This window comes from Rattus rattus, chromosome 1, assembly GCF_011064425.1.
Source record: "Rattus rattus isolate New Zealand chromosome 1, Rrattus_CSIRO_v1, whole genome shotgun sequence".
NCBI classification, from domain to species: Eukaryota; Metazoa; Chordata; class Mammalia; order Rodentia; family Muridae; genus Rattus; species Rattus rattus.
In genome coordinates, this window is record NC_046154.1 from 154,128,077 (window position 1) to 154,265,271 (window position 137,195).

The 137,195-nt window shown below is 53.8% G+C and overlaps 6 protein-coding genes and 1 pseudogene across 13 annotated transcripts; 5 read left to right on the plus strand and 2 right to left on the minus strand.

Annotated features, from left to right (window-relative positions):
* Positions 1 to 13,444: 13,444 nt before the first annotated feature.
* Ap3d1 (adaptor related protein complex 3 subunit delta 1) lies at positions 13,445 to 48,572 on the plus strand. The gene is made up of 31 exons (XM_032907579.1): positions 13,445 to 13,814; positions 22,997 to 23,092; positions 24,621 to 24,701; positions 25,481 to 25,561; positions 27,472 to 27,579; positions 28,284 to 28,413; positions 31,603 to 31,742; positions 31,828 to 31,901; positions 32,440 to 32,489; positions 33,010 to 33,059; positions 33,493 to 33,541; positions 34,961 to 35,106; positions 35,387 to 35,766; positions 36,795 to 37,026; positions 38,094 to 38,239; positions 38,716 to 38,857; positions 39,332 to 39,403; positions 40,307 to 40,382; positions 40,471 to 40,658; positions 40,958 to 41,031; positions 41,637 to 41,802; positions 42,945 to 43,016; positions 43,383 to 43,490; positions 44,603 to 44,749; positions 44,953 to 45,000; positions 45,442 to 45,631; positions 46,165 to 46,253; positions 46,354 to 46,439; positions 46,766 to 46,887; positions 47,063 to 47,142; positions 47,562 to 48,572. The coding sequence occupies exons 1-31, from the start codon at positions 13,719 to 13,721 to the stop codon at positions 47,655 to 47,657; spliced, it is 3,615 nt and encodes a 1,204-aa protein (XP_032763470.1). The 5' UTR covers positions 13,445 to 13,718; the 3' UTR covers positions 47,658 to 48,572.
* A 1,620-nt stretch (positions 48,573 to 50,192) lies between these two features.
* On the minus strand, positions 50,193 to 53,193 carry Izumo4 (IZUMO family member 4). Of its 4 annotated transcripts, XM_032907558.1 has the most exons (10): positions 52,570 to 53,193; positions 52,401 to 52,481; positions 52,247 to 52,318; positions 51,778 to 51,804; positions 51,607 to 51,682; positions 51,467 to 51,514; positions 51,363 to 51,377; positions 51,125 to 51,142; positions 50,857 to 50,871; positions 50,200 to 50,509 (listed from the first exon to the last, which is right to left on the minus strand). In XM_032907558.1, the coding sequence occupies exons 1-10, from the start codon at positions 52,811 to 52,813 to the stop codon at positions 50,422 to 50,424; spliced, it is 684 nt and encodes a 227-aa protein (XP_032763449.1). In that variant the 5' UTR covers positions 52,814 to 53,193; the 3' UTR covers positions 50,200 to 50,421. The 4 variants fall into 4 exon arrangements, with proteins under 4 accessions (XP_032763431.1, XP_032763449.1, XP_032763457.1 ...); XM_032907566.1 differs by lacking the exon at positions 50,857 to 50,871; XM_032907540.1 differs by lacking the exon at positions 50,857 to 50,871 and having other exon boundaries at positions 50,193 to 50,509; positions 51,467 to 51,682.
* Positions 53,194 to 63,163: 9,970 nt separating this feature from the next.
* On the plus strand, positions 63,164 to 70,531 carry Mob3a (MOB kinase activator 3A). Its single transcript, XM_032907591.1, has 3 exons — positions 63,164 to 64,412; positions 67,161 to 67,363; positions 68,756 to 70,531. Exons 1-3 carry the CDS (start codon positions 63,992 to 63,994, stop codon positions 68,783 to 68,785), a joined length of 654 nt encoding a protein of 217 aa, XP_032763482.1. The 5' UTR covers positions 63,164 to 63,991; the 3' UTR covers positions 68,786 to 70,531.
* A 5,335-nt stretch (positions 70,532 to 75,866) lies between these two features.
* On the plus strand, positions 75,867 to 76,554 carry LOC116906662 (annotated as a pseudogene).
* Positions 76,555 to 81,786: 5,232 nt separating this feature from the next.
* On the plus strand, positions 81,787 to 92,737 carry Mknk2 (MAPK interacting serine/threonine kinase 2). Its single transcript, XM_032907606.1, has 14 exons — positions 81,787 to 81,911; positions 82,072 to 82,188; positions 86,010 to 86,097; positions 86,188 to 86,289; positions 86,370 to 86,467; positions 87,972 to 88,051; positions 88,239 to 88,312; positions 88,530 to 88,634; positions 88,717 to 88,772; positions 88,882 to 88,977; positions 89,188 to 89,382; positions 89,817 to 89,981; positions 90,381 to 90,424; positions 90,653 to 92,737. Exons 2-14 carry the CDS (start codon positions 82,138 to 82,140, stop codon positions 90,876 to 90,878), a joined length of 1,380 nt encoding a protein of 459 aa, XP_032763497.1. The 5' UTR covers positions 81,787 to 81,911; positions 82,072 to 82,137; the 3' UTR covers positions 90,879 to 92,737.
* Positions 92,738 to 103,877: 11,140 nt separating this feature from the next.
* Btbd2 (BTB domain containing 2) lies at positions 103,878 to 117,958 on the plus strand. The gene is given in 13 exon segments (XM_032907619.1): positions 103,878 to 103,914; positions 103,917 to 104,008; positions 104,010 to 104,075; positions 104,078 to 104,096; positions 104,099 to 104,294; positions 112,285 to 112,404; positions 113,069 to 113,225; positions 114,227 to 114,332; positions 115,160 to 115,357; positions 115,832 to 116,024; positions 116,217 to 116,304; positions 116,592 to 116,738; positions 116,842 to 117,958. Coding segments are annotated over 13 exon segments (1,581 nt in total). The 3' UTR covers positions 117,004 to 117,958.
* A 1,372-nt stretch (positions 117,959 to 119,330) lies between these two features.
* On the minus strand, positions 119,331 to 125,552 carry Csnk1g2 (casein kinase 1 gamma 2). Of its 5 annotated transcripts, XM_032907662.1 has the most exons (12): positions 125,125 to 125,552; positions 122,144 to 122,184; positions 121,988 to 122,057; positions 121,761 to 121,906; positions 121,431 to 121,665; positions 121,272 to 121,357; positions 121,099 to 121,183; positions 120,823 to 120,971; positions 120,392 to 120,475; positions 120,182 to 120,288; positions 119,999 to 120,055; positions 119,331 to 119,867 (listed from the first exon to the last, which is right to left on the minus strand). In XM_032907662.1, the coding sequence occupies exons 1-11, from the start codon at positions 125,309 to 125,311 to the stop codon at positions 120,001 to 120,003; spliced, it is 1,245 nt and encodes a 414-aa protein (XP_032763553.1). In that variant the 5' UTR covers positions 125,312 to 125,552; the 3' UTR covers positions 119,331 to 119,867; positions 119,999 to 120,000. The 5 variants fall into 5 exon arrangements, with proteins under 5 accessions (XP_032763553.1, XP_032763549.1, XP_032763542.1 ...); XM_032907658.1 differs by having other exon boundaries at positions 119,331 to 120,055; XM_032907651.1 differs by having other exon boundaries at positions 119,331 to 120,055; positions 121,761 to 121,909.
* Positions 125,553 to 137,195: the final 11,643 nt, after the last annotated feature.

The window sequence follows — 137,195 nt, forward strand, 5'->3', positions numbered from 1 at the left end:
TTTTGAAGATATTTTCCGACTTTCTGTGCAGTTTCACACTAACAAAACCGTGAATCTATGACCCATAATCCAAGCTCTTGGGAAGCTGAGGCAAGGGATCACGACTCAAAGCCCACTTGAGCTACAGAGTGAAATCATTCCTAACAGCAAGAACAAAACTGAAAAACAAAATCATCAAATGGGCTAGAGAGATGGTTCAGTAGCTAAGACTACAGGCTGCTCTTTTAGAGAACCTTAGATTCCATTCCCAGCCCTCCTTCTGGCTCATAACCATCTCTGACTGAATTCCCAGGGTTCCAACGCCCTCTTCTGGCCTCTCCATGCACCAGGCAATCGTGGTGCATAAACATACATTCAAGCAAAATACTCATACACTTTTTTTTTTTGGTTCTTTTTTTCGGAGCTGGGGACCGAACCCAGGGCCTTGCGCTTCCTAGGCAAGCGCTCTACCACTGAGCTAAATCCCCAACCCCACATACACATTTTTTAAAAGCGTTGAAAACATTAAACAGCCAAGTGTGGTAACCCACACCATTGGTCCTAGTCAGTAGGCAGAGGCAGGGTCTCTGTGAATTGGAGACCAGCCTGGGCTAGAGAGCAAGTTTCAAGGTAACCAGGGCGGCACAAGAAGACCCTGCTATAAATTAATTACTAAAGCATCAGTCAAATTGGACCCGGAGGCTCTCAATTAAAAGTGCACAGCAAAATTATTCTCTGCCCTTCCCAGAACTCTACAGAGCTAGGAGCCAAATTGATTTCCTTCTCAGGCCATTCCAATCCTTCTAATAGCAAAGGTCCCTCCTCCAAGCATTGTGAAAATAAGTTGCCTTCAGGCTGATAGCATGTCAGCTGCTCTGGATAACCAATTTCCTCCTGCGTTACACTGCAGTGAATTTAATCTAGGGAAGATGGCTCACACCCCTCACTCTAGCACTTGCTTGAAGCCATGTTGAGCTACCAAGTGACTTCCAGGCCAGCCTGGGCTACTCAATGAGCCCTCCTTCCAAAACTTTCAGTGATGTGTTAGAAGACTCTGTGGTTTGGTATGATGTAAGCATGTCAAGGAACGGCAGGCTTGGTAACACACACGTATGTCACACGGGACTCTTGAAGCAGAGGCAGATGGGTAGCCTGAGCCTGAGCCGAGGTTACCCTTTCCAGAAGTCTATATTGGTTCTTCCTGGATCGCTCTACTGTTGGCTTCTACGTTTGATTTTCTTATCTTGTTTTACTTTTTTATTTTGATAGGAGCTCATTGTGTAGCCTCGAAAGTTGATATGTGGGGCTGGAGAGATGGCTCAGCGGTTAAGAGCACTGTCTGCTCTTCCAGAGGTCCTGAGTTCAATTCCCAGCAACCACATGGTGGCTCACAACCATCTGTAACGGGATCCGATGCCCTCTTCTGGTGTGTCTGAAGGCAGCGACAGTGTACTCATATAAATAAAAATTAGGGGTTGGGATTTAGCTCAGTGGTAGAGCGCTTGCCTAGGAAGCGCAAGGCCCTGGGTTCGGTCCCCAGCTACGAAAAAAAGAACAAAAAAAAAATTAATTAAAAAATTTAAAAAAGAAAGTTGATGTGTAGCCCAGGCTAGCCTAAGGGTGTGCGCCACCATCATGTCCCTTCTGTTTTAGTTTGTTGCTGCTGCTGGCGTTGTGGACACTGTTCTGCAGGCTAGAATGACCTTGAACTTCTTTTCTTAAGTTCCTGTTTGGCTATGGAAATGAACGCCAAGCAAATACTAAGCTACAGTCTAAGACCAAGCCTTGAACAGAACCCCCACCCCGAATCCTGCTGCTGCAACGACAGAATGTGAACATTCTTTATATCTGACCTATTTCCTCACGCCCTTCAGAGGGAAGTCCAGTCCTGTTAGTCAGTGTTCTCATGTGACTTGACGTTACTCTAGGGGATTCCTACACAGGGCCCTCCTCCATGCGTCGTGGTTAGGACTTTCTACTTTTCCTTGATTGTTCAGAGTGAGGCTCATCTTTCCCTACAAGCCAGTGTCCATCACTGATTTCTAAGCCAACTTCAGTGGTACTGGAGAGAATTTCCCATGTCCCTCGTGCTTTCATTACCAGAGCTAAGGGTGTAGCCTGATGCCTCATGGAAGCTAGGGTCAATACCTCATCACCAAACACACCCCAGTCACTCACCAAGGATTCTAGGCAGGCTCCACCCGACCACGCCCCCAGCCCCCTGAGGAGGCAGGGCTCAACGCTAGCCACGCCCCAACTACTCACTGGAGTATTCTAGGCAGGGCTCCACCCCCGCCCACCGGTGCCCATATATCCCACATATTTTACTTTTTTTGTTGCCAAACTCAAGCTCATCATCTGAAAAAAAAAAGAAAAGTGGGGTCCAGAGGGGAGGGAAGTCCCCCCCCCCCCCCCTGGGGCCCGAGGGGGAGGGAAGGCCCCCCCCCCCCCCCGCCCCTGTCTTTGAAGTTCCTCTGCCGCTTCCTGCACTTTCTTGATTTCAAGGCTGCTGGCCGGTTCTGCTAATTTTGGGCTGAGAGCCCACAGGATCCTGCGGGGGGGTCTACGTCTTAAAATAAACCTCCGTATCTATATGTGTGCGCACTTGGCTCTATTTCTGGAAGCCTGAGTAATAGCCCAGGAAGCCGGGGGTGTGGAGGGTGTGGGGGGGGTGTGCCATCAGCCACTCCCTCCCAGCCAGCACTGTGCCTGGACTCCCAAGTACTCTCAAGGCTGGGGTGGGGGGTAAAAATTCCAGACCAACACCAGACACGGGGATAAGTGGGTAGAGGGCTGACCTGGAACGTGGGAAGCCCCGAGCTGCATCACCGGCCACTCATAAACTGGGTGTGGTGAACTAGCCTACTACCACCCGCCCCAGCACTGGGAGCTGAGGCGGGGCGGTTAGGAGTCCAAGGTTACCCTCAGTTACACAGCGATCTCGAGATCATCCAGGTCTACAGGAGATGCTGCTTTTTAAAAAGAGAGAGATAGGGCGGGCTGGAGAGATGGCTGATAAGATCTGGAAAGAGCACTGGCTGCAATTCCAGGTCCTCAGCTCAATTTCCAGCAGCCACATGGTGCTCACAACCATCTACGAGGGGATCTGCTGCCCTCTTCTGTCCTGCAGGAGATAGAGCACTCATATATATGAAATAAATCCATTTTTTTAAAAAAAGAGGGACCTCACGCCCACGTCTAAGGTGGAGACGGATGGAGGAAGACACGGACTTCCAGCTCATACCTCCATACACACTGAAAACACACAAAGGAAGAAGAAGAAGGCCAGAGGATTGTCTCACTTGGAGAGGGTTTGCCTTGCCAATACAAGAACCCTGGTTTAGTCCTGGCACCCACACACAAAGACCAAGCCTGGTGTGGAGGCTGGCACCTGGAATTCAAGAACTGGACAAGTACAGACAGGAGCCAGCCTCATCTAATTGGTGAGTTCCAGGAGAAAATCTAGCTCAAAAGGAGTGGGCAGCATTCCTGAGGATCATAGCCTAAGCTATCCCTCTGAGGATCACAGCCTAGGCTATCCCTCTGAGGATCACAGCCTAGGCTATCCTCTGACCTCCACGCCCTGCCCACCCATACATTCACCTGCAGGCACACACACAAACACACACACACACACACACACACACACACACGAGAGAGAGAGAGAGAGAGAGAGAGAGAGAGAGAGAGAGAGAGAGAGAATAAATAAACAGTTTAAAGAACAGGAAACAGGCCAGGTGTGATAGGTGGATCTCTGTAAGTTCATAGGCCAGCCTGGTCTACAGAGCAAGCTCCAGGCTAGCTAGGGCTACACAGAAACTCTGACCTGAATACAAAAAGAAAAAAAAGAAAAAGAAAAAGGGAGGTGTCAGAGTGATTGCTTAGTGGTTCCAGGCTCTGGCTGCTCTTACAGATAACCCGGGTTCAGTTCCCAGCACCGACACGAATGCTCACAAACACCTGTGACCCCAGCTCCAGGAGACCCTATGCTCCCTGCTGGCCTCTCCAGGGACTTGCATGCATGTGATCGACAGACATGCATGCAGGCAAAACACATAAAAGAAAAATAAATCTTTGATTTTTTTACTCAACATCACAGGAGGCTAAAATGTGACTACATGACAGTCTCTGTCAGACCCCCAACTCCCCTCCCAGACCCCATAACCCATCCCAAGCCATGTTTGTCTGCGCAAGACTGACAGTCACTTAAGGCCTTGGTGAGAGAACTTCCTGACAGAGCCAGCTTAGGAGATGACCATATTTTGGCTTGAAGTGGGAAAATACTGGTGGCCTTGGTGGGCCTCAGGCTCTCACATTCATGCATGCAAAGAATTCAGCCATATAAAAGAAGCTAGGTATGGGAGCACACACCTCTAATCCTAGCACTTGAGAAGCAGAAGCAGGAGGATCTCTCTGAGTTCAAGGCCAGCCTGGTCCACAGAGAATAAACATTGGTCCCCAGCTCCAGAAAAAAAATAATGAATGAATAAATAAATAATAATGTAAAGAGCTGGAGGCAGGGGGTTGGGGATTTAGCTCAGTGGTAGAGCGCTTGCCTAGCAAGCACAAGGCCCTGGGTTCGGTCCCCAGCTCCGGAAAACAAAAAAAAAGAAAAGGAAAAAAAGAGCTGGAGGCAGGGGCATACGTCTTTAACCCCAGCACTTGGGAAGGAGACTCAGGTAGATCACTCTGTAAGTTCTGGGCCAGCCTAGTCTACGTACTTAGTTCCAGAACAGCTGAAGCTTCGCAATGGAATCCTGTCTGTTAAAAAAAAATTTAAATAATAAATAAGTCTTTAAATATTTTAAAAACCAAAACAGGGCTGGAGAGATGGCTCAGGGGTTAAGAGCACTGATTGTTCTTCCAGAGGTCCTGAGTTCAATTCCCAGCAACCACATGGTGGCTCACAACCATCTGTAACGGGATCTGATGTCCTCTCCAGGTGTGTCTGAAGACAGCGACAGTGTACTCACATAAACAAATAATTCTTTTAAAAAAACAAAAAACAAAAAACCTAAGACAAACATACTAAGAATCCATGCTACCTGGGACAGGAAGACTCATTTCATCTCACAGGTGCACACATCACCTAGAGCATCCACAGGTCCTGGAGGCGGGACCTGGAGCAGAGGCAGGGGAGGAACACAACAGACTGCCTTGCTCCCTGGAGCCTGCTCATTCTATCGAACTCTCACATCAGTCCTCAACCAAGAAAATGCCCAAGAAGCCAATCTGGTTAGGGCCTTTACCCAGTGAATGCTCTTTCTTTCAAGATGACTCTAGATGTCTCAAGTTGATGGAAACCACCCAAGGCTGTGGAGACACCCTGGGTAAAGGTGTCTGTTGGCAATGGATAGGAGAGAACTTATTTCTGAAAGTTGTTCACTGACCTCCACATGCACATAAGCATGCACACCATAAGTAAGTAGAATAAAGACTTGCTTCAAAGTATTTGATTTGAGTCAGGGTTTTTCTGTGTAGCCCTGGCTGTTCCGGAACTCACTACATAAATCAGGCTGGCCCTGAACTCACAGAGATCTGCTTGCCTCTGGCTTCAGAGTGCTGGGATTAATGGCATGCAACATTCATTATACCTGAACTTAAAAAAAAAAAATTGTAAAAAATCAGATACTGAGGGCTAAGGAGAAGACTCCGGTGGTAAAGTACCCATCATGCAGGCTTGAGGGTCACAGTTTGCTCCCCAAACCCAGCGATAGACGCGCACACTTTTTTTTTTTTTTTCTTTGTCTTTCGGAGCTGGGGACCGAACCCAAGGCCTTGTGCTTGCTAGGTAAGCGCTCTACCACTGAGCTAAATCCCCAACCCCAAGGCGCACACTTGTAATTGATCCCAAAGTTAGGCAGGCATAGACAGGAGAGCTCCTGGAATCCCAGGGGCCAGCCAGCCAAGTCTGACTCATGAGCAAGAGTTGGATATGATTGGAGGAATCAGACCCAAGGTTGAACTCTGGCCTTCACACGTGGACGCTTGCACTCGTCCCCACAACAAATCGTGGTTTATCAACGAGAATCCATAGGAAGGAAATGGAAATTAGCAAGATCAGGGGGGAGGGGCGGGATCCTGAATGCTCAAGCCTTCCAGTGGAGAGACCGGAGCAGGCGAGTTTCAGCACCAAGGACAGCTCCACACACTGCACGTGGGAGGCTTTCATCCCCCTACACAGGTCTCTCCTTAAAGGGGCAGCCCAGGTCGAGGAAGATTCCAGAGGGCAGCGGGGACTTTTTAAATGGGAAGATGGGTACTTTCAACCTGCTTTTTATTTTCTTTTCCGTTTATTTTACGTGTATTGTGTGTTTTACCTGCATGTACATCTGTGTATGGCTGGGGTCCGTGGAGGTCAGAAAGACTTGGATCCCCTGGAGCTGGAGTTATATATAGTCGTGAACCACCATGTGGGTCCTGGGAATTGAACCTTTCTTCGTTCTCTGGAAAAGCATCAAATGTTCTTAACTGCTAAGCCATCTCTCCAGAGCCCTCCTCCACCAATTCCTGCGTTGTTGTTGTTGCTTTGAGACAGGGTCTCACTCTGAGGAATTTGCTCACACCCGGAATTTGCTGTGTACACCAGGGTGACCTCCCACCCACAGAGATCCACCTGACTCTTCCTCTGGTGTGCTGCGATTCAAACCGTGAGCCAGCACACCTGGCCTTTTTAATTTTGTTGAAATCTTATTTTGATTTGGATTGTGCATGTGAATCGGTGCCTATGGAGCCAGAAGAGGCGAGAGCCATCCTTCTGGAGCTGGAGTGATGGGTAGAGGCCCACATGTATCCTGGGAATAAAAATCCATCCCTCTGCAAGAGCAGTATATACTCTTTGTGGTTAAGCATTGCCACAGCCCCTTTTCTGCACGTCCTGGTTGGAGACCATGAGACCTCCCAAAGCTTTGCGTGGTTGGCTGGACTTCCCCCATGGAGGACGGTACATGGGAACTCTGAACTGGGCAGTCCTGGGTCCATCCAGTGGCTTCTGTCTGCAAAGCCGCTTTATTTGTGTTTAATTATGAGAATGCTCCATCTCCTGCAGTCTACCTGCAGGTCAGAAGAGGGCATCAGATCCCTTTGTCATGATCATGAGCCACCATGCGGTTGCTGGGAATTGAACTCAGGACCTCTAGGGGAGCAGCCAGTGTTTTTTAAGTCCTAAGCCATCTCACCAAGCCTTGTCTACACACCTTATCTCAGCAAGCAGAAAAACTCCTGGGACCTTATGCAAGCACATCACCCCTGAGGCGCGTCCACAACCATACAGAGTGTCCACCTGAGAGGCGAGTTGTAGCTGGACCAGCTCTGCCCTTGATGATGTGCCAATGGCAAACTATACCCAGCCTCTGTGGGAGCATTTACACCGCAGCAATGGGCAGAAGCAGCAAGTGCACGCCAGTTGACAAACACGACTCACAAACTTATATCCACTCGCCCTGGAGAAGTCAGAGCTTGGATCCAAGGAAAACTAAGTTGAGATTCCACCCATCAGTTCTAGATAAACTATTGGGGGTTGATTCTAATGTTTCAAATAAATCTGGCCCCCAAAATCAGGAATCTGCATGCACAAATAGTGACGGACCTTGTCCCCAGTTGGTTTTTGATTGATCAATAAAGAGCCAACAGCTAATGGATGGGCACTAGACTGAAGCAGGACTTTGAGATTTACATGGGCTAGGACCCACAAGACAGAAGGACGAGAGATCACCAAGACGGGGAAGAAGAAAGATCAGACCTAAAGGCCTGCTAACATGTGAGAATTAGGGGAAATGGCCACATGGGCCACTTCCCAAATTGTTTTTGAGGTAGCAGAGATGAAACATAGATTTTAAAATATGTCAACTAGGGAGTACCAGAGGGGAGTGTTTGCTAGCAAGGGAAAGGATTAGAAAGACCCAGCCTTTAAGCTAGTCAAGGCATAGTAAATTAACCGGGGTGTGTGTGTGTGTGTGTGTGTGTGTGTGTGTGTGTGTGTGTGTGTGTGTGTGTGTGTATGTGTGTGTGTCATTCCTTATTCCAGAAAGCTCTTGGGTGGGTATGGGAGTGCAGCCTGCTGGGAGCACAAAATGATTAGCACACAACAAGGAGTTGCGGATGCGAGCTGATGCTTTGGCTACAGAGTTTGAGCAGGGAGGTTGTTACACAGTGTCGTTTCAGCACTTGATAACTGGTACCTTCTTAGCTCGATACAGAGGCTCCAGCCCTGTGAGGCCCAGTGAGAGACTGGACTACAATGATAGGCTTGGGGCCAGAGTGGGAGGCTTTGTGGGAACAGCGGAGGTGGATTAATGGGCTTCAATTTTCCAAGCTTCTGCTCCTTCCGAAAAAGACATGTGGAGCTGTTAAGAGCACTGACTGCTCTTCCAGAAGTCCTGAGTTCAATTCCCAGCAACCACATGGTGGTTCACAGCCATCTGTAATGAGATCCGATGCCCTCTTCTGGTGTGTCTGAAGACAGCAGCAGTGTACTCGTATAAATAAAAAAAAAAATCTTTAAAAAAAGAAAAAAGAGGGGTTGGGGATTTATCTCAGTGGTAGAGCGCTTGCCTAGCAAACGCAAGGCCCTGGGTTTGGTCCCCAGCTCCGAAAAAAAAAATAAAGAAAAAGAAAAAAGACAAAGATGTGTGTGTGTGTGTGTGTGTGTGTGTGTGTGTGTGTGTGTGTGTGTGTGTGTGCATGCGTGGGACTGAGTATATGTATGGAAATCATATGCACGAAGAAGCCTTCACAGGTCAGAAAACAGTTCATACAAGTCTCTGCTTTTGAGAACAACCGGAAGTGACCATTTGAGCTGCATTTCTGTTGCTGTGATAATTGCTGACCAAAAGCCACCCAGGTAAGGAAGGGACTGCTTGTCTCTCTCTCCCAGAGAAAGGGCAAAAGTTCAAGTCAGGGGCCTTAAGCGGGACTGCTGCCCACTGTACAGTGGGCCGACCCTGGGCCTCTCTCTTCAGTTAGAGGTCAAGACAATCTCTCCCAAACATGGTTACTGGCCAATCGGGGGTAAGTAAGTGGTTTCTCACTACAGCTGGTTCTCTCAAGAGAACTGGAAAGTCGGTGCTAGCTAGGACAATGACCCTCAGCTACTGTCACAGGAGTGACAAAAAGGGCTCATGCAGGCACACTGCAGCCACTCAGTGGAAGCTCCTGAGAAGCAGTGGCTCGTCTGGAGCCTGCCAGCCAGAGCAGCTCGTCCGCCTGCACACCCCTCACTGCTCCTTCACAGACTGAGCCGTGTCTGTTTGTTTTCTGCTTGAACTTGAACCTAGGACCTTGTCCATCCTAGACAAGCGTGAGTCGGAGTTTTGTCACCAGCCCTGAGCCTCTCTGAGCTTCACTTTGTTCCCATGTCTGCCTGCCTGCTCTTCCCAGAATTTCTTCTTTCTCTGAATGTCGCCTTGATCTTTGTTCCTTGCTAAAGTTGGAATACAGTAGATTCTTAGTATGTTGTTGAGTGGATGGATGGGTGGGGATTTGGGGAAGTGGATGGATGGATGGGTGGGTGGATGGGTGGATGAATGGATGGGTGCATGGGTGGGTGGGTGGTTGGGTGGATGGATAGGTGGGTGCATGGGTGGGTGGTTGGGTGGATGGATAGGTAGGTACATGGTTGGGTGCATGGATGGGTGCATGGATAGATCAGGGTAGGTGGATTTTGATGGGTACTTAGAAGGACTGTTTATAAATAAATGAAGATATTCCATGTGATTAATAACACAGCCTTGAATCTCTGGCCAGGTCCACCAGCTCAGGCCGCCTGCCACCTCTTTGCCTGGTAAGCACTGCCCCCTGCTGGCCACACTGAGGGATGTGCTAACTCCTGAACTCCCAGTGCTATCAGATTGGTCTGTCAAAGGCTCTTCTACCAAATGGCTTTCTTCATTTGTTTTGGTGTGTCAAGTAACCCAGGCTGGCCTGAACTGCTCCCCTGCCTCTTCATCGAGAACTACTTAGAAATAGTTCTTTGGGAGCAAGTCCAATCTTTGTTGTCAAGATATCAGCAGTCCAGTCCTCTAGTAAAACCCCAAATATGAATCAGCAGCTGTTGTCCAGTTCCCTCAGCAGACACCACACATGAACCAGCAAGTTCAGTTCAATTCAGAAGAAACCGTAAGGCTCCCCAACCAGCCTGAGGCCACAGAAGCTGCAAGAAACCACAGGAGCCTCCTGAGAGTCCTTTGAATTTCTCTCTATGGCATCACCACAAGCAGAACTCAGCGACTCTGTAAGGCAAACCAATACATGCCTGTCGTTAGCAAAGCCTAGTGAGGCAGAGCAGAGGAAACAATTGCTCCAGCTCCAGTCTGTGGGGTCAGCTTTACAGTCCTCTATAACATGTCCTTTCACAGATTTCCATTCCTCTATGACGTGTCCTTTCACGTGTCTGCTATAGCAAGGCATCATCTGACATATCTGAAGACGTTTCCACTTCACTTGGGTGGAACTCAGAACTCCTGTCTGTCGGGCATACACTTTGTACTCCACAGTGTGTCTCTATGAAGCTGATGCTGGCCTAAACCACTATGTACCATGCTGGCCTTAAATCTGTTGAGACCTCTTGCCTCTGCCTCTCAGGGCAGATGAATTTAGTCTTTCTCTCTCTCTCTCTCTCTCTCTCTCTCTCTCTCTTTTTTTTTTTTTTTTTTTGGAGCTGGGACCAGAACCCAGGGCCTTGTGCTTGCTAGGCAAGCGCTCTACCACTCGGCTAAATCCCCAACCCCTCTCTCTCATTTTTTAATCTTTGACCCAATTGATAAGATATAATTGCTCACCTAAACATACAAAGCCCAGTACCATCCATCCCTCAAGAACATTTGTAACAACCTGTAAAGGTACAGTGTGGAATCTTAACATCACCCGCCATATTGTCCTGCCAGGGCTTCTCTCTCTCTTTCCGAATTTAGTCTCTTGTAGTTCAGGCCAGCCTTAAATTCACTCTGCAGTGTGGGATGATGTCACAGGTGAGGTAGGTACAAGATAGAAGGAGGCCTGTCATTGGACGAGAAGGAAGGATGGGCGGGAGAAAAGTGTGAAGGAAGAGAAGGAGACTGGAAGGGGAAGGAGGAAGAGTCAGGAGGGAGAGGGAGGGAAGCCGTGGCAGGACAATATGGCAGGTGACGTTAAGATTCCACGCTGTACCTTTACAGGTTGTTACAAATGTTTTTAAAGGATGGATGTGTATTGGGCTTGGTATGTTTAGGTGGGCAATTATATCTTATCAGTTGGGCCAAAGGTTACTGTGTGTTCTTTCATGTGTAGATTTAAGTGTAAGAAAGTGTGTGGCGGCTGGTCTGGGCCGCCACAGAGTTGGGATGTGTGTTTCTGGCATGGAAACCTGCCTTGGGAACTAGATAGGTAGAGAGATTGCTGCCAGGCTCAGAGAGAGGCCTTTGGCAGTGTTATATAGGGTGGAACAGAGCGGGTAAGACGCTTTGCTGACTGAGAACTAAGATATCCAGCAGCTATCTTGGGGCACTGGGGTGCTGGACCTAGAGCGGGTAAAAAGACAGCCTTTTTTTTTTTTTTTTTTTTTAAGACTAAACCCTTTTTTTTTTTCTTTTTTTTTTTAAGATATATATATATATATATATATATATATATATATATATATATATATATATAAAAGAGTACACTGTAGCTGTCTTCAGACACACCAGAAGAAGGCATCAGATCTCTTTACAGATGGTTGTGAGCCACCATGTGGTTGCTGGGAATTGAACTCATGACCTCTGGAAGAGCAGTCGGGTGCTCTTAACCGCTGAGCCATCTCTCCAGCCCCCTTTTATTTTTTATATTGTTACAACAACACTGCAGCCTGATAAAACCTGAGCTTCTGATCCTCCTGCCTGCACTTTCTTCAGTGATAGGACGACAAGTTAACCTTTTCCCCAGCCTTTCTCATCTTGTCTATTTTTTTTTTTTTTTTTTTTTTTTTTTTTTGGAGCTGGGGACCGAACCCAGGACCTTGCGCTTGCTAGGTAAGCGCTCTACCACTGAGCTAAATCCCCAACCCACTCTCATCTTGTCTATTTATTTTGTGTGATCGCAGTCTCCGATCCTCTTGCCTTGGCCTCCTTAGCCACCACACTGACATGCTCACCTGACTGAGACAGTGTCTCTATGCTGAGCACTGTGCCCTGAAACTCCACATGTCAGCCAGACTGGGCCCTCAGCAGTCCTTTTGCCTGGCTAAAATGTCTAAAATACTACTTAAAATTTTTACTTTGGATATATTTATTTTCTCTTGTGTGTTTTGCCTGCATGTATATTCACATCCACCATTCGTTCCTCGTGGCTGTGGAAGCCAGAAAAGTGCTTGGATCCCCTGGAACTGCAGTTACACAGTTGTGCCTCCATTAGGATCTGAGAATTGACACTAGATCCTTGGGAATTGACACCCAGTGCCATCAGAGATTTTTTTTTTTTTCTTTTCTTTTTTTCGGGGCTGGGGACCGAACCCAGGACCTTGCGCTTCCTAGGCAAGCGCTCTACCACTGAGCCAAATCCCTAACCCCAGAGATTTTTTTTTTAATTTTATTTATTTTATGTATATGAGAACACTGTAGCTGTCTTCAGACGCACTAGAAGAAGTATTCAGATCTCATTACAGATGTTGTGAGCCACCATGTGGTTGCTGGGAATTGAACTCGGGACCTCTGGAAGAGCAGTCAGTGCTCTTAAACACCGAGTCATCTCTCCAGCCCTATTATATCTTTCTAGAAGGCAAGACAACCTAAACCATCTCCTTAAACTTTCTATCAACTACCCTAACATCTTAAAACTATTTAAGGGCTGGAGAGATGCCCATTAACATCGTAGTAGATACAGGAGACATATAGCAATGACAAACATGAGGCGGCACAGCAGCAGCGAGAGGTAATCTAGAGATGACCGCCTCCGGGGCTGTGCCTCTTCAGGAACACCCATCACAGCTGTCCAAAACGGTGGACCATCTCCAGGAAAACTCACTTGCCCCCCACAGTTCCTCCTACAGGTGTTCACCATCCAAGCCTTGTGTTGGTCTTTTCCGACAGCGTTTCACATAGCACAGGACGGCCGGTTAGACTGCTGGTCTGGTGTAACTGACTCTTGACACCAACTCCCAAGTCACCACTTCAGAAAAGGAGGAGCTGGCTATACTTTACCCGGACCTTGCAGAAAAAGCTCCACGTGGAGCCCCGCCCTCACCTAGCCACGCCCACTCCAACCCAGTCCACGCCCACTGCTGTTATTTAGCTGAGTGGGGGGAGACTGGCTCGCGGTTTTCCCTTAGGGGCGTGGTTAGAACGTTTGTGGGGAGCTTGCTCACCAATGAGGTTGCACGGCACTGCAGAGGAAGGGGTGGGCCGCCAGGCATCAAAGGGCGGTGTCTGCTTTCTTATTGGGCGGTATATGGTTGTCAAGGAAACTGATGTGTGGGGTCGGGCTTTCTGGTGAGGCGGGGCTTCCGGGACGCCGAGGCTCTCCGTCAGCTGACCCACCGCCATCTTGGCCGCCATTTGCGGGTGGCCCTGAGCAGGGAAGGGTCTGCGGAAGCGGGGGCTAACTCGCTGCCCCTTCTCCTCAGACTGGTCTCCGGCCACAGCCGTCGCTCTGGCCTCCACGTCGTCCTCTCCGCGGCGGCCGGAAACGCAGCGGGGCGGTCGCCTGAGGTGCGGTCGCCGGGTCCCCGCACCTCCCAGGGCCGCGGCGGCGGCGTTCCCCTCGGAGGCCACAGCCCACGGGCCGCCGCGATGGCCCTCAAGATGGTCAAGGGCAGTATCGACCGCATGTTCGACAAGAACCTGCAGGATCTGGTCCGCGGCATCCGCAACCACAAGGAGGACGAGGTGAGCCGGCGCGGAGTGGGGTTGCCCGGCTTTTCCCCATAGCCTATAGCCTCTGGCCCGCCTTGGAGCAGCCTCCTCGACCCCATCGCCATTCCGGTCCTGCCTGTTTCGGAGCTGCGGCTCTGCACAGCCTCTCCTTCTTCCCCTGGCATCGGTTTACCCTCACCAGCTTGAAATGGATGCTGTCCAAAACGGCTCAGGTGCCTCGTCTGTTATAACTAGGGTCCACTCCCGGAACCTCCCAAATGTCCACTTGGAGCAGTCGCTGTCATAAGACCTAAGCGTTTTAGGCCTTACAATTGGGTGCCACTGCTTGAGCCTGAGTTTACCTTCTTGGAGAAGATTTACGTAGGCAAAGGTTCTCCCACTTGGGCTTGTTTCTGGATCACATATGGAGGAATCGGGACCCTCACAGAAAAATCAAGTCATAGGTCTACGTGTCTCTCATGGAGAAATTCCCTTGTCCGGGGACATAGGTCCAGGTTGCTGTCTTGGGCTTACTTGGGAACTTGCCAGGTGTCCCTGCCTCAGATTCCCTGAACTATCAGTGTTTGCAGGACCTAGGGGCGTCCTGGAATGGAGAAGCCTGACTTTAAAACTGCAAGCTCAAAAAAGGCAAAAGTCAGGGTGTGGAAGCGATTTTTTTTCCAGAAGTTAGGCTGTGACCACGAGCATTACTTCCTTTCCTCCCCACAGTCTGTGACCTAGATTAAGGAAGAAGTGATAGAGTGGCTGCCCAGTGCCTGGTTCAGTGGAAAGACAGGCTTCCTCCGGGGCAGGAAGGCCATGCTGAAAGAGGGTGTCCATGACAGGTACCTGCTGGCCCCTGCTTGCTATGTGAGGTCAGGAAGCAGGCCCCTGGCTGGGACGGTCAGCCCTCTGTAGCCCTCTCCCTTCTACCCTACCTGGTCTGGTTTGTGCCCTCCCTGCTCTCCCTGGCTGTTACTTCAGGTGAAATAGCTGGTTGGCCAGTGTGTGGTTGGCCTGTGTCGACTGCCTTATGTGAAATTTCCTTTGTACTCTTCTGTAGCCCTCGAGGGCCTCCAGGTTTCCCTCTTGTCAGTGTCCCCAGGGAGCTGTCTAGGGACCCTGAGACCGGTCACATTCTAATTTGAGTACCTGAAACAAGCTCTAGCCAGGGACATAGCCTGGGCTGGCTGGAAGCTCATGATACTCCTGCCTTGTCCTTCTTCGTGCCGGGATTACTGATTTTGAGGTGTGTGTGTTTTGCTCTTCATATTCCCTACCCTGCCATACATGCAAGGCTCAGTAGTGCAGAGCTAGGTGGGCACAGAAAGCCCTCCAGGCCCTCAGGTTCTATGTGGCTTCTGCTGCTGGCTGCTTGGCCATTCTAAGATTTTGGTTGTGAGTCTACCTTTAACAGCTGAGCCATCTCTCTCAACCAACATGGCTGGCCAGTCTGAGGCTGCTTGGGTCCTCTGTCCCTCTTCAGGGACCATCTTTAAGTTCCTGTGTGTGTTATCCGGCTCATTGCGGACTGCAGGTACTCTCCTTTGGAGGTGCTGATGTAGTGCACTGCCTTCTGGCCAAGCTTGTAGCACAAGTCATGCAGTGACCATTCTCTGCTCTACACTCTGGTTGACATAGGTCTCACTGTATAACCCTGGGGGTTATAACTCTTCTGCCTTACAAGCACTTAAAATGCTGGTGTGTGCACTTGGAAGTTGTGTGGGGTTTTAGTTTTGTTTTGAGGTGATCTTTTTTGTTTTTGTTTTTGTTTTTGTTTTTTTTTTAAGTCAAGACAGGGTTTCTCTGTGTAGCCCTGGCTATCCTGGAACTTACTCTGTAGACCAGGCTGGCTTTGAATTCACAGAGATCTCCCTGCCTCTAGAGTGCTGGCATCAAAGGCATATGCCACCATGCCCAGCTTGAGATGATTTTTTTTAATATTTATTTATTTTATGTATGTGAATCCACTGTCACTGTCTCAGACACCAGAAGAGGGCATCACTGCATCCCATTAGAGATGGCTGTGAGCCACTATGTGGTTGCTGGGAATTGAACTCAGGACCTCAGGAAGAGCAGACAATGCTCTTAACCACTGAGCCATCTCTGTAGCCTGAGATGATCTTTGTATTTAAAAAAAAAAATTATTGCCAGGTGTGGTGGCGATGGCTATGGATGGAGAGCCTCAAGTGGATGCAGGGAATTAAACCCGGGTCCCCTAGAAGAGCAGCAAGTCCTTGTCTGCTCTATCTCTGCAGCCCTTTTGAGATGGTTGTACTCTAACTTTGGGGGGCCTACAACTCACTCTAGATTAGGCGGGTCTTGAACTCACACTCACCTGTCTCTACTTCCCCAATGCTGGATTGTTGGTGTACAGTAACATGCCCAATGAATTTTTTGGCTTACTAATGTATCCATGTGTGTGTGTGTGTGTGTGTGTCTATTTTAATACTTATTTATTTATCTTATGTATGTGAGTACACTGTTTGTTGCTCTCTTTGGACACACCGGAAAATAGCATCCCATTACAGATGGTTGTGAGCCACCATGTGGTTGCTGGGATTTGAACTCACGATCTCTGGAAGAACAGTCAGTGCTCTTAACCACTGAGCCATCTCTCCAGCCGGGTAATATACATACATACATACATACATATATATATATATATATATATATATATATATATATATATATAATTTTTTTTCTTTCCCTTATGTGTATGTGTGTATCTGTCTGTCTTGTATAGAGGCATCTGCAGAACCAGATGAGGTCTTTGGATCTCCTGGAGCTGGAGTTAGAGGTGTTGTGAACCACTGGACATGGGTGCTGTGAACCCAATTTAGGTCCTCTGCAAGAGCAGCAAGCGCTGTTAACTGCTGTACCATCGCTCTATCTTGTCCCACCAAAGTATCCTTCCCACTCCCCTTCCCCCGCTCCAAAGCCACAGCTTCCATGAGTGTTTACATAGCAGGCATGAGGCCCCATGTCTGTTAGGTACCTTGCAGAAAGCTAAAGACTGAAAGCAAAACACTGTATCTGTGCTGCACGGGGCACCCCTAGTGCCTCTGCCGTCTGCCAGGTCTTCAGGAACCTGATTGTGTTTACCCAGGCATCTTGACCCATAGGCTATCCTGGCAGCAGCCCCTGTGTGGTGTGATCAGCCCAGCCTAGTTGTTCCCGAAACTCTGCTGTGGATTTTAAAATCTTGAGGATTTTAGCTGATTCCCTTTGATGGGTAGCTCCAAGGGTCAGGTGGAGACTATTTGTTCCAGTGGCAGTGTCTGTAAGAGGTAGGAGTTAGAGATTCCCAGGGGACACTCCTTTCCCATCTTGGTACATCTCTACTGCCTGGCTCGTTGAAGTTTCTAGGGACTTTCAAACAGAAATGGCATCTCATTAAGAACTGATGGTAACATCCCAGGTGGGTCTGTCAGACTTGTATTTACCCTTGCTCTGGAAGGAGATAGACTGACTCCACTCATCTGTGACTTGTGTGCCAGAGACCACCATTGTGTGCTAGCCAGGGACCATGCTTCATTCAGCCTCATAGCCTGGGCTTGCTGGACTTGCTACCACCAGATCTTGCTTCTGTCTAGTCACCAACGAGATTGTCCCAGTTAAAGCTCAGGCGTGTGCAGCTCTGTCTCAGGGTGAGCGGCTAGTCTCCTTCCTGGGTTGGACTTTTGCTTGTGAAGTACTAGCCAGGCTCTTTGAGAGGCTGGGAGCTCCCAGCTGTCCCTGGGGCTTGGGACCTGAGGTGACCTAACCTGTACCCCGGGCTGCTTGTGTCCTTTGCCATGACCATTCTTTGCCCTGCTTATCCTGTGCTCAGCACAAATGACTTGTGCTCTCTTATTTTTTATTTTAATTTTTTGCTTTTAGACAGTCATGCTGTGTTGCCCAGGTTGGCCTTTTTGTAATGGCTGGTCTGTACCAATTTTAGGTATATTCTTTGCCCCTGAGCCACCTCCTACCCTCATCCCCTCATTGGGGGGTTCTGGGCAGGGGCTGCACCCCTGAGTCCCACTCCAACCCTCTTTTTACTTTTCATTTTGAGGGTTATGCAAAGTTGCTCAGGCTGGCCTTTGAACTCAAGATCCTCCTGCCTCAACTTCTTAGATCCTGTTCTCTCTGCTCCACTTACTTGCCTATGCAGAGGCTTCAGCTCCTTTTTCTATTGGGTGTTAGTCTCCCTGTCTTGCTCTCTGCATCCAGACTGGGACTGGCTCCATTTAGTCTCCAGAATTCCCCACATTTTCCAGGTTCCCCAGACATCCACATTGACTTACCTGTCTTGTAGCTTCTTCTGGTTTCTCTGCTACAGCCATACGATCCCCAGCCCCTGGCTCATTCTTTTTTTTTTTTTTTTTTTTTTTTTTTTTTTTTTTTTTTCTTTTTTTCGGAGCTGGGGACCGGAACCAGGGCCTTGCGCTTCCTAGGCAAGCGCTCTACCACTGAGCTAAATCCCCCAACTCCCCCTGGCTCATTCTTGCTTTGACTTTGGGTGATGTGAGGTGACTATTGTTCACCAGAGGTACCCATGTGCTAATTGTGAGACCTGTGGACTTGTGTCCTTAAGTGGCAGAAGGGACTGTGCAGACGGGGGTCACACTGAGGACCCTGAGCTGGGCATCATCTGGATCATCTGGACCCATTCTCACCATCAGGTCCTCTAGGGAAGCTGGAAGGGGAAGAGGTGGAGCCAGGGAGACTGCTGCTGTGTGTCTAGGGGAAAGAAGGAGCCAGGAACTAAGGATGAGGCTTCTGGATGTTGGGGCAAGCTGGATGGGGTGCTCCCTGGAACCTCAGGACACCAGCCTTGTCACAATTAGACTGTAACCCAGTGAGGCTCATAAGGCCCCCGCCCTGTGGGGATATGTGCACATGGGCCAGTTCCGGTGTCTCTTTACCTGCTACCAATGTGTGCCTGTCTCCCAGAATGCCAGCCCTCCTGCCACACCTGCTCACAGGCGTGCTGGTTCCGTCCTCATCCATGCAGAACCTTGAGGTCTTTTCATGTCTTATAACACCCTTGCCAGGTTCACCTAGAGACCCAGGATTTTTGCCCTCAACCGGGAAGTACCAGCTGGGCCATTTGGGTTACTACTTGGCTTCTCCATGTCTGGCTACTGCCTTCTTTTTTTTTTTTTTTTTTGGTTTTTTTTTTTTGGAGCTGGGGACCAAACCCAGGGCCTTGCGCTTCCTAGGCAAGCGCTCTGCCACTGAGCCAAATCCCCAACCCGGCTTCTGCCTTCTTATCAGCCAGATAAAACAGCCATCTTTCACAAAGCCAGCTGGCATGAGGCTCAAACTCGTAAGAAGGCCTAGGCAGAATGTTCCACATTAAAGCCAGCTTAAAAACACACAGTGGCAGCCATGTTTGGAAAGGCCAAGGTCTGAGGTGTAGCACAGTCATGAGCAGGCACTGGGCTGCCCAGGGGCTGCCTTGGGTTCCTGAGGAAGTGTGTCTGCCCTGGGTTTTTTGTCGTGTTTTTCCTTTTTCTTCCACTATCTTCTTCCAAGGGATCAAACACAGGGGGTCAGGATTGTTTTTCATTACTTTTAGAGACAGGAACTCACTATATAGCCCAGGCTGGCCTTGAACTCAGAGACATCCTCCATGTCTGCCTTTTAAGTACTGGAATGAAAGGGATGAACCTGGAACCACAGGAGAGAGATCAACCCTGCTTCCAAGACAAGAGTTCTAGCTCTGTGAGGATGGCCTCAGTGGAAGGAGCATATCATATCATTTTTTTTTTTTTTTTAATTGCTTGGGGTCTGGAGAGATGGCTTAGCAGTTAACATTTCTTTCTGCTCTTCTAGAAGACCTGGGTTTGAGTCCTATGATCTAACTCATAACAATCTGTAACTTTGTATATGTCGTGTGTGTGTGTGTGTGTGTGTGTGTGTGTGTGTCTGTGTCTGTCTGTCTGTCTGTCCATGTAGAAATCAAAAGACAGCTTGCAGAGTTGGTTCTCAGGAGCATCTTTTTTGTTGTTGTTTTGTATTTGAGATAGGACATCACTATACAGCTTTAGAAATTGCTTTGTGAATCAAGTTGGCCTCAAACTAACTTGGGTTAAAAACAAGTGCTACCATACATAGCTGGAAGCATTAACCTGGCTTCCTTGTACACATGCAGACTGGGAGACTTGTATAGACGGAGCAGGCAGAGGCCTTGGTATCTTATGACAGTTGTGATGAGGAGTGCATGTTTGCACACCATGTAGATGTAATGCCTGCCCGAGGCTAGAATAGGACGTTGGATCCCTCTGTAACGGGAATAAGTCTTTGTGAATGGCTGGGAGTCAGATCCTTGTTCTATGAAAGAGCAGCCTGAACCCTTATCTGCTGAGTGTCTCAACCCCCTCGCTGTTTCTTGAATTGTGATGTTCTTTGCTTTTTTACTTTTGTTTGTTTTTTCTTGTTTTTTGAGACAGGGTTTCTCTGTGTAGCCCTGGTTTCCTGGCCTTGAACTCACAGAAATCCTCCTGCCTTTGCCTCTCAGGTTCTGGGGATAAATCTGTCCACCACACCAGGCTGTTTACTTTCTTTTTCAAGATAGGGTCTCATTATATGATCTTGGCTATTCTGGAGCTCAATATGTAGCCTGGGCTGGGTTTGAACTCACCGAGATCTGCCTGCCACTCCCTTCAGAATGTTGGGACTAAGGGTGTGTCTCACTACTCCTGGTTGAAGTGTGAGTTTCTTATTTCTCACCAAATCTGGGAGTCACTGTTTTGAAATAGTTCCCCTTTTGTGTTCTCTGTTCCCTTGGGACTCAGGCTGCACAAGCCTTAGCACCTGCCCTGAGGCTATAACAGTTCACTTGGTGAGTTACTTTATATCGGAGTCCTCACTGTGTGAGCCCTAGGGTGGGTGGGTGTGCTCGTAGGGGCTGCATGTAGTGGTGTACATGTGGCAGTCAGCTCTTTTTTTTTTTTTTTTTTTTTTTCTATTCTTTTTTTCGGAGCTGGGAACTGAACCCAGGGCCTTGCGCTTCCTAGGCAAGTGCTCTACCACTGAGCCAAATCCCCAACCCCAAGCAGTCAGCTCTTGTATCAGGCAGTCCCCACTGTTGATAGGCTAGCTAATTCATGAGCTCCTAAAGATACTCTGTCCACCTTCATCTTGCTGTTACTGCACTGGGATTGCCCAGTCCTCGGTTTGCAGGAACAGCACTTTACCCACTGAGCTATCTCCCCAGCCTACTCCTCCCACCCTCCTCCCCCTTAATATGGATATTTTGAGTCAAGACTTTGCTGTCCTGGAACTGACCATATAACACAGGCTGGTCTTGAACTTGAGGTGATCTTCCTTCCTCAGCCTCCTGTGCTGTGATTACAGGTGTGCCTACCAGACTTGGTTGATGTGTCACTTCGGGTTGTGGTTTTTTTTTTTTTTTTTTCCGGGGCTGGGGACCGAACCCAGGGCCTTGCACTTCCTAGGCAAGGGCTCTACCACTGAGCTAAATCCCCAACCCCCTCGGGTTGTGTTTTGGACAGCAGTGTTTCCCTCCTGAAAACCAGGGGGATATTGCAGGGACTTCAAACATCCAGCTCCTGGGTCCTGCTTTGACCCATGGTGAGTTTTGGGCAGGCACTTGATTATTTCTTGAAGCCTGACCCCATGTCCAGCTGAGAGTCCATCCTTTCCACAAAAGTCTGGCCTGAAGTTCACTCTCTTTCCAGATATTAACAGCCTGGCATCTTTGAAAAGAGATAAAGTCATTCCTGAGGATCCCTGGGTAGCATTTAGTTACTTGAGACAGATTGTGGTGACATCTGACATTTGTTCCATTGGACTCAATCTAGATCGTAAAATATTCAGGAAAGTACTCTGATAAGCCAAGCTTGGTGGCCCATGCCTGTTATTCCATGGGGTGGGGGTGGGGGTGGGGGCAGAGTTCAAGACCAGCCCAATTGCATGGTGGTCTGGGTTACGTGAGACCCTGTCTTAAAATAAAAAAACCCAAAGACCAAGAAAAAACAAACAAAAACCTCTTGTCACTCTTGCTCTTGATCTCGTTCTTCCCCTCTTCCCCTTTGCCTCTACTCTCCCTATTTCCCTCCCCCCTTCGCTCCGAGTGCTCACGGCCATCCTCTACTACTCTTCTCTGATTAAACCTTTCCAGGTAGGGGGGGAAAACCTCTTGTCAACCCGGTGCTTAACAGCTGTAGCTTTCTTGTGACCCAGTGCTAGAGACGGCCCTGGGCCTCAATGGTTCCACAAGTATCCTATTGGGTCCGCTTCACAGGGACTTGGGATGGAGCCTGATATCTAACACTTGCCTGGGGAGGACTCTGAGGTGTGACACCTCCAGAGTATGTCAGCTGTGGGTAAGCTCTAGTCTGTATTTGAGGAACACTTGCTGTCATAGTCTAGTGGTAGCTACCCATTTTACTGTCAAGACAAGACAAGAGCCAGGTTCCTCACTCTTCACGCAGCACCTGGCCCATGGGAGCTGACGTGGTGAGGGAGGGAGTCATTCCATGCCCTGATATGGACATATTTCAACACCTCCCCTGCTCATGCTATCCTGGAGCTTGATTTGACTCCATTTGTGCTTGTCCTGGGAGTGGGGTAGGAGAGATTCCCTGGGCCCACATCTGCTCTTCTCCGGATTTGTGCCTCAGTTCTTCTGGATCAACCTGTCTGGCCCAGGAAGTTGCTTAGTAGATTTGCTGAGATTGTGTAGGGCTGGCAAGGCCATTCAAAGCAGCCTATGGGAGGGAGGGACGGAGGGAAGGAGGGAAGGAAGGAAAGCAGATTCAGCGGGCTCTGCAGCATGGGTAGACCAGATGAAAGGCATCAGGCCGTACAGTGGAATGTCGTGTGACTGACACCACTGCTTGGGTCCAAAATAGTTCACCTTCATCTAGTTAAAGGCTGTCACCTAGAACAATCACTGTGGCCCCTCTCAGTTCCACATGTCCACTTCCCACCTCTTAGAGTCTCCTGATATGGAGAATAGATGCCCATTTGGGCTTTGAGACACAGCTCAGGAGAGTGTGCTTGCCTGGCTGCACCAACCCCGGTTTAGGTCCCCATGCTGCAGAGAGAAGGAAGAGAAAGACGCCAGATCTCTGTACATCCAGGCAGGCTGGAGCCGTCCATCCTCCCCCACCTTCACCCCCACCCGCAGCACCTGCTGACAGCCAGCAGCCAGGCCACACCGATTGACTCTTGCACTTCACACTGCTGTCTCCACTCAGGCCAAGTACATCTCCCAGTGCATTGACGAGATCAAGCAGGAACTCAAGCAGGACAACATTGCCGTGAAGGCCAACGCTGTCTGCAAGCTCACCTACGTGAGTGCCTCCCCTGTCACCTCGCCTGCCTGCCTGTCTTCATGTATCCATCAGACATTGCTGCTATGTGCAGTACCAGGTTCATGCAGAGGCCTGCCTGATGCTTCTGTTGCGGCCACAGGCTGGGCCTGTGGTGAGGTGCTGGGCATCCTAGTGGGGAACCTCAGGCTCTGAACCGTCCTTTTCGGCTGCAGGTGTATGTGACTGTGATTGCCCTCTGCTTCCATTCATTCCTCCTTAGATTGGGAGGTGACGTACCTTGCTGGGTTCTCAGTGCTGGAGTATGCCACAAGGGTGGCACAGGATCCTAACCTCTCTTTCATAGGAAAACCTGCCCCCTTATCTTTGGGACAGGGTTTTTCTGTGTGGTCCTGGCTGTCTTGAAAATCACTCTGTAGACAGACTGGCCTTAAACTCAGAGAGTCACCTGCCTCTGCCTCCCGAGGGCTGTGACTAGTAGACATGAGTCACCATGCCAGCTCTTTTAACTTTTTATGTCACACCAGCTCTTTCTTTCTTTGGCATGTATTGCAAGTGTGCCATGGTGCTTGTATGAAGGATAGCACTCAAGGCCTGGTTCTTTCCATTAGTCAAGTGGCAGGACCTGAACTCAGTCCATTAGGCTTGGCAGTAGGTGCCTTTACCTGCTGAGCCCTTTTGCTTTTTAAACAGCGCCTCCATTGAATTCAGAGCCGGGTACCCTTGAGACAAGTGCTCTACCAGGTTTCTATACCTCACCTCTTCATACTCACACTGTTTTCTTTTTTTCTTCGTGGTTTTTGACCCAGGGTTTTCTCTGTGTAGCTCCAGCTGTCTTGGAACTCACTCTGTAGACTAGGCTGGCCTTAAACTCACAGAGATCCTCCTGCCTCTGCCTCCCAAGTGCTGGGATTAAAGATGTGCATTATTATGCCTGGATATTTATTTAATTTTTTAAAAGGTCTGTTTTACGCATATTGCTATTTTGCCTGAGTGACCTGTAGGGTGTGTGACCTCAGTTGGTTTGAGGACCTCCTACCTTAGGTCCTTAAGCACTCAGATCATAGACAAGCATAGCTGTGTGCCATGATGTTGGACATCATACAGTAGCACCATGCTCTCCCTTGTGAATGTTCGTCTTCTAGTGTTCTGGGAACTTGTTCCCTTAGGCTTAGATAGTCCATATTCTTTTCCTTGGTAATTTTTAAAGTGCTAGATAGGAAATCCAGTCTCTCACACTTGCCTAGCAGAACTCTCCTTCTGAACCTCGCCCCCAGCCCCTCACTGAGGGATGCTAGGCCGGGCTTCACCCCTGAGTTGCGTGCGTGCGCTCTCTCGGCTCCCCCCTTTGAAGCACCTCCAGCTTTGTCAGAGCTGTTTGTTGAAAAGATTATAAAAGTCCCCAGGGGTTTGTGATGGATGAAGTTTATGTGTTCAGAGTGAATGTGTCTTATTCTTCCACGTGTGGTGGGAATGCACTGTTGTGGCTACAACCTTTGCCCCAGTGTCTGCTGAGCACTCATCACCTTCACCATCCTCCCCTTCACAGTTACAGATGCTTGGGTACGACATCAGCTGGGCTGCCTTCAACATCATTGAAGTCATGAGTGCCTCCAAGTTCACATTCAAGGTGAGGACCTAGGGTGCACAGCAGGCAGCTGTGCTATATGTCAGGTCCCCAAGGGAGGAGGGATCCTCCAGCATGGGAGCATCCTTGAGGGAGTGTCCTCTGGCCAGAGGTCTTGCTGTTGAGGTGTGAGACCTGTCCTTGCCTGCCAAGTGTTGTGATTAAAGGCGTGTGCTACCCCACATGGCTTAACACTGGTTTGTCAGGGTGGCTTCAAACCCTCCCGCAGCTGAGACTGGTCCTGAATTGAACACCAGTCTTCTACCTCTGCCTCTCGGTTGCTGCAGTAACAGGCTGCACCACTGTGCCAGCAATGGCGGTGTTTGATTGGAGCATTACTGGCTAAGACTGATCAGCATTGCTGTCCCAAGGGCTCTGATAACCTGGTTGTGGGGTTGTTGTCATGACTGGTCATTTCCCAGCCTCTCGTTGACAAAGATGGGCACACTGACCCTTTAGGCGTTTCCCCGTGCCTGTCTTACTCCGTGTATGTGTGCTGCAACGCTGGCTGAAAGCATCCAGCCCCTAAGCAAGCCGCTCGAGGGAGGGAATGGTACATCAGTGGTCCCAGGGTGCTGCCTCCATGCGCACGAGTGTATGGCGGTGAAGCTAGAACTGTCTGCCCTGCTGGGAGGGCTTAGGGGAAGGTGCCTCAGAGCCCTGTGTCCCAGTGCTCAGCAGGAGACCCAGGCGCACTAGTGCTGTCTCCAGGTGTTTGTTGGGTGCTCCTGGTGGGGCTTTAGGGAGCTCTGGTTCTGACACTGTGACTGTTAACTCTGCAGCGTGTCGGCTACCTTGCAGCCTCTCAGTGCTTCCATGAAGGTACTGACGTCATCATGCTGACCACCAACCAGATCCGAAAGGTAGGCACTGCTGCTTTCCTGCCACTTGAGTGAGCCACAGAAGATGAGCTGAGGTCCCCACCTGCCTGTGGTGGCTTTTCACAGCTGTGCCACACTCATGTTCCCTATGTCTCAGTAGAGCAAGCATGGGCCTTCACACTCTTGAGGGCTTCAGGCTGCAGAACATGCCCCTCCTCCCTTCCCTGTCCACACTGGGTTCCTGCCCAGCTGCTGGCTCCCAGGCCTCTAGATGGTCAGTGAGGGAGTGTGAGGGAGGGAGTGTGTGTGTGTGAGTGTGAAGGAGTTGTGAAGGAAGCAGGGAGTGTGAGTGTAAGGGAGTTGTGAGGGAGGGAGGAAGTAAGTGTGTGAGGGAGGGAGTGTGTGAGTGTGAGGGAGGGAATGTGAATGTGTGAGGGAGTGAATGGTTGAGTCCTCCTTGACACCATCCTGCTTCTGGCTACTTTGTGCTGAAGACCGCAGGGTGTTGGCTGCCCTTTTCTGTTTCAGCCCCTTATAATTCCTGCCATAGAGCGCACCCCTGTCTTCTCAAATGCTGGAGCAAGGACAGGACTCCCTCAGTGTGAGCTGGTGGGTGTGTTGTAGGCAGCTGTCAGGTGGACGAGGGATGCATATGGAGCCACAGTAGCATAGTTCAATCATGGTGCTGATGAGGACAGAGCCTGGCTGAAGGCAAGGGGGAGCTGGGAGGTGCAGGGCTGAGTGGTGCCGTGCTGCGAGCCACATGGGCAGTGTGTCTGGGTTATAATGGTCAGGCAGGAGGCCTGGGGGAGCCATTTGCTATCTGGAGGAACAGATACCCGAGCTGGCCAGGCCTTTGAGGAGAGCAAGGGTCTGAGTGATTAGTGCCCTCTCAGGGAGCTCCTGGGTGCTCCTGAGTGCATGAGCCTTGTGAGAAGAAGCTGGACCTGAGTGGCCAGGCTCTGAGAGGACTGGGTATATGGGCTGTAGGAGGAAGGGGAGTGGGCTGCCGAGGTGAGCAGGTTGGTAAGGCTGAGCGTCTAGAACAGCATCTCACTGTCTGTCTGTCTGTCTGCAGTGTGTGAGGCTGTGGGCTCAGCTCCATAAGAGAGGGTGTCCTACCACCCAGGTCAGCAGTAACTCGCTGGTGTCCTGGTTGGGACCTGCTGTATGTGCAGCTGAGACCTGTGTCCACACAGCAGGGCGCATGTCCGGGCCTTTGCAGCCACTGTGTAGTCTAGAACAGCCTGGGACCTGGGCATGGGGTTCTCAAGGCCAAGCTCCAGGCCATCTTGTCATCTCTGTGTTCCGATGAGCTTTCCTACTGGGGGTTTGGGGGAGGTGCTTTCACTGATTCTACTACTTTCCTTTCTGTCCCTTGGGAGGTGACACTGAGGGTAAAGTGCTGATCATAGCTTCCGATGCTGTTTGAGCCCGGGGAAAGGCCCTAAAGCTCACAACATTCTGTTACTAATCATGAGGCGGGCACTCTGAGCATGCCCCATGTACAACATAACTGAGGTGCATTTCTAGCAACAGGCACACTGCCTTAGAGTGGGGAGTCAGGGCACTGGGAAGAAGTTGCCTCAGGCCATATGCATTAGAAGGATGGACTTAGTAATGGCCCAGAGCATCTCAGATCAGATCAGCCAGAGGACTGTTCCTGGTATCGTGGGGGAGTTGCTGACTACAGAAGGTTCCTATAGCATTGCCAGGAACCAGGAAGTTCTTGTCCAGGACTTATGACTTGCAAAGTAGCCTCTGTCCCCAAGGAGCCCAGAGACCTGGTGGCTTCCACACAGAGTTTTCTATGTTCTTTGCCTCTGTCCTGTGTTCAAGTTTCTGAAGACAGTAGAGGAGCTGTGAGAAGCTCCCTTGTGCTGGGCTACCGATATACAGATAGTTCCAAGTTCCAAGAGATTGCCACTGACCCTCCTGTTGTCCCCTTGTAGGACCTGAGCAGCCCTAGCCAGTACGACACTGGAGTGGCACTGACTGGTCTGTCCTGTTTTGTCACCCCAGATCTTGCCAGAGACCTGGCAAATGACATCATGACCCTGGTGAGTTTATGTGTGTCTACACCACTGTTTACCTTCATCCAGTGATGCCCAGAACCCAGTATTGAGCCCTTGCTCTGAGGAGACAGAAAAGGCCTCAGAGTGGCTGCTGTGCAGCTCTGGCAGATGGGACAGCAGAAGTTAGCCTTGCTTTCTCCTGGGTCTTCTCTGGATCCTACCTGGTGGTCTAAAAGTTCAGTACCACGAGGGGGCAGAGCCCACTTTCACCGTCCAGATCTAGCAGATACCTGTTGTTAAAAGAGCTCCACTGGGACCCCTCCATGCCCATCCACCCCTTTATGGTGGCTGTAGCTGGTGTGACAGATTGCCTGGTCACAGTAGACATAGCTTGTGATGCTTTCCAGATAGTTGCCAGCCCTGTAGACTAGAAAACATGGAGGGTCTGCATGGAGCGCCCCCTGTAGCCTGATGAGCTAAAATAACCCCACCCACCACCACTACCAAGGCCAGTGCAGAGAGTGTCCTGGAGGAGGCTTGAGTGAGGGCAGCCTGAGAACAGGGCCACACCTTATAACCAGATCACCTTTCATGGTGACTGCATCCTCCTGCAGGCCTAGCGCCTCTTAAGGCATGCAGATACAGAGGGCAGGGGCAGGGCCTGCTCTGGGTGAGTTAGAGGGAGTAAGATGTGGAAGAGTTAGGGGTGCTGGTCAGGTGAGTCACCAGCCACTCTTCTGTCCCCACAGATGTCTCACACGAAGCCATACATCAGGAAGAAGGCAGTGCTGATCATGTACAAAGTGTTCCTCAAGTACCCTGAGTCACTGCGTCCTGCCTTTCCCCGGCTTAAGGAGAAGCTGGAGGACCCAGACCCAGGTTGGTGACAGGAAGCTCTGCCCAGCCAGCTCCTGAGGGGGTTGGGAGGATGGGGGATGGTGGGAAGGTGGCCATGGGTCCCTGCTGCAAATCTCCTTTGATCGGTGCTGGTGATGGCCTCACAACCACAAACCATAGTACACTGTAGTACGCCGACTTAGTTGAGGCTCCCCGTGGCCCACAGACTCCTTGCCTGATAGGTCCAGCGCAGCCGGACTACTGAAGGCAGTGGGCCCTAGGGCCCCTGGAGCAGTGCAGCTGTGGCAAAATGAGCAGCAGTCTTGCCATCTTCCACCTCTGCAGAGTTGACTGGGCAGGATAGGGCACTGTAGACCTTAATCTATCCAGCCCAGAAGCCTTGAGGGGCTGGGGAGCATATGAATAGGGCGGGGGGGGGGGTTGCAGGGGAGCATATGTCAGTTTGAGTAAAGCCGTTAGATTTGAGCACATAAGCACCTCCTGTGATACACACAGGTAGATTGATGACTGTGTCCCTCCTCATGGGCCTGTGCTGCTCTGTGCTCTGGAAGCAACATCCTGAGATGGGCTGTAGCACATCTGTATCCCACTCTCTTGGGCTGTGTGTGAGGCAGAGAACTAGGAGGAGATGAGTAAGGGGCCAGAAACACCCAGGCCTCCAGAGAGGAGCACACGTTCCAGTGGAACAAGTCCTGTGGCCTGGGACCACATGTCACAGCGGCCACACAGCCCAGCAGCATAGGCCCTTGGAGGCAGAGCATGCAATCAGATGCGTGAGATCGGGGTACAAGGGACCCACCTTGAATTTTATTAAAGGGGCACATGAGTGTGCAGGTCCTGGGTGTGTTCAGAGTAAGAGACTCCTCCTCAAAACCTCACGTTTCTCAACCTGCCAGGTTCCTCCTGGCCTCTTGAGGAAGACGTGAGGTCCAGAGCAGCATATGGCTTAGGGGAAGCACTGCTCCTCAGTGGGTCAGACGTTTAGTTAACTGTTTCCAGCCCAGGAAGTGACAGGGCTCCAGTGGTCCTGGTGGCTCCCTCTACCTCAGGTGTTTGGAACAATCTTGCAGAAGAACTGTTAGGATGTCCCGGGCTGTAGACTGAGACCTTGTCACAGGTAAAAAGTGGGAAAGTAGAGGCTACACTCAGGTGAAAAAAACGTCCACCTGGCATGTACAGAAGCCTGGATCCATCCACAGCACCATATAGAGCGGGCATGGCAGCACTTGCCTGGCAGTGGAGCAGGAAGTCAGGCATTCAAGGCCAGCCTGGCTCCATGGGACCCTGCCTCAGAAAAAGTAAGCAGTGACTGAGGCTGGGCGTGGCAGCGCCCTTTTATTGTGGAGGTGGGGCTCTTCACCGCCCTGTATAGTTGCTGTGCTGGCCAGGAGTGCTCCTCCCATCTTTGGGAAGCAGATCTTGCTGGGGCTTCACTAGATAGGACAGATTTGACAACTGGTAAGCATTGGCCACTTGGTCTTCCCTGTGTCCAGCTCCTTCCTCTATGCCTTGGGCGGTCTTTTTGGTGTCACCCTGAGCCGAAGGCATAGAGAACAGTGCTGTCACCCTGGAGGCCTCCTTGCAATGGAGGCTAAGGCATTCCAGCATGGTTGGTATCAGTTTGTGCTTCTGTGAGCAAATGAGTGCTTCGGTAGGGTGGTGGTTAGCCCGGGGCTGTGTGACCCTTTCTGGGAGAGAACAGGTGTGGTCCATGTCCAGTCTGTCCTTCCCACACAGGGTAGCAGTGACAGAACAAAGAAGCAATCCCAGTCAGTAGTGACCATGCACAGAAATACTGCAAGAATGGTTTTGTTTTATCCCAGGCATGGGATGTGGGGCTGCTTCAGACTATCCGCAGCAGCTGACTATGATTTGCCTCGTGCTCTAGCAGAGGCGTGGTTTTGCCAGCTGCAGACAGTTTCTGAGATTGTGTGACCTTTGGAATTCTGGGCACTTTTCAGAGGCTATATAAATGCTAGGGTCTTAGGGTTGTACTGCTGTGAACAGACACCATGACCAAGGCAACTCTTTTTTTTTTTTTGGGGGGGTTCTTTTTTTCCGGAGCTGGGGACCGAACCCAGGGAAGGCAACTCTTATAAAGACAACATTTGATTGGGGCTGACTATAGGTTCAGAGGTTCAGTGCAGGTCATCAAGGCCGTAGCAGTTCTCCGTCTCCTGCTGAGAGTTCTACATCTGAAGGCTGATGGCTTCCAGGCAGCCAAGATGAGAGTCTTAAAGCCCACACCCACAGTGACACACCTACTCCAACAGGGCCACATCACAGGCCCCAAGAGGAGGGGTGGGTTGTTGGTTGGTTATTACTGGTCTCCTTTTGTTATAAAGAAGAAAAAAATTAGATATCCTGATGGCGATTATCAAACTTGTTCCAAGGAGCGCCATGTCCCTAGTCAGGAGGAAGTAGACTAACGATGGCTATGTTCCCCTTTCCCTCTCGGTTTGTCTCTCCTATCTAGTGTTAGGGGTGGAAAGAGGGTGGAGAAAGGGAGAAGAAGGAGCAACCCACAGAGCAGCAAATGCCGCCCACACTCAGGTCTGCCTTAAGAGGCTGAGAGGTCATTGGAGCTGCTCACATGGGCATGGGCAACCTAAGGATGCCTACGCCAGAAAGAAGTCTCCTCCCACATCAGCACCCAATCTCAGGAAACCAGAGAGCTACAGCTGGTCAGAGCACAGGTTTAGTTCTCAGCACCCGCGTGGTGGCTCGAAGCCATTCACAACTCCAGTTCCAGGGGGCCTGACGCCCTTTTCTGGCCTCCAGGCTCTGCACGCATATGGTACACAGGTGCAAATGCCAGGAAATGCTCGCAAAAATAAACCTTATTTAAAGTGGCAGGATATAAAAAAAAGCAGGAGCGGTGTTTCCTCAGCTCCCCTCTGTTCAGAGCAGTCCAGGAACTGTCTACTGTGCCACATGCCTGGGGTTCTAGCCTGCCATGTGAATGGTGACGATCTTCTGTGTGTCCTTACACTTCCACAGCCCTACACTACATGCTCTCGTCCAGGGTATAGGTCCTGTAGATAGGGAAGGAAGCCTCCTTTGCTGGGAGAGAGGTGTCCTGCTCTGTGGGTGTCATTGTTACTGATGGGGACAGTCCCTGTAAATGGGGATGCCCCTGTTGGTGGAGATAGCACCTTGGTAGTAGAGTGTCCCGCTCTTTGTTGATGTGGACCCTCTCTTGGTCCTCAGGGGTGCAGTCTGCAGCTGTCAATGTCATCTGTGAGCTGGCACGCCGAAACCCTAAAAACTACCTGTCTCTGGCTCCACTGTTTTTCAAGCTCATGACATCCTCTACCAACAACTGGGTCCTCATCAAGATCATCAAACTGGTAAGTGCTGAAGGATGGGGTGTGTGCTAGGCCTGGGCGCATGGTCTCTGGGCATCCTGCTGACCTGAGTACCCCGTCCCTGCAGTTCGGTGCCCTGACTCCCCTGGAGCCCAGGCTGGGCAAGAAGCTGATCGAGCCTCTCACCAACCTCATTCACAGGTAGCTACTCCTTGGCTGCCTCCCCTGGGCAGGGGCATTGGCGGCACTCTGACATGACCCCTGTCCACCGTGCCCTCCTGTCTCACTGACTAAGGCTACCCTCTTTAGTCTGTTTCATTTTTTTGAGGCACATTTGGCTTTGTAGCGCAGGCTTGCCTGGAATTCATGAAAAAGCCCTGGGAGCTGGGATTTAAGTGTGCACCACTACACTCAGTTGAGTCAGCTTTGAGCTGTACTCACACCGAGCCCTGCATTCATGGAGTCCTCTACATCCTGGGGCCTCAGAGCTGTGCCATGTCCATCTGAACTGATCCTCTGGAAGAGGGGAGGCACAGGAGGAGCTGTGGGCCATTCTCGCACACACAGGGACAGGGTTGGGGATGGGCTGCACTCCCTGCCTGAGAGGAGCCACAGTAATGATTATGGTGTCGCTGGGCTTTAGAAGGGTGTCAATGGTACCGTTCCTATGGAGCGCCGCAGTGTGGCCTTGTCTATATGTCACACTTGGATTGGGTCCTCATTTCTTCCTTTCTCTCAGCACCTCTGCCATGTCCCTGCTGTACGAGTGTGTGAACACCGTGATTGCTGGTGAGTGCACTGGCTGCCCTGCTGGGAGGGCGCCTGCCTTGACACTCCTCTTTGGCTGCTGTCAGCCACAGGAAGAGCAGGTGGGGCTTCTGGACCCTTCCCTGGGAGTGAGCTCATTCCGTATCCCAGCTATAGCCTATGGTGTGTGGTCTCCAGCTTACTCTGCCCAGCATAGGTCTTTACCCCAGATCGCAGAGAGGAGTAGGAGCTGTGTAATCCTGTCTTGGTTTAAAACCACTCCTCTGGGGGGATTTAGCTCCTGGGTTCGGGTCCCCAGCTCCAAAAAAAAAAAAAAAAAAAAAAGGAAAAAAAGAAAAAAAAAAAAAAGAACCACTCCTCTAAGGAGGCTGGGAGATCCAGGCCAGATCTCCTGACTCCCAAGGTCCAGCCTGTCCTACCTTCTGAACACGCAGTCTCAAGCCTCCTGGGAGCCAGGCAGCCAGGTCCCTGTTGGTGGGATGGGTCAGTAGGGTGTCAGGGTCAGACCCAGGGCACTAACCTCGACCTCCATGTGTCCCAGTGCTCATCTCACTGTCTTCCGGGATGCCCAACCACAGCGCCAGCATCCAGGTTTGTCTCTGGGGCCTCTGCAGATCAGCACAACGGCAGCTCATGTGGTGACCAGGCCTGGCCTCCTCAGCCAAGCTGGAAATAATTGCAATCCTCACCTCCAAGTCTGTGTTTCTGGAATAGCTCGAGTGTGAAGGGAGTCTTCTAGCCCCAGCTCTCCCATGGGCACCTCCTTTCTCCACTGTGCTCCACCTGCCCTGTGGGGACCGTGGCAGCTGCCGTGAACACTCCATGCCCCAGCCCTTGTTCTCGTGCTCCCAGTTGTCCTCAGTAGCGCCTGTGATCCACTTAGTCACGCTGAGCAGGGTCGCCAGAACGAAGGCTGCAGTCATCTGCCCTTCCTGTCCCCAGATGCATGCCCTCGGTCAGGGCTGGTGGTGGGCTGCCGGGCATGGTGGTGGAGTGCAGACCTGTGTGGCTTTCTTCCTCTCAGCTATGCGTTCAGAAGTTGAGGATACTGATAGAGGACTCCGACCAGAACTGTAAGTCACTACCACCTTCCCTGACTATCACTCCTGAATGCCATGCCTAGGATACAGAAATGTCACACCTAGGGGACCAAATGCTCCTGGGCTCTCTGCCTTCTGCTGTGCTCATACCACCCTTCTAGCTGGGATGCTTTGCAGGTGGAGTGGTAGCACTCACCACGAGGAGGGGGCACTTGGTGACTTCAAGTCCACAGTCCCTCTTCAGTCTGGGTAGCCTCACCCTGAGCCCCAGTGGGAAGCATTAAGCAACCTACTGCTGCCTTCCTTACATCCCTACACTGCTCTCTACTTAAACCTGCTCCAAAATGGGGGCTGTGCCGATGTCATCTGCTTACCAGACCAAGTGGCAGGCTGTTACAGTCTACCATGTTCCAGTCCTTACCTTAGAGCCAGGCCTGACAGACTTCCTCATAGGGCCCGGGGCTCACATCCCCACTCCACACCCCAACCTCTCAGCGACTCTCATTTCCATGCTGTTGGAAAGCATCTCTGGGCCACCTGTAGTTGAGTGACTACCTCAAAACCTGTCACAAGTGAGGCTTCAGGTGCACAGGCGTCCTCTGTGGTTCCTGCTTCAGCCTCTCCCTTCACTTCTCATGAGGCCTGCACTGGGCCAGCAGCCACTGTCATTTTGGCTGGCAGTGACCTTTAGAGCTTGTGGGCAGGGTCCTCAGACATGCCATCTTTGGGGTTCTGTTCTTTTCTGGTTTTGTTTTTTTGTTTTTGTTTTTTTTTTTAAATTTTGCTTATTTTATGTATGTGAGCACACTGTAGCTGTTTTCAGACACACCAGAAGAGGGCATCAGATCTCGTTACAGATGGTTGTGAGCCACCATGTGGTTGCTGGGAATTGAACTCAGGACCTCTTGAAGACCAGCCAGTGCTCTTAACCGCTGAGCCATCTCTCCAGCCCTTGGGGTTCTTTTCTTTATTTTTTTTCTTTTCCTTATTTGGCTGTTCTGGAACTTACTCTGTAGACTAGGCTGGCCTAAACTCAGAGATCCCCCTGCCTCTGCCTCCTGAGTGCTGGGATGAAAGGTGTACAACACTAATCGCAGCAGGGTTCTTTTTATTTTTATATGTGTATTTTTAAATTATTTGTAAGTTTTTGTCAGTCATAGTTATGTAGGTGGGTGTGTGCTTGGGAAGGCCGGTGCCTGTGGAGATGGAGGCTTATAATGTTCCGGAGCTGGATTTACAGTCCTGTTCCTAGACCATGCTGTGAGAGGTTGGGGTACATGGCCTCCACATTGGCTTCCTGGGGTGAGGTGGGGCTCACAAAAATGGCCATTAGCTGCAGGCAGCACCAGCTAGGACCTCAGAGGCTAGAAATGGTGACATACCCCCGGTGCACCCATGGATCATGGTGTTCCACGTGCTGTCCCCAAACTAATGGCCACTTGGTCTTCACAGTAAAGTACCTGGGGCTGCTGGCCATGTCTAAAATCCTGAAGACACATCCCAAGTCTGTGCAATCCCACAAGGACCTAATCCTGCAGTGCCTGGATGACAAGGACGAGTCCATCCGCCTGCGTGCCCTTGACCTGCTCTATGGAATGGTCTGTGTCCCTGTGGCCAGCATGGGGGCCTGTGACACTTAAGTACTTGGGTCATTCCTGCCCAGGCTGGGATAGCAGCTTGAGCCTGCTACGGTCAGCCAATGGCACCTGTCCAGGCTATAAGGAATGGGACTGGGTACCCAATACAAGAGTGTTTTGTCACTCTCCCTTGGTTAGATACAATTCTGCTGTTTGGGGAGGAAGCCATCCCTCTTGGGCTCATGAGTTCCATCTTGGCTGTCAGTATTCATGGCTGGTCGTGTCTGCCGTGCTCCCACAGGTGTCCAAAAAGAACCTGATGGAAATTGTGAAGAAGCTTATGACCCACGTGGACAAGGCCGAGGGCACCACCTATCGTGACGAGCTGCTCACCAAGATCATTGACATCTGTAGCCAGTCCAACTACCAGCACATCACCAACTTCGAGTGGTACATCAGCATCCTTGTGGAGCTGACAAGACTGGAGGGCACCCGGCATGGTCACCTCATTGCTGCACAGATGCTGGACGTGGCCATTCGGGTCAAGGCCATTCGAAAATTTGCTGTGTCCCAGATGTCTTCGCTGCTTGATAGTGCCCACCTGGTAGCCAGCAGCACCCAACGCAACGGCATCTGTGAGGTGCTCTATGCTGCTGCCTGGATCTGCGGGGAGTTCTCGGAGTGAGTCGGTGCGGCCCTCGGAGGTGGCCTGGTGGGGGGACGTGTGGGCACTTTGCCCGATATGGTCAGTTCTGGGCAGCTCTGCCCAAGTGATCTGTTTTCTTCCATGGAGTAGCTTGGCCAATTTGGGTCACACTGGCTGTGGGAAGTGCCCTCTAGACCATGAAGCAGATCTGTTCTGCTTTGGGTGACTTCCAAGCTGGGCAAGTTGCCACCCTCAGAGCCAGGCCTCAGCATACAGAGCTGAGAGTAAGCCTGTCCCCACTGCTCTCCTAGAGCTCCAGGACTATTAAGGTGGGTAGGCCGGACTCCACCTTGCACACTTGCCCAGAGGACACATGACAGCTGTGACCCACACAGGTGTGCATTTGTTGTCAAGTGGTAAACTCTGCCTGTCACAGAAGTCTCCTGGGGAGCACATCTCTCTGGGAAAAAAACCCACAATTGGCCCAGCACCTCCCTTGCCCCAGAGCTCAGCCCATGGAGGCTGCGTATAAGTTGCTCTTTGAGGACCCAGGGCGAGCTTCCTCTGAACCCCACAGGGCAGCACAACACAAGGATGCCAGGAGAAGTTATTTGGTTTTTGTGGTGCTAGAAATTGAACCCAGGGACTCGTTTATATCAGGCAAATGTTCATTACCAGGAACAAATCAATGGCCGTGTGTCGGCCATATAAGTCACATGGGTTCCCTGCCTTCTGTGTCTACTGGTGGTGGTCACATTTTTGCCATTGTTGCTTAAACAACGTCCCTTTGTAAAATTCATGGTTCTTAGGGTTGGGGATTTAGCTCAGTGGTAGAGCGCTTGCCTAGCAAGGGCAAGGCCCTGGGTTTGGTCCCCAGCTCCGAAAAAAAAAGAAAAAAAAAAAAAATTCATGGTTCTTGGTTCCCCGCTTCTGTACAGTGAGAGCAGGTGCCCGAGGTTGTGCTTTAGCTGAGAAGCCCAGCTCTCACGTAGCCTGGCCTGACTGACTTGTGAGATGGGCCTGTGGGCATGCTCGGTACCCTCATGCAGCCCCTGTCCCCCAGGCACCTACAGGGGCCCCAGCAAACCCTGGAGGCCATGCTGCGGCCCAAGGTCACCACACTGCCCGGCCACATCCAGGCTGTGTATGTGCAGAACGTGGTAAAGCTGTACGCGTCCATCCTGCAGCAGAAGGAGCAGGCTGCCGACACTGAGGGGGCACAGGAGGTCACCCAGCTACTGGTGGAGCGGCTGCCACAGTTTGTGCAGAGCGCCGACCTGGAGGTGCAGGAGCGGGTAAGGCTGCCAACTGGGGATTCTACTCACAGCTGAGACTAACCTGGCAGTGGCCGTGGCTCATGCCCTATGAGCACTTCAGGGCTGGCATGTGTCCGGCAGTAGTACAGGGATGCCCACCCATGCTCCAGAGGTCCTCCAGTCAGGTAGCCTCCTAAAGGTTCCACAGCTCCCTGCACAGCACCTTGAACCCCAGTGGTGTTACCAAGGACACTCTGGGGATACCCTGAGCCCCTTTCCAGGTCCTTGTCCCCAACAGAGCCAGTAGATGGGAGAGAGTTTCTCCTTTTTCCAAAGTGAGTTGTTTGAGTCTCTATCCCAGCTCTGCCCCCCTGGGGCTTGGGGCCAGTGAGCAGGGACTGGGTGCGGATAGGCCTGAGAAGCCTGGGTAGGGGGTGGTGAGGGTGGGCAGGACTCTGCTGCTGTTGTAGGAGAGCTCGTTTGGGACCACCTTTGTCTGTTTGTTGTAGGGTAGGGCTTGAACCAGGAGCTTGTGTTGTCAGGTATGTGCTGTGTCACTGAGTCACAATGGGCCGAAGTCTGGGTCTGACACCTGAGTATTGGGGCACAGTGGCCAAGGCTGCTTTTGGCACCCCATGGTAATATAGGTTGTCACCGAACCAGGTGCCATGTAGCTTCTGCTAGGTCTCTGGGGACTGTCCTTTGGAGAGGTTAGGTCTGGGTGGTGACTCATCTGTGGTTGAGCTGTCCCAAGCTGAGCCCTGTGGGAAGTATAAACCCATACTGAGCCCACCTTGACGTTTGTTGGGATTGATTGTGCAGCATGGTAGCAAGGGCTGCCTAGTGCAGCTGTCTTTGCAGAATTAGAGCTAGCACAGGACTAAGTGGCCATAGGTGGCTCCACAGGAGGTGACATTACATGTCTTCTCCATCTAAGCTGAGCGTCCTCCTGTTCTGACCCTGATAAGGCTTGTCTTTCCTTGTCGGGAGACGGTCACAGACCTAACTAGGTCTGTAGCTGTTCTACATGGGTAGAGGCCAGGGACTAGCACTCCATGTTCAGATGCCTTGCTGCAGGCACCCACTGTTGGCCGCTGCTCTCCTAGGCGTCTTGCATCCTGCAGCTGGTCAAGCATGTACAGAAGCTGCAAGCAAAAGGCGTGCCGGTGGCCGAGGAAGTGAGCGCCTTGTTTGCTGGGGAACTGAACCCTGTGGCCCCCAAGGCCCAGAAGAAGGTCCCAGTTCCTGAAGGGTGAGGATTGGGGATGTGGAAGAGAGGTGGCTGGGGCCACTGTTGGTGCTTGACCTAGGAACTTAGAAAGGGGACTTCATGCCCCATGACCTGCTACCAGCCAGGGGGACAAGAAAGGGCCCTGGAACTAGACAGCTTGAGCCTGCCATTGCTCACTCACATAAAGCCACTCCATCCTGGAACTGCGGCACCCCTGTTCCCTGGTCCTCCAGGTCCCCTTGCCTGCCATTATTCTGCCAGACTCCACAGTTCTTGTATGTCTCCTGTTCTGTTGTCTCCTCCCAGGCTTCCTACCTTCCCATCTCTGTGTCTCCTGTCGGGCGGTGGCATCCCTGGTTGCTTGATCCCTGGGGTACTGGTGTGGAAGGAAGTCTCAGATGCATGGTGGCCCTCTGCCAAGGATTGATGTTTGCGGTGGTCATGGTAGGACAACACAGGAGACAAGGACACTGTGTGATCCTCCTCTGTACTTCCAGCCTAGACCTGGATGCCTGGATCAATGAGCCACCTTCAGACAGTGAGTCTGAGGATGAGAAACCCAAGGCCATCTTTCATGAAGAGGAGCCAAGGCACACTCGGCGCCGGCAGCCTGAGGAGGATGAGGAGGAGCTGGCCCGGGTGAGTACGACATTTCAGTAGCACCCAGTACAGGGCAGAAGCCTGAGCTAGAGTCTGTTCCCAAGAGTGGTTGATTGTCAGGCTTCGGGGCACCTAGGGCTCCACTACACTGCCGGACATAGCCTGTGATACTGAGGACAGAGGACCTTTGACTTCTACCTTGTCCTCTTGTCTAGGGTAGCCCCCAAGCCCCCATGAACTCCCCTTTCTGGACGCTCAGCAGGAACACCAGATTAGGCTTCTGAGCCTGCGGGAGTAGGAATGGGGGCAGAAGCTGAGGCTCAGAGTGGGCAGACCCAGGCCGTTCCTGTTCCCAGGAGGCAGGAGCCTCATGTGGTCTGCCCATCCTTGAGCTCATCCTTGGAGGTGGTCCTCACACTTCCTGCCAGGACCCCTCCCTGCCCACCTGGGATCTTGGGAACTGGACGGGCATGTCTGTGAGACACATGCTCATGTGGAGTCCTATCCCCACAGCGGCGAGAGGCCCGGAAGCAGGAGCAAGCCAACAATCCCTTCTACATCAAGAGCTCCCCATCCCCGCAGAAGGCAAGTGGTGTCCTTGAGCCTCCCCTCACCAGACGGCAGGCCTTGGGGAGGGGCTGTGCCTGTGTAGTCCCAGCTGTAGTTGTGCAGGGCTGTGCTGTGTCCAGGTCTGGATGGAGAGAGCCCTGAGTGGTCTAGATGATGTTCCAGGGCAGTGACCACTGCCTTGAGGAAGGCCCTCTGCCCAGCTGGCTTATTGTACCCACTGGAAGTGCTGGTTCCACATGGGCAGGTACCTGGCCTGTTAGATCCTCAAGTCCCTAGGAGGCTTCAGCTTTTGTGGGCAGACCCTACAGTGGTATCGGGTAAAGCCCTTGTGCAGCATGGATGAACCTTGGGTCCCATTCACAGCACCACATCAACCAAGCATGGCCATCTCAGCATAGAACTTCCTTTTTTTTTTTTTTTTTTTAATTTATTTATTCTATATAAGTACACTATCCCTGTCTTCAGACACACCAGAAGAGGACATCAGATCCCACTACAGATGGTTGTGAGCCACCATGTGGTTGCTGGGACTTGAACTCAGGACCTCTGGAAGAGCAGTCAGTGCTCTTAACCCCTGAGCCATCTCTCCAGCCCCAAGAGATGGAATTTTCTATTACTGTTGCCCTTGGCTACATAGTTGTAAACAAGCCCGAAGTCCCTGTGTCCAAGGAAGAAAGAAGGAAAGGAAAGAGAAGAGACCGTCATGGATTGATTTGAGTTTGACCCTAACTGTACCGAGGTTACAGTTAGCTCCTGCTTCCTCACGCCCTGTGACATCACGTTCCAGGGGTCTGCTCTTGTGTGGAACCTGCAGCTTCTGAGTAGTGCTCCCAGGCTGCATTTGGAGCCTTACTCTTAGTCCCCTCTTCCTGCCTCCTGAGTCCCTGAGGTTCGCTGACACCCATGCTTCTCCTTCAGCGATACCAAGACGCACCAGGCGTGGAGCACATTCCTGTGGTACAGATTGACCTCTCCGTGCCTCTGAAAGTTCCAGGCAAGTGTCTTCCAGCGCTACACTCATGGTCAGGACATGATGGGGTTCTTGGTGTCCCTGACTTGTGGCCATCCATGCTCCCCCACAGGTATGCCCATGTCAGACCAGTATGTGAAGCTGGAGGAACAGCGGCGACACCGGCAGCGGCTGGAGAAGGACAAGAAAAGGAAGAAGAAGGAGAAGGGCAAGCGTCGCCACAGTTCCCTGCCCACGGAGAGTGATGAGGACATCGCTCCCGCCCAGCGTGTGGACATCATCACTGAGGAGATGCCTGAGGTTAGCCCCTTCCCAGCTCTTTCAGCCTTGGTTACAACAGGCTTGTCTGTGTGTCCCTAAAAGGGCAGGCTCGCTGTGTACAGACAGCCACACATTGAGCTGTTGTTGCACAAGCTCTCCACGATGGACAGTGTTTCACTCTATGTGTGCCACTGCAGACTGTGCTCCCAGGCTGCCTGGCACATGTGGGTGTGGGCGGGGTTGTCTGGACAATTGTTATTTGCAGCAGACCGGACTGGAGCCTCCAGCAGGGCCTATGGTTGTTGGTTGACTGAACTCTGACCCCTCCATTTCCTTAGAATGCTCTGCCTAGTGACGAGGATGACAAAGACCCCAATGACCCCTACAGGGCACTGGACATTGACCTAGATAAGTAAGTGAGGGGTGAAGAACAGACTGGGGGCTGGGTGGGCTTGTGCCTGGGGTGGTGAGGTCCCCGTTCCCCTTAGCCTAAGGTAGAAAGTTCATGGGCTTGGGGACATTCGGGATGGGGGTGTTGTGTGCTGTGCTAATGGCTCAGTATTGCACCTACTGCGTGAGTGTGAGGACTTGAGTGTATTTCCCAACACTCACTGAGACCCAGCCTGAGCAGCTGAGGCACTGAATGATCCCTGGGCTCATTGGCTGCCAGCCTGGCTGAATGAGGAAGCTCAGTTCAGTTAGAGACCCTGTCTCCAATGGTAAAGTGGGGAGTGACAGAGAAAAAGACCCAACATGACCCCTGTCCTCCATGTGATCATAGATATGTGTGCACCAACATGTACACACCCACATCCCACATGGACATACTCTGTCACGTACACAAAAAGAGGGAGGGAACACTAGGGCACTTGGGTATGGAGGGTGCAGGGTCTGGGCTCCTGGCACTTTGGCTGTTGCAGCCACTTGCTGGAGCCTCTGGATTCATAGGGCCAGCTAGCTGCCCAAGGGGTGGGCCGCAGCTCAGCCTGGTGACCCCACATCCCCGCCTCTCCCAAGGCCCTTGGCCGACAGTGAGAAGCTGCCTGTCCAGAAACATAGAAACGCGGAGACAGTGAAGTCCCCAGAGAAGGAGGGTGTGCCTGGGGTGGAGAAGAAGAGCAAGAAGCCCAAGAAGAAGGAGAAGAAGCCCAAAGATAGAGAAAGGGAGAAGAAGGACAAGAAGGTGCTCCTGGACTGGAACCTGGGTGGGAAGCTAGGGCTGCATGGGGTTTATGGGGCAGAATAGGAAGCAGTGAGCAAGAGAGCCAGCGAGGCCTGCACAGCAAGCCAGCCGCTATCTACAAACTGTTCAGGGGTGGGGGAAGTGGGGGAGCATGCACACTCTAGTGGGCATTCGCCCTGCTACATCCCTGGGCTAAAGATTATATTTAAGTACACTGTTGCTGTCTCCAGACACACCAGAAGAGGGCATCAGATCCCATTACAGATGGTTGTGAGCCACCATGTGGTTGCTGGGATTTGAACTCAGGACCTCTGGAAGAGCAGTCAGTGCTCTTAACCACTGAGCCATCTCTCCGGCCCTTACTCTTTTCATTTATTCACTTTATGTCTAATCACAGCTCACTTCCACCTTTTCCAGTTCCCCCACAGCCCCCACCTGCTTGTTCTGTTTATTTATTTGAGACAGAGTCTCACTCTGTAGTTTCAGCCATCCTGGGACTTACTGTGTAGTCCAGGCTAGACTCAAATCCACAGAGACCTGTACCTCTGGAGTGCTGGGATTAAAGGTGTGTGCCGTGCACTGGGCTCTCCGGCTGCTTTACGCTGCCTTTGAAAGTAGATCGCTAGTTGTTCTGAGCTGGCCCTGAAGATGCTGTCCCCTTTCCTTGGCTTCCTGGGTAGATTTAATAGCAGGCCTGGCTCAAATACATTTTAGTCCCCGAGTTTGGGGATCAAGCCCAGGATCCCACTGATGCCTCTGAGGTATAGCTCAGTGTGTGATGTTTTGGTGATGTTTGGTCTACTTTCCTGGCTGCACCGCCTGCCCATCTCACAGATCTTAGTACTCAGCAGACAGGGGAAGGAGGAATGCCCCGTCCTCTAGGCCAGCCTGTGAGAACACATACACGCTCCTGCTCAGGCCCGCTGCTTCACCATGATGCCACTCCAGTCGTTAGCTGGCCTCATGGCTGTGGCTGCCATCATGGTGCAAGTGGTGCAGCTGAGCACCTGTGGCTCACCATGGCTGCCTCTCAGCAGTCAGGTCTGGCCATGGTAGGGAGGTGAGACTGGCAACTGGCTGGAGACCAGCCCTTGCCCCTGGCTCTCCGTGTCTTTGCCAAAAGTGCTCTCCTGTGACTTCAGGGTGAGGACTTAGACTTCTGGCTGTCCACCACCCCGCCACCTGCTGCTGCCCCCGTCCCTGCCCCATCTACGGTAAGTGCCTGCTCTGTATGTCTTTGGGAGCTCACCTGTACATTTCCCCAGGAGCCAGGGAGTGGCAGGCATCCCCCTGCAGTGAGAGCCACACATACCTGGTTGGCTGGCCTTCTGTACTTTGTGGTCTGTGTCTGCTGTCCTACGGGACTCTATGCTTGGCAGAGCTCAGTGAGGTAGAGGGGTGGCCAGCAGGATGTCTGTCCCCAAGGCATTCCCTGGAGTATGTCCCAGCCCTCAAACAGAGACAGCACTGGTTACGTGGGATTCAGAGTTCTCTTACTGTTCCTAAAGTGGGAAGCCCTGAACAGTCAGGAATACCACTGCACCCTCCCTGAAAACTGACCCTGACCTTCCCAACTGCAGGAAGGACTTGCTGCGAGCATTGTCACCCCCCCTAAGGGTGAGTGTGAGGTTCTCAAAGGGGAAGAGCCCCAGGACGAGGAGGACCACATGGATCATGACCAAGAAAGGGTGAGGCATAGGAGACAAGCTACCCCAAGACTGTGTTGTGCCTGAACCCCAGCACAATAGGCATGCTCACAGGGGATTCTGTAGTGGTGTCCTCCTTAGGTGGCTGCGGTCCTCGTTCTTTAGTCTCTGAAAGGGATCTAGTACTTCCAGTGCAGTTTCTAAGCTGTGCACCATGACATCATCTTATTCCATCACCCCAGCCATCTCACATTTACTTGCTGTCTCTGGATGTCCGTGTTCTGGACAGTGCCTGTGATGAGTTCCACACTCAGTGGACTCACTGAGAACATCTCTCATGTTCTTTCTTTCTTTTTTTTTTTTTTTAACAAATAAGGATTTTTTTTTTTTTTTAAAGATTTATTTGTTTTACTTAGGAGTACACTGTCTCTGTCTTCAGACACACCAGAGGAGGGCATCAGATCCCATTACAGATGGTTGTGAGCTACCATGTGGTTGCTCGGAATTAACTCAGGACCTCTGGAAGAGCAGTCAGTGCTCTTAACCTCTGAGCCATTTCGCCAGCCCCCAGCAGCAAGCACTCTTAACCACTAAGCCATCAACCCAGCCCCAAGCCCTATGTTTAAGCCACCATGTGTGCTGTGTTGGAGCCTTGCTCCTGGTCATGTGTTGCTATGGTTTCGGCTGGGCCTCATGTTTGTTCCATTTGCCCTTGGGTGACGTGAATGTAGGCCCACCGCTCTGAGTGTTTCTTCCTCTGTGGTGTGGCCAATAGGACTGTCCTTCCTGTGCAGTGAGTCTTGATGACCTGTGCTGTGCCTCCCCAGCCTCCTCCCCTCTGAGCAGCTCTTGCCACTCATCTGTCAGCCCCAAGGTTCTTTCTTTTTTTTTTTTTTTTTTGGAGCTGGGGAATGAACCCAGGGCTTTGTGCTTGCTAGGCAAGCGCTCTACCACTGAGCTAAATCCCCAACCCAGCCCCAAGGTTCTTGTGTCTACCAGGCCTGGTTTGCAGCCATGATGACCTGTGCATTTCCCGGCTTTGCAGTCCTATCTGCTCCCCTTCCCTGAGGTCCCCACCATGCAGTGAGGGGAGAGGATGATTATGGGGTACCTCTTGTGGGAGACGTGGGGCCTGAGCCTAGACTCTGCTTCAGAAATCATCCCGGCACAAGAAGAAGAAACACAGGAAGGAGAAGGAGGAGAGGCCACGAGACAAAAAGAAAGCCAAGAGGAAGCAGGTGGTGCAGCTAGAGAATGGTGCGCCAGCAGAGGAGGAAGAGGAGGAGGAGGAACCTATCCCGGTGAGCATGCTTGACAACCTGCCAACCCAGGGGTTTAGAGAGGACCCACCCAGGGCCTCTGGGAGCAGTACTCTGGGAGAACCTGTGCTTGATGAGGGACCCATGACCCAGCAACATCTGGTGGCTCTTGCTTTTTGGGAGCGGGTCACCCCCAAACATGGGTCTGTAGCCCACAACTGACAAGGGTGTCTCTCCTCCACCAGCCCATGTCCAGTTACTGCCTTCTGGCTGAGAATCCGTACATTAAAGTGGTAAGTAACACTTGATGGTTGCAGGGAGGGCCATTGGCGGAGCAAACCATCCTCAGAGGCCCTGTGGGACTGGCGGCAGTAGCCAGGCACCAAGCTTAAGTGTCAGTGCAGACCTACTCTCAGAAGCCTAGCCAAGGCTGGGGAGCCCAGGATGACCAGGCCACCTGAGGACAGCTTTGCTAGCAAAGACAAAGCGAGCGATTGTGCACATACACCTTGGGTCAGAGGCAGGGGGATTGCAAGATCAAGACCAACCAATGCCATATTACAAGACTTTGACTCAATGAACTGGGTGCAGCTTTGTGAACGAGCGCGTTTTGAGGGGCTAGGGTTTGGGGTCCCGTAGGCAGTTTTTACAGGGGTCACTCTCCTTGATCTTGGCAGTGAGCTTCCCTCCCCTCAGCTGCTCCCTGGCCCTTGACCCCGCCCTTGCTCATGCAGACATATGACGTCCAAGCCAGCTTACAGAAGGACAGCCAAGTGACTGTGTCTATCATCCTGGAGAATCAGAGCAGCAGCTTCCTGAAGAACATGGAACTCAACGTGCTAGACTCACTCAACACCAAGATGGCCAGGCCAGAGGGCTCATCAGTGCATGATGGTGTGCCTGTGCCTTTCCAGCTGCCCCCTGGTGAGCCCCCTTGGTCCTAGCCTTCGCCATGGCAGCCAGCTTTACCCTTCCCTACATGTCACCTTAGCTCTAACACAGTGGACGTCTCTAGAGCTCCCAGGGACAGTTGAAGTGAAAGGCCCCAAGCTCTTTTTCTTTTTCTTTTTTTTTTTTAAAAACATTTACTTATTTTATGTATGTGAGCACACTGTCGCTATCTTCAGACACACCAGAAGAGGGCATCAGACCTCATTACAGATGGTTGTGAGCCACCATGTGGTTGCTGGGAATTGAACTCAGGACCTCTGGAAGAGCAGTCAGTGCTCTTAACCGCTGAGCCATTTCTCCAGCCTGGCCCCAAGCTCTTGATACCCCATGTCTCAGTGCTACTCTTAGGGCATGGTGAAGTCGCACGTGCAGGCTTTTACTTGGGACTCGGGGCTGCGCGCAGCAGTGTGCAGTGTCCATTGTTTCTGTCACTCTAGCATCCCAGTCAGCTAGGACAGACACCCCAGGGTCAGTGCTGGCCCACTGAATGCTATGTCTCCCATCAGGTGTCTCCAATGAGGCCCAGTTTGTGTTCACTATTCAGAGCATCGTCATGGCCCAGAAGCTCAAAGGCACGCTGTCCTTCATTGCCAAGGTATGCAGTCCAGGTGCCCTCCCCACCCAGGGGATGTTGGGCATCCCAGGAAAATGCCTGCCTGCCTGGGAAGTCCACCCCACAACTTTTCTCTTCGCAGGATGATGAAGGAGCCACCCATGAGAAGTTGGACTTCCGGCTGCATTTCAGCTGTAGCTCGTACCTGATCACCACCCCCTGCTACAGGTGTGTGCCTCCACCCCACCACTCACCGTCCGCTTGGGGGAGGAGAGGGTGACATAGAACTTGGTGATGTGGGCTGTGAGGTGCAAGTGACATGACAGTGCTTAGCCACCATCACAGGGGCCACCCCACCCCAGTAGACACATGTATGCTGCCTCTACCTAGGCCACCTCTTCTGCCAGGTGACTCTGCAGATGGTTGCCTCTCTGTCCCTGGAGGACGACCCTGTATGCCTGTCAGTTGAAGCTGCCCTCATGCCTCAGCATCCCTCATGCCAGGTGACCCCTGACCCCCAGGCCCTGCCCTCACTCTCTTCTGTCCTCCCACAGCGATGCCTTTGCCAAGTTGCTGGAGTCAGGAGACCTGAGCATGAACTCCATCAAAGTTGATGGCATTAGTATGTCTTTCCAGAATCTTCTGGCAAAGATCTGCTTCTACCACCATTTTTCCGGTAAGTAATGTCAGGGTGGTATCGCTCTTGGTGGTTTTATCCCAGGAATCAGTCAGTCCCTTCCTGCCTGCAGCCCTGAGTGTCTCCTCAGTGTGGGCTCCAGCTCCTGTGTCTGGCAGTCCTGGCTGGAGAGGCCTGCCAGGGAGTGTGGACCTCACTCCCCTGTCTGTTGCAGTTGTGGAGCGAGTAGACTCCTGCGCCTCCATGTACAGCCGCTCTATCCAGGGCCATCACGTCTGCCTGCTGGTGAAGAAGGTGAGCTCACAACAGTGCCCGCTGCCCTGCAGCCACCCACGATGCCCTGACAAGAGGCCGGGCTTCCCCTGCACATGCCTCCCTGTCAGGGCTGCCCTTCAAGGTCCCATCCCAAGGGTGCAACCCATCTGCTACGGTTGCACCAGACCCTCCAGATGCACCTAGGTTTGGGACACAAGGCAAGAGGAAGGAAAGGGTGGGCTGGCTCAGAACGGTCTCAGGCCCTGGAGGGCTGTCACTGTCCACCTGCCATCTCAGCACTCTGGGGACAGGCAGAATTACTAAACCCCAGGCAAGTTGGGGCTACATTAAAACATAAAGTAAGGTGTAGGCTCCATCTGAGGGTAGAAGTGGCATTTGCAGCGCCCCCACTCCCCCTCACTGGGGCATGGCAGTATGTGCATGTGCCTGTCCCCTAGGGTGAGAGCTCCGTGTCAGTGGACGGGAAGTGCAGCGATGCCACGCTGCTCAGCAGCCTGCTGGAGGAAATGAAGACCACGCTGTCTCAGTGCTGAATTGCAGAGTCCAGGATGTACAAGAGAAAGATGTGATGGGTCTTACCTCTCCTTTGTCGTGTACTGTCTCCACACCCAGCATTAATTTAACACCTCCGGCCTCCGCTGTGTGACGCAGAGGTCCTGTGTTGCATCAGCTTCTTTTACTATCCTTTTTCACTCCTTTGGCAAGGAAGGCCGTCCTGACCCCCAGCAGGAACGGGCTGCTCCACTTCCCGTTCTCAAAGGCGGCTGTGGGATGTGGCCCCACTGGTCTGTTCCCATGCTGCCTCTGGAGGAACCCTTAGAGCTGCTGCTGTCCTCAGATATCCCAACTGGTGGCCTCTGAAGAGGGGCTCAGACCAGCTGTTAATGCTTCTCCTCACAGCCTACGAGGCCGGCCGGCCGAAGTGTCCTTGTGGGTATTTCCACAGCTCGGCTGCTGACAGCAGGGATGATGTCCCTTTGATTTTCTTCTGTTCCACAGAATTGTGGTCTGTCTTGAGGTTCTGTTGTGGGGGTCAGTGGAGGAGTCCAATGTATGCCCCTCAGTTTGTCACTACACATCATGGGCTTGTCCCTGCAGCTGTGGAGGGCTGGGTGCCTTGCAGTGGAGGGTGGCATCCTGGGAACATTCAGCGCTCCCCCAGCTGTTCCTGGACAAGGTGAAGAGACCCCATCCTGGACACTTCCTATAACTGGGTAGCTGCGCACAGCTGAGCCCTCCTCAGAGGTGACGGTGGTCTACACACATTCTGGCGTTCCTTTGAGGATAACTGTCACTTTAGCATGTAGAGTACTCTTACCGACCCCACGTGACCTTCCGGCTCTATGATGTTCCATGATTGATTTGCTGTCGACATTCCCATGTGAAGAGAGATATATCACGCTGCTGACGATCAGTGTCACAATGACCCATTAAAGAGTCAAAAAACATGTTCTTGTGTTGTCTACCCATAGTACCCCAGAGCAGTTCCCATGTGCCATTTAGGCTCCTGAAGCTCAGGCCGATCAGTTCCCCCGATCTCCACCTGTTTCTCCTGTCCACTCGCCATGCTAGAATTCACTCAGGTCCTTAGGCATGGGCAGCAAACACTCTGACCATTACCCCCGTTTTACACAATTTGTGGTGATGTACACCTTTAATCCCAGCACTTGGGAGAGAGAGGCAAGTGGATCTCTGGATTGGAGGTCAACCTGGACTACAGAGTGAGTTCTAGGACAGCCAGGGTGACCCAGAGAGGCCCTATCTTGGGGAAAAATATGCCTACCATGTATTCACCTTGTGCCAGTAGAGGGCTCTGGGTTCCCTGGAACTGCAACTCCAGGTGGCTCACAGCTATGGGGAAACATGGGTCCTCTGCAAGAGCTCTCACCGCATAGCCCCCTTTCCAGAGCCAGCATTCTAACTGCTTCTGTGGAACTGGGACGGGGAGAATGGGAGCTGGAGTTGAAAAAGGCCCTCGCCCATCTCAGCGGCTCTTTGCCAGTTTGCATTGATGGGGAAAAGGGAAGACTCCTTTTCAAGTAGACTCTAAGCTCTCAACTGCATCTGAAGTCCCAAAATGCTTTTGCCCAAGGCTTCATTCCATGCCCCATCTGAGGCCATGCTGTCTTTCACGTGCCTTGCAGTACCCTCTCACTGCTTGAGACATTCTGCCTCCCTGGCCAAGACCCACTGAGGTAGTCCTCTGCAGCCATAGTAACTAGACTGTGGCCGTTGCTTGTGGTTGATGATTGGTCACATAGTACAGCTGAAGCTCCCACCCGGTGTCCCTTTCACCCTGTCACACTGCTCTGGCCCAGGCCTTTGGAACAATGAGGGACTCTGAATGCTGTCATGTTGTGTACTCCTTGTTTAAAACAACCTGCAACCTGTCCTATGAGCAAGAACTGTGGGTATGTACAGGGAGATACTCATCTGTGGGGCCAGGGGACAGACACATGGTGACGAGGAAACCAAGTGGAGGACACCAAAACAATGAGCCTCTGGGTCTCCTGCATCAACTCCCAATCAAGCTAGCCAGCCTATCTCTGGTCACCTGCTGCTAGGTGCTCTCTCTACTGTGGTCCCCATCTCTCTGATCTGGGTCACACACTAACCTCTTACCCCCACTGCACGATCTGTCCTGAGGCTGAGAGAATTCGAGGTCAACCTAGAAGAATTCAAGGCCTACAGACTGGGGCTCAGTGCAGGAAGGCCCACTAGCACACCAGTCATTCCAGCACTGAGGAAGTAAATGCAGGACAGTCAGAAGTTCAAGGTCATCTGTTCCATGGCTTGCTCTGGGCCATATTGAATACTTGACATCTCTACTCAATAAGAACTGAACAGCCCTTCTGCCAGCTTACCCATAGTCACCCAAGAGGACGAATAAATTCAGAGTCCTTAGACCCTAAGGGAGATGCTACAGGTACCAGCGAGATTTTTTGGTCCCTCCCTCCCTGGATAGGAGACTGGGACTCCTCTACACCCACACATGTTCAAGCAAAACAAATGCCACCAAGCTACATTAATGACCCAGCCGGAGCTCCTGGGTCAGTAAAGAATTGTTCTTCATGAGAAATGTCAGGGCATTTTATTCAAAATATCTCAGAGGGGCCTGCCCTGGGGAGTTCCCCACTATCTTACACAAAGTCTATCTCCCTGCCCAGGCCCAGCCTGGGCTCCACGGGAGTGGGAGAGGTGACCTGAAGCAGGCAGCTGCTAGCATCTCCAGAGGAATAGGCTGCCACAGCACAGTTGAGTTCTGGCCCCTGCCAAGGCTGGGGCTGGCAGCCACTGTCAGTGCTGGGTCAGACACTCAGAGGCATTTTCCAAGGTCAGGTTAACCAGATGCTGAGGTTCCAGACACCTTATGTTCTGTGAAAGGCTTTGGGGAATGAGGAGGAGGTGCTCTAAGCCCATTGTCTACACATGTCCCCCTGCCTCCCTTCCTAGGCTGCCTCCCGTGGTCCACTAATATGGCCTAAGCTAGCCCTAAGATCCTCCTGCCTCAGGCCCCTGGAAGTCTGGTATTACAGGAAGGCACTACTATTCCCAGTCCCTGCCTGCTCTTAAATGCTAAAGTGTGCTAGTGGGTCATGGACCCTCCCCAACACCCACAATGACAGCCTTGATAGGGTTTAGGGGTACTGTGGCAGAGGCCACTTGACTTCCGAGTCCTATGCTTTCCACAGGCCACCTGCTGCTTTGTTGCCTTATCCCCAGCTCACTCACAAGGCTGGGGTGGTTCTGCACGTCCAAGGTGAGGCAGCAGAGAAGGAACAGCATGGTTCAGGCAGTGCATTGACCACACAGGTAGGTGTGGCTACAGATGGCCAGTGTGCCCTCAGGCACACAGCCCTGCCCAGCATCCCTCCCACTCTCATCCACCAATATGCCTCCTCACTCCCTCTCCCCCTCCTCACCTCTTCCCACTCCCCATACTCCTTCCTCCCCTAAACTCCCACCCCCACCCCCGCTCCAGTGGAAAGCCTGGTCTTACCTCATCTTTACATCCTGTCTGAAATAGAATGGGGCTCCAGTTAGACCCTCCAACTCTGCCACCAACTCAGGGTAGCCTAGGTTTCATGAAGCCCCTTCAGCCAGGATGGTTTGCTCCCTTCCTCCAGCTGAGCTTGGAGAGCCTTGAAGGGTGTGGGCAAGGTCCTCCTGGGCCTCTGCCAGCTTCGAGCCCTCACCATAAGGTGTACCCACGCACTTGGATTCCAGCAGGAACTTACTTGTGCCAGGTGTTTCTATAATGACAGTATGTTTGGAGTTGGTACCGCGTGGCCTCCCTTAGTGTACCCCCACCACATCCTGGTACCCAATAAGCCCCACTCACATGTATTTCAGAAGGCCCTGTACAGCTGACTCCCACTGTGGCGATGACCTGGGGCAGGGAGAACACAAGGCTTGGTGGTGGGATATCCCCAAGGCCCAGGCAGGCCCCCAGGGGCAGTGGGATGGCTGGGTGAGCCATACTTGCAGTAGTAGCCGAAGCAGACAACATGTGAGTCTGTGCAGTTGCTGCAGGAGATGGTCTCATATTGGAAGATGCCTGCAATACATGAGAGGCAGCCCCAGGCTCCCCTGGGCTTCCCCAGCCTGGGCCACTGCCCCTGTGGCCCTCAGCCTGGACCATAGTTCACTTACCACAGTGACGCTGACAGTCGATGCGGCCTAGGGAGGGGAGGACATAACAGGACAGTGCCTTCTGACAAGGCCCAGAGCTTAAGACCTCAGCCCCACTTCTGTTTTTGTAGCCCAGGATACCCTGGCACAGAGAAAGTAGCCTAGGCTGCTTTGTGACTTGTGGCAATCCTCTTGCCTTTTTCCCTCATTTCTGAGTGCTGGGATTACAGGCATGTGCTACATACATGAGTTCCACAGGGAGGCCCCAGTGAAAGATGGGGCTGACCTGAGGGAAGGGTGGTTACAATGTTCCCAGGTGCCACCAGAGGCGAGTCTGACAGAAATGAGGGGGTGATGGGCAAGCTGGCCACCATTGATGCAAAAGGGCCTCCTGCAGAGCCACTCCTTCCTGAGCCCTGTTTTCCGTGCCCCCGGCCCTGATGTGCCAGCGGCCACGAGCATTGTCCCCTCTGTGGAGCCCGATGCTCACTCTCTATGATGGCATTCTGGATGAGGCGCACTTGCTCCCGGAAGATGGCCCGCAGCTCATTGGGGAAATATCCTGATGTGGAGTCACACAGCAGAGTGGTCAAACTCAGGTGCCTAGCAGCTCGCACCGGCCCCACCTCAATTTCTCTCTTTACCTGGGAAGTACATCTTCCCCTGGTACAGCTGGTCCATCCTCTGATACACGGCTTCTGCCACTTGATGTAGCTTCTTCCGGGCTGAGGGCAGGAGGAAAAGGAAGCAAATGAGTGGCTTTGCCCGGGTCCCTGCTGCTCTTCTGACCCTGGGATGGGCTCTACCGCTCACTGATCTCGGCGGGGATGGCCAAATGGAGCTCCTTCATCGTGTTGTGGCTCCACTCGGAGAGCAACACCCCCGACACGGGGATGTCACCCACCCACCAGGACTTGAGGTTCACGTGATGACGGTAGAAGGAGAATTTCTCCGAGAAGTTGGGGTCGCACTGCAGGCAGCCCCAGGCCAGCGCCGCTGTCATGCCCAGGAACAGCAGTAGGGCCATGGCCTGGCCCATCCGGCCGTGCCCAAACATTGGCGCCACCAGCGCCGCGCCCTCCAGCCGCGCACCAACGGACTGCGCCTCCCGCGCCACGCCCGGTCACGCCGCACCAACCAACGGCGCGCGCTGTGGACAGGCCGCGCCATCTCGGCTCCCGGCGTGGTCTTGCTTCCAACTCTGGTCCCGCCCCTGCCTAGCCCCGCCCCAATTAGACTCCAGTCTCAGGCCTTGTTCCGCCTACAGGCCTGGTCCCGCCCCACGGATGGCTCCGCCCCCTGGCTAGCCTGTCACCACACCCACTCGACTTCTGTTCCTGGTCTGGCTCTGCACCTAAATCTGGCTCCTCCCCAGGTTTGGCCCAACTCCTGTTACAATTGGCAACCCGTAACGCCAGTCTGCCTCCAGGCTCCACCCCATCCACAGCACCTCACGCATGCGCCATGGACTGGCGCTAGTTCCGGAGCCATCGAGGGAGGGCTCGTCCCGCCCCTCAGCCACAGCACTCCAGCCATTGAGCAGCGTCCGTTCTGGTCTCCAGGGGCGCCGAGTGCTGCGGGGCCTACCGTCAGTGCCCGCCTTTCTTACGGGAATCCTCGGAGCTCGGGCGCCACGCCTCCATCCGGGCCCCTTCCCTTTAAGGGAAATAAATCCGGCTGGCGGGCGCGGCCTGGGCGGGGCGTGCGGCGTGTCCCTCCGCAGGCGTGTCCCTCTGCGGGCGCGGCCGGAGACTCGGCGAGGCGGGAGTCGGCTCCGGACGGCCAGGTGGGTCCTCGGAGGGCCAAGGCGGGCGGCGGGACTTCATCCCTCAGGATGACAGTGTCCAGCGACGGAGCCCAAAGTGGGCGCTGGGAACCGGGATCTGTCAAAAGGAGGGAGAAAGGGAGCCTCATGGATTGCAAGCATGTTTAATATTTGAGGTCCTGATAGCACAAGGTACCCTTCAGCTGCTGGATCGGATCCTCCGTCCCATCTCCTGCCTGATTCATTTGTTTGAAACGATCACGTCTCTGATAAAAATTCATTGAGCGTCTGGGCTGTTGCTACGGAGTGAAGCATTTGCCTTGTGTACAGAAAGCCCCATTTCTGCCCCCTTAGCACTCCCCGGCCTCCCCTAAAAAAGTAATTGAAAAGGTTAGATAGGGGAGACTCAAAAACGGATCACAGAAAGTGAACTTTGGCCGCAGTTTCTTTTTCTTTTCTTTTCCTTCTTTCTTTCTTTCTTTCTTCTTTCTTTTTTTTTTTTTTTTTTTTCTTTTATTTAGCCCAGACTGTCTTGGAACTCAGATAGATCAGCCTGTCTCTGCCTTCTGAACGCTGAGATTAAAGGCCTGCACCAGTACCTTTGCTTTTTCCTTCCCTCCTCCTCCCTCTACCTCTTCCCTAGGCTCCATAAGTACCTACGGTCAAAGCAGAGGTTGGTGTAGTGGTTAAGGATGGACAAAGGTCCCTTTTGCTTATTCCAGAGCCCGCCTATATTCTCATAACTTTGGTTTCTGATTTGCTACGATTATGAGAGTTGGGAGCTCAGGGAGGAGCGGGTGGGAGTGGCAGGGGACACCAGACAGCGTTTTCCCTGCAGAGGACAATAAGGTCTCTCAGGTCACCCAGCGCTCCCTTCAGCATGGAGGAAGCAGGACTAGCTCTGGAAGTGATGGGGCTTCGGAGAGGTGCGAGCTCCAAGCAGCAGGATGCTAGAGACCACAAACTTAACCGTGGACAAAGGCAGGAGCAGATAACCTGAGACACAGCTCTGAGAACTTCAGGAAACCAGGTTTTAACCGCCCCTTTCCTGTACTCGGAACAACCGAGGTGACAAGGCGGAGAGTCCCACCCCTGGGCTTCTTGATGTCTGTTGTTTCTCCATCTTGATCCACTCCGGTGCCATTTAAGTTCAAGAGCAGCCTGGGACACTTAGTGAAATCTCACCTCAACAAGAACAAATGGGGGCTGGAGAGATGGCTCAGTGGTTAGGAGCACTGACTGCTCTCCCAGAGGTCCCGAGTTCAAATCCTAGCAACCACATGGTGGCTCACAACCATCTGTAATGGAATCTGATGCCCGCTTCTGATGTGCATGAAAACAGCTACAGTGTAAAGAGCAAAGGTCTGGAGGTGTAGTCAAGGGTGGAGTCCCTGCCTAGAGTGCCCCAGTGAGGGGCTCAGCAGCAGAACAAATGTATGGGCCTGGATTCCTCCCCAGTATGGGGGGGGGGGGATAAGCACTCCCTCAAAGTAGAATTAACTTCTAATGTCAGGGTGGAGTGAAACAATAGAAACCTATGTTTGAACTGAGTTTTATCTGTCTGGGTCCAGAGACATGGAATGAGCAGAGCCCCTCTCCCCCACTTGTGTCACCTGAGACCAGGACCACCCTGCAGGGTGCTGTGAGGCTGGCTGGTGGGGTGCTCTTCAGGTTCTAGGGATGCATGCCTTTCAACCTAGGATAAACGTAGTTTATAGTGTGTGTGTGTGTGTGTGTGTGTGTGTGTGTGTGTGTGTGTGTGCCGCTTGCCTACAGGAGCCTCAGAAAGTCAGAAGAGGGCAGGTGTCGGGCTCCCTGCCACTTGTATTTGTGAGCCGCCAGGTGAGTGCAGGGACCTGGACCCAGCAGTGCTTGGACGCACAGCTCTGGCTTCCGCTCTTCCTTTTCATTTGTGTTAGACAGAACCGTGCTGTGTACACCGCCCAGCTGCTGTGTCGTTCCCTCAGCAGCCCAGGACAGGGTCAAGAGCTTCTCCTGCTGCAGCCTCCCATGAACTAGACCTGCAGGGGTGGATAGATCCAGTTGTAATGGGCTCACTGGGGCAGAAACACACCATAAGTTAGCAAAGATCTGAGTATCATTGTGCACTTCTGCTCTTTCATGAGGCTGCCAGAAAATTTGGCTCTCATACAGTTCTAGAGGCTTCCATGACATTTATTCCATCAGGCAAACATGTGGAAATTTGTCTTAGGGTTGTACTGCTGTGAACAGACCCCATGACCAAGGCAAGTCTTACAAATGACAACATTTAATCAGGGCTGACTTACAGGTTCAGAGGTTCTGTCCAGTGTCATCAAGGCCTGAGCATGGCAGCATCCAGGCAGGCCTGGTGCAGGAGGAGCTGAGAGTTCTACAGCTTCACCTGAGGCTGCTAGTGGAAGACTGGCTTCCAGGCAGCTAGGGTGGGGGTCTTATAGCCCACGCCCACAGTGACACACCTCCTCCAACAGGGTCACACCTCCTAATAGTGCCATTCCCTGGGCCAAGCATATTCAAACCATAACTTATTTCCCTTCTTTTGGGGGAGAGGTTTAGGAAAGGTCTCTCAACTGTCCTGGAGCTGGAGCTTGCTATGTAGACCAGGCTAGACTCAAGCTCACAGAGATCTGTCTGCCTCTGCCTCTGCCTCCCAGGTGCACCACCTCTTTTTGCTTTTTACTTTTTTGATTTTTCACCACTGCCCAGCTGTCAGTGTCGTCGTCGTCGTCTTCTTCTTCTCCTTCTTCTGCTTCTTTTTTTTTAAAGATTTATTCATTTATTATATACAAGTACACTGTAGCTGTCTTCAGATACTCCAGAAGAGGGAATCAGATCTCTTTACAGATGGTTGTGAGCCACCATGTGGTTTGCTGGGAATTGAACTCAGGACCTCTGGAAGAGCAGTCAGGTGCTCTTAACCGCTGAGCCATCTCTCCAGCCCCCTCTTCTTCTTCTGCTGCTGCTGCTGCTGCTGCTGCTGCTGCTGCTGCTTCTTCTTCTTCTTCTTCTTCTTCTTCTTCTTCTTCTTCTTCTTCTTCTTCTTCCTCTTCCTCCTCTTCTTCCTCCTCCTCCTCCTCCTCCTCCTCTTCCTCTTCCTCCTCCTCCTCCTCCTCCTCTTCCTCCTCCTCCTCCTCCTCTTCTTCTTCTTCTTTATCATCATCACCATTACTTCTGGTCCTACTCCTAAGACCTTTGTTCAGTGTGCGTGTGCACGTGCACTCCGCCGCGCTTTACCCCGTTCCGTGTGCCTGTGGGGTGAGTGCTGAGACAGCGCCGTGGAAAACAGAGATGTACTTATTTTATCTTATGGGCGGGAGTGCTTGCCTGTGTATATGTATATGACTGGTGCGGAGGCCATCGGATCTCCAGGGGACTGCAGTTCCAGAGGCTTGTGACATGCCATGTGGGGGCTGAGAACTGACCCCGAAGCCCAGTCCTTGCAGGAAGGCTATGTGTTCATGGTCACTGGTCTCTCCAACCCCAGCAACAGTTATTTCTTATGTGTGACACCAGAGATTCAACGTGTTGGTCAGTGGCCTTTGTCCTTTGGTCAGTGGCCTTTGTCCTTTGGTCAGTGGCCTTTGTCCTTTGGTCAGTGGCCTTTGTCCTTGTTGCTGCCAGGGAGGAAACAAAGGGCCTCGGAGGAAGCCGTCTCCACTAGGCTGCTTCCCAGCTCCACTGTGCCACGCAGGCAAGGTGCAGGGCCCAGTCCACCAAGTGCTCCCAGTCCAGGGTTGGTTAGTCATCCTGCTCTCATGACCCCAGAGCCAGCTCTCCACCAACCCACCCCTCCTCCTCCCCACCCCTGCACCCACACCACCTCATGGCAGTAGAGGGCAGGGCCAGGTCAGGGGGAGGGGGCAGGACCCACTCTCTGGAGTGCTGCAGTGGTGAGGGGCAGGGACAGCTCTCCAGAGCTGACAACCCTTGAGTAGCTTTCCCACCTGCCACAGGTGGTGAGGGGTGAGGTGGGCATCACCTCTGTGCCTGTGCCACCTCCTGGCAGAGGGGCGGCAGGGCCAGCTCCACTGTGCTGTCTGCGCTAGGCTCAGGGCCCGCTTTGCCAACACTCTACTGAGTCTTGCCTCTGGTGAGAGCCGGGGCCAGTTTTGCACAGCCCCTGCACACGTGATCCTCAGCAGCTGCCCCACGCTCTCCAGTGGGAGCATGAGCCATGGATTGACACGGACCCCTGCTACTGCACAGACTCCATGTGGCCCTCACAGTGCCTCTCCACCTCAGTCTCTAGGTTAACCTCTCTCCACAATGCTCAAGCTGCTCCACTTCTCTCTCCCCCTCTGCCCACCATGTATGACGCATTGTGGTGGTCCCCGCTGCAGGTGGGCTATGCTGATGGCGGTCCCCTGGGCGACATCCTTCATCTGTGTCATAGTGAGTGGCCGTCTACCGCTCTAGTGCCGTGCTCTGGAGGGCAGCTCTGTGGGTGGCATGGAAGTCTGCAGGTCTCTGTCTTCCTCCTTTTGCACTGTGCTGCCTGGCTTTGAATTGGCATAAGACAGCTTTGGCCACCAAGCGGGACTTGGCACTCGGATGAACAGAGGACTATCTGTCTGCCCTGACTGACGTAAGAGCAATGCCAACACGGTGTCTCTGCCCAATGCCAGGGGGCTTACTTTTTTTTTTTTTTTTGGTTCTTTTTTTCGGAGCTGGGGACAGAACCCAGGGCCTTGCGCTTCCTAGGCAAGCGCTCTACCCCTGAGCTAAATCCCCAACCCTTAGGGGGCTTACTTTTTAATTTAAAGTTTGTATTTTATGTCCCAGCATGGTGGCACTCGCCTTTAATCCCAGCACTCAGAGGCAGAGGCAGGGGGATCTCTGTGAGTTCAAGGCCAGCCTGGTCTGCAGAGTGAGTTCTAAGACAGCTCACACAGAGAAACCCTGTCAAAAAAGAAAAGAAAAAGAAAAAAAAAAAAAAAACCCTAACATTATTTACTTTTGGGTACATGTTTGTGTATGCTTGTGCTCCAATCGCTTGTGTGTAGATGACACAGGGCATGTAGGACTGGCTCTCTCAGTCTGTCCGCCCGAGGGTTCCCACAGACTGGAGTCTTCTGCAGCCTTGGCCTCACTGCACAGCCTTGCTTGTAGTCATTTTTTAAAGAGACAATGTCTTCTTGTGGGGTCCAGCTTGGCTCGGAGCTCTCGGCCTCCTGCGTACTACACATAGGCAGAGCCTAAATGAGTTACTGTGACTGCCATGAACTCATTCTGTGACCCCAGGTTTACCTTGAATGTGCAATCCTCCTGCCTCAGCTTCCCAAGCACCACCTTGACAGGAGAGTTCAGTTTGCAGCAAGGCAGAGTGAGTGTGAGGTGGGCTGGCTCTTAGTCACAGAGTTGGTCACTTCATGAGTTTGCAGCTGTCCTTAGGGCTCATTCTGGGTGTCAGACACTGCCTTCCTTGTGGGCTTCCTGGGGGAAGGGCCTGGTGTCTGCAGTTCAGCCTGTGGCCTCACAGCAGGGGAGCATCTGAGTGTGACCGTGCCACTCTCCTCCTGTGGTGCAGTGCTGAGGGGTTTTTATTTGAACCTTAAAGAAGTTCGCATTTACCTTTTATTATTTACCTTGTGTGGGAGGAGGTTAAAGGAGGGAAGAGTCTAGTCTCTTCTTCCTCCCTGTGGATTCTCAGGCGGTGGCAAGTACCTTCACCCACAGAGCCGGCTCACTGGCTCCTCCCTCCAACCTCCCCTCCAAGTTGAAACCCATAAGACCCAGTTATTCATCTCTCAGAAGCCAGGCGTGGTGAGGCAAGTCCGTTGTCCTAGCGCTTGAGGGAGGGGCAGGAAGATCACGAGGCACCATCTAGAAACTAAAGCAGAACAGAGAGCAGTTCTGACCCTCAGTACATGACCTCATGTTTTCAGCGGTGGGGTGGCCCAGCTCACAAACGAACTCCCTGTAGGACCCCCATCTCTAAAAAGTCCGTGGTGGGGGGTGGTTGGGGATTTAGCTCAGTGGTAGCAAGCGCAAGGCCCTGGGTTCGGTCCCCAGCTCCGAAAGAAAAAAAAAAAGTCCGTGTGGGTCATTGCTGTAGTGCCCCAGGGAAATACTTGGGCCTGGCTGGGCATGCGGTGAAAATTCCTCCACTCTGAAAGTGTGGTTTTAGTGAAGTCCCCAGGAACCTCCAGCAGCCGGGAGCAGGCCTGGCTTTCTCAGAATACCCTGCTTCAGATGCCCTAACCACAAAAGGCAGAAACTGTTAGAGCAGGAGGATTCTGTGCAGTTGAGTCCCACAGAGGACCCATTTCCCTTTTCTGAAGACCATCCTACGGCAGACTCCCAACTCCTCCTTTTCCCTTCCAAAGCGGGGCTGGCAGACGGAACCTTGAACTCCAACCAGTCAAGCAGCACCCTGGCCACGCCCCAGCCCCCCCAATGGGGGATTCTATTCGGGGCTCCACCCTTCCCTTTGATTATCTGATGATAGTTTTTTTTTTTTCTTTCTGTGTTTAGATCAGAAAACCAGAATGTACACCATTGTAAACAATAAACACTAAGGAAGCTATAAAGTTCTATTCTAGCCTGGGCTACACTTTGAGACCGCCCTAGTTTCTTCATCTGCAAAATAGATCTGTGCCTACTGCCCTGTAGAAAATGGTTACTGGGGGTTGGGGATTTAGCTCAGTGGTAGAGCGCTTGCCTAGCAAGCTCAAGGCCCTGGGTTCGGTTCCCAGCTCCGAAAAAAAGAAAAGAAAAAAAAAAAGAAAAAAAAGAAAATGGTTACTGTCAGGTCCCCCTTGAAGGCCCCAGGATGTGGCCTCACCCCAATAAGGGTTCAGAAACAGTGTCAGCAGCGACCGGAATCACAACAGAGCTAGTGTGCAGCCTCACTTCAGCTTTGTTTTGTCTTCTTGGTGTGCTGGGTATGAACCCTGAGATTCAGGCACTATCCCCAGGCCACTTCCAATGACCCTTTCCATGTGGAGTGGCCTTGAGGCCTCACTTTGGTCAGGTTTGGGGCTGCCCTGCCACAGAGCAAGCACATGGAACCAGCTCAGGCCCTGTCCCCAAGGCAACGGATGTGGAAACCTCCGGAAGGAAGTGGTGACCCTGGGCTCCTGAGCCCTACACCCTGGCCTGGGAGGGAGGGGTCAGGTCCTTATTACTTAGAGCTCTGATTTCAGAAGGGGAGGAAGAGGAGCTGTAGGTGCTGAGGTAGAAGAGCAGTGTCAGCTTACCTCACGTCCTTCTAGAAGGTTCTAAGTGTCTGTCAATGTCATAGTCCCGAGAAGAGGACCCTGAGGTGCTGGCATCCAGTTCTGAGCCGCTGTTGGAAGTCCACTAAGAGGACCTGAGAGGAGGCGCCCAGACGGTGACCAGGGGTTTTGCGGGGAGGAGGGTGACAGGCTGCCGCCCACCTAGGTCTATGCTAGAGAATGTTATTTCTGACAAGGGGCAGTTGATTTTGATAGGGACTCTACCCATCTCCATAGTTTGTAGAAAATATTTGTACCTGCAGTAGTGGCCCACACTTTAATCCCAGCACTCGAGGCAGAGGCAGGTGGGTCCCCGAGTTCAAGGCCAGCCTGGTCTATAGAGGGAGTTCCAGGATAGAGAAACAGAGTCTCAAGAAAGAAAAGGAAATATTTGCTTCCCCTTAAAAACAAAAACCCTCCCACTTCCTAAGAGGACATAGGTGTGTGAGGGGACTACAGAACGTCTTCTGCCACTTCTGCTTCCAGAAGTCTTGGTGGGAGTGCAGGACACCATCGGAAAATGAGGGAAAGACCCACGGCAGGCTTCCAGGGTGACGTCAGCCCAGCCTGTGGGAGGCTGAAGCAGGAGGACTCAGAGCCAAATGTCAGACAGTGTCTCAAATAAAGCCTGAGAACCAGACAAATGAGAGGCACTTCCAGAACCTTGTTAGTCCGGGCCCCTGGAGGCATCACCCATTGGAGGGGTGAGACCCAGCTGAGGGGCCGTTCCTTCCTGTAGTCCCCTGTGGCCAGCTCCAGAGCTGGCATCACATAGAGGCAGACAAAGCCGTGAAGTTCCAAGGGACCCTTGACACCTCCCCATGGTGGACCCAGCTCCTGCTTGACACAGCTTGGTGACAGCATTGGAGGGAATCCCCAGAATTGTCCCCAGGAAATCCCTGAGGCAGATGGACAGCCACCAGTAGGTGGTAGCTGGCTCAGCTCAAGCCAGGCAGAACCTAGGGGCCAGCTCAAGAGGAACCCTGCCCCAGCAGCAGCCACCGTTGTAGTAAACTGAAGCTTGCCCGCAAGTGTGCAGAGCAGGGAGCAGTGTGGTGAGGCTATGTGGGCGCAGCTCCGCCCTGACTGCTGGGCACCAAGGCTCTGTGTGGGGGACAGGAGACAGACAACCAGGTATAAAGGCCGGCCTGGGCTACTCAAGGCCCTGTCTCAGAAAGATAAAAGGGAAAACTGGCGGCTTGTCTTAAGTGATCACCTCTCGGGAGGCCCCCGGCTGATCTGCCTGTCTAAGGGGTCAGGGACATGGGGCTGAAGCAAGGAGAAACCAGCCAAAGCCCAGTTTCCCATGTGGAGGGTCCTTGGGGCAAGGGATTGCACCTGCCAGTGGCCACTGTGGCTGAGAGCAGGCTGGGGCTCCGGAGAACTGTCTGGGATAGAGGTAGCATTTCCTCAGAAGGCTGTGAAGCACTGCTCAGATGTGAAATGGCAGTGAGGTGCGGTGGACATGCTGTGAGGAAGTTGGTCTGTGGGCTCCTGCATCCGGGGTACCCTACCTACCTTGACTGGTGTCCACGGTGACCCCCACATGGGCTCACTGTCATACAGTTGTCAGCCTCCATTTATTTTTATTGGTTTTGTGGTCTCACTCTGTAGACCAGGCTGGCTTTGAACTCACAGAGATCACAGTGTGCTGTGATCAGAGGTTGTGCCACATAGGAAGCTCTTGTTTTTCTGGCAGGGTCTCACGCAGCCAGGGCTGGCCTGGAAGTAGGTCTGTGGCCAACGATCCTAGTCCTCCCTCCACTTGGGCCTGAGCTGCTCCTGCTTAAATAAACCATCTTACTTCCTAGACTTTCCCAGAGTGGTGCTGCCTCCGAAGTCAGATTCAGAATGGAGGAGCTGGCACAGCATGGGCCCCAGGGAAGCAATCTCTGCTTCTTGTCTCCAGTGTGCCCACCCACAGGCCTAGGACACATAGCACGGTATTGAGTTCTGGCTAAGTTGTGCAGTTACTGCTTCCAATTCTAGAACATTCCATCACCCTATGAACTACGATGTCCTTCCCCAGCCCTGGCATCGACATTTCCCATCACTTAGCTCCATACTGTGTCCCTTTCCATCCGTCCCCACCACAGTAGCTGTCTGTCGGGCTCTCCCTGCTGTGCAGGTGCTGTAGCCAGCATGTGGGTACCCAGGCCCTGTGTCTCCCTCTTGTCCACACTGGGCTCTGTAGTCAGGGATATTATAGCGCTGGGTGCAAGCGTGACTTCAGTTCTGTCCACTCTCCTTGAGGGGCCCTGAGGCACATCATGATGGCCACAGACAATGTAAGAAAAAAGCGGGTGTGCTGAGGATTGACGGGAATGTTGTGAGGGTTAACTGTGCGGCGTGGTACTTGGTGTCCTAGCACTCATGATGGGTCGGCAAGAGGGTGGGAGACTCGAGGCCTTCCTCCGCTGCATAGTGAGTTGGAAGGCCAGCCTGGGCTACATGAGACCCTGTCTGTAAAGAAGACACACAAGTTGTTATCATGAGTGAAGTGGGGCTGCCTATGTGGGAGAAACTAGCCCACACCACATGCCACTCCCCATCCCAACTTCCCCTTCTGTCTGCACTGTCTCTACAGTTTCCCAAGCACCCTTGGCTCCACCCCAAGGTTCAACTCCAGTTGCCTTTCCTGTACGGCCTAACCCATCTCAGGGAGCAGGGTGCTGTGGGTCCTCCCTGGCAGAGGGCAGGCCCACTGACTTGGCTGAAGTCTAGGTTCTGTTCCCAGCTCTCGGGAGAAAAGACTTAATTATGGAAGGTAGGGCTGTCCAGCTGGTCCTGGGCAGCCTCTGTCTGTACAGAACCTCTGCTCACATGAGTCACATCCTGAGGTGCTGGGCCCCGGGCATTTCCCGCTGCCATCCCCATGTGCTCCCCCAAGTGTCCTGAAGCAGCAGTCAGAGCAGTGCTTGGTCTGTGTCAGGAGGAGACAGGCACCTCTGAGGCCATCACTTTGTGTGATGTGGTCACGTGGCTCCTAGGACCCTGCCTCTTTTGGTGTTTCCTGCTAGAAGTCTGCGAGTGTGACGTTTGTTTCTAGAACAGCTCAGGAAAGTCCCTGTGCCCCACAACCCAGGCTCGTTGGGCTTTGGGGCGATCCTCTTGCCTCAGCTTCCTGATTGCTGAGATGACAGGTCTGTGCCTGAGCCCAGCACTAATGCTGTCCTTTTCTCTTTCCAGCTCCTGGGGACCCACAGCACAGGCTCTCTCTCTGCCCCTGTTCTGAGAATCAAGTGCCACTAAGATGTCAAACCCATTCCTGAAACAAGTGTTCAACAAGGACAAGACATTCAGGCCCAAACGCAAGTTTGAGCCTGGCACGCAGCGCTTCGAGCTACACAAGCGCGCACAGGCATCTCTGAACGCGGGGCTGGACCTGCGGCTGGCTGTGCAGCTGCCGCCGGGCGAGGATCTCAACGACTGGGTGGCCGTGCACGTGGTGGACTTCTTCAACCGCGTCAACCTCATCTACGGTACCATCAGCGACGGCTGCACCGAGCAGTCGTGTCCGGTCATGTCCGGGGGCCCCAAGTACGAGTACCGCTGGCAGGACGAGCAGCGCTACCGGAAGCCCACAGCGCTGTCCGCACCCCGCTACATGGACCTGCTTATGGACTGGATCGAGGTGCAAATCAACAACGAGGACCTTTTCCCCACTAATGTTGGTGAGTCGGGGCCGCACCCCTGCCCACTCACAGCAAGGAGGGGCTCAGCTACCCCAGGACCCCATGTCTGCTGAGCACACACTGAGCAGAAAGGGCCAGATGGGCTCCGTGGCTGTGAGTTTGTGTGTGTGTGCGTGCGTGAGTGCGTGTGTGTGTGTGTCTGCTGTGTGCGTGTGTGTGTCTGTCTGCTGTGTGTGTGTCTGTGTGTGTCTGTGTGTGTGCTTGTATGTGCGTTTTTGTGTGTTTGTTTGTGTGTGTTTTTTTTTGTGTGTGCTTGTGTGTGCGTTCATGTGTGTGTATGTGTGTATATGTATGTTTGTGCATGCGTGTGTGCCTGTGTGTGCCTTCATGTGTGTGTGTGTGTGTGCATGCATGCGTGTGTGTGTGTTTGCTGTGTGCGTGTGTGTGTCTGTCTGTCTGCTGTGTGTGTGTCTGTGTGTGTGCGTGCATGTGTGTGTGTGTGTGTGTGTGTGCTGTGTGTGTGAATGTGTGTGTGTGTTATTTTTGGTTTTTGAGACAGGGTTTCTCTGTGTTGACCAGGCTGCTCTCAAACTCACAGAGATCTTCCTGCCTCTGCCTGGGATTAAAGGAGGCGCCACCACCACTGGACCGCATGATGATTTTTAGTGTGTGGCGGGGGTTGGGGGGGTCATGCATGCATGGGTATGTGTAGGTGCTTGGTACATGTGCACTCAGGAATCAGAGGATCCCCTTGGGTTGCATCAGAGAAACCCTCTGCTCCTGGGAAAAGTGTCTCTCGAGCTGCTTGGTTCCTTTTGTTACACTTCCCATTCTAAGATTATAGGTGCGTGTCGCCACACCCAGCATTTTATGCACGTTCTGGGGACCCCACTGTCCACCGTGTTTACAACATCAGCATGTTACCAACTGGACCATCCTGCTGGGCCCTATTTTCTGTATTTTGACAAGTACTTTCTTAGTCAAAATTGACCTTGAACGTGGTATGTAGCTGAGGCTGGTCTTGAACTCCTGACCTTCCTGCCTCAGACTCACAAGTGCTGAGATAACACAGCTGTTCCACACCTGGTTTTTTATTCACATTTTAGCATTCGTTTTGGAGTTACTTAGTTACTTAGTTGTTGAAACGTGGTGTCACTGTAGCTCTGGCTAGTCTCAACTTGTTATGTAGACCAGGCTGGCCTCAAATCCTCAGAGATCAACCTGCCCCTCCATCCATCCAGCATGCTGTAATTAAAGGCATTGCCACCACACCTAACTTTTATTCATACTCTAAAGTGTGTAGTGTAAGTCGGGCCTTGGGCAGGACCAACACTCAGCAGGCTCACTGGAGGAACAGAACTGACTGAAACTTAGTGAGAATGAAGCGGGGTCCCGCAAGGGCCACGTCCAGACAGAACGGCCAAGAGTCCAGGAGGCTAGATGCCTTAGCTGGTCTTCAGCATATGTCCGAATCCCAAAGAAGTAGGTTCTGACACCAGCGAGCGTGAGGGCAAGCAGGCAAATGCAAAAGCTTCCTCCTTCCATGCCCTTATGTGGGCTGCCACCGAAGGTGTGGTCCAGGGTTTAGGGTGGGTCCAGTCAAAAACACAGAACAGGGGAGGGGGGTGGGAGGTGTGCACCTTTGATGCTAGCACTCAGGAGAGGCAGGCGGATCTCTGAGCTCAAGACCAGCCTGGTCTACAGAGTGAGATCCAGGACAGAAAGCTACACAGCGAGACCCTGTCTTGGAAACAAAACAAAAAGAAGGAAGGGAGGGGGGGAGGGAGGGAGGGAGGGAGGGAGAGAGAGAGAGAGAGAGAGGGAGGGAGAGAGAACAAAGGCCAGCATCCCTTTGGCCTCCCTGAGCCTCCTACAGTTGAGGCAGAAGCAGCAGAGTCCAGCCTGTGACTGCAGAGGCATGTGTCTCGCCTGTCCCAGTGTGGAGAGGCTCCAGGCCCCTTCCTCCGTTCTCTGAGATGACAGCACAGTGTCCCATCCCCACCCTCCTGCCTGACACCCTCCCACCTCCCCCAGATGACCCCATCTGAAGGGCCTCACCTCGAGCACAGCTATAGACTCCCTTCTGCCACTGGAGAGGACATGGTGTGGACTTTCGGGACCATGGCATAGCGACCTTTCTAGCTCAGTGGTTCTCAACCTTCCTAAGGCTGTGACCCTGGTGCTGGCCTCAACCACAGAGTACTTCTGTGGCTCCTTCCTTCATAACTGTCATTTTCTGGGGTGTGAATCATAATATATGTGAGATATCTGATATGTGGCTTCCAAAGGGGTGGAGACCCACGGGCTTAGCCTGCAAACCTACCCTTCTAGAGCTCCGGCCCCCGAGGATATCAAGTGACACTGGCTGCCTTGGCTGTCCCTGTGTACTGGGACACACATAAATCATATATTTACATGCTGTGCGGTTGGTGTCCTCAGGACTGTACTGAACCCCAGGAGTGGGACAGTAACAGGGTGACAGCTGCCGGGCCTGGAGGACTTCCCTGGGGCTTTGGAAAGGGCAGAGCAAGGTGCTCAGAATGGGTGCGGCTCACCCCAGAGGAAGGCTCCCCAGGCAAAGGCCGGCTCACTCCGTGGGGAGTGGTGCTTGGATCAGCAGGAAGCTGTGTGACCTTGAGCATGCGCCTGAGCTCTCTGAGCCTCATCCATTCTCCCCTCTGCGACTCAAAACGGAGCGTATCTCAGGCCAGGCTGCCTAGGCCAAGGTGGGGTGTGCAGTTCAGGCCGACTGGTTCTCACGGGTCTCCTTCCTCGGCCCACCTCCAGGCACACCGTTCCCCAAGACCTTCCTGCAGGCAGTGCGCAAGATCCTGTCGCGGCTCTTCCGCGTGTTCGTGCACGTGTACATCCACCATTTTGACCGCATCGCACAGATGGGCTCCGAGGCGCACGTGAACACCTGCTACAAGCACTTCTACTACTTCGTCACCGAGTTCAGCCTCATTGACCCCAAAGAGTTGGAGCCCCTGGTGAGCTGGGGAAGGGGCTCCTGCCTCCTGCCTGGGTGGGATCGAGGGTATCCTCAGCATTGGGTCACACAGGTGGGGAGACAGAGTGTCATGGCTCTAGTTGGCCTTACCTGTGTGAGAGGGCACAGGGCCTGGTACCCACAGGCTCTCTGCTCCCCGTGTTAGTGAGGCTCAGGTACTAATGGTGGGCATCTTCACATAGCCTGCCCAGCGCGCCCGCCCTCCAGACACAAAAGTTATGGATGTTCTAGGGCCATGTTGGCTATCTCATCCATGTGACTCACAGAGGGCACAGAGCCGACTGGGGGCGGGGGGGGGGGCACTGGCCTGCACCTCTGAGCATCCCCGAGTTTCCAGACTAGAGAACACGCGGTGGCTGGCTGACTGATTGATTTTATCCTTTTCCATTCTGTGACCTAGACTGGCCTATGGTTCACCACATAGTTTATACGAGCTGGGAACCTGAGGTGATCCTCCTGCCTCAGCCTCCAAGGCTTGGGTCATAGGTCTGCGCCATCTGCTTAAAATGTTTGTCCTTCTTTTTTTCCTTTTCTTTCTTTAAAAACAAAAAAACAAAAAACTTACTTGCCTCTTTGTTTGTTTTGTAAGGCCAGGGTTTCTCCATGTAGCCCTGGCTCTCCTGGAACTGACTTTGTAGACCGGGCTGGCTTTGAAGTCAGATCTGCCTTCTTCTTCCTCCCAGCGCTGGGACTAAAGACACGGCGTGGCTTGTTTAATTTTATTTTCTGTAGGGTGTTCCTTGCATGTCTGCACTTGGTCTGCTTCAGAGCAGCTCTACTCAGACCTGCTGAGCCGTCTCCTGCCTGTGCCCTTTCTTTTTAACTTTTAGTTGTATTACATTTTTGTTTTTCTGGGCTGTATATTTCTGTGTGTGAACATGGCTGACATGGCATGCACCTGAAGGTTGCAGGTCACAGGAAAACTTGCAAGTTTCCAATCTATGGAACCTGGGGTTTAAACCCGGGTAGTCAGGTTTGGCCACAATCACCCTTACTCCCTGAGTCATCGTGTCAGCCCCATGGGCTGCTTTTGTAGTTGTTTTAAGATGGAATCTCATGAAGCCTAGGCTGGCCTAGAACTCATGATCCTCCTGCCCCTCCTCCTGAGCAATGCCATGACAGATGTGCCACCGCTCCTGGCTCCTACAGATAGAAGTGTGTCCACTTCCCACTGCTGACCTTCCTACTAAGTAGTGTCGGCCCGTGACCCAGGACATCACAGCACATCACCCAAATCAGTGGCACAGGCTGTCTGACCATGACAGGGAGCTGCCCCCACCTGTGCCCACTGTTCAGTGTCTGCCATGTCTTGGGTTATGTGAGGCCTTTGCCTCGTGCCTCCTGTTTTCTGATACCTGCCTGGTCTCTACAGAAGGAGATGACATCGCGGATGTGTCACTGAGGGCCTCCTGGCTGCGGAGACTCGAGGAGAGCTCTGTGCTGCAGTTTCTCAGGAGCATTCCACCCTCATGCCATCGTCTGAGGAGCAACGAGGCCATGGCTTCCGCCCTCTCGTGGTGACTGTGAGCTCTTGGACTCTCACCGGTCCCCTTGCCAGCAGCCAGGGGCTGAACTTGAATTCCGGATACTGTGCTTTCAGCCCCTGGGTTTACACTGTGTTTGTACCATGGCCTCTGGCAGGAGGCGGGGTCTGGAGACATTGCTAACCACCCCTTGTCCCTTCCCCTTACACATGCCGGCCTGGTCTCTGTTTACAGCCACATTGTGTGAGTGACCACATAGGCAGCCGGCCAGCGTACCTCCAGAGATGTGCTAATGTGCCATGCCCTGCCCTGCCCAGCCCTGCCGAGGAATTGTGGGGCTCTTCTGAGTGCCACCCTCTCTGGCACCCCAGGACTCCCAGGATTGGGTGTTCTGAGGAGCCTTTGCCTGTCAGAATGTACACACCGCATGCGTGCCTGTGATCCCAGAACTCTGCAGGCAGCTGCAGGAGGATGGCTACAAACTCACAGCCACCCTGACCTCCACAATGGGCGTCAGGCCAACCAGGGTCCCAGAACAAGATTGTCTTAAAAACTGTGAAGGAGCCAGGCAGGGTGGCAGCCACCTTCAATCAGGAGACAGAGGCAGGTGAATCTGTGAGTTCGAGTCCAGCCTGATCTACAGAGCAAGTCCAGGGTAGCCAGGGCTACACAGTGAGACCCTCAAACAAAAACAAAACACGAAACAGAAATGGTAACACAGGGAGGTGTTGGCTGCCTGAGTGTGAGTACACAGGTGTGACCCCCACACCCCTGGGGGAGCCTTGGTGGCAGACATGGGGCGCTGGGGGCTGAGAGGGAGAACCAGGCAGCTGCACCAGCCCAGCAGGCAGCTGCACAGATGCACACACAGAGCAGCTCCGCTGTGTCTCTGTTTTTACATTGTTGGTTTGGGTTTTGAAACTGGTCTGGAACTCACAGAGATCCTCCTGCCTCTGCATCCCTACTGCTCAGTTAAAGATGTAAGACACCAAACCCAGTCCATTCAGAAACATTTTTTGATTTTTTGGTTTTGTTTTTCTTTGTTGTTTTTTGTTTTGTTTTGTTGGTGTTTTTGAGACAGGCTCTCACTGTGTATCCCTGGCTGTCCTGGAAATTATTTTGTAGACCAGGCTAGCCTCCAGCTCATAGAGATCCACCTCCCAAGTGCAAGCCAGCCCAACTTTTAACTGGTCTCTAGTGCCCGCCCTCCTGAGAACAGTGTCGGGCCCATCCTGGAATCCAGTGATGAACTCACATGTGGCTGCCACCCTGGCATCTGCGGTGCCTGGAAGGTGGCAACAGGGACCTTTCTCTCTTCAGTGGCAGCCTATCCTGTAGCAAAACTTCATGTGTTGTGTGGCTCCTGTGGGCCCTCTCTGCCATATCATGGAGGGTGTAGCAAGATGTGACTGTCCCCAGCTCCAGCTTTGAGCCTCTTGGCCCTTCCCTGAAACCCTTGGGTCTTTCCAGAAGTTACCACATCCAATGCCCAGCTCCGGAAAAACCCAGGACCAGCCCTCAAGGCTTGACTGAATGTATCTCTCACTGCAAGACTTGGCCACCATGCCGAATCCCAGCAGCCCACACAGCAGCCCAGGGAGGGGTCCACCTGCCTCACTCCCACCTCCATACAAGCCTAGAATAAAGTGGTCCTCTCCATACTGTGGGTGGCTCCTTGTTGTTTCTGTCCGACTCCCACCCTGAACGATGGCCTGGTGACAAGCTTTGATAACAGCCTGTTCAACCACCAAGGGTCCAAATAATTCAAGATAGCAGGAAACCACACAGAAAGCAGGCTCACAATGCATAGCTGGCAATTTTTTTTCCTTTGAGATGGGGTTTCCTATTGTTGCATGAATGTACACAATGTGTGTTGTGTTGCCTCTGTGCATGTGGAGGTCAGAGGAAAACTCCTTCTTTTACCCCCTGACCACGCCCCCAGCCCCTCGCTGGGGAATTCTGGAGGGGGCTGTGCTTCACACCTGGCTGGTTCCTCAGCTCCTCCCTTTTAAGTGAACAGCATACAGTTTGTTTTGTTTGTTTTCTTTTTTTCGGAACTGAGGACCAAACCCAGGGCCTTGTGCTTACTAGGCAAGCGCTCTACCACTGAGCTAAATCCCCAACCCCCAGCATACAGTTTTTTTTTTAATTTATTCATTTATTATATATAAGTACACTGTAGCTGTCTTCAGACACACCAGAAGAGGGCACCAGATCTCTTTACAGATGGTTGTGAGCCACCATGTGGTTGCTGGGAATTGAACTCAGGACCTCTGAAAGAGCAGTCAGTGCTCTTAACCGCTGAGCCATCTCTCCAGCCCCAGCATACAGTTTTGACAACCATCTGAGTCTCTTTCCAATGTTTGTATTATGGTTGTAGATCCCAACATAGGAGCAACTTTGTTTAGAATAAGCTGTGTGGCCCCTCGGGGTGGTTTGAAACAAGCCACTTCCACTGGCATGACTTCCAGTTGATGCCGATCCTCCTGCTTCAGCCTCCCAAGTTGTAGGGTGACAAGTTTGCTCTGTGTGCCATGCTGGAACAGCTGTTGAAGGCATCTCTGTGTGTCTCAGTGTGGGCTGAGGCGGTTCCCATAGGTGTCCCTTGCAATGCTGCTTCTCATCCATAGAGGGCAATGCGGGCTAAGGAAGGACAGTGCCACCGAGTTCTGGTAAAGCCCCTGAGCCAGTCCCCCAAGCTTTCTCCCTCCTTGGCTTTTCTGGTCTTGGGATTAGTAGCCAGAGCAGAGGGAAGAGCAGTTGTTTTTTAGTGCCAGACAAGTTAAGGAGGAATGAGATGTGTGGGAGGCGCGAGCTTCCCAGGTATATAGGACGGGGAGAGCCTGAGTCTGTGCTGGAGAGAAGCTGCTGTGCTGGCCCTCGATGGCATAGTCGGATGGTCTACTTCAACTAAGTAAAACAGCAGGCACTGCCCTTCCCAGACCTGGGGTTTTGTAGGACTTGATTTGAAGGTCAGCCTGTGTTCAATCAATGAGGTTACAGTGACCCATGCCACAAGGCCCAGGTGCAACCCTGGGCAAGGGGACATGACCACCCTGCCCTGTCAGTGGGTATGGCACCCTGAGTCTGGATTTGCCTCCTCTGCGCATTTCCTGTCACAGAGTCCTACAATGTGTGACCTTTTCTGTCTGACCTTGTCCCTGAGCAGTGTCCTCGGTGTCCTTCCACACTTCTGGAATGATACCCAGGCTGTAGCAGGGGACCTGGTCTGCCTTACTGGCTGGATCTGGCCTTGGCAGCACTGTGTCCAGTGTGGGTGTTTTAGGTGGCCTTTCTGATGGTCCAGAAGCACCTGGGCTGCATGGCCCATTTTCCTAGATGTTCCAGTGACCACTGCTTTGCTCATCCTGGGATACTTACAGGGACGCCGTCCCCAGCGTGTCTCAGGAGAAGGCAAGGCCATTGGAGAGTCCATTTACAGCCTTCCCCAGCACCCAGTTGCCTGAGGACACAGAGTTAGGCAGGTTCTGTCACCTCCATGCCCACTCCACCCAGCCCCCACACAGTGTTCTTCAGGTCAGGCGCCGATGCCTGCTGTAGTCTTGGTCTCAGTCTGTGACAAGCCTGTGGCCCAGTCACAGCTCATGGACCTGACCCAGATCAACAGACATCCCCTTGTGCTCAGCCCTCTGCATCTCCTGACCCACAGCCTGTGCGTGTCTGAGGCTAGCCCCATCACTGTTACCCTGGATGAGGCTAGGAACTCTGCCAGTGAATGTTACTGGTTTGTTCTTGTCTTAGTCAGGGTTTCTATTCCTGCACACACATCAGGACCAAGAAGCAAGTTAGGGAGGAAAGGGTTTATTCACCTTACACTTCCACATTGCTGTTCATCACCAAAGGAAGTCAGGACTGGAACTCACACAGGGCAGGAACCCAGAGGCAGGAGCCGATGCAGAGGCCATGGAAGGATGTTACTGGTTTGCTTCCCCTGGCTTTCTCAGCTTGCTTTCTTTTTGTTTTTGTTTTTGTTTTTTTCGGAGCTGGGGACCGAACCCAGGGCCTTGCGCTTGCTAGGCAAGTGCTCTACCGCTGAGCTAAATCCCCAACCCCCTCAGCTTGCTTTCTTATAGAACCCAAGACCGCCAGCCCAGGGACAGCACCACCCACAGTGCTTCTTCCTACCCTTGATCACTAGTTGAGAAAAGACCTTACAGCGGGGTCTCATGGAGGCATTTCCTCAAGGGAGGCTCCTTTCTCTGTGATAACTCCAGCTCGAGTTGACGCACAAAGCCAGCCAGTACAGTCAGTCCTCTTGCCTAGACAAACCAAAATGGGGCTGGAGAGATGGCTCAGCCGTTAAAGGCTAGGCTCACAACCAAAATGCCAGCTGCAGTGGTCACTTGCAGCTCCAGTACACAGACTCGGTCCTGGGTCAAACAGGACAGATTGGTGCCGTCTACCATACTGTGTTACTGGTTTGTCACCCCTTGGTTAAGACAAAGGAGATGTGTGGTGTTTCTACCATCCAGCTCCAGAATGTTCTGTCTGCCCACACTGGAACTCTGCCGCAGCTGACACTGCCCCAGCACCCAGCCCACTTCTCCTCTCCGGGACTCTAATGACTCCAGGGACCTTCCAGAGCAGACCGTGTGCTGTTTGTCCTGTGTCTAGCTCATTCTCCCTGAGAATTGTGTCCTGGAAGTCCCCTCCATACTTGTGCAAAGATGTATTTATTATGCCGGACATGGTGGCACGTGTCTTTGACCCCAGCACTCAGGAGGCAGAGGCAGGCAGATCTCTGAGTTCAAGGCTGACCTCGTCTACAGAGTGAGTTCCAGGAAAGCCAGGGCAACATGGAGAAAACTTGTCTTGAAAACAAAATTTTAAAAATGCTTTATTTTTAAGTTGCGTACAAGCATAGGTGGCAGTGACCCCTCAGAGCCAGAGCCATGGATGGCTTTGATTCCCCAGTGCAAGGACTGGGATCCAAACTCAGGCCCCTGTAAGAGCAGCATGCATCTTCACTCAATTAACATTAAAAAATATTTGTATGAGTGGCATGGCTGCATGTGTGTCCGTGCAACATGCATGTGCCTGATGTGCACCGAAGGCAGAATGGTCATTGGATCTGCTGGAGCTGACGTTACAGGAAGTTGTGAGCTGCGGTGTTGTGGGGGATCAACCAGAGAAGACTACTCAGACACAGGTTTTAGCAGATAGAAAGTCTTGGGGGGGGGTGTTGGGGGCTGGAGAGACGGCTCAGGGGTTAAGAGCACTGACTGCTCTTCCCGAGGTCGAGTTCAATTCCCAGCAACCACATGGTGGCTCACAACCATCTGTAATGGGATCCTCCGATCCCCTCTTCTGGTGTGTCTGAAGACAGCGACAGTGGATTCATAAATAAAAAATTAATAATAAAAAAAAAAGTCTTTACGGGCCAGTGACTGTAATATAGTCTGTGTGTGTAGGCCCCAGTATAGCCTGGAGCCTTTCTCAGGGTGAGTTCTTAAGCACAAAACCACATCCTGGGTTGACATACCTCAGTTAGCAAGAACAGTTAGCCAGACGCGGAACTACAGAGGCCAGAAAAACAAAGTTAGTACTGCAGAGCCTTTCCCAGAGCCGCAGACTTTGGTGGATTGGGCCTTTGACGGATTTGGCAGGTGGTGCTATCTATGTGCTGACCGTGCAGCCGGAATGGTACTGTCATCATGGAGTCAGTTGCCTGGAGCCTGTAACATTGGGAATTAAACTCAGGTCCTCTGCAAGTACAGCCAGTGAATGCTCTTAATCACTGAGCCATTTCTCTAACCCTCCAGTTAAAATTTTAACTTAGCATACAAAATAACAGAGTTCCAGGAATGAAGTCCAGAGCTCTAGAGATGGCCCAATGGTTAGGGTCACGGGCTGCTCTCTCAGAGGACCTGGTTCGTGGGGGCTCACAACTGCCTGGAAATCTGGTTCCAGGGCACCAACACTCTTTAACTGCCTCCAAGGGTACCAGACACTCACGTGGTGCACAAACACATGTGTAGGCAAAACACTAATACAAATATTTTTATACTGATTTTTAGTGTATATTTTATGTATTTATATTTCAAATGTTATCCTGTTCCCCCCCCAAATATTTTTTTGATTTTGTTCTTTTTGCTGTTTTTAGTATTTTTATTTTTGAGACAGGATCTCACTCCATACACCAGGTGGCCCTTGAACTCAGAGACCCACCTGCCTCTCCCTCCTGAGTCCTGGGAGTGAAGGCTTAAAATAATTTTTAACAGATCTTTATAGATTCATTTATTTTATTTATGTAAGCACCACACTGTAGCTGTCTTCAGACACACCAAAAGAGGACATCAGATGGTTGTGAGCCACCACGGAATTGAACTCAGGACCTTTGGAAGAGCAATGAGTAGTCTAACCATTGAGCAATCTCTAGAGCCCAATTTGTGTGTGTGTGTGTGTGTGTTCAATGGTTAAGAGCACTGACTGCTCTTCTGGAGGTCCTGAGTTCAAATCCCAGCAACCACAGGTGGCTCACAACCATCTCTCATGAGATCTGATGCCTTCTTCTGATGAGTCTGAGGACAGCTACAGTGGACTCACATACAATAAATAAGTAAAATCTTTAAAAAAAAAAAAACAAGCACAAGGCCCTGGGTTCGGTCCCCAGCTCCGAAAAAAAAGAAAAAAAAAAGCACTAACTGCTCCTGCAGAGGTCCTGGGTTTGGTTCCCAGCATCCACCCTCCTCTAACTCCAGCTCCAGGGACTCTGCTAACTTCCAGTCTTTGTGGGCACCTGCACACATGTGGCATAGTCAGACACTCACGTGCTTATAAGAATAAAAAATGTAAAATTAACTAATAGATGGATGTGGTGGTGCCCCACTTAATCCCCAGCACTCAGGAGGCAGAGGAAGGTGTATGTTTGTAAGTTCAAGTCCAGTCTGGTCTACAGAGTGAGATCCAGGACAGCCACACGCACGCACGCACGCACGCACGCACGCACGCACGCACGCACGCACGCACGCACGCACGCACAGACACAGACGGTCCGGGCAGCGGTTGTGCAGGGACTTTGTATGTGTCGGCATCGCCCTCAGCCAACTTGTGCAGGAAAGGGAAGCTTGGAGGAAGGATGACACTTTTGGCTTTGTGGCTGTCCCAACAAAGAACCCTGATGGCACGGTAAACCTGATGAATGGGAATGCGCCATCCCTGGAAAGAAGCGGGCTCTGAGAAGGAGGCTGGTTCAAGCTACGGATGCTTTTCAAAGATGACTATCCTCACCACGAAATGTAATGGGAGCCACCACTGTTTTATCTGAACATGTATCCTTCCTTCCAGCACAGTGTGCGTCCATCCTGGATGAAGACAAGGCCTGGAGGCCAGCTATCACCACAATCAGATCTTATTAGGAATACAAGACTTCTAAATGAACCAAGTATTCAAGACCCCGCCCAAGCAGAGGCCTAGACAGTCTACTGCCAAAACAGAGTGAAATATGAGAAAAGGGTTCAAGCACAAGCAAAGAAGTTTCCCCCTCATAAGCAGTGGCCCTGGGTCCCATGATGAGGAAGGGATTGGTCGGCAAGAACTTCTTTACAACCTTTTGCAGATCTAAGACCCCTGGGAGGGTAGAGCAGGAGTCATTTTCCATTTCTGCCACTGGTATATTCAGTCTCTTGTATTTTTTATTTCTGAGTAAAACTTGCTTTTATTTTAATGTTGGTGTCGGTATTTCAACTGCCGTAAAATGATAAACTTTGGTACTTGGTGAGCCCCTAGGAACTGGTTTCTTTGCGTCACGCTCAGGCTCTGGCCTCCAGCTGTCTGCATGACAGAACCACACTGTCCCTCCTTCCCTACCCTCGTCCTTCTCAGAAACCTGGGCTGTTGCTTATGAGCCTCAGATCCAAAGTTGGCCGGTGTCTCCATTCTGCACTTCCTTTGTGTTTATTCAGCGTTTTGTCTGTGTTGCTGTTCAGAGTAAATTATATATACATAACTTAATTTGGGGAAAGGAAGATGAAGTTCAGTCCTGGCATGGCTAAGTCCCTTGGTTTGAGCTTCTGCACCCACAAAGCCGGACGTCCCGGTGTAGTCAACCCCAGCACTTAGGAGGTGATGCAGGTGGATCAGGAGATCAACACAAGAATCCCATCTAAAAAATCCAAAAGGAAAAGAACAATGTAGGCTTGGGAGAGCCAGGGTTAGGCCAGGAGTCTCCCAGTCATGTGGAGATCGATGCCGGCTTTAGTTGGCCACGCTGAACCCCAATCCCCAGCTCATACCCTGGTCCTTCTGCAGGCCTGCTGACCTCAGCTACCTTTTCTAAGGGTGGCTAAGGACGCTCATTAACAACAACCTACTGGCTAGAGTTGGCGCTGGGCCCTAAGCCCCTAGAATTCTATTGGCCCGGCAGCTGGGCCCCGCCTCCGTCACGGAAGAAGAGGTCCGGAATGGCTGGAGCAAATGCGTTGCCTGGCGACTGCTGCCTTCTTGGTATCAAGAACTGCAGAGTGGGCTGTGGACCAGCATGGCAGGACACATATCTGTTGTACCTTCCACGGGCCTGTTAAAACCAGGGGACACGGACGTCGAGCCTGGATCCACCTCCTGCTAGCTGCCAGGGCCCGTCTCAGTTTCTTCCTCTGTGCCTAGATCAGTGTAGCCAGGCAGGCCGCAAGATGTGACTGCCAGTTTAGGAGCGTAAAGGGCCAAAATTGGTCACCTTACATGACTAGAAGTCACGAGTCTGACGAGGGTTAAAAAATAAGGTCAGCATGGCTGGGCCAGTCCCTGCCTGCGGCTCTGGCACTTGTCCCTGTGTGGAGAGAAGAGCGGTCTTGCTTCCTCCCTCTCTCCAAACACAGAGTCTCCCTGGCTCTGCTGTGAGCTTCTGTCTCCCTTTGAGGAGGACCCCACCGTGACTGGGCTTTGGATAGATAATCCAGGATCTTCCTCAGCTCAAGTTTCTTTGCTCAAGCCCCAGGAGGCGATGTGGTACAACCCTCCCAGTACCTCATGGCACAGTAAAAGTCACAGTCCCCATGCAAACTCCAGGTCCCTGCCAGCAAGGACCAGGTGTCCAGGGTCTGGGTCAGAGGAGACAGAGAAGAGGACATGGGACTGGCCAGTGACTGGTTCACCAGTCACTAGGACAAGGAGCTGGCTTTGAACCAACGGCTGTGCCAGTCCTTCCCAGCCACCCTGCACAGCCCCTGTTACTCCCTTAGGGACAGCAAGCACAGAGCTGGACTCCAAAGGAGGTGGGCCTTGTGTGGTGTGATCTGGTCAGGAGGACAAGGCCCTAAGGCTGCCAGGACATTCACAGCCTGGTCAGACCTGGCACCCTGGTCACGCCCACTGCTCCCAGGCTTCTCCCCACCCCCAGCAAAGGACACTGACAGGCCCAGGTTCTGTCCTTACTCTGCGCAGCGACTGGGACAGTAAAGTAGCAAGTCTGGCTTGCTTGCACGCCTGTCACCCCACTGGGGCACACTCACTGGACTGTCTAGGGGTAGAGTGCTGGGGTGAGTGCCTGGAGGTTCAGAATACATTGCACAAACCCTACCACCTCAGCCTAGGTGGTTATTCAGATCCTGGAGTCTTCCCGAACACCTCCTTGGTGTTCATGGCTCTGTATGGGGTCCCCTGAGCCTGTTGTGACAGCCTTACCCCTCCTCCCAGGGTATGTGGGGATTTTGCAGTGCTCCTAGCACCAGCTCCACAAAGCTGCGCCAAAGGCACAGCGCTGGCTCGCACTTATGAATGTGGACAGAATGTCGGCTGAAACCAAGGGAAGGGAAAACGGATGCACATGGCGGTGGGAACACAAAGCAGGCAACACAGCCGGATACCAGAGGCTGGGAGAATGTGATGGCCCATTCTTGTCACCCTAGAACAGGAATGGCTGAGGCCAAAGAAAGCTTGGCACTAGACTGAGCTAAGCAAAGTCCCTGTCTCAAAAACATCCAACAAACAAAACCACAAGGGGCTGGGGGCGTGGTCGGGGAGGAGCCCCTGCCTAGAATCCCCCAGTGAGGATCTGGGGGCGTGGTGCGGGCGGAGCTCTGCCTAGAATCCCCCAGTGAGGAGCTGGGGGCGTGGCTCAACAATGAGTTCTGCCCTAGCAGGTTGAAAAGTTTGGCTTCCATTCCTAACACGCTGGCAAGGAAGGAAAGAGATCTGAGGAGCCAGCCTGTTAGGAATGGGGCCAAGCGATGCAGGAAACTGAGGCTCTTTGCCTGGGGCCCCACCTCATTTCCTGTTTTTCTTCCCTCTGTAAGATCTCCCTAAGAGTCTGCTTGAACCTACCTCTTTGGTGGTCCCGGTTGGGCCTAATACCTTGGACAGTTCTAACACCTTTCCAAGGTTGGCCACATCCCCTGGGAACCTGGCGTCGGGAAGTAAGCCTAGGACTGTCCCCATCTTTCCTGCCTGTCCTGGCCATGTCTGTCCTTCATTCAAGCTAGACCAACCCATCACCTGGCTAGCCAAGCCTAGTCTGGAAGGACAGAGGAAACAAAGAGTATCTATCACACAGGCTTCCTGCAGACATTCCTTTCCAAAGAGCCAGTGACCTCCTCCTGGGGAAGAGCTGAGCCAGGAGGGGAAGTCAGGCCCTCTTGTCACTCCAGCTTCCAACCCCCATGCTGGGAGGCCTCTGAGAGTCCCACACCACTGGGAGCCTGGCTTGGAAACAGGCAGCTGGAGGTAGAGACTTGACAGCATGTTGGCAGCTTGCCCAGGCATAGCAGGGCAGGGTTGAGCGAACAACTCCCAGGCCCTGCCTGGTGCCTGCGAGGTGGACATCCCCTTCCTGTTCCTACTGGCTGCCCTTTCTAGAGAAAAGCGTGGTAAAGGCGGCTCCCTCTGAGTAACCCTGTAGACGCCAGGTGACTATCTGCAAGACATACTTGGCTGTCAAACTCACAGAACTTCTTGCACAGAATGTGCACACTGCAGGGGCCACGCACCCCAATTCTGAAGGTTTAGCCTCCTGCCTGGGGAGAACTCCAAGACGAAGTGACCCAGTGTCAGGAAGCAGCTTTTTATATTTTTTTTTTTTTTTGTGTTTATTTTTTTTTTTTTTTTTTTTTTTTTGGGGACCAACCCAGGGCCTTGCGCAGCTTTTTATATTCCTGGACTTCCCTATTCAGAGTATGGGGCTCCTGGAGGAGGGGGGGGTCTCAGGACCCAACTGGAGCAGTGAGGGCACTGGCTCTGGATTAGGGCACAGAACTGCCACCTTTTTTTCTTTTTTTTTTTTTTCCTTTCTTTTTTCCGGGGCTGGGGACCGAACCCAGGACCTTGCGCTTCCTAGGCAAGCGCTCTACCACTGAGCCAAATCCCCAACCCCCAGAACTGCCACCTTAAGGAGGGCTTTGCAATTTGGCTTTTCTTCCCAGCATCGCAACTAAGCTGCCTGAAACAAAATAGCTTAGGGCTTCGTGCTGCCATCAGTGATAACAGCTGACCCAGGTGGGCCACGCTTGAATGTGGTGTCAACCTCCTGTCTCAGCCCCACACCAGGGATTTTCCTACCATTTTATTTGAGTTGTTAGTTTGAGATAGGGTCTAGCTAGATAGCCCCAAGTTACAGAGACAGGCTAGCCTCGAATTTGAAGCAATCCTCCTGTCTCCTGTGGACACACACACACACACACACACACACGCTACAGCTACCACACAGGTGGAAGAAGCTATTTCTTTTATATGTGTCCCAGGAATGGACTCAGGCTATATTTGGTGGGAAACTTCTTTAACAGTCGAGTAGAGATCCTTGTTTGTGTCTGACAGGAAATTATTTCTCTGACTGCCTTGGGCTTGAGTTCTGCCCTCTGCCCAAATAGGTCCAGGTAATGAACCTTGTGCAGGCATGACAGTCTGAATTAGAGACAAACATTTTTCTAGTTTAGCAAATGCAATCACTAACAACGACAGTGAAGCCGGGAGCCAGACAGATGACTCAGAAGTTAAGCCAACCTGTTACTTTTACAGAGGGCCCAGGGTTTAGCCCAGCACCCACATCAGGCATCCTGTAACTCCACCCCTCTTCTGACTTTACAGGCACCTACATGCATACGGCACACTCACACCGACGAGGGCGCGTGTGAGCGCACACAAACACAACCAAGTCCCTCAGCAGAGGATGGTGGTAAAAACTTGTAGACAAACTACCCTGGAGAGGGAATGCCTCTTTGTGCAATAAAGTAGCCAAGGCAGCAGACACAACACAGTCTGGCAGAATCGGGAATGCTCGCCCCTTCTTGTCCCAGCCATCCCCACCGAGGGCTCCAAGAACCCAAGAGGTTCAAGAGGGAACCATGACGGATTGCAGGGCATCAGTGTTCCTAGGTAAAATTAGGGCGGGCATGCCCTCCTTCGGCAGCTGACCACGGTACCCGGCTCAAGAACAGGAACCAGAACCTGTAGCGCGCAAGTCTGTGGGCCAACAGTGAGACGGGAGAAGACGGCCTCACAGCCCAAACTGAATTCTTCAATGCCCTTCTGCGCAGGCGCAAGCGGCTCACGACGCCGTCCACAAGCCGCTCTACTCCGAGCATCCACACACACATCAAGCAGCAGCATTCGTGTATCTTTCCACGCCCCGCCTCGCCATGGGAGCGCGCAGCCGCACTGGATGCTCCGCGCGCCACTTTCCTCAGAGTCTCCCCTCCCCCACCCCGAGCTCGAAGTGCGCAGCCGTGTTTCGGCGTCGCTCACACGCTCATTGCGCAGCCCCACTCCGCTCCCCTCTAAGCTCCGCCCCTTAAGGGGGAGCACGCAGCCGCATTCTGCAACCCCTGCCGTTCTCTTCTTGCTGCGGCCCTTGACGCCCCTGGAAGCTCCGCCTCCTCTGTTCCCTGAGAAGGGCGGAGACTGACGCGAGGGGCGGGGCAACTCCGGGACCGCGCCTATAAAAGTGGCCGCGCCGGCCGCGCGCGCGGCTCCTCTCGGCGGCAGCGGCCCAGTGGAGGGGTCCGCGGTGGCGCTGGTGGCGGCGGAGGCGGTGGCGGTGGCCGTGGCGGCGCTGTTCCCCGCGCAGTCCTCGGAGCGGGGTCCGGGCTGTGTGAGGTGAGGTGACCGCTCTGCGACCCCGGCCGGTGTCCGACCCCGGTGAGCGCGGCGCCAAGGGCGACATTCTCCGAGGGAGGAGGGTAGCCCGAGCCGGGCGCGGGAGCTCCGCCGGCCGAGTGCCCCTCTCAGCCTCGGTCCTTTGTCTCCTCCGCCGCAGGGTCGCCTCCGAAGCCGTCCCCCGGGCCCCGCGTCCCCTCCCCCGCTGGCGGGGCCCGGACTGAAGATGGTGCAGAAGAGAACAGCCGAACTTCAGGGCTTCCACCGTTCGTTCAAGGTGAGGGGTCCTGTCCGGGGGTCCCATTGCAGCGACGGGTGAGCAGAGCCTACCCGGGAGGCCGGTGCTGGGCCTGGGAGGGGTGCTTGCATTAGACTTCTGTGCTGGAGGTGGTGGGGGTCAGCAGGCCGCAGCCCTGTCCCTAGCAGCCTAGTAGCTCTCTGTTCTAGGACCCCCCACCCCCACCCCCAGGCTTGTGATTGGTGGCTCTGTGTCCCTTGCAGTTAGCCCGATCACAGTCCTGTCTTATCATCTGTTTCTGTGTTGATCCTAGGCAAATCTAGTGTTTCTGTTCCTTGCAACTTCAGGCCTGCCTGGTGCTGGTTGGGAGAGTCAGTAAGCTGCAGCCTTGCTTCTAGCTCCCTACTAACTCTTCATGAACTGCTCCAAGCTCCCCTGTGATCTGTGGTTGTGTCCCTTGCAGTTTCTCAGTCTGCTCTCTCCTACTTTTGTATGTGGTCTCAGGTGAACTTCACATTTGTCCCCTGCAGTGTTTACTTGTTGCAGGCTACACCCGGTCCCCAGCTGCCTAGTAGCTCTCTCTTCCAAGACCCACTCCCACCCCTGATTGGTGGCTCTATGTCCCTTGCCTTCAGCCTGGTCTCAGTCTTGTGCTCCCCACCCCACTTTGTGTATGTGGTCCCACACTTCCCGTGCCTTCCCCCAGTGTTGGCCTTGTTCTGGATGGGAGCATGTCAGCAGGCCATAGCCCTGCTACTAGTTCTTAGCTGCTACTAGTTGTTTATTTCATGAGCTCCCCTAGGCTGGCTTGTGATCAGTGGCTATATGTTCCTTGCAATCTCTCAGCCTGGTCTCCCCTACTTCTGCGTATAGTCCCAGGGAAACCCTGTGTCTGTCCACTGTAGCCTGGAGCTGGCCATGTGCTGGTTGGTTGAGATCAGCCAGGCTGAAGCCTTGTGGGGAAACCTGTGCTTTGCCCCACTGTAACCTCCACATTTGGTGGTTGCATGTGGAGACCTTCCCTCAAGACAGCCCAGGCCCAAAGTGTTACTTCCTATCAGAACAGGAAGTCTCTGTAGTGTTATTAAAGGTGGCTGGGTGAGTCTTATCGTAAATTAGTGATTCTGGGGGTGGTGAAGGTGGGCAGGTGGGGCCTGTCCTGTCCTAAGGGACGCAGTGATGTCAGCCTGCCCACCCCACCCAGAAGGCTGGATTATGTAATGGCTTCCTGGGACAGGGACCTGTTGCCCTGTAGAGAGGCAGGAGTGTGTGTGTTGCCTGCACCTCTGTGGGAGGAGCATGCAGATAGGGAAGAATTCCCAGGCCTGTCCAGCCAGTGCCCTGGCCAACTGCCCCACCCCTGCCCCAAATGTCTGTTATCCTTGGCCGGCTTGCTTTGGGGCTGAGCAGTAATGAGAGATGAATCTGAGAATGCCACCTACAGTGGTTTTTTTTTTTTCCCTTCCTGGGGCTCTGTGTGAGCCTAGACGGTCAGCAAGGCCGCCAAAGCAAACTCTAGCTTTCTGGATGGTTCGAGCCACCTCCTGCCAGGCCTGCTGACTCAAGGCCCTCAGCCAGACCCAGGGGAGGCTGGCTGGACTAGGCCGGACTGCCCACACAGCACTTGGGACTGCAAGCTGCCCTCTGTGTGGCCACTGTGGGGCTCTGCTCAGAGCAGAGACTGTGGGGAGGCCTGGCTGGTAGGTGGCCCTGCAGGTGACCATGGGCTGGTACCTCGAACCCCTCCTGGAACCCCACTCTACGTGACTGATTCCTTGGAGCCAGGCCACTCTCCTTGGGTACCCTCAGTCTGCAGCTATGCAAAGAGCACATACCTGCCAGTCCTCTTGGCTTTAGTTACCTGGGTTTCTGGTTTTCTTTCTGGAGTTTTAAGAGGTACTGGGGCCTCATGCCTGCCAGACAGGTGCTCTACAGACTCAACTAGACCCCAGCCCTGTTTTCCTGTCTTTAATGTGCAAGTTGGGGAACTGTGGGGTAGTGCTGGGAGCTCGGGGGGAGGTCTCCCTAAGGGGTGTGCTCCAGTCAGCCAATACCTTTGCTGGACTCTAGCTGTCCTATGTGTCCCAGTCTTCAAGCAGGGGGACAGTGACTGTAATGTCAGAGGTTCTGCTGGGTCCCTGTCACCCTTGTAAGGTTCCCAGAGTTGGGGACAGCTGCCTTCTGTCCCTGTCTCTCATCATGACAGTCCACCCAGAGAAAGATCACCAGGCTATGGGCATGGAGCAGGTTCTCAGGCTAACCTTTGGTCTCAAACCTGGTTTACCCTCCCTTCTCATAAGCTCACCAACCCCCCACCTTGTGTGACGCCAGTGGGTACACTGAACCTTGCAGGCACCAAGTTTTATGAGGGCTCTGGGGTTGTGTGCCCTCTTCCCATGAACTGCTAGGGTGCCCCTTTTGTGCCAGCCTCCTAGTGGTGATTCTCTGCTGGCAGCAGAACAGTTTGCAAGGTCCAACACTGCTCTCCATCTGTCTGTCACTGCTCTCCAGGTATCTGGCTCTCTGCTGCATCCCCTTGGGGTCTCCCTAGGATTTTGTGGAGAGACTTTTCTCTCAGATAACCCTTTTGTCAGCCCGTCCCACTCTGAACATCCAGAAAGGGGTGTGACTTAACCCACGTTCCCCACCCCCACTCACAGCTCATGCCTTATTCCCTGGATGGGTTGTCCCTCTGAAGCTAGAGTTTGCTTCAGTTTCCCAACGTGCACACGACACCACCAAGGTGCCAGCAGTAGCCATCATGAAGAAGGGTTTTGTTTCGACATGCTCCTGTTCAAACCAGGTTTCTCTGGCTTTCAGCTCCCTCCTCTCCTAAGCAGTCTTAAGGTCCTCCACATATCTAGCAGCAGGGTCCTTTGGGGCCCTACTTGAGCTTTAGGTGTGAATTTGAACTCTGGCCACCCAGAGAAGGCTCCTTAGACAGTGTAGACTGTGGATGCGGCATGGCCCTGTACAGACATTCCAATGGGTCCCTTGCTTGTGAGCCCTCTTGCCAGTGGCTACGGGTACCAAATTGGTGGCCCCTGGAGATAGGACCCTGAGGTGGTCCTCAGAGATAGGAGGCTTTGGATGCACAGAGCAAGTTGGAAGGGGCCCTGCCCTGACCTCTGGAGCCTCCCACACTCAACCACTGCTTTCACAGTCACTGGAGATCAGAGCTTGCAGCACAGGGAGAAGTGATGTTGTCCCGTGCCACAGGCAAACTGAGGCCCAAAAGCCAAGGGTGTGGTCCTGAGATAACCTAGGAGGCTGTGGGAAAACAAGCTGACAGCCCTGCCCTAGGCTCTGCTGCTGCCCCCACCTTTGATCCCATGCCTGTCCCTGAGGTCAGCCCTCAGTCAGCTGGCTGGACAGGCGTCCCCATGCTACCCATGAGCAGATGAGGCAGGCCATGTGGCTTAGACTTCCTGTCAGTCAGCCCCAGGCTGGGAGAGGAAGGTCACGTTCCCTACAGTCAGGAGACAGGAGCCCTTAGTTCAGTGACATGGCTGGGTCATTCTCTGTGGCGTGTCCCTGGCTTCCTACCCCATGCCAATAACAGGAGCAGGTGACAGACACAGGACCCACTGTCTCATAGTAAAGCCCCTGAGTTGGGATTCTGTGATCTCCTAGGGACTGCCTCCCACAGCCCCCTGTCACTGAGGCCCTGAGACACTTGTGTGAAGGCCCTTGCACTGGGTGAGGAGGGTCAGTCACAGAATGCTGCGGCCTGCTTTCTGGTTGGGTGGCAGCTGCTCTCGGTCTCAGCACTGTGACACGGAGTGATCATTTGTCCAGGTTGCTGCATATTTGGGGCATTCTGGCAGGACCGCCCTGAACCACATGTTCCCCTTCAACAGGGGCAGAATCCTTTCGAGCTGGCCTTCTCCTTAGACCCCGCCCAGCACGGGGACTCTGACTTCAGCCCGCAGTGTGAAGCCCGACCTGGTGAGCACCCAGGAGGTGGGCAGGCCATGGGGGTCTCTGGGGAGCTAGGTTACCCAGACCACATACCGTCTGGGTCTCCGTCCTCTGCAGACATGCCTTCCAGTCAGCCCATCGACATCCCAGACGCCAAGAAGAGAGGCCGCAAGAAGAAGCGCTGTCGGGCTACTGACAGCTTCTCAGGCAGATTTGAAGGTGAGCTACAGAGAGGTGCAGGTCCCACTGGGGAAGGGACACTGGGCTACAAGCCCTTCACCTCTCCTCTCGCACCCCAGATGTCTACCAGCTGCAGGAGGATGTGCTGGGGGAAGGGGCCCATGCCCGTGTGCAGACCTGTGTCAATCTCATCACCAACCAGGAATATGCTGTCAAGGTAAGCCGGGGTCCACCCCCAGAGGCCAGTGGCCTTTGAGTCCCCAGATGCCAGCCTCAGAAAACCAGTGTCTAAAAATGGCCCCAAGACTTGTGACTCAGGCCATCCTGGGAATCCAGGTCAGACCTGGAGTCACAGAAAGGCACAGTGACAGCTGGCCCTTGATCACTCCATGTTCTGGAGGCCATGCTGGCCCACATGCCCCTGAGGCCGGGCCTCTGCCTCTAAGGATGACTGGCCTAAGGGAGGCTTACAGAAGTTGAAATGCTGACACTGAAATCCTGAGGCGCTGTGTGCCTTTGCCACTCCTGTGTATACCTAGAGCCTTGCCAGGCCCTGGTGTAGCCTACTGACCCTGTAAGGCCAACCAGTCACCCCCATGTCCGGGGAAGCTTGGTGACCTGTCTGGGAGGGACTACCCACCTGGATAGTGGCTTTCTGCATCTGAGGGGACAGGGAAGAAGCAAAGGGAAGAGTCACTTTGGAAGTTAGGGTGTCAGCGCGGCAGTCCCTGTTCCTGGGCCCCAGGCAGGTGCTTAGGTGGCTGCTTTCCTCCTGGTAACCCGCAGGGTGGGCAGCCTTATCAGGAGGACGGCAGACTGGGCTGTATTGGCTACATGGTGGCTTCCCCCTGCTATGGATGACTGGTGGGCTGCAGAGGACTGGGGTGGGGTGTTCCTGCTGGTGTCCTCAGTGGTCACTGACACCTGGTGCAGTGAGAGGTGATGACAGCACAGGAGATGGTGAGGACGGAGGCTGCGGTAGCTGGAGGACATTAAGGCACCAATGGCATAGATCCCAGAGGGGATACCAGGGAAGTCCATTCTACTGCCAGGAAGGATGGAGGTTTCTGTGGAGTCGTCCCCAGCCTCTTCAAGGGTAGGGGTGACGTATGCTAGTTTGATCGACAGTGTTTGGGCCACCCTGCAGATCTGGCTTTTAGTGATGGAAGGCTCCTTGCTGGAAAGGGTGTTTATTACCAAATAACCAGGACAGTATCCTGGCACTGGGATCCTGCTCCCTCCACCTGCTGAGTGAGGGGGCTGTCAGGGTGTCTACCTGGGAAGGGAGAACCAGGGACTCCTCTGAGAGCAAAGGTTCTACAGGGACAGCATCTTCTGGGCCTTCTATCTACCAGGTGCAGTGGAACTGGTCTACTCTGAGGCCAGGTGCCCAGAAAAGAGAAGGCAGGTCTTGGTGTGGTACCGGCTGGGCTAGCAGCCAGATGGCCGAGTGCTGCCTTGTTGAGTGGATCATGTGAGAGCTGAGCCTGCTTGGGTAGCAACTACCCAGTGGAGGGGCTCTTGGGTCAGGGTGGAGAATGGGCTGCTTCCTCTCTCTCTACCTGAGCTCTCCTGAGCAACAGGATACCTTGACCGTGCTAACACTGCAGTCTGACTTCTAGCACGTTCCAGACCCAGGGCTGCAGAGTTCATACAGGGTCCAGGGGGCCTGTGGGGGACTGGGCAGCTTCTCCAGGTGCGGTGTCCTCCCCGCATTGCAGATCATTGAGAAGCAGCTGGGCCATATCCGCAGCAGGGTGTTCCGGGAGGTGGAGATGCTGTACCAGTGCCAGGGACATAGGTAAGGTGGCCTGCCCAGGCTATCTGGCCAGAGCCCATCACCTCAACAGGGCATGGGCTGGGCTCAGCCAGGAAAACAGGCTTTCCATGGCCACATGGCTCCATGAGGGTGTCACCTCCTGGGCTGGGCAGCAGGTGCTGAGGGCCTCAGGGTGCCTCAGTTTCTTTCCTCCCTCCTCCCAACCCAGGAATGTTCTAGAACTGATTGAGTTCTTTGAGGAGGAGGACCGCTTCTACCTGGTGTTTGAAAAGATGCGTGGCGGTAGGTGCTGGTTGGGGACTTGGGCTGGGAGCCGCTGACCATCGGAAGTACTGTCCATGGCCCAGCTTTGATATGGGAACTGGGGCTGTACTCTCCTGTCCCGATGGTCACAGCCCAGTGTTGGGCCCAAGGAAGCCCTAGGACATCCCTGACAGTGAGGCAGTGCCCAGAGCTGCTGGTCTGTGGAGGTGACCTAGCTCTCTCCCTGGCCTCACAGGATCCATCCTGAGCCACATCCACAGAAGGCGCCACTTTAATGAGCTAGAGGCCAGCGTGGTGGTACAGGACGTGGCCAGTGCCCTGGACTTCCTGCATAACAAAGGTGTGGCAGGGGCTGTGGGGCGCCCTCAGGCCTAGTTGTTTTAGAGGTACCCACCCCTAATCTCCCCGCTCCACTTCCCTAGGCATCGCCCACAGGGACCTAAAGCCAGAGAACATCCTGTGTGAGCACCCCAACCAGGTGAGGCTGCCCGACCAGCACCCACCCAGGCTCTGCCACCGCCTTCCCCTGCCAGGCAGCGCGGGTGGAGAATGTGCAGCCGTTTCCACAGTGCCTGTCCTTTCCCCAGGTCTCGCCAGTGAAGATCTGTGACTTCGACCTTGGCAGTGGCATTAAACTCAACGGAGACTGCTCCCCCATCTCCACGCCAGAGCTGCTCACCCCGGTGAGGGTGGTAAAGGCGGGGTGGGCAGGCACTGAACTCAGGTGCCAGGCCAGCTCTGCAGCTTCCCCTGCCAGCTTGGCCTTCCGCTTAGCAACAGCAGCTGGTTGGCTGGGCGGGGCTTGGGGTGTGGTCAGTACCATCACCTGCTGATCTGGGGATCCTCTGATTGGTTGGAGCTGGTGTCCTCCTGACTTGTGCCCGCCCTCACAGTGTGGGTCGGCGGAGTACATGGCACCCGAGGTGGTGGAGGCCTTCAGTGAGGAGGCCAGCATCTATGACAAGCGCTGCGACCTGTGGAGCCTGGGTGTCATCCTGTACATCCTGCTCAGTGGCTACCCGCCCTTCGTAGGCCACTGTGGCAGCGACTGTGGCTGGGACCGCGGGGAGGCCTGCCCTGCCTGCCAGGTATGCCCTGCCTGTGTCCTCTCCCCAGCCTTCACTAGACTGTTTCTGGGCTCCCTGGGATCAGAAGTGGTGCTAACCCAAGGAACCCCCAGACCCAAGCCATTTCTTTCTCTTTTGTTGTCCTTCTCTGAGTGTTCTGCCTGCTGTGTGTACGTGCACCATTTGAGAGAGCCCGGTATTACTGAGGCCAGGAGTGGGTATTAAGTGCCCAGGGACCAGAGTTGCAAGTGTGGGCAGCCACGTGGGTGCTGAGAATGAACCTTTGGTCCTCTGCAGGATCAGCCAGTGTTCTAAGCACTGAAGAGCCATCTGTGTGACTGTCTCCATTGTCCCCACACTCTGCCCTGTGCATATCACCACCCCACTGCCCTCATTAGGCATCTAAACGGGGCCAGGTCTGCTTTGGAGTGACTCTCTCCCACCTCCGTCCCCAGAACATGCTGTTTGAGAGCATCCAGGAAGGGAAGTACGAGTTCCCCGACAAGGACTGGTCCCACATCTCCTTCGCTGCCAAAGACCTCATCTCCAAGCTGCTGGTGCGAGATGCCAAGCAGAGGCTGAGCGCTGCCCAAGTTCTGCAGCACCCCTGGGTGCAGGGGGTGAGCCTTGGAGTCTGAAGGGGAGTGGGCCGGCCCAACTGGTGCTGGGCACGGGGGTTTCAGAGCAAGCATCCAAGAAGGGTCTAGCATTATGACTGGGAGTAGTTCCCTGTGGGGCTTCTGAGCCCCTCCCTCCCGGCTGAGAACTCAGCCCTCCCACTCCTGTGAGACCCCAACCCTCCCTGTGAGACCCCACCCCTCCAGGCAGCTTGCTCTTTGAATGCAGAAGGGTTGGGATCCCTGAGAGGCCCCAGGCCAGCATGGCTCACATGCCTTCTGGGGACAGTCTTCAGGGGCATATGACAGACTGTGTGGATGGGGTCTGCTTATTGTATACACTTGGGCCAGCGTTGGCCAGGCACCTCAAGTGCCATCTGACAACCTGGCCTCTTCTTGCAGTGTGCTCCAGAGAACACCCTACCAACACCCTTGGTTCTGCAGAGGTGAGGCCTGGGAGATCTTTTATTTTCCTGGGGTGCTAGGGCTCACCCTTAGCACTGAGCCCCTGAGCCTAGGTGGGGACCAGGCTCCTGAGCACTTTGATGTAGGAGGTGACCCAACAGCTCTGATTTGGGGTCTTGGTACCTGGAAGGGCCTGGAGTTGGGGTGGCACCTCCAGAAGGCTGCAGCGAAAGGTACACTCTGGTGACGGTGACCTGTCCTGTCCCCAGGAACAGCTGTGCCAAAGACCTCACGTCCTTTGCAGCTGAGGCCATCGCCATGAACCGGCAGCTGGCCCAGTGTGAGGAGGACGCTGGGCAGGACCAGCCTGTGCTCATCCGAGCTACCTCACGCTGCCTGCAGTTGTCCCCGCCCTCCCAGTCCAAGCTGGCCCAGAGGCGCCAGAGGGCCAGCCTGTCGGCCACCCCTGTGGTCCTCGTAGGGGATCGCGTGTGACCCCTACTAGCCCCAATGTACATATGCCCTTCAGGGCCTGAAGGCTAGGGACCTGGACACCCCACCCCTTGCCATCCCAGGTGCCAGCTCAGCTGGGCCTTGGGGGTGTAGGGATCTGTTAGGGGGTGTCTTCTTTTCTCCCTGTCCTCACCCTGCCCCTGCCCCTGCCCCTTGGCTTTGTTTTGTTTGTTTTTCTTTTGCCGCTATTGAAAGCAAGTGCCCCGGAGGAGGGCGGAGGGTTCAGGCCAATCAGCCTGCACCCCACGATGCTCGCCTGTCAACTGTGAAGGTCCTGCCACCTGCGCCCCCACCTCCACTCCAGCCACTCTGCTGTCTTCCAGGGCTGGGGATCCCGCAGGGTCAGCACCCCACACCTCTACCCAGCCCTCAGGATTGTCAGGGACAGGCCCTCCTGGTGAGCACAGTGGTGTTTTGCCTCTCCCCACCAGAGCACCCTTGGGTCTGGGGTGGGGGCGGGGCTCCCTATCTTGGATAAAGACCTCTAGGGGGCAGGTGGATGGGGACGGTGCACTTGATTGACCCCCTAGTCCCCATCGCCCACCTGCAGTGTCCCTTGGAGGGTTGACAATCAGAACCCCCTCCCAGGCTGCTTAGCTCCTTGCCCTGGGACAGGCCTACTGTTCCCAACTCCACTTCGGGGCAGAGCTGGAGGGGGACCCAGCCAGCTCCACCAAGGCAGGAGAGGTGCTGGACAAGGCTCACATCAGCAAACATGGGGTCCCCACATGTCTCCCCACCCAGGGCACCCGAGTGCCCCTTCTCAGGGCTCAGCCTGACCAAGGCCACGTCCTGCCCCTGGGACTGGAGTTCTTACGCTCTCCTTGCTACTTCTGTTACCCAGAGCTGAGGCCATACCCAGGGGTTTCTCACCTTCCCTCTGCCCCCAAAGGGCAACGGCTCAGGTGTGCCTGCTTTCAGGAAAGGGTCGAAGCTGCCTTGGTCTCCCTCTGGACACCCAAGGGAGGCTGGGAAGGGATGCGGTGGCCCTGCAGTGCCCAGACCTAACTGCCCCGAGGCCTGTAGACTGTTCCTAGCCGAACTACTATGCAATACGAGTTCCCATTTTCTCCATGGCCCTGCTGGTCGGGGGCGGCTGCCAGGGGCCAGGCCACCCTGCCCTGCAACTGCTCAGGTGTCTACAGGGCAGCCCCTGGCCTCAAAAATCCTTGGTCAGGATTGTTTGTCAAGTTTAGTTTAGGCTTTTTTTTTTTTTTTAAAGAAATAATTTGACTTGCTTCCCTGTTCTTGAAGAGTACTTGAATGTCGGGGTCTGGTGGGTGGGGGCCTGGGGCACCCACTGCCCAGCATCCTCCACCCTCCTCCCTAGTCTCATAGGATCGTCACAGTGGAGGTGACATGCCTTCTCCAGTCCTGCCCCACTGCCCCACCTGCCTCTGTGGACACATTTCCAAAGAACCCCTGGAGGGTGGGGGGCTCCTAGGCATCTGAGTTCTCAGCCATCAGTATGACTCAGCTGTCCTGTCGGGCACCTGAGGACTCAGCCCCTCCACAGGTTCCTGAAGCAACCTGACTGGGCAGTGAGCAGCATTGACCCCACCCCCACTCCCCAAGCAGGGCTGTGATTTCCCGGGTCCCTCCAAGCCCGACCTGGAGGACGGGTGGTCAGACCCCTTAACTGTGAATGAGACATGATCCTGGGGTGGCTTGGCCACAAACCATGCTGAAATCTAAGAGACCTGTTGTAGAGTGGGGGACATGCAAGCACTTTCAACTCCATCGTACCAGGTGAACTGACCTCCGGACTCCTTTCCCACCAACTGTCAACGCCAGGATTTTGTATTGTTTTGTAAGGATTTAATAAAAGTCATTTAAAAATCTCTGTGCAGTGACAGCAGCAGAGGAGGTCAGCTGCCCTCAGGTCCTAAGTCCCTGGTTCTCTGGGCTCCTGCACACACCTCTGGATGTGTCCCAGGGAGGTGACATCACCAGAGCGGAAACACCAGGCTAAAAGAAAAACAAGTATAGGGCGGGGACCAAGAGGGGCGTGGCTTCCAGGGGGGGTGTCTTGGGGTGTGGCTGGATTCCACTAGCGAGGATTCTCTGGAAGCCCAGGCTGGCCTCAAACTCTTTTGTAGTGGATGAGGATCTTGAATTTCTTGACTATTTCCCTTCTACTTCTAAAGTGCTGGGGTGACCAGACTTTAATCCAGCGTGGGGCTCCGGACCTATGTGTCACCAGAGGTAGACCCAGTTGGGAATTCTACCGCATTGCCAGAGGCCTGCAGCCCTGAGTACCACTCCTGGATTCTCCAACACCAGGATTTCCCTGTCTCTCCATAGACAGCCATAGAAGAGGGAGGGCTCCACTAGTGCAACCTCTCCTAGGACGAGCTGTTCCTGGCAGGCAGCAGAGGGCAGAGAGCGGTCACCGCCCTAGTTGCCCGGGCCTGCTGGGGCGTGGTGCCACCTGGGCGGGTTAGAGCTTGGCATGTGGCCCCTGAGTACAGGGAGACTGGGAGGGGCTGGTCTTGGCCCAACCCAGCTCAGTGGATAGAAAGCTAGCTGCCCAGTTTGACTGAAGCACTGTAAAAAGGAAAAATAGAAGTGGGTCTCCGATTGCTACAGTACACGACCACCTCCCTGGCCCGCAGAAATTATACCCTGACCTCTACACCCATGTTCATGTTCAGCATTAAGTAAATGAAAAAAATAAATGTTTTTTTGCTGGATGGTGGACTGGGAAACAGGCAGGCAGATCTCTGAGTTCCAGGCCAGCCTGGTCTGCACAGATAGTGTCTCAAAGCAAATAAACATAAAAAGGGTACAGTGAGTAATGACTTGTGAGGCTGCGAGGACTCTGAGTGAGGACCCGCACCCTTGTGGACTCAGACGTGCATCCAGCATGCCAACGTCTCTAAGGCTGACCAGCAGCTTTGTGCTCAGCCAGCCTGACACACTCAGTATCAAATGACACAGAGGTCCTGTCTAGAAAGGGGGAAGGTAAGCAACAACACGGAAGGTTGTTCTCTGACGTCCCACCAACCCCTGTCCAAAACAAAAATGAGCACACATCTGCACTGATCAATAAATGGGTAAATGTCACATAATAGACCAAAGACACCCATGGTGTCCTCAATGAGACAAACTGATATTTCAGGAGAGGTGACAAGTGGGCATGATGGGCAGCAGGGCACAATGGGCAGCATGGTGTTCGTGGAAGTCACCAGAGGAAGATTCTCTTTTGATGACTTAAGTTGCTTCATTAACAGGGGACATGGAGATCGGAGTGGAAAGAGGAAGTAGTTAGGGAAAGGTTTCTGGGGCCCAGAAAAACTGAAGGCCCCAGGAAGAAAGTAGGGGGTGGAGTCTTGCAAGGAGAACTGAAAGGCAGGATGGTCTGCAGTACAAGTCACAGCCTGTAATCGAAAGCTTGTAGACCCAGTCTGCCTGCCGGCTTCAGGCAATGGGGGTCATGGGAGTTAGCAGCGCGAGAGGGAGTAGTCTTAAGTCACCAAAAGGGAACTGGGGGCAGAAAGGACTCGAGTCTGGGTCCTGATGGTAATGGAGATCACAGCACGGAGTAGAGGCATCCAAGGGTTGTAAGAGGAAAAGAGAGATGGGAGAGAAGGCCTCCAAGGTTAAGGGTCAGGACAGAGACCTGCCCCCAGCTAGTGCAGGGGGCCTAGGCAAAGGAGTGTGTGTGTGTGTGTGTGTATGAGTATGCCTGTATATAAAATAAGTCTTTTTTTTTTTTTGGTTCTTTTTTTCCGGAGCTGGGGACCGAACCCAGGGCCTTGCGCTTCCTAGGCAAGCGCTCTACCACTGAGCTAAATCCCCAACCCCAAAATAAGTCTTTTTTTAAATTTATTTATTTCATGTATGAATACACTGTGGCTGTCTTCAGACACACCAGAAGAGGGCATCAGATCTCATTACAGATGGTTGTGAGCCACCATGTGGTCGCTGGGAATAGAACTCAGGACCTTGGGAAGAGCAGTCAGTGCTCTTAACCGCTGAGCCGTCACTCCAGCCCCCAAAATAAGTCTTTTTTAAAAATTTCAACAAGGGCTGGAGAGATGGCTTAGAGGTGGGAGCTCTGACTGCTCTTCCAGAGGTCCTGAGTTCAATTCCCAGCAACCACCACATGGTGGCTCGCAACCATCTGTAATGAGATCTGATGCCCTCTTCTGGTGTGCATGAAGACAACTACAGTGCACTTATACATAATAAATAAACAAACAAACAAATAAATAAATAAATCTTTAAAAAAAATTAAACAAGGGGTTGGAGATTTGGCTCAGTGGTAGAGCGCTTGCCTAGCAAGTGCAAGGCCCTGGTTCAGTCCCCAGCTCTGAAAAAAAGAATAGAAAAAAAAAATTAAACAAACAAGCAAAAACCAGTGCTATGGTGGTGCACGCCTTTAATCCCAGCACTCTTGAGACAGAAGCAGGTGGGTCTCTTGAGTTCAAGAAGCCCGGTCTAGTTGGGGATTTAGCTCAGTGGTAGAGCGCTTGCCTAGCCAACGAAGGCCCTGGGTTCGGTCCCCAGCTCCAAAAAAAAAAAAAAAAAAAAAAAAAAATGAAAGAAGCCCGGTCTACAGAGCGAGTTCCAGGCCAGCCAGGGCCACACAGAGAAAGCCTGTCTCAAATAAACAAACAAGTAATAATAATAATAATAATAATAATAATTATTATTATTATTATTATTATTATTATACATTAATAAATAACCAAAAGCCAGGCATGATGTCTCACACACTCAGGAATACAGAGGCATGTAGATCTATGTGAGTTTCAGGACAGCTAGGACTACATGGAAAGGCCCCGTCTCAAAAATAAATAAGCAAAAATAAAAATAAAGAAGCTGGATGCCCTAGCTGGATGTGGTAGGCCTTCCCCCTCTCAGCCCCAGGCAGCAGATGCAGGGAGACAGCACATTTAAGAGCACCCAGGGGAGGGGTTGGGGATTTAGCTCAGTGGTAGAGTGCTTGTCTAGCAAGCGCAAGGCCCTGGGTTCGGTCCTCAGTTCCGGGGAGAAAAAAAAAGAACCCCCATGAGAGAGTGGGGTGCAGCGGTGTTGCTCACAACTCCAGTAGTAGGGAGGTAGAAAGGAGGATGAGGACCCCTAGGCTAGGCCTTCAGGTTCCCTGGACAACGGAGGGTGTCTGGAGAGACAATGCCGCCCTCAGGCCTCCACATGAGCCGAACACATAATTGTCTCTTTTGTTTGTTTGTTAAGCTCTGGCTGTCCTGGAACTCACTTTGTTGACAAGGTTGTCCTTGAACTCAGAGATCCACCTGCCTCTTCCTCCTAAGTGCTAAAATTCAAGGAGTGTGCTACCACCACCAGACTAAAATTTATTATTTATTTTAACTCAAAAAGTAATAGATGTTTATTAGTTATTTCACATGTATGCCTGGGAAACAGGTGCATGCAGTTCATGGAGGCCAGAGGAGGCCTTCGATCTTCAGACTCTGGAGTTACAGACTGCTGTGAGCCATTGTGTGAGTGCTGGGAATTTAACCCTGGTCCTCTGGAATCTCCTAGATGTCTACCTTAAAAGGATAGATTATATCATAAACACTGAAGCAGAGTTTTATGTTTGCATTCACAGTATATTCAATAAATAAAATAAAACTTATTTTATGTACTTGGGTATTTTCCTGCATCTATATCTGTGGTCACCACAGCGTACATTACCTGCAGAGAGTAAAAAGGGGGTGTCACATCCCCTGGAATGGGACTTACAGGTGTTTGTGAGATGCCGCGAGGGTTCTGGGAAACGAATCCGGGTCCTCTGAGGGAACAGCCAGCGCTGTAAACACTAAACCACGCCACCCCCCAGCTCTGACCAAGGAGAGAAGCCTGAGTGCTTAGCCATCCCTGGGCTTCATTCTATTCTTCAGTTGTTTTTGGTGACGTGTGATGGAATCAAGTTAGAGTAGAGGAAGGACCATCCTCGCTGGTCAAAGCCTAGAAGAAATGAACTCGGGTTAGACCAGAAAGGTCATGGTGCTTGGCAAGTGTCACCTGACCTAGGCGACTCCCCAGTCTGGACGTTGGCTGGACGGTGGGGTCTGGAGGTCCTGGGTCTAAGTCTATTCCCCTCGGGGCGGGGCGCCCTCTTCCGCGCAGTTTGCTATGACGTCTTTGCAACACTTATTATTACGACCCCTGCTTCGGAGGCTCCATTTCCCCATGGAGAATGTGACGGTAACAGCACTCCGTCTTTCCTACTTCAGTCTCTCTTTTGCGAGGCAGCAGAAGCTTGGACTCACTCCATACTCTAGAGCCGACAAGCCTGAGCGCCTCAGAGCCCAGCAGCCTGCTTAGACGCAGGCCCCTCCAGAGGAACAGGACCCCGGGCCTCCTGCATACCCAGTGTGTACGCTTAACATATCTGAGCTTCACCCCGCAGCCGCCAACGCTGCCCCACACTGGAACAGCAGCACACAAAACCCCCGGAGCCTTCATCCTGGTGGAGTCAACAAAGCTCTCTCTATGTCCTCTGGAGAGAAGGAAAGGTGCCTTGGAACCGTGCCTCCTGGCACAGGTTCCCCGCCGTCTACCCAGGTGGCTGAAGCAGGAGGGTTGTGTGAGTTCAGCGTGGGCATCTTAGTGAGACTGTGTCAAAATTAAGGTAAGAATAGGTCTAGGGTGTGGCCCAGCACCTAGCATGCGCGAAGGCCCTGGGAGCCAATCCACACCTTACACCTTACACGTGGTGCAGTGAGCTCCGGGGAGAGTGGTCCTCACGGCCCCTGAGGGCTGGAGCTCAGGATCCCAGCACCAGTGCAAGACTCTGACTTGGTGGCAGACCCCTGTAACCCCAGGGTCAGCCACAAGAGGACACCTGGGGCTTTATGGCCACCCAGCCTAGCTGCCTCTGTGAGCTCCACTTGCACTGACAGACTTTACCTCGGAAAACAAGGTGGATGGGGTAGGAAGAAGGCAGCACTTAGGGGCACTTACCGATCTTCCAGTGCCCACACCGGGCAGCTCACAGGGACATGCCACTCAGCTCCAGGGCCACCCATAGCTGCTCCTGGCCTCCTCACGCACATGTATACATAAACAAAGCACAAATACGTTCTTAAAGTGAATCAGGTGGAGACAGGTTAGCAAGATGGCTCAGTGGGTAACGGAGCTTGTCCCCAAACCTCCTGTCCTGAGTTCAATTCTTAGAGTCCACATGACTCCCATAGATCGTCCTTTTATATCACTGTCACATTCGTGGTGTGGGCTGGGAGTGCCGCTTTAATCCCACAGTCAAGACGCAGAGGCAGAGAGGGCTCTGAGTTTGCAGAGTGAGTTCTAGGGCAGCCAAGGCATTGATGAGAAACCCAGTCTTTAAATAGACAGGCAGGCAGGCAGGCAGGCAGGCAGACAGACAGACAGACATTTTCTAAAATGACAAAGTCTCATGCTGAGTCTCAACCAAACACTTCTAGGGGCTGGTCTGGACCCCTGTCCTCTAGCAAGATGACAGAGACTGCTGGAAGATCAGAAAGAGACTTGTGTCTTTGTTTCGGTTCAAGCACCAATGCATGTCTCCCTGAGGAGATTCCCTAGAGCCTTGGCTGCACTTCTGGAATGTTCTGGAAAATTCTAACGACTGGGAGACGTGTGTGGGTCATACAACTGGGCAATTTCCTGGCATACAGAAGGTGGAGACCAGCAATAATATTTAACACCACCGGAGGGGTGCAGGTCATCTCAAGAGCACAGCACAGCGTTTCTGTGGCACAAGGGGGCGCTGTAGCAGTTGGGGGAAAGGACCCTAAAATGGCAGAAGGCAGGTAAGGGATGGGCGGGGCCAGCAGCTCCTGCAGGGCCTCAGATCTCACACTTTCCTTCCTCTGGCCTCAGCCTCCCGAGCTAAGGTCACAGGCACATATCGCCATGCCTGGCTGAAGAAAAAGCAAGTCTTTACCCTGTTAACGTCAGTTCCTGGGCTCCTGGGATTTAAGCTTGCAACAGGGGACGAATATTTTTGTAAACTTTTGTTTGCAATGTTAGGTGTGTCAGTGACAAAGACCTCCCCTCCAAGCCACCTGCTCAACTCTTCCCTCGTGTCTGTGTAATTTTTTATTCTTTTTTCTTTCTTTTCTTTTTTTTTTTTTTTCTTTTTTTTCGGAGCTGGGGACCGAAACCAGGGCCTTGGCTTGCTAAGCAAGCGCTCTACCACTGAGCTAAATCCCCAACCCCTTTTTTATTTTTTTTATTTATTTATTTATTTATTTATTTTTTTTTTTGGTTCTTTTTTTTTGGAGCTGGGGACCGAACCCAGGGCTTTTGCCTTAGCAAGCGCCTACCACTGAGCTAAATCCCCAACCCCTTTTTATTCTTTATTATCTTTTAAAATTACTGATTTTGAGCTGAGAGATGACTTTTTTTTTTTTTTTTTCGGAGCTGGGGACCGAACCCAGGGCCTTTCGCTTGCTAGGCAAGCGCTCTACCACTGAGCTAAATCCCCAACCCCACAGAGAGATGACTTCGAGGTTAAGGGCACTGACTGCTCTTCCAGAGGTCCTGAGTTCAATTCCCAGCATCCACATGGTGGCTCACAACCATCTGTAATGGGATCGGATGCCCTCTTCTGGTGTGTCTGAGGACAGCGACAGGAAATGAATAAAAGCCTTAAGAAAACACACTGACTTTTACTCCTTAATTTCATGTGCTTCAGTTGTTTGGCCCAGTGCTTGAGGAGGCTGAGAAAAATGGGGTCTCCTGGAGCTGGAGGAACAGAAGGCTGTGAGCCACCACGTGGGTACTTGGAACTGCACCCAGGTCCTCTGTAAGAGCAGCCACACCCAACCATACATGGATTCAAAAAGGGAATGAAAGGAGAATGTGGTGTGGTGGCCAGTGCCTGCCACAGTGGGAAGGAGGGCCAGGAGGATTTGGAATTGGATGTCATTTTGGCTACATAGTGAGTCCTTGGATTGCTGGGACTGCTTGAGATTTTTTGCCAAACAAAACAGAAAACAAAAAATAAAATCAAGTTATAAAAAAATGATATAAGGCTAATTGTTTTTCTAAATTCTAATTCTGTTGTGGACTTTTCGTTTTCCGTGAAGAATGAGTGCGTTAAAACGAATTCCACACGGCTAGCCTATGTCTAATACAAAGAAGCCCCGCATCTTCCATTCTGAATGCCTGCTCTGACTGTACACTATTCTCGCGAATTTTTACACACTTCCGTCTGCTTACCCTTGGTGTGCAATGTTCTAATTTATTTGCAAATATTTAAAATATATAATATGGTTTATTTATAAAAAACAAAAAACAAAAATAAAACCCAGGAAAGCAGAGAGCATGTTGGTGTAGTGCTCCCTCTAGAGGTCATGGGTAGGGCTGATTACAGGAGAGAAGACACTGGAATTCATTAACACCCTTTAAAGAGGTTGGCAAAGGCCTGGCGGTGGTGATGTCACTTAATTAAAGGCGTGAGAGCACGACGGAGGCAGAGGCAAGAGGATCTCTGAATTTCGGGCCAGCCTGGGCTACAGAGAGAGTTCCAGGACAGCCAGGGCTATACAGAGAGACCCTGTCTTAGAAAACAATGAAAAAACAAACAAGCAAAAAGGTTGACAATGAAGCCTGAAATTCTGCCCCATGGGAAAGTGGGAGGTTTGCTTAGAACCCGACGCAGCCATGATACAGAGAAAGACACCTTCCGTAAAAGTGAGCAGAGGGAGCAAAGGCGATGATAATTAGTATTAGTGGTGCAGCCCAGGGGTGGAGCCCCGCCTAGAATCCCCCAGTGAGGGGCTGGGGGCGTGGTCGGGGTGCAGTCCCACCTAGAATCCCCCAGTGAGGAGCTGGGGGCGTGGTCGGGGTGGAGCCTCACCTAGAATTTAGTGCCGCTTTGAACTCACCCCTTCCCTTCCACAAATAACTGAAGTCAGCATCCTAAAACTAAGGAAGAAATGCAAAGGTTCTGTAAGGGAAGAGGGATGAGCACAAAAGAAATGTTCTGGGATCTGGGATCACAGAATCAGGCAGGAGTTTGAAGACATTTCCTGCCCATGCACCCTGTGCTGCCTTCTGTGGCCATTGCATTTGTGTTTTTCTCTTTGAATACTGTCTTCAGAAGGTTACTTGTCCTAATATCAGATATGTCTGTCTAGTTGTTCGGTCTCAGTCTATGTTCACATATGGAGCATGTTGCCCATCCCATGATGTGTTGAATCTAGGTTTCCAAAGATGTCCCCCAGGCCTGCAGGGCCCCCCCCTCCGTGTGTGTGTGTGTGTGTGTGTGTGTGTGTGTGTGTGTGTGTGTGTGTGTGACCCTGGCTGTCCTGGAGCTTGCTATGTAGACCAGGCTGACCTCAAACTCACAGAGGTCTTCCTACCTCTGCCTCTGAGTACTGGGACTAAAGGCGTGGGTCACCACAGTCTGGGCAGGACTTACAACATTCATGTAATGCTGCTACCATGTATGTATCAGGACATTCAGTTACAATCCTTCCCTGTCCGCTGCTGTCTGTGACACTCCTATGTGTCCCAGTGATCCAATGAGTCACTATCAGGGGCTTTATAAGCACTTGAGGAGCAATGTCGGTAATGGCAGGTGTTTAAAGATGGCCTCCTAGGAGAGCCGCCTCAGCTTCAATGGAGGGAGAGTATGAGGGGAGAGCCAGCCCCTTCTTCATTGGTCCCTCTGTTGAACCTGTTTCAGAATGAGTCATGAGACTCAGGACTAAGGCAGTCACCTGGTGTTAATTAAACTGTGGAAACTTAGTTCTCCTTCCTCCCCCTCTGCCTCCTTGAGTAACCTCGTCTACCTTTGAATTTGTGATCCTTCTGCCTCAGCATCTTTAGTGCTGGGGTGAAGGTGCAGGTGCTCCACACAGGGACTGTCCAGGGTAGCCACCTCCGATGTCCACAGCCAACGCTGTCCACCTGAGCCCGCTCAGGGCCGTGGAGGGGTTCCTGCTGGCTTCTGCATGCACAGCGCCTCTTCCTTGGGGGCAGGGTGCTGGTGTTGTACCCCAGTCTGCATTTTGGAGCCACAGAGCCCCACGTTTATACCTTTGGGGATCCCTGCTTTACAAACCTCTCACTGGCCCCACATGCCTGGGGATGGATTGACATTGTTCTTGTTTGGTTTTGTTTTCCTGAGACAGGGTCTCACTGTGTAGCCCTGCCTGTCCTGCAACTCACTCTGTAGACCTGGCTGGCCTCGAACTCAGAGATCTACCTGCCTCTGTCTCCCCAGTACTGGAACCGCAAGTATGACTTGCATTGAATTTTGACTGGATCAGCACACTCCCACTCACAGGCTACTTTCCCTGTCTGCCTCAGTTTTGCTTTCTGGATTATAAGGCCCCCTTCATTGGGCAGACCAGCTAACTGGCCCTGGGGTCCAGAGTTTGGGGTCTGGGGAAGGGGAACTAGAATAATGTAGGAGTCGGAGTTACAATCTGAGGAGTGTTGCCTACACTTGGATTCTACCCGTGGGCTCCAGGATTCACATTCTGGGTCTGGAGTCTAGAACATGGTTCCTGGTCTGTGATCTTGGGTCCTGGAAGCTCCAGGCAGAGTGTGTTCAGGGCTCCAGACTCCTGGTTCCCTCCTATACCTGCCTCTCCATGCAGCCCCTCAACTCAGTTCTCCCAGCTCCCCAGAAACCCCCCACCCCCACCCCAGTGTCTCTTAGGCCTTAGTCCCTCTCCCCTCCTAGCTCCTGCCCTCTCTCTCCCATCAGCTCCTCAGGTAAGCAGCACACCAGCTTTTTCGCCCTCCTTCCTTCTCGTTGTACCTCACCCCACTTCTTTCTCTCATTATCCTTTCTGGGTTCCCAGTCGTTTGGGTTCTTAACGTTTTACAGCCTGAGCCTGAGCCAGAGCTGGCTGGGCTCAGGGGCTCAGGCCTGGACTCTATAAACAGAGGTCCTGAGCCCTCATCGTCCTCAGTTCCTCCTGTTCCTCTGCCTCTCCTACTCTTCCCGCATCCACCATCTTCATAGGCCTACCTCTCCCTCCTCTCTTCCTTTTTCCATCCCTAGTCCTCGGTCACCTTCCCTCTAGACTGCTACCCTGTGGCCCCGCCCTCTAGCCGGGCGGGCTCAGATATACCAGGACCCTTCCTCTCAAGTCCAGCCCTCTGCTGTGCGGTCCCCTCCTCCTCCCTGCCTTCTCTCCTTCAGTCCTCCCACCCGTTCCTTCCTGCTCTTCCCTCCCTCCTCTGTCCGCCCCTCTCCACCTGTCCACTGCTCCTAGGCCCTTCCCCTTCCTCCCTTTTCTCTTGACTTTCCTCTGGCTTCTTTCCCAGGTTCCACCCCTCTTCCTGATCCTTCCTCTCACCTGTGCTCGGCTCCCTTCTCCCACTCCTCCCCCATCTCCCATTTCTTCTCCCCAGGCTCCACTACTATGGAAGCCCTGCCCCTCATCATGCTAGCTCTAGCCCTCCTCCCTCTGCTCCCCACTCCCTCTTTCCCTCGCCTCCCCCTCCTGTCGTTCCGTGCTTCTCTCCTCTGTCTGCCCTTTACCTCTCCTGGCTTTCCCTGCCTCTCTTCATCCTCCCCCTCCTGCCCTTGCTCCAATTCAGGGAGGGCCTAGGCCTCCATGGCCCCGACTACCTCCTCTAGCTCCTGTCTCTGTGCCTCGCCGTCACCACATCCTTCTCTTTCCTCCCATCCAATCCCTCCCATTGCCCTCCTCTCGGTCCCAGTATCCATTTCTCCCTCCCATTTCCCTCCTTCCCTTTTCTCTCTCCCCCCTCTTTCTTGTCTCACCAATCCTGTGCCTAGCCCTGCCACGCCCATCCTCCCTTCCTTCCTCTTCATGTTCACAATCGCTTCTCCCTCTTCCTCTCCTCCTCTCCCCTCCCTCCCCATCTCTCCTTCCTATCTATCATCTTCCCCTGTTACCTCTGCACGCCCCTCCGCCCCCTTGCCTTGCCCTTTCTCCCTCCCTTCTGTCCGCCCAGCGCCTCCTCCTTCTTTGTCTCCTCCCCTCGCTCCGCTCAGGTCCTGTCTCTCTTAGCCCCGCCCTCCCATCCTCCTCTTGGATGCCCCTGCCCCCGATGACCACGCCTTTCGTGGCCCCGCCCCGCGCAGCAGCGACAAGATGGCGGCGGGCGGCAGCGGGCGCGCGTCTTGCCCGCCGGGGGTCGGGCCGGGCGCGGGCGGCCTGGGGCCAAAGCGCCAACGCGGCCGCGGCCCCCAGCAACGCCGCCGCCTGCGCCCCAGGGCCTCCGCTGCCCCCCTGTCCCCGCCGCCTGGGCCGGGACTGACGCGCAGGCCGTGGGCGACGAGCGCGACGACGCGGGCCCGGGCGCGCTGCTGCGCGAGCCCGTGTACAACTGGCAGGCCACCAAGCCCACGGTGCAGGAGCGCTTCGCCTTCCTCTTCAACAACGAGGTGCTGTGCGACGTGCACTTCCTGGTGGGCAAGGGGCTCAGCTCGCAGCGCGTCCCCGCGCACAGGTGGGCCGCCGGGACGCGCCCGGACCCTGCAACCCCAGACCCTGCATCCCCGGACCCTGAACCCCACCCGGACCCTGCACCCCAGGAACCAGCACCCTGGAACCCTGCACCCTACCCGGGACCGTGCATCACAGACCATGCACCCTTCCTGGACCCTGCACTCCAAACCTTGTAGCCCTCACACCCTGCACCCCCCATTCTATTCCCCACCCGAATCCTGCACTTCACCTGGACCCTGGACCCCATAAGCCAATACCTTACCCGAGACCTTGAACTCTACCTAGGACTGTGCACCTCAGACCATGCACCCCACCCAGGCCCTGCATCCCAAACCCTGCAGTCAGACCTTGCACTCTATTTGACTCCTGCAACCCAACCCTAATCCCAAGAACCTGGACTGCACCCAGATTCTTTACTCCTAGATTCTGCACCCCAGACCTTACATTCTGGAACTCTGCACCCCAAGAACCTGTAATCCACCCAGGACCATGTACCTCAGACTCTACACCCTACCCAGACCTTTCACCACCCCTGAACTCTGAGTCTGGAACCTCAGGTTTTTACCTTAGGATTCCTGACCACCCCCCTCCCCCAACCTGAACCTGGTTCTCATATCCTCCTTCCCCTACCCTACTTCTTGAACATGGGAACCTCCCACCCCTGATGGTTCTATTGGCTCCAGCCTCCCTTGAACCTTGTTCTAGGGCCATTTTATTTTGTCCTCAGGTCCTGTTCCTGCTCCTCTCTATCCTTTCTGGTTCCTGGATCCCCTAGTCACCCCAACATTCCTTGTTCTCCAGCTTATCGGGTTCTAGGGCACCCTCTTCATTCCCACTCATGACCCCTTAGGTCCCCTCCTTACCCCATCATCTCGAACCCTGCGTTCACACCATCTGACCTACTGTCCCTATCAGACACTCTTGCCTCTTGTTCTTCCAGTCCTGGCTTTCCAGCCTGTCTGAGCCATCACCCCCAGACCTCACCATGGCCCCAGTGAATTGAGCTCTTTGGGAGTGGTCCAGGGTCTGGCACAGCCTCAGAAGGATTGAGGCCTTTCCAGAGTCCCCTGCAAGCTGCAGTGAGATGTACTGCCTGCCGATGCAGTTCTTGGCACATGGGCCCGATTCCATGTGGCAGTTCGTCTGGCTTGGTGGCAGACTGGGGAATGTGGAAGTGGGTGTGTGTAGACCCGGGAAGGAGAGAAGTGGTCTTTTGCTCTTCGGAGTGCTGGAGGGACAGGGGTGAGGGGGCAGTGTAGACTCAGGACTCCCACCCAAGTGGGAGCCAGAAGCAGGCCAGAGCAAGAAGAAGGAGGGTGCTGTCGCCCCTGTCGAGCTTGTGGAGAGTGAGGCCTTGGCAGGTGCTATGGTGGGTAGCGGAGGACCTGGCTTCCAAGTGGATGAGGTTCCTTAGTGGTGCCATGGAGGGCTGCTGAAAGGTTGGTGATCTGACTTGTGGAAGGTACCAGAAAGACCCTTCAGGTCCTTCCTTCTTTATTTCAAATTCTCTGGGCCTCAGTTTCCCTACCTGGGAACTGGACTCATTTAGATGACCCTGTCTGGGACTGCTAGAATGTGTTGCCTTTATCCTGTACTTGTAACAGTCTCTTGTAGCTCAACACAGACGAGTCCAAAGGTTGCTGTGGGAAGGGACATGAGATCTTCTGCCAGAATTGGCATCCCTAGGCCTGGCTCCTACCCATGAACAGCGTAGCTTAGGGTTGACTGTCAGTGTAGCCTCCAGAAGCAATGTGTGTGGTGACCCAGGCCATGAACTTGGTACTTCTTCACTGAGGCAGGAGGATTGCAAACTCCAGGTCAATCTGGGCAACCTAGGGAAATCCTGTCAGAAAAACTCAGGTGTGGTGGCACATGCCTTTAGTCCCAGCACTTGTGAGTTCAAAGCCAGCATGGCCAATAGCAAGTTCTAGAACAGCCAGGGCTACTTAATGAGACCCTGTCTCAAAAAGCAAACAAAGAAAGAAACGAAGAAAGATTTAAAAAAAAGAAATACGGGGGTTAGGGATTTAGCTCAGTGGTAGAGCGCTTGCCTAGAAAGAAAAAGGCCCTGGGTTTGGTCTCCAGCCCCAAAAAAAAAAAAAAAAAAAAAAAAAAAAAAAGAAATACAAGTAAATTGAAGTCAGAGGGCATGGCTTAGGATCCCCCAGTGAAGGGCTGGGAGTGCCTGCCCTGGTTCACTGCCCAGCACTGGAAAGTAAGATTGTTTAAGGAGGATGGAGACATGGACCGTGCTTAAGAGGTTTTGCTGCTCTAGCAGAGGACCTTTGGATTCAACTTCCAGTGTCTGCGTTGGTGTAGCTCTAGATCTCACAGTTCTGAAACCTCTGGTCCCTGAGGGCATTGTACTCACAGGCCCATAACTTAAAAGAACAACCCCTCTTGGGGCTGGAGAGATGGCTCTGGTTAAGAGCACTTCTGCTCTTCCAGAGGTCCTGACTTTAATTCCCAGCAACCACATGGTGGCTCACAGCCATCTGTGTAATGAGGTCTGGGAGGACCTCCCAGCGGCTTCATGTGGCCTCTGCAGACCTGGGTTCCAGAACCTGGACTTTAGGACCCATGTCACACTGATTCTTTCCTTGTTCTGGGTCCTGTGGAAGAATCCAGGGCGGTGTGCGGGTAGACAGATGCTCTACTGAGGCATACCCTGAGGCTCTGAATCCCTGAGGTTTCTGGCCACTGTGTGTGACCACAGAACCAGACAGAGCTACTGTAGTCAGTGCGATGACTCAGATTGAAGGCAGTACCTGCAGGGCTCCTGGCTGGGCCTCCATCAAGGTCACAAATGCCAAGGAGCAAGTCTTGGGAGTCTGTCTGCGCAGAGGGCTGCCAGGCCCCCTACTTTGGCTGGGTCCTGACTGGGCACCTGGACTGACACTAGAGAAAAGCTCTGTGATACCCGAGGCCCCTCAGAGAAGCAGTGTGGCAAGCTGACTAGTGCATGCCTGTCACCAGCCTGTGGGAGGGAGCTGAGGCAGGAGGACCAGAGGTTCTGCTACGTAATGAGTTAGAGGCCAGCTTGGGCTATATGCGTCCCTGTCTACAAAACAAAGAAAAGAGGAATTGAGGAGACAGTTCCGTGGATAAAGTTTGCACTGATAGAAAAGGTGGACCGACAGCTAAGAAGACGAGATCCTTGGTGCAACCTAGAGGTTCAGTGAGATCCTGTCTCAGTAGACACTTGTGATCCCGGTACTCACCTGGCCTGCAAATTAATTGAAAAGACCAGGCATGAAGAGCTTTCAACTAGGGTTGATGTATCTCAATGGTAGAGTACTCCTGGGTTCAAGTCCCGGTCTTAAAAAGAAAATGTTTTGACCAGCTATATAGTCTCCATAGCAACTGTTCGACTGGGCACAGACAGCAGGAGCTTCAATAAGCAGTTTTGTTCATGCAAAACAGTTTTGACAAGAACTGGGGCGCGCGCGCGTGTGTGTGTGTGTGTGTGTGTGTCCGTGTGTGTCCGTCTGTCCTTCCATCCACCCGTCTGTCCCCAGTGCATGTTCTAATGCTTTTGCTGCTGTTTGTTTTTAAGACAGACTGGCCTGGGACTCAGCAGTAGCTCCAGCAGTCCTATTGCAGTCCCCCAACCTGGTCCTCCTAAGAACTGAAATGACAGGCCTGCCCCTCCATGCCCTGCCCCTCTGGCAATCTCTGAGGAGGCTCCCACCCAGCCAGCGTTTTCCAAGGTAGCTGCAGTTTTCCACACCACCTTGCCACATGGCTTCTGAAGCCATGTGGGTCCATTTGGGGACAGTGGGCAGAGTTTCTGCCTAGGTGCTTGTCTTTAGGGTGTGGAGTGCTTGTGTGGCTCCTCAAATGCCCCATTGGGTCCCTTCTGAAGCCATCAGCCTGGGCACCTCTTTGTGGGCAGATCCCCAGTTTTGCAGGCCATCCGGTTTTGGGACACATGATTTCCCTTTGTATGTCTCTCTGGTCCTGTCTGACCAGGCTGAGGTTGGACCCAGGGCCTTGTGTCTGCTAAGCTCTCATCCCACCCACCATAGTACCTTTGTATGTTTTTGTTTGTTTGTTTGTTTTTTTCTGGAGCTGGGGACCGAACCCAGGGCCTTGTGCTTGCTAGGTAAGCGCTCTACCACTGAGCCAAATCCCCAACCCCTTTATTTGGTTTTGAGACTGGGTCTTGCTACTGCACCCAAGCTGACTCTAGCCACAATCCTCCTGCCTGGGCTGCTGGGGCCCGGGATGACAGACCCAGGCCTCCATGACTGGCTTAGTTATTGTAGTTTCTCAGTTGTTCGTTCTGTGCTGACTGAGAAACCACGTTCACTGTATTCTCTCAAACTTCCTTCATAGCTGGGCAGGTAGCACACACTTCTAATCCCAGAGCCCAGGAGACAGAGGCAGGTACCTCTCTGTGAGTTCCAGGCCAGCCTGGTCTACAGAGCAAGTTCCAGGCTAACCAGGGCTACACAATGCAATTCTTTTTTTTTTTTTTTTTTTTTTTTGTTCTTTTTTTTTTGAGCTGGGACCGAACCCAGGGCCTTGCACTTCCTAGGCAAGCGCCTACCACTGAGCTAAATCCCCAACCCCAATGCAATTTTTTTTTTTTTTTTTTTTTTTTTTTTTTTTTCTTTTTTGGAGCTGGGGACCGAACCCAGGGCCTTGCGCTTCCTAGGTAAGCGCTCTACCACTGAGCTAAATCCCCAGCCCCAATGCAATTCTTTAAATTAAATAATAAGCTGTTTTCGACACCTGTCCCTCTAGCATTCTGGAAGCCCTGTCAGGACAATCAAGACTTTGAGTTTCGCCTGTGCTGCCTCAGTTCTGTCTTTTGAGACAGGATTTCGCTGTGCAGACCAGCCTGGGTACAGCACTGAGAAATGAGTCTGCTTTTCCTGCAAGTGCTGGGGGTAAAGGTGTGGCCCCCGCTCCTTTCCCATTCATGGCTTTTTGATGCGTGTGATAGGGATCCCGGCGCATACCCCTTTCCTGGAGCCCGCCAGGGTCAGGCTGTTTGTGCACTTGTGGCATCGGAGGCTCCACACTGGGAACTGGGCTGCGTGCCTGGAGCTCTCCTTTCACAGGCCGCTTCTGTAAGACTCCTGGCCTTCAGGCTTGTCATCCCAACACTCTTGGGGGCTGAGGCAGGAGGATCTCCAGTTCAAGGGCAGCCCAGATTACATGGTTAGACCCCATCTGAAACAAACAACAACCGAAGATATATTCTAGCCAGGCAGTGGGTGCAGACCTTTAATCCCAGCGCTCAGAAGGCAGAGGCAGGGGTTGGGGATTTAGCTCAGTGGTAGAGCGCTTACCCTAGCAAGCGCAAGGCCCTGGGTTCGGTCCCCAACTCCAAAAAAAAAAAAAAAGAAAAAAAAAAAAAAAAAAAAAAAAGAAGAAGAAGGCAGAGGCAGCAGGGTCTCTGTGAGCTCCAGGTTAACCTGGTCTACAAACACGTATAGAGCTGCACAGAGAAACCCTGACTCAAAAACAAGAACAAAAGATTTAATTTAATTGTGTGTTTGTGTGCATATGTATCTTCCTGTGTGTATATCTGTTCAGGCCTGTGCTCATGTTGTGGATATGTGTTCATACATGTGTTCATACATGGTTCATGTGTGTGTTCATGTGTGCACCTGCCTGTAGAACTTAGGCATTGGGTCCCTGGAGCCAGCTGTGAGCTGCACTGGGCTCTTTGCAAAAGAGTGTGTGGTCTTAACCATTGAACCATCTGTCTAGTGCCCGTTCATCACTTCAGTTGACTTGAGCATGGCTCACTGAGGCCAAGGCCACTGGCACCCTGCAGGCCGCCCCACTGCCCAGCACTTGCCATCTGCCCAAGGCTAACTCCCAAGTCCTCCCCATGTCTGGTTCCCCCAGTCTGGGCTATGTGAGTAGCAGTTTGGTGCTCCATTGTGTAGGTGGAGCACACTGTGTCTGTCCATACTTGATACATGGTGATTGGCATGTGTACGTGTGTGCGTGTGTGTGTGTTCCTGTCCCTTACAAAGAGCTGCAGAGGCCGCAGTGGACAAGGTAAAAGCTGGACACTAAAGTCTGAAGGCAGCTGGGGTGTCTGCAGGAGAGCAGAGGTGCTGACAAGCAGCGTGCCCTGGGCACCCCCTGGGATGGTCCCCACTTTGTTGCTATGAAGCTCAGGAGGCCGGGCGTGAACATCCCTATCAGGTGGTCATGGTTACGCCAGTGCAGCTGCGTGCCTGAGTTTCTGCTTTGGGCTTCTGCGTGGGGGCACGGAGGCTTCCTAACCAGAAAGGCTCAGGCAGAGTCTTTCCTGACTTACCGCTGCGTGGGCCTGGGAGCTGCTCTGTTATACTGAGCAGTCAGGTTGCCCAGCCCCCACCCAGGGACTGGGATGAGGACAGGAGCTGGGAGGCTGGAGGGCCCTGGCTGAGCTGTGTCTTTCCACCATTGGGACCCTAGAGCCAAGACCCTCGTCTAGGCAGCTACACTCTTTCCAAGGCTCCCAGGTGGGTCCTTTCTGTCTGTCTGTCCCAACTCTGGTTCCTGATGCCCAAGAGCTTGTGGCTACACAATCCAGTGTCTGCCGCAGTTTGTCCTCAGCCAGCTCTGCTTTGATTTTGCAGTGAGGGTCATGAAATCTACAGGCATGCACATGCTACATGGGTGCTGTCCTGCTGAACCACGCCACAGCCCCCTCACTGGGGGATTCTAGGCAGGGCTCCACCCCTAATCCATTAGTCTTCATTTTTTAGTTTTTGAGAAAAGGGTCTCATTGACTTGCTCGGGTTCCCCTGAACTCCTGAATAACTGTAGTAATAGAGCACCTCCTGCCAGCTATCAGCTCTTTCTTTGTCTGTCTGTCTGTATGTCTGTCTGTGTGTTCCCTCTGGAAGGTCCCTGTCATGCAGTTAGACCCTGCTTCCTGGTGCACTTGGTTGCTACCTAGGGCGTGGTAGTGTCTGCCTGGTCTGATCCTGGCATCCAAGGTGAGAGTCAGCAGTGGCCGGACTCTCAGCAGGAGGAGCCTCCGATGAGGGTAGACCCTCCCCACGGAATGGACCCTAGATTCTGTGGAGGGTTGCAGGCCTTGTCCAGTTTGAGCAGTGGGCTCTGATACGACCCCTAGCTCTGCCTTACCCATGGTGCGTGGGTCTTTCTGCCTGGCTAGGGTGTCCAGCTGGAGAAGCTGCTCAGAGCCCCTCTGTCACTATGGGGACATCTGGGTGGGACACATCCCCACAGAGCAAGCTTATTCTGTGACTTAGCAGCCATTTCCACACACGTGCATGATAGGGTGCTGGGCTGGCTCTGTGGCCATTGTCTTCTCTTAGAGCATGAGCTGTGTCCTGAGCCAAGTCACTGAGGGTCTTGAGGCTGGCCACCATGCCATCCATTGTGCCACGGCTCATCCACTCTGCAGCAACTGGAATGGTCACTGCAGTCACATGACCCAGTTTCCTCTCATTCCCTCTCAGCACCACAGGCTCTCCTGCTCCCCAAGCCTTAGCAGCCTCCTTGAGCTGTGTGGCCTCTGACCCAGGCTGTCTACTCACATTCTGCTTCTCCATGTTGAGGGTCAGGTCCCTAAGCTTATTGTCAAGGCCTAGGGACATGAGGGTGGGGAAGGGAGTGGATGGGGAGAGGACATGAGTTCTGGGGGCGGGGTTGAATGCATAAGAGTGAGGAGGGGGGGTTGAGATTTAGCTCAGTGGTAGAGCGCTTGCCCAGCATGCAAGGCCCTGGGTTCGGTCCCCAGCTCGGAAAAAAAAAAAAAAAAAGAGAGAGAGAGGAGGGGAGGGCTGAGGGAAGGCAGGAGGAGGGAGAGACACATAAAGGAATGTAGACTGCCTCTCATCCTGGCCCTTCTATAGCCTCCTCTTTCCAGTTCCCTCCTAGAAGGATCTCCCTCTACCAGGGTTGGCAGGAGTCTGTGCAGGCGGGTGTGACAGGGGACACTGGCTGGCCTGGGCTGGATGGAGGCCAGCAGCAGGACTAACGGACAGACACCCTCTCTTCTTAAACAGGTTTGTGCTGGCTGTAGGCAGTGCTGTGTTTGACGCCATGTTCAATGGCGGGATGGCTACTACTTCCACTGAGATCGAGCTGCCCGACGTGGAGCCTGCTGCCTTCCTGGCGCTGCTCAAGTACGTGTCCAGGTGCTTCTGACCATGGGGGTTAGTAGGGTGTGGAGAGCCAGACAGGCCCTGGGGACGCCTGAGGAGTCCACCCGGGGCAGCATGCTGCAACTTTCTGGAGTGTGTAACCCACAACTTCTTGGAGTGTTTTCTGGGCTGGAGAGATGGCTCAGCACCCCAACCCTCTGGATGGTCAACTGGTTCCTAGGTCTGGCCAAGTCCAGTCCCAGAGGACCCGACACAGACATACTATTGTTTTTATATCTTTTAAAAGAAGGCTTTTAATTTTGTTAATGTTTTGAAATAGCCTGTATGCAAAACTGGCAAGTGTGCTTGTATGCCACGCCTAGCCTGCAGCGCGGGGATGGAGCCAGTCCGTGCCCACCCAGCCCGCGATCAGTGTGGTGCAGACAAACATATGTCCCCGCTGGGGCCTGAGTCCCACCACCATGTGTGCTTTGCCCATGAGTGCCTGAGGTCGGCCACGGGGCCATGGGCTGTGAGCTGCAGCTAGCTCAGGCATGTGTTAGCCTACCTCAGGTGACAGCCCCAGGCCAGGAGACAATGGCAGACGCCAATTCCAGGAGGGTCCTGAGCAGTGTGATGCGAACCTGTGGTGCCTGGCCAGGCGGAGCGGCTGTGGGGTCACACCGCCAGTCCGTGTCTCCTGCAGGTTCCTGTACTCAGACGAAGTGCAGATCGGGCCCGAGACAGTGATGACCACACTGTACACTGCCAAGAAGTACGCGGTGCCCGCACTCGAGGCTCACTGTGTGGAGTTCCTGAAGAAGCACCTGCGGGCTGACAACGCCTTCATGTTGCTCACACAGGTGGGTGTGGTCCTTAGGGCCCAGCAGCTCCTGCACTCCAGGGTGACGCCCTGCATGTGGCGTACATGTGGCGCATGTGTGCCTGTGTGGCCACGCTGAGGCCGGGCTGCCTCCTGTCTTGCCACGGGCCACTTGTCCTCTTTCTTTTTTCGTTTTTGTTGGTTTGGTTTTGGAGATGGGGTCTGTCTCACTGTGTAGCCCCAGAACTCACTACGTAGGCCAGACTAGCCTGACCTCACAGCTCCCCCTGCCTCTGCCTCCCCAGGGCTGAGATTAAAGGTGTGCACTGCCACCGCACTGCTCTCACACTTTGGGCCTCTGCTTTAATTTTTCACTGTGTGTGTGTGTGTGTGTGTGTGTGTGTGTGTGTGTGTGTATAGGTGTCCCCAAAAGACCCTGGCCTTCTCTCATGCTGGAGTTCCCGGGGGCTGTGGGCCACCAAGCTACATGCTGGGATTTGAGTCAGTGTTGATCCTCTGCGCTGACCTCTCAGCCCTCCACCTGGGCCTGGAGGGTAGAGTAGGCTAGCCCATAGTTACTACTCTGTGTATGAGCGTCAGTGTGGCTCAGACCCATGTGGCACGCAGAGGACATTTTGTATGAAGTCAGTTCTGTCCCTACCATTGGAGCCCTCAAGATGGAGCTCAGGCTTGGTGGCCAGCACTGGACAGTGTGGTTGGCCCCTCTCCCAGCTACTTGGTGTGTGCTGGACCTTTTGTTGAGCTGTGCCCTGGCTCTCCCAGAGCTTTGGTTCTGTGACTCTCATTTCTGATGTGTCACTCCTTTAGGGAATGGCCTCAGATCCCAGGCTTGGTGGCAGCATTGTCACCTGCTGGGTGCTCACAGCTTTGTTTTGCAATTGTCTCCTGGTGCCCAGGCTGCCCTGAGCCCTCCATCCCCCTGCCTCAGCCTCCTCATGCTAGGGTGTCAGGACAGGCATGGCTCCACATTGGGCAGACGGCATTGCCTGTGTTGACAGTGCTGACCTCCCCTCTCTCTAGGCGCGACTCTTTGATGAGCCACAGCTGGCCAGCCTGTGCCTGGAGAGCATAGACAAGAACACGGCTGACGCCATTGCTGCCGAGGGCTTCACCGACATTGACCTGGGTGAGTGAGTCGGGCCAATGGCTGTCAGTGATGATTGCATGGGCTGGGGGTACAGGGAGGGGCTTGGGTCAGGTTGGAGATTCTGATTCAAAGATGACAGGAAACACACCTCCTGAGTGATGTGACACGGTGGACTAGGGTGGCTCGGATGCAGTAGGACTGGGTAGCGAGGCTTGGCCTGTGCTGAGGACCTGCCCTCCTGCTCTGGGGTCACTGTGACTCCTGCCTAGGGAGACTGCCTGGCCGTCTATGGTGCCATCTGCAGATGCCGTAGAAGGGCCCTGTGGCTCTTGCTGATGGCTCTGTGGGCTAAATAGTCCTGAGAAGATGCGGGCTGTTGGAGGCCAGAGCAGAGTACATAGCTGCGGAAGTTGGGGTGTGCACCTGTGATCCCAGTCCTCAGGAGGCTGAGGCAGGCGGATTGTTGTGAGTTACAGACTTCCTAGGCTATAGTGAGACCCTTTCTCAAAAAGGAGCAGGGCTGGCACTCAGCCCTTGCCGGCCTGTTATCCCCGTACTCAAGAGGTCAGGCTGAGGGCAGAGCTAGTCTCCCTACACAGTGATTTCAGGGCCAGTTTGAACTCCATCAGACTGGGTGGGAGGGAGGGAGGGAGGGAGGTGGGAGGGAGGGAGGAGGGTGGAGGAAGGAAGGGAGGAAGAACAAAGGAGACAGTGCTTAGGGAGGGCCATGTGTCAATAAAACTTCATTGATAAACATGGACAGAGGCCATAATTGCCACGGCCTGGCTCTAAGGTAGGTCCGTGTGCAGCGTGTCGACACATGGCCCTTACAGGGCACCTGGGCTCACAGCCTCTCTCTACCGCAGACACACTGGTGGCAGTGCTGGAACGAGATACCCTGGGCATTCGTGAGGTTCGGCTCTTCAATGCGGTCGTGCGCTGGTCCGAGGCTGAGTGTCAACGGCAGCAACTCCAGGTGACACCAGAGAACAAGAGGAAGGTGCTGGGCAAGGCCCTGGGTCTCATCAGATTCCCCCTGATGACCATTGAGGAGTTCGCTGCAGGTAACAGACTGGAATGGCAGCCACTGCTCCCACAGCCCCTCCCACCCACGCCACCACTATACCCATGGGGGTCACGTCTTATGAGCCACTCGGGATCCAGCTTTGGGCTGGATCTCAGCTGGTAGATGAGTTGCCTAGCGTGTATGGGTTTGGGGTCTGCCGTCTTCCTGGCCCCTAGAAAGGCTGCAGCTTGGTGACACACTGGCTAGGAAGCCACCCTCTCTGGCCTGGGAGCCTGTGTACAAGCTCTACCCAGTATGAAGCAAGGGTGTTCTACAGCAGGGGCCTAGAGGGACCCACACATGTGGGAGTCTGCCAGCCCAAAATGCCAGGCAGAAAGAAGAACATCATGGTGGGTCCCAGGAAGGAAGTACCCCTCAACTAGGCCAGGTCCTGATAATGAGATACCCCACCTTGAGGCCAGGTCCTGAGTCTGCCTTCCCTTCCTGCTGTCAGCCAGCCCTTTGCCCGCAGGCCCAGCACAGTCTGGCATCCTGGTGGACCGGGAGGTGGTCAGCCTCTTCCTACATTTTACTGTCAACCCCAAGCCTCGTGTTGAGTTCATCGACCGGCCCCGGTGCTGCCTGCGGGGCAAGGAGTGTAGCATTAACCGGTTCCAGCAAGTGGAGAGCCGCTGGGGCTACAGCGGCACCAGTGACCGCATCAGGTGAGACCTTGGCAGCTTGGCTGGGGAGATAGGTGGGAAAGGAGTGGGCAGCAGGGACTGGTGCGGGTAGGCGAGGCTTCGGTCCGTCCGTCTGGAATGGGCAGTGTACCCTCCCCACAGCTCCAGGCTGCTCCATGGCAGAGCCTCATGGGCTCAGGACATTGTCCCATCTGCTGCTCGATGCCTTCGCAGGTTCTCAGTCAACAAGCGCATCTTCGTGGTGGGCTTTGGGCTCTATGGATCCATCCACGGGCCGACTGACTACCAGGTGAACATCCAGGTAGGTCATTCGCCGGCCCCTTCCTGCCTCCCGGCCACGCCCACAGCCTCGTCCCGTGCAATCCCCTGCACACTGCACCCCCTAACTCCCACCCCCACAGGCAGCCAGAGCTCAGATGCACCTTGGTCCCACAAGTCCATCAGGTCCTCTTGACACGCCCCCGCTCCCCACCACACGTAGTCCCTTGAAACTACGCCCCCCGGGTGCCCAGGCCACGCCCTTCTCAGGCCCTGCAGTCCCTGATTGCTCAGCTCAGACCCTGGCAGCTGAGCGGACTCTGTCCCCAGATCATCCACACAGACAGCAACACAGTCCTTGGCCAGAACGACACGGGTTTCAGCTGCGACGGGTCTGCCAGCACCTTCCGTGTTATGTTCAAGGAGCCCGTGGAGGTCCTGCCCAATGTGAACTACACCGCCTGTGCCACGCTGAAGGTGGGGTCTGCACTGCACCCGAGGGCTTGTTCCCGGTCCCTGCAGGTTCTGCCCCTCTCTTGGGAGCAACCTGACCTCACTATGCCTCCCACCCCTGCTCCAGGGCCCGGACTCTCACTATGGCACCAAAGGTCTTCGCAAGGTGACCCACGAGTCCCCCACCACGGGGGCTAAGACCTGCTTCACCTTCTGTTATGCGGCTGGGAACAACAACGGCACGTCTGTGGAGGATGGGCAGATCCCCGAAGTCATCTTCTACACCTAGGTCATCAATCCAGGTCACCCCGGCCAGCCTCAGGCCTGCCACCCTCCCACCACTTCCCACACCATCACGGAAGGGGCTGCTTGTGGCCACAGTGACAAGTGGGACCGCCTGGCCCAAAGCACTGGGGAGGCGCTTAGGCCATGGACTGGGCCCGGTCGGTCGAGACAATCCCTCAGTCATGGGGGGCAGAGTGGGCCTGACTTGGATGGACAGCTGTCAGGCCCGAGCGAGCGTTGTGGGTCGCAGTCCCTGAAGCTCAGGGGCAGCAGGCCAGCTCCGAGCCCCGGTGCTGCCCCTCCCGCTCGCTCTCCTCCGTTCTCTGCAACTGCACACTGCACACTGCAATGCATTCGAGCCCATGCTCAGCTGGAGCCTGCGCATGTGCGCGGGCCTCTCCTCCAGCCAGCAGTCTGGGTTCATGTTCCTTTCCGTCTCCGCTGCTCCCTGGGGGGGGTCCCAGGTCCTGCTGCCCCCCTGAAACCCTGGCCTCCCGGGCATATACACAGAGTCTCTAGGAGCTCTGCCCCAGGGTGGTGACATGTGCGCCATGGTTCCTACTTCTCATAGCAGCGCCAGTGCCAGGCCGGCACTGCCCACCTAAGGTGGACGGGCGCCTTACTGTTGTGCCCGCAGAGCTCAGCCTTGACCCGCAGGGTCTGAGCAGGTCAGGCCCATCAAGATGCACTGGGCACCCAGGTGGCCTGATGTGGCACCCAGGGGTACACAGAACACCCCTGTACATATCACGGCCCTGGCCCTCTAGGCTACTACATACCCCGTCCAGTGCTGTCCCAGAAGGCGCAGTCTCCAGTTTGGGGTTCCACTTCCTCATGTGTCCATACCAGTGACCTCCTGCCCAGGACCCATGCCCATCCCAAAGCCATGGGAGCTGTGCCCTCCACTGTGTCCCCAAATGATTTTTTTTTTTTAAATAAAGGAAAACATCTGTCTTGAACCACTGAGTGCCATATCCTCAGTTATGTGGCTGGGAAGTGGGCGCTTCAGCCACCCATGCTGTTCCCTGAGGATGCTGTCAGCCACAGTACCCCAAAGAGACAAAACAGCAGGCAGCCAGGCTGGCTACCAGCGAGGGCCCAGGTCCTGAGTTGTGAACTGCCATCTCAGTCCCTAGGAGCAGAGGCTGGAGGACTGGAGTTCAGGGCTAGCCTAGGGTACATGACTCCTGGCTAGTACATGAGCTAAAGGGATGGTTCAGTGATTAAGGGTGCCTGCTGCTCCTGCAGAGGACCGTGTTGCTGGCACCCATGCTGGGTGCCTCAGAACACACACATGCACACTCAACAATTTAAGATAAAAACAGAACTTTGCTTTTTGAGGCTGGGTTCTCTGTGCAGTCCTGACTATCTTGGAATTCACTTTGTAGACCAGGCTGGCCTCAATTCAAACCAAACCAAACCCCAACTGTATTAACTGCACTGTACATGACGGCTTGCCAGTTTTCTCTGTCCACTGGGAGGCTCCAGGGCATGCAGCTGCTGTCTCAGACTGGCAGGAAGCACCAGTGAGCCATCCTGCCTGCTCAAGTGGATTGGTTTGCGTTGTGTCTGTGTGTGCCATGTCTGTGCTCATAGAGGCTCATGGAGGTTCGGAGGATGCTGGCTCCCCAGGAACTGCTTACACATGTGCTTGAGTGGTGAGTTAGGTGCCAAGAATGCAATTCTGGTCTTCTGCCATCTCTCCAGCCCTTCAAGTTCCCACCTCCATCTTCCCTTCTCCCAAGGACACACCAGAAGAGGGCGTCAGATCCCATTACAGATGGTTTGTGAATTGAACTCTGGACCTCTGGGAGAGCAGTCACTGCTCCTAACCACTGAGCCATCTCTCCAGCCGCTTTTAAATTGTTTGCTGGGTGGTGGTATCTGGGTAAGCAGGAAGCCCTGGAGCCCATCCCCAGCAATGCAAAGGGAAACTAAGTGGCAGCAGGCTTACTTCACCCCACCCCCACTTCCTTTCCGCTCGCCCAGGCATCCTCTTCCCAACTCTACAACAGGCGGGTCTCACTCTCCTCAGGGTTTGGCTTCGGAGGCGGCTTCCGGTCTGCAGCCGCACTGAGGCCACTGCCCTGCAGGTGTCCCATCTCGGCGGGGATGCTGCTCTGACCCAGATCTGTCCATCTGCTTGGGGACTACTAGGTCCCTCAGGTTTGGAAGAAGCAACCTTCCTGTCCCACTTAAGTCTCACCACAGTCTTCCATCTGTCCTACGGCAGTGCCCCTCAGTACTCCCATGATCCCGCTGGGTCCTTGTCAGGTCTTGAAACAAGACTTGAATTGTTCTATGGATGGTAAGACCAGGCTCACACTCTGGGAGGGTTTTATTTTCTTTTATTCTTTTTTTTTTAAAAAAAGCCCCTAAACTCTACGGCTTCAAGGAAGCGCCAGAGAAACATAAGTTCATTTCTGTACACGACGTAAAGCAAGAACTCAGCTCCCGCGACCAAGGCCTGGCCCTCCCGTGGGACCGCCTCTCTGCGGCCCCGGGCCGGGCGTTAAGGCGATTCTGTCCCGTGGGCCCTGCATGCAGGGACACGGGTCACGGCCGCCCTGGCTCTGTAGGGCCCATACCAGTCCCTGTGCAGTGACCGTCCCACGCTCCGCCCCGGCTTTGGTGCAGCATTGTGGTAGTGCACTTGCCTCCCCTTTGGTGGCTGAGGCCTCCCCGTGTGATGCCCATGCCCGGGCCTGCCCCCCCTCGAGAAAATGGCCTTTGGATTGAGGGGACAAGCTGGACTTTATGAGCTAACGGGCGCAGCAGGGACGGCGCAGCGCTTCTCTCCTGGTTTTAAATAGTTAATGCTCTCGAAGGGGATGACGAGACACGGGTGTAGAGATTTCCGCCAAAGTCCTGTGTGAAGGAAGTGACCCCAAGTCCTGAAAGATGGTGCCTGCAGGTGGGCCAAGAAGCCCCACGCCACTGAGGACACTGCCAGCTTCCTAGACACCCGCTTGGGGATCTTGGGCAGCGGCTGCACCCACCCTCACTTATGTCGCTGCAGCGATTTTCTCTTCCTCCTCTTGAAGAAGCAGCAGCACCTGAACGGGTGACAAGGGTGGTAACGGGTTATGTGGGGGATGGTGACCCAGGAGCTGACAGGAGGCGATGGGTTTAACAGCGGCCAGCATGGGCAGGCTCCAGCCGCCGCACACCCTGAGCCTTACTTGGTTTCATCCGCCACCTCTACTTCTGCAGGGGCCGCGATGGGGGCGTTGGAGTGGCCCGCGGTGGGGTCGTCTGTGTTCAGCTCTCCATTGGTGGAGTTCAGCGCCTGAGGGGTAGTGGCTATCAGGATAGCATCTCTGCTTGCTCTGCGACAGATTTCACAGGACCCACCAGCCCCTCTAGGACGAGCCCGCAGGCGCGGCCCTCACCTGGTTCTTGGTGTGGAGCTGAGCTTTGTCGCGATGTGGCGGCTGGGAGGGCACATCAGGATGGACGGTGCCGATAGGTGTCGGCTGCGAGAGCGGATGTCAGGACGGGATGGAGCCCCAGGCGTCGCTGCAGCCCCAGGACAGTTCCTGACCCGCGCCCTGGCCCCAGGCGCCCCTCACCTTGGAGAGGTCGGCCCCTCCCACCGAAGCCTCCACCCAAGCCCTGCTGTATAACCGGGTCTGTGTCACCACCTGCACCCCTTCACCTGTGGGCCTCTCAATCCGGTTCAGTTGAAGGGGCTCACTTCAACTGCTGGCCTCCCAACCAGGGGTACCTTTCTTCTTGTGGGGGACCCATCCAGTGCATGGTATTCCCTAGTGCGACCCTCACACATGAGCTCTAACTCGGAGCTCACACTGCCTGCTCGTACCAGGGGCTTGCCGGCCCAGTCATACTCGTAGTCAAACACGTAGCCGCTGCGGTCGAAGAGGTCGGTGAAGAGCTTCCTCAGGTAGTCGTAGTCTGGCTTCTCAAAGAAGTCTAGGCGCCGCACATAGCGCAAGTAGGTGGCCATCTCCTCTGCGGAAGGGAAGATCCAGGGGCAGTAGTCACACAGGGAGCCCAGCACCGAGCAGCATGGCTCTGGAGGCGTGGCCTCACGATGGGGCAGCACTAAGAGGGCGGGGCGCAGACACCAGTTCCTTACCCGGGAAGCTCTCACACAGCACCTCGATTGGCGTGGCACGCTTGGTATCACCAATCTTCTGGTAGCGTTCCTTCAGCGTGTCCGCCTGCGTGAGGTGACCGTGGCCTTAGTCAGAGTCAGCACCCAGAGTCCATGCCCGCACCCCATCCCCCAACTCGAGAGGCCCCACCCACCTTGAGCCCCTGCCAGGGCAGACTGCCGCGCAGGAAGTACATGAACATGTGTCCTAGCGCTTCCAGGTCGTCCCGGCGGCTCTGCTCTGCGGGGACAGAGGGGCTCAGAAGGCGCCCCGGGCCCCGCCTTCCTCCACCCCTGCCCGCGGCCCTGCTCACCCTTGCCCAGGTGCGTGTTGATGCTCATGTAGCGCGCCGTGCCCGTCAGGCTCTTGTGCTCGCGGTACGGGATGTGCTTCTTGGTCTCAGGGTCGATGTACTCCTTGGCCAGGCCAAAGTCGATGATGTGGATGGAGTGCTGCCGCTTGCTGCCCGGCCGCCCAACCAGGAAGTTCTCAGGCTTCACGTCGCGGTAGATGAGGCTCTTGGTATGCACATACTCCATGCGCGTGATCTGCGGGTGACCCGAGTCAGCGGGGTGGGAGTGGGGGGCTCAGCGCCCAGGCCCGCTCGCCCCTCTCGCACGCCCGCCCACCCCACCCCTCGCACCAGCTGGATGGCGATCATCAGCACCGTCTTCAGCGTGAAGGTGCGGTCGCACAGGTCGAACAGGTCCTCCAGGCTGGGCCCCAGCAGCTCCAGCACCATGGCGTTGTACTTCCCGCAAGGGCCGAAGTAGTAGACCTGAGGGACACCTTCTGCCAAGGAAACATCGATGTTGGGTGTGCGGAGCCCCTGCCCGCCTAGGAGTGCTGCCCCGCGGCCCGTGTCCTCACCTGTGGTGCTGAGCTGCTTGTAGAAGCGGTACTCCAGATGCAGCTGCGGGGCCCGGGACTTGATGGGCTCCTGCGGGGCAGAGGTCGGTTAGCCAGGCCCTCTTCCCAGGCAAGGGCGCAGGGCGGCGGGGCGAGGGCAGGGCACGGCACACTCACCAGTTTGATAGCCACGTACTCATTTGTATACAGGTTCTTTCCTGGGGAGGCAACAGAGAGACTGAGGACTGCAGACTAGCCTCAAGCAGGCCACAGAAGCTCATGGGAATGCATCCCCTCCCATTGGCTGTTAAATGTCTCTGGCCATAAGGTCCAACCGCCCAGGGATCCCAGACACTAACTACGTGGCCCCTCTCCCTGCGTGCAGTCATGGGGACATATCTCCCCTGAGTCTCAGCAGTCACAAGAGCCCATTCTCACTGTGGAGGCTGCCTCACAAAACCATACATATTACCAAGATGGCTGGCTGAGGGGATGGAGTGCGCAGTTCCCATGCTAACTCCACCCTGGTGAATTCAGCAGCTGGCTCAGCCCCAGTCAGGTTCTCCTTGCAGGGCTCCCATCTGCTGTCTGAGCACAGCACAGCCCCTAAGCACCCTATGCTCACCTCAGCATCACTAGTCACAAAGACCACCTCCAGGGCCACACCCAAGGGCTACACCCACCACGCCTTCAGGGAAAGGCCCTGCACAGGGCAGCAGAGCCACAAACTTGTGAAGAGCTCCCTCAGTCTGCCTGAGGCCTAGGTAGCCCTTTGGGGTGGTGTCCAGCCCCCCGGAGGGATGCTCACTCCCTGCTTGTCCTGGGTGTCTCCACCACTCTCCAGCTGCCAAGGACATCAGCACGCAGCTCTCACCAGGCCGAGTTCAGAGCCCACTTCTAGCTGGCTTGTCTCTGTGTGACAGTGATGGCCTCCCATCTCCTGTGACCCACCAAGGGTATGCCAGGTTGTGTAAGGTGAAGCGTCATGGAGTGTCTTCTACGAGGTGGCTCAGTGACAGTCCAGGTTGCCAAGGTCTGGTTTCTACCTCTCACCCTGCAGGCACCTCATGATCTGGGTGAGCAGCCAAGGGGTGTCCCTTGCAAGGGAGTGGGGCCTGCATACTGTGTGGAGCTGGCTCTCATCTGGAGGGCTGTTCAGGTCTCCCACATGCTGGAGGTCAGGCTTCCCCAAGGGAGCTCCAGTCTCCTCAGCTGCAGCTGCTAATGTCTGCATTTGTCTAACTTTAACCACCTCAGGTCACTCTTCCGTGGCCATCTCCCCAGGGGTTCTCACTGATCCAACCCTGCTCTTCTGCTCCTGCCCAGCACCTGAGGCCTCTGTCAGACCACACAGGCTGAAGGTGTAGCAGCCCAGGTCAATGTGGGCACAGACGTGCTGGCCCAGAGAATGTAAGTGCCCTCCATCTTAGCGGCGAGCACCAGCATGCGAGCTGCCAGTCCCAGTTCAAGCTCCCAGAATCCACAGAAAGGAGAGAAATGAGAACCCCCAAAGTTGTTCCTGACCCTCACAAGGTGTGTGTGTGTGGCATGTCTGTTCCCAACGTATACACACTGAAATCTTTTCTTAAATGTGTGGGAGACTGGGGAGTTCAGCGGCTCAGTTCTCAGCACACACACGGGGGCTCACAACAGCCCCTAACTTAATTCTAGGGGACCCGGTGCCCTCTTCCGGACTCCCCAGGCACGTACACAGTGCAGCGACACACACAGACAAAACAAAACTCTAAAGAATGGGGCGGGTGGGGGAGGGCTAGGCGCGGAGGAGCACACCTTCCATCCCAGCACTCGGGAGACAGAGGCAGGCAGAGCTCTGAGTCCTGGGGTAGCCAGGGATGCAGAGCGAGTTCCAGGACAGCTAGAGCTACACAGTGGGACCCTTTCTTACAAAGAAAAGGGAGAAGGGCACACAAAGGGACCAAGTGTGGCCCCATAGTCAGAGGAAGAAAGCTGCACAGACGGGGGGCTTCGACTTCCCAATTTAATCAACAATGATCACTCCACAGATCCAAGGCGCTCAGCCACTCCAGGCCAGACCACCAGGCTTCAGAGTCAGGAAGGCAGGAGGGGAGTTGGAGGGTGAGGGCTCAGGCAGGGAAGCAGCTCAGGCTCACCAGGGAAATTAGCTCCTTCAAGGCTCACTCTAACAACCTTGCGGGGGTGGGGGGAGGGAGACAAGTTCTTACTGTGTAGCCCAGGCTAGCCTGCCCTTATGAAGAACACCTGGGTCAGCATCCTGAGGCGTGAGGCTGGTTCACAGCTGGGGCTGGACTCCTGGCCTGGCTCCCAGTAAGCACACATCCCTCCCCGCTGAGGTGCTAGGCCTAACCCAGGATAGGGTGTAAACAGCTGACAGGAACTCTGAGCGTCCAGTGGTGAGGGGGCTGGCCCTGCACTCTAACAAAGGTCAAAGTGCACAGGCTCCACCCCTAGCAGGGAGCAGAGGAAGCAACAAGCACCTGCACACAGCTCCTTGCAGGGTCTTTCAGGGGTCACACACCTCAGTGCCTGCACGGTGATCTGTACCAGGACCTGACTCATGAGCCGCTGTCTGAGGCCAGGACCCTGGGAAGGCACTGCTGGCTAGGAGCCCATGCATGGATGTATGTATTCAGGGCTGTACTTTTTCTTTTCTTGTTTTTCTGGCTGTCCTGGAACTCACTCTGTAGACCAAGCCGGCCTCCAACTCAGAGATCGGTCTGGCCTACCTCTGCCTCCAATTGCTGGAATTAAAGACATGGCCACAATGGCTGGCTCCAAGGTTGCAATTTGGTGTCTTATTATGTAGGTAGGAACCATCTTTCACAGTTGGGCTCAGGAGGCACCTGAAGCAACAGGCAGAAGGCTGAGGTCCCAGACCACAGAGAGCACAGCCCCGGCACAGGGCTGCAGAGGCCCTGCACCAGGCTGGGACCTGTGCTGGCTTGAGCAGGCCAGGGAATGCTACAATACTCTGCTCTGGGGGAGGAAGGGAACCGGAGCCCATGACACTGCTGTCCCCTCAGTGTGGCCAGACTCCCCTCACATGACCACTGCAGGTGAGGTCTGGGAACAGTGGACCTGATGGCCACAGAGCCGGATTCCCTCCTTCCTCCTGAGGGGCCTAGTGACAGACTGGAGACGGGACACACAGGACTCACCTAGGCGAAGCTCCCCGAAATTCCCACAGCCTATCTTCTTGCCGACTCGGAAGTTGGGGCCCACCATCAGGACCCCTGAGCTGGTCCCCGAATTGCGGACGCCGTGGTTGCTCCGATTCGTGCCGGTTTTGGACATTCTCCTGCCCTCCTCCAACTCCCCCTTCCCTCCTTTCTTGTCAAAATCCATAAGTTTGTGGTACCCTGGCCTCTCCACGGTGACTCTGCCGTGAGATCCGAGTGCGAAACCTGAGCTCGCGCCCGGCCTAGTACACCATTGCGCCCGGTGGCCCCTTGGCTCCCGGCTATTGACACCCGGGTACGCTCACAGGCCCGGCCGAGGTGCTCATCTTGGTGGCCTCAGGGTCGCTTGCAGAGAGAGAAGACATTCTGCCAACAGGTCCCACCGCCTTAAATCTCGTGGTGCCCAGCTGTGAAGAAACAGAGGCCCAGGTCAGGGCAGAGTACGTGACACGCCTTGGTGGTCCACAAAGACCTCTGAATGTCTGAACAGGATGGGTAGCATCCCTGCCTAGAGGGGACATCGCTCCCTGTGGGGACCCTATTGCCCTGCTCACCCTGGGATAAGAGGTCAGAGACCACAGCAGAGGCTGCTGTGACCAAATGGAAGCTGACAGAAGTGAGAGACTGGGGTGGAGTGGCCATTGCTCTAACTTGCCAGGTCACCTGGTGGCAGAGCAGAGGACATTGGACGGAGGATAGAGCCAACAAAGGGGACCCACAGTTCACACACACCAGCCAAGACAAGGAAAGTGGCAGATGGCAGAATAATCAGTGCCCAGAAAGGGACAGGAGCCACAGCTGATCTCAGAGGGCAGGTGGAGGGACTCCAATGATGCTGGGAGGTCACGGCACGCAGTGCTGGGTGATCAGGGAGGACTCGGGAGGCCCCAGGAAGTGAGTACTGGCCCCTCCACCCTCATCTACAGCTCTCAGCCCCAAGGCCCTGGCTTTTGCCACCCACCCATGGGCAGCTGCAATAGTGCCCACAGCGGGGCAGACGGGACGCCTGGAGCACAGTGCTTCCCGCCTGAAGACGCAACGTCTGCAGTACAGGGGTTACTGGGCTCTGGGAGGATTACTGGGGTCATTTGTCTTGTGACCAGGGCAGTCAAACTGTCACGCACTGTAGGTCCCACGAAAGCTAGGTCAAGAAGCAGCCATGGTTCCTCTGATACTTGGCATTCCACAGCCTGCCAACCTCAGGCCTGCCTCGGCCCAGCTGCTCTCTCCACCCAGCCTGATCCAGGACCTGCTACTGGCCTTCACCACTTTGTAGGTGCTTCTGCTCTCACCCCAGTTTCACCCCCATCACTGGATGGGAGTGAAAGGGGGAGAGGAAAGAGAGCTAGATCCCTAAATCTTATTTCTTTCCTTTTGTTTTTTTCTTTGAACAAAACTACTTAACAAACCACAGCCAACCCCCTGAACAGCCAACAGCGCTAACTGTGTCTTGGGGCCCTCACATTTAAATACCTCTCCGAAGTCTCCAGAATTGCAAACATCACACAATCACAGAAACTATCTGCAGCTGGCAAACCACGCCTCCACTAGAGCACTAGGCAAATCAGCCCGAAGCAGCCCCATGTCCCCACACCTGGGATTAAAACAAAAACAGCCTTTAAAGAAACTAAATTTCTAGATTTCTCACTACACACTATGGCACCGGTGTGACCTCACTGTCCAACTGTGTGTACAGATGTAATTCACGTGCACAGGCAGGTGGCTGTGTCCTTTACCAAGTCTGTCCCTGAACAGGCCCCAGGAGTCCTCCTGCCTCTAGCTCCCTGCCACCGACTAGGAGCTTGGGCAGCTGTGCACTCTTGTGACTTCTCTGAGGCAGGGGCTGCTGGCCCACAACTCTCTGCAGCCAGGCTGCCCCAATCTCTTTTCTTTTCTTTCTTTCTTTTTTTTTTTTTTTCGGAGCTGGGGACCGAACCCAGGGCCTAGCAAGTGCTCTACCACTGAGCTAAATCCCCAACCCCTAGGCTGCCCCAATCTCACAGACCTGACGGCCTCTGCCTCCTGCCTGCTTTTTCTGTGGGTGCTGGGGTCCTCATGCTTCCAAGGCAAGCACTTCACCCACAGAGCCATCATTGCAAGTTTTGTCTCTACGACAAGATGGTACTCTGTAGTCTCGGGCACATGCTCCCAGGCAGCCATGCAGGGGAATGTGGATGTGTACTCGATCTTGGGCACATTTGCAGGGCTTGCCAGAACCCCACGCTCGGGCAAGGGAGGGCTTGGGGTCCCGCCCCTCCCAGCAACAGTTTAGGCAGTGAGCTGTGCACTTGTCCGTGCCTGCTCGTGTTTACACGTTTCTCTGCCTGGTTGTGATGGCAGTGAGTGAGGAGAAGCCACAGTAGTTTCACGTCATCCCACCTGTCCCCTGACAGGACTCCCCATACCTTGGCTCTCCTGCTAGGGAATGAGGGAGCTGTCAGCCTGGCTCTGCAGTGGAAAAGTCCAAGCTCCTTCTTTAGCCTCCAACAGGGACTTTCCTCAAGATAAAGGGGACCCGAGAATAACACAGGAGGCATGGGATGGGGCCCATGTGTCTCACAGCAGCTTTACCATGAGGCCCCACAGCGTGGGCAGCTAGCTATATCACAGGTCACCCAGGATCTGCGCTCCACCTACAACACCCACAAAGCACCCTAGGACAAGCCAAGGCCTCCGCAGGCCCCATCCTTCCTCATCATGGAGACCATGGGGGAGAGGCGCTCAGTGAGCTAGGCCTGCTCCTCAGGACACTGAGTAACAGCATGGGAGGCAATGGAAGGCAGACCTGGAAGACTGGCACCATGAGACAGATGCCAGTGCTGTGGCCATACAGACAAAGAAGAGACAGGTACGGACTGGGGCCTGCCCAAGGACCTGTGTGCCTAACCGAGTGGGCGCAGAAGCAGGAGACTGGCAAGGCTGTGCCCAGGCCAGAAGAACCTGGTAAAGGTTACAGAGCAGAACAAGCAGCCACCCTCCACTCTCACCCAAATGTCATTCGGAATAGCCCCTGGAGCCTGTGTTCACATGCCAACCTCCCTGATGGGCGTCTCTTCCCATAGGAAGGACTAACAGGGTAGAGTGCCCACTCACTGTGCTGGAGGCCCTGGGTCCCCATCTCTAACACTTAAACAAAATGTGGGGGTGCACACTCATGTCAACACGCAGGAGGATCAGGAGTTCAGGGCCAGCCTGAGCTACATGAAACCCTGTTCACAAAAACATCACAAGTCAACAAAATGGCGGCTCAGGTAATGCTGCCTGTGCCAAATTTGATGACGCCTGTCTGATCCCCAGGGTCTACACTGTGGAGATGACGGACTCTCACAAGTTGTCCTCTGACCTCCAAACATATGGGGTAATATAGACACACTACCCTTATACACACTAGATTAAAAACCACAAGCACATAGGCATACAGGGTGCTCTCGGGGTAGCACCCTGCCCCCAGCATCCCCTCATCCATCTGGAGGCACCATTCAGAGACAGAGCCCAGGACTCTAGCCGTAAGTTACCTCAGCCGTCAACCCACACACAGGGAAGGGTCAAAGAGGGTGGAGGGTATGCAGGAAGCACTTGTGTCCTGCAACAGAGCTGCACACACCTCAAGTCCCCAGACAGGACATCACTGGGAAGTCAGGTGCGCTCCCTCATCCCACAGTGCTCAGCCCAGGTGCACCCTTCACAACCTACAAGAGGCCACCATGTGCTGGTGTAGGGGGACGTGAGGCAGCAGCAGCAGACCCGAGAGTATGGACACCTTGCTGTGTCAGACACAAGGACCCGCACAGTGATGGATGCCAATGTCAGTAAAGAGTTGTCACCTGCTCATCGCACACTGACACGAGGCATCCCAGGTCACTAGAAGCAGCAGGGCCTCTCTCAAGTTTGGAAAGAAAGTACGCAGATGGGGCTTGGTCCTCAGAGCCCCCAGCAGCAGAGGACATCACCCTTTGTTCTGGGGGAGGACAAGGATGGGTTGGCCCACTGTGTCTTCCTCAGCCTGTCTGGATGGCTGCAAACCAGGGACCTGCGGTGCTGCCCACAGCAGGCCCAGTAGCCTACGTCTGATATGTGGAAGGCAAGACCCAGGTGGAAAACATGCACTGCCATGGTCGGCAGCAACAGGCAGCACCAGCCCAGGCCAGCTAGGATGTGCATGGGGCTGGAGGGGGTAATGGGGCACCTGCTGGGCTGCACTGGGGCACGACAGCAAATGAGAGACAGAGGAAGGGACCTGCATGGGGCACAAACCACAGGCGGCCTCAGAACAGGTAGGCTGGAGGAGGAAGCGGGTCCTGCTGTACCCTGTACCTTCCTGGGCCAGTAGGTGTGCTTCCTGGGTGGACATGGCAGACAAGCAACACCAGTCACCTGTACATCTACTGTCCCCATGCATCCTGCAATACAGTTGGGGACACCACAACAGCCACTGCCTGTCTTGTCAGCTCCACGGGGTCATGGGAGGTGGGTAGGCCAAGGAGGCTGTGAAAACTGGCATGAGATAGGGCCATGACTGTGTGGGATGGTGGGCACAAACAGAGGTCACCCAACACATGGACCCCTCCTGTTTACATGAAGAGCTAGGTTGACATGGGCTGTGTGGCCGTCAGTAGTATGAACACATCACAAGAAGGCTGTCACTCCAGCACAAGGGCCAGTGAAACAGGCAGCCCTGAGCATGTGTGGGGTGACCTGAGACCCTAGAGAAGAGGAAACGCCTCTAACCCTGGTCGTGGTTGAACCTTGGAGCTAAAAACAGAGCCCTTGGAAGGAGGGCAGGGCTCCCCAGTCCTGAATAAACTGTCACTGGCCTGACCCACAAGGCCTCGAGTCCAATTCTTTCCCCAGGTCTCCAGAGGTGAGCCCAGCCACAGAGCCAGCTCCATGGGGCCCCGCTGCGCAGGGAGCCGGCCGACAGCAGACTGGACTCCCAGCACAGACACACAGCCCTCCTTGCAAGGCCCCAGCACGCACCTGCCCTGTTCTTTTTGGGGTCCCCCATCTTGCTGGGGCCCTGGCTGCTCCTCTGCCGGAGGCCCCCCGCCCCTTCTCTGCATCTCCACTTAGTGATGTCACAGTCCCTGGCTGACGTCACTGGCAGTTCCCAGGCTAGACCTCGCACCCACCTAAGGGGACAAGCAGAGACAAAAGCTACGAGAGCCCTGCAGTGGGCGGGGTTCCCCGCTGCAGCCCCAGAGCTGTGGCACATGAGGACTCCCAGCACTGAGTATCCTGGAAGACAGCTCAAGAGATTTGGGGATCGAGCCAAGCCGGGAAAGGAGCTGGTGCCACCTGGTCAGTGGGCAACAGAGCTGTGCATTGGGTCTGGATCTGAGGACCAAGAGACATGCACTACCCCTCAGGAATGGGGCGATGGCAGAGGGAGAGCCCTTGAGACTCACACAGGCCTGTATAATGGCCAGGGGGCTTCTCAGTGTCTTGTCTTTGGAGGAAAGCACCTCAATATCACCATGGCTCACCTGTTCCTGGTCAGGAGTCACTGCTCCCACAGGCACAGGAAAACTGGCTGGGGCGGAAGTAGAAGGAACACTATGGTGGTGGTGTGGGAATGCTGGGCTTTGCTGGCAGGGGCAGTGGAGCCAAGCCAGTGTGTACGGGGGTGGTGGGGGGCTCGCTGCTGTCTGCAAGGAGCTCACCACCAGTGCCCAGAAAAGGCCTGAGAGCCGGGACCACAGCCCTGGAAAAACCTGTGTATGTGCCAGTGTGACAACGAGGGTGGCAATCATCTAGGGGACCCAGACAGACTGCGGCCTCAGCCACATGAGCTGCAGAGCCTGCAGTGACTGAACACACCAACACAAGTGGGTGAGCACTGACACAGGACAGCACATGGACCTACTGAAGCTGCAGCCCAACACCCCGACAGCCAGTGTGCACTCAGTAGAGCAAGGAGCCACTACCCTGCTCGCCGCACCTCTGATGTGCGAATGTTCCCTCTGCACAAAAAGGGGCGGCTGAAGGGAGGACAGCAGGAGCACTCGGCTCGCACTCGGCTCACACACGCACACCAATCAAATCAGAACACCCCACACTAGAGCAGATGGTGTCCACAGGGACACCAGGTCTGAGACCAAGGACGTCCTACTCTCTGCACCTATGTGGGTTGCCATAGGTGATGTGGTGACTCTGCTCCTAGGAAACTATGGGCCGTGTCTGGGACACGGTGTGGCTCTTATCACGAAGGAGGGGGAGGGCAGCATGGAACAGAGACAAGGGTGCCGCTTACCACCCACAAAGCCATGCAGTTCCACTGCCAAGTCTAGTGGGGCAGGCCCAGAGCTACGGGAAGACAAAGCAGGGTCAGTGAACACATGGGTAGACAGTTACCGACCACTGACCACCATCTTCTGTGTGCACCCAAAAAGGACAACTCAGCCACAGCAGCAGACCCTGGGTTGGAGGGGGCTGTCTACTGGGAATTCTGGAAGTGTCACCAGGAAGGGTCACAAAAAACTCTGACCCTTGGTTTTCTTTCTGAAACAGAGTATGTATGTAGCCCAGGCTGGCCTTGAACTTGCTGATGCCTCAAGCACTGGAATTACAGGCATGAGGCGAGGTACACTGACTTGGATGTATTTTTTGTGTTTGTGTGTGCTTCTTATATGCCAGAGGTTGGTGTCAAGGGCTGTGTTTCTATGTAACTCTCCACCTTATACTGAGGCCATGTCTCTCTCTTGAACCCAAAGCTTGTCACTAGAGCTCCCACAGCCAGCTCAATGTGAGGACGGGGTCACGCCTCCTGGGCCCTGGGACCATAGGTGGCCACAGTGCCCAGCCAGGCATCTAAGTGAGGGCTGCAGACCTGAGCTTAGGTGGTCATTTACCCACTGCCTTCCCCAGCTGGCCTTGAACCCCAGATCCTTCTGCCTCCTTGCCCTAAGTGTGGTGAAGACCAGTGTAAGCCAGCATCCTTGGTTTTAACATTTTAACAACAGAATACTGGGGTGGGGAGGGGAGCCCAGAACTAGACATTCCTATATAGGTGAAGGTGACCACCAAGCTTGACTCTGAGGGGACATCTGTCCAGGGGACATCTGAGTACTGCCGGAGCTGGCATGTGGATGGCCCAGCACACGCCCCTGGCCTCCATTGGGTGGGGTCAGGTCAGCACCAAGTGAAGCACAGGGCACTGCACACAGCTGCCCACCAGGAGCAGCAGGGTCTGCTCTGCCTAGGCCATGCCTCCTCCCAGGGGCCCAAATGGACAGCCAAGGGCAGCATGTAGATTTTCCAGGAGCCCACAGGGGTGTACCCTGATAGGAAGCACAGGCCTCAGACACACACAGTGAGTGGGAGAAGACAGGCTAGCGCCTGGAGATGCACACCACCTGCCAGCCCTGTGGGCCTCAGCTTCCCCCAGCCTAGCCCTTCAGTGCCTGGGGCAGCTCTGCTTCCCATGCCCCTCCCCAACCTGCATACACACCTGAAAACCCTACACACAAGCCTAAGCCTGGGCTGGCAGAACTTTAGGTGCTCCAGGGTGCCCTTAATCTTTCCCACTGTAACACCAGGAGAATATGCACCAACCAAATCCCAATAACCAAGGAGTTGAAGGCCATCCTCAGCTACATGGAGGTCAGCCCAGGCCACCTGGGATGCTACCTCAATAGCCTACAGCAGAGTCAAGGATAGTTTCCCTGTGTGTAGTGCCACAAACCTTTGCCCTAGCATTCAGGAAGCTGAAGGAGGCATGAGTTTAGGGCCAGTCTGGACTACGGAAGTTGTAATCCTATCTCAAAACACAAACCAGGGATGCTGAGATGGCTCAGTGGGCGAAGCTCTCACCATGCAAGTCTGACAACCTGTGTCAATATGATCCAGGCCAGCCAGGCTCCATACAGAGCCTTGTGTCAAAATCAACAGTGCACGGAGAAAAGCAACCTCACCAAGTTGCCCTCTGATCTCCACAGGCACACAATGGCATGTGGCACCCATCCACGTGTACACCTGAGACACACAAGATCAGTTAGGAGGTTGGGGATTTAGCTCAGTGGTAGAGCGCTTGCCTAGCAAGCGTAAGGCCCTGGGTTCGGTCCCCAGCTCCGGAAAACAAAACAAAACAAAACAAACAAACAAAAAAAAGATCAGTTAGGCTAGCCCAGGCTTAGGCCCGTGTGTAGGGTTTTCAGGTGTGTATGCAAGGCCAAGCACGGTGGCCACAGCACTCAGGATCCACAGCAGGAGGACCTGGTGTTCGAAACCATCCTAATCCACGTGAGCCCTTGTCTCACAAATCTAAAGTTAAAGGAAGCAAGATGGGGTTTCCTCGCACATGGGAGTCGGCGGGTGGTAGCCTGGCTAGAGACTCACGCCCATGGGCCTCCCTCTGGCACAGACTGTCGTCCTTTTGTCCCCTGGTTTGTGCCCTGTAGTCACAGGCTTGTACAGTTCCATGTGGGACATCCTGGTTTTCGGTTTTCACTAGACTCAATGTGAGGCTGCATGCTGCACTGGACTCTGACCCACCTCAGAGACTCTGCAAGATCTGTCTTTTAACAGGATGTGACCTCAATCTGTCTCGCCCTGGTGACGCAGAGTTCTTCTGAGGGGTGAGGGTGTGGTAAGAGGCCCAGGGCAACCTGAAGTTTCGCTCCTTCAGGAAGGTAATGGAGGCTGACCAGCAGGAATGGTCCCCTGACCACTGGGTCCTAAATGAGGACAATTTCCTAGTGTGGGGCTTCTTCCAGAGAAGAAAGGAGAGGAGCCACCACAGCCCCTAGCCTCTAATGGGAGCACCCAGGGCGTGGCCTGCGTCTCAGTGAGCAGAGACAGAACGCCAAGCATCATGTCCTCACTGTCACCAGGCACTGGGTGTCCCTGGGGACTGGGAAGCAGGGCCTGCTCCTCTGCCATGTCTGTGCATGACACAAACATGGAGCCAGGCAACAGATGTGACGGCTGCAGTCTCAGGCGCGGCTCTCACTGCCGCCTGTGCTGGGTGTTCTGCGCCCTCTCTGCCCAGGATGGAGTTCATAGGGTCTGAGGGTTCCCACAGACCCACCCAAGGGTGAGCAGGCAGAGTGTCTCCTCAGGTGACCAGGTGGCCGTCCAAATACTCTATGTATGGCTCTGCATCTCAGAACCCCAACAGCACACGCCTTACGGTCAACACCTCCTGGGGACCAGGATGGGAACAACGTTGACCCACTGAAGTCAGAGCAATTCATGTGCTGGTCCCACACAAGCACTGCTCAACCTCTGAATGACACAGGAGTGGACAGGACAGCAAGGGGACAGAGTGTGTCCTAACCCACAGGGCCACACAAGATGGGCTTCCTCAGAGTACATCCATCCTGGCTTTTACCAGCATATTCTCTGGCCCACGTCACTGATATCAGGCTGCCAGACCCTGGTCCTCTTATAGGGAACAGGTCACCTCTCTGTAAAAGGTGCTCTGGCTGCCTCATGGACATCACACCACACAAGCCCCACAAGCCCCAGATTTGGGGTCTTCTCAGCTTACCAGCTCTCAGTGGAGTGCAGACACCTCTGTGAGCTTCATATCTACAGCTGTGCCAACACCAACCAACAGGCTCTCAGGCAAAGACTGCCTGGGGCACTGACTGGCAAGCCAATGTCCAGCCTACAAGGGCAAGGCTTGGGTCCAGCAAGAGCATGGCCACCAAGCTAGTGCACGTAGGTGTGGGAGAACACAGTCCTACCCACTTCTCCACCATGACCCTTGGGCTAGGGCCTCCTTCACATGGCCCCATCTGTCCCCCAGATTACAAGAAAGCCGCTAGGGGCTGGAGATGGCTCAGCGGTTAAGAGCACCGACTGCTCTTCCAGAGGTCCTGAGTTCAATTCCCAGCAACCACATGGTGGCTCGCATAATGGGGTTGCGTGTGTCTGAAGACAGCTACAGTGTGCTTATATACATTAAGTAAATAAATACATCTTAAAAAAACAAACAAGAAAGCTGCTGGGCTGCCCTATACCATCTTGACACCAAAGGACACATTACAGGACACTTAGCCACAGCAGGGTCCAACAACCCTGCTTTTCCTCACTCCTCCCACCTGGCTTACCACACAGCCAAGAGCAGGACCTGGCCAGCCCCTAGCCCCTTGCAGAAAGGATGTTGGCTGCTGTGGGAAGGGGCCTAGGTGGGCATCTCAGCAGGAAGGAGTCACACAAAATAAATACCGCCTCTCAGTGTCTGCCCTACCTGTGTGTGGCCACACATTCCCGGATCCCATGTCTCAGCATCCCTCATTCATAAGCCACCCATGAACACAAATGTCCCCTGCGTCTGTCTGGCACCACCAGTGTCTCAATTCACAAATGGGCACACTGGCCTCCCCAAAGCCAGGGATGGGCACGTGGGAGCAGTTCAGTCACCAAGCATCCTACCGACATTCTCTGCCAGAGGCAGTGACTGTATGATTACAGAAAAGTCACAAAAATCACATGGTATGACCATGGTGAACACCATGGCTGCCTGGCCTCTAGGATGTGCTTGGAGCCCACAGTGAAGTGACCACTCCAAGGTAAATCAAAGCAGACGAGAGGCCACCTCTCCTTCCAGAAATAAGGAACAAGCAGACACTGCATCTTACCCCACTTGCCTGCAGCAGGCCCTGGAGCCTAAATTGGCTTTGAAGCTCTAGATCTGGCCCTCCCTGGAGGTTCTCAGCACTCTGCTCAGTCCCTCTGGTTCTTCCCCATGTCAGGAAATCACCAGGGCTCAACCTCTGTGGGAAGGGTGTGAACAGTGTCTTGTCCAGGCCCTGGAGACCCAAGGCAGACAGGCATTGCACACCTGTGATACTGCTTCGGGGGGTGGGGGTGGGGACACACGACACGGGGACAGACCACCAGCCAGTACCACAGACACTTGTTCCTACACCCAAACAAACCCCCCAGGGCAGGCGAGGGGCAGACAGTGTTCACCCTAGCACCTGAATTGGTCAGCATAAGCTCTGTAGGCAGCTGGGTTTCTCCCATAGCAACAAGGCCTTTGTGTCTTCCACCGACCAGCTCCCGGAGTCCCACCTACCACCGAGGTTCCTGGACAAAGAGCCTCCAGATCCCTGAGGGATGGGCTGGGGAAGCAGACTGCAACCCAGAGCGGAGACAGACAGGTCTCCACCTCCACACCACCTCCCAGACTGCTTCCTGCAAACTGCCATCAGGAGGCCACCAAGATGAAAACCATCTGCCCCCAACCTAGAAGTCCAGGACACCGCAGAAACCACTCTCTGCAGACATTCTTTCGAATCCCATCTCTTACTGAAAAAGTCACCCGTGCACAAAGTTGGGGCCGAGGAGGACCCGGCAGGGAAACCAGCAGCCAGCTCAGACATCTCACCCCTCCCACCTTGATCCGTATGTTTCCGGAAAACAAAGCCTGTGGCCAGAGCGGAAGAGGGAGGGCACAGGCAGCTGGGCCTAGAGTTCCTAAGCAGCTCCCTGCAACAGGTCCTCCTCCACCTAGACAGGACCCTCTGTCCCTGTTCCTAAGACCCCCCAGCTCTTCACCCTCAACAAACCATCAGGGCCACAAACAGTGAAGAGTGAACATCAGAAGAAAGGCTGGGAGTGTGGACAGACAAGGAGTTAGAGTCCAGATGGCAGGAGGCCTGAAAACCAGGTGTATAAGGGATCTGGGGACAAGAAAGGAACATAAGGGCGACACAGAGAAAAACATGGGAGGGGGTTGCAGGTGGGCTGAACACCTAGGAAGGAAACACAAGAAACAGGGAAGTCAGAGCGTAGGAACACGGTTGGGGTCAGAGATGGAACACTGAGGCAGAATGAGGTCTCAGGGGGAGGGTGACCGGAAGTGGGGACGCCTGGGTGTCGCAGGTGAGCTGAGCACCCAGGAAACAGTGCCCACTCGAACTCAGGGACAAGAGAGCCAGAGCAAAGGTGGAGACAGGCAGTGAGGGATACTGAGGCAGGGTGACCGGAAGTGGGGGTCGCCCGGTGCAGAGCACCAGTCAGGAATCGTAGGATGCGGACCGTTCAAGACCCGGCGCGGAGTGGGGTTATCCCGGGTCAGTGGGAGTCACGGGGTCCCGACG

What these genes read in the sequence shown, in the direction of transcription:
- Ap3d1 (XM_032907579.1), top strand. Translation starts at nt 13,719, where the DNA reads ATGGCCCTCAAGATGGTCAAGGGCAGTATCGACCGCATGTTCGACAAG. An exon ending in CCTCCAAGTTCACATTCAAG is followed by an intron (nt 24,702 to 25,480) that starts GTGAGGACCTAG and finishes TTAACTCTGCAG; the next exon opens with CGTGTCGGCTACCTTGCAGC. An exon ending in CTCACCAACCTCATTCACAG is followed by an intron (nt 31,902 to 32,439) that starts GTAGCTACTCCT and finishes CCTTTCTCTCAG; the next exon opens with CACCTCTGCCATGTCCCTGC.
- Izumo4 (XM_032907558.1), bottom strand. Translation starts at nt 52,813, where the DNA reads ATGTTTGGGCACGGCCGGATGGGCCAGGCCATGGCCCTACTGCTGTTC. An exon ending in GGCCATCCCCGCCGAGATCA is followed by an intron (nt 52,482 to 52,569) that starts GTGAGCGGTAGA and finishes TCCTGCCCTCAG; the next exon opens with CCCGGAAGAAGCTACATCAA. An exon ending in CGACTGTCAGCGTCACTGTG is followed by an intron (nt 51,683 to 51,777) that starts GTAAGTGAACTA and finishes CATGTATTGCAG; the next exon opens with GCATCTTCCAATATGAGACC.
- Mknk2 (XM_032907606.1), top strand. Translation starts at nt 82,138, where the DNA reads ATGGTGCAGAAGAGAACAGCCGAACTTCAGGGCTTCCACCGTTCGTTC. An exon ending in GGACTTCCTGCATAACAAAG is followed by an intron (nt 88,635 to 88,716) that starts GTGTGGCAGGGG and finishes CCACTTCCCTAG; the next exon opens with GCATCGCCCACAGGGACCTA. An exon ending in ACACCCTTGGTTCTGCAGAG is followed by an intron (nt 90,425 to 90,652) that starts GTGAGGCCTGGG and finishes TCCTGTCCCCAG; the next exon opens with GAACAGCTGTGCCAAAGACC.
- Csnk1g2 (XM_032907642.1), bottom strand. Translation starts at nt 125,311, where the DNA reads ATGGATTTTGACAAGAAAGGAGGGAAGGGGGAGTTGGAGGAGGGCAGG. An exon ending in CAACACGCACCTGGGCAAGG is followed by an intron (nt 121,358 to 121,430) that starts GTGAGCAGGGCC and finishes CTGTCCCCGCAG; the next exon opens with AGCAGAGCCGCCGGGACGAC. An exon ending in GCTGTGTGAGAGCTTCCCGG is followed by an intron (nt 120,972 to 121,098) that starts GTAAGGAACTGG and finishes TCCCTTCCGCAG; the next exon opens with AGGAGATGGCCACCTACTTG.
- Mob3a (XM_032907591.1), top strand. Translation starts at nt 63,992, where the DNA reads ATGTCAAACCCATTCCTGAAACAAGTGTTCAACAAGGACAAGACATTC. An exon ending in CCTTTTCCCCACTAATGTTG is followed by an intron (nt 64,413 to 67,160) that starts GTGAGTCGGGGC and finishes GCCCACCTCCAG; the next exon opens with GCACACCGTTCCCCAAGACC. An exon ending in CCAAAGAGTTGGAGCCCCTG is followed by an intron (nt 67,364 to 68,755) that starts GTGAGCTGGGGA and finishes TGGTCTCTACAG; the next exon opens with AAGGAGATGACATCGCGGAT.